This window comes from Neomonachus schauinslandi, chromosome 4 (assembly GCF_002201575.2).
Source record: "Neomonachus schauinslandi chromosome 4, ASM220157v2, whole genome shotgun sequence".
In the NCBI taxonomy this organism is placed as follows: Eukaryota; Metazoa; Chordata; class Mammalia; order Carnivora; family Phocidae; genus Neomonachus; species Neomonachus schauinslandi.
The window spans coordinates 185,322,410-185,463,836 of NC_058406.1; the positions used below are offsets into that span (position 1 = coordinate 185,322,410).

General features: G+C 55.2%; 2 protein-coding genes across 3 annotated transcripts; one reads left to right on the forward strand and one right to left on the reverse strand.

Annotated features, from left to right (window-relative positions):
* Positions 1–11,001: 11,001 nt before the first annotated feature.
* DENND3 (DENN domain containing 3) lies at positions 11,002–63,700 on the forward strand. Its single transcript, XM_021688722.1, has 23 exons — positions 11,002–11,103; positions 17,617–17,875; positions 18,797–18,912; positions 21,223–21,365; positions 23,886–23,997; positions 28,250–28,369; positions 28,652–28,870; positions 32,091–32,206; positions 34,794–34,949; positions 35,937–36,033; positions 37,686–37,789; positions 38,256–38,455; positions 40,060–40,581; positions 44,315–44,574; positions 45,243–45,413; positions 46,536–46,665; positions 49,332–49,439; positions 53,607–53,746; positions 56,567–56,721; positions 57,973–58,106; positions 62,832–62,950; positions 63,029–63,166; positions 63,334–63,700. The coding sequence occupies exons 1-23, from the start codon at positions 11,002–11,004 to the stop codon at positions 63,532–63,534; spliced, it is 3,822 nt and encodes a 1,273-aa protein (XP_021544397.1). The 3' UTR covers positions 63,535–63,700.
* A 15,307-nt stretch (positions 63,701–79,007) lies between these two features.
* SLC45A4 (solute carrier family 45 member 4) lies at positions 79,008–112,786 on the reverse strand. 2 transcript variants are annotated; one of them, XM_021688489.1, is made up of 8 exons: positions 112,429–112,786; positions 88,199–88,387; positions 86,209–86,388; positions 84,623–85,662; positions 83,943–84,042; positions 82,584–82,795; positions 80,467–80,820; positions 79,008–80,041 (listed from the first exon to the last, which is right to left on the reverse strand). In XM_021688489.1, exons 1-8 carry the CDS (start codon positions 112,679–112,681, stop codon positions 79,925–79,927), a joined length of 2,445 nt encoding a protein of 814 aa, XP_021544164.1. In that variant the 5' UTR covers positions 112,682–112,786; the 3' UTR covers positions 79,008–79,924. The 2 variants fall into 2 exon arrangements, with proteins under 2 accessions (XP_021544164.1, XP_021544163.1); XM_021688488.2 differs by having other exon boundaries at positions 79,966–80,820.
* Positions 112,787–141,427: the final 28,641 nt, after the last annotated feature.

The window sequence follows — 141,427 nt, forward strand, 5'->3', positions numbered from 1 at the left end:
CCTGGAGCAGGGACCTGACACTCTGGGGAGGTCTGGGGGTGCAGGGACCTGCTGACTTATCTCTGCATCCCTGACACATAGTAGATGCTCAGTGAACGCCATTGTAGGGGCATTGGGGAATCTGTCTCTAGATTCCCTTTTCAAAGAGTCATTAAATATGGGCCAATACTGTGCATGAAAAATAGAAGGGCAGCCTTGCCCTCAGGCCGGGTTTAGGACCTACCCTAATCCAGGATGGCCTCGTTTTATAGCAGCTTCACATCCGCAAAGATGCTATTTCCAAGTAAGGTCATGTTCCGAGGCTCAGGGGACATGACTTCTGAGGGACCCTTTTCCCTCCGGCTAAGAGTCTGATGGATCCCCCTGCTCCTTCCCCATGTTATCTCACAGTTGTCCCCTGATACATTCCCATGTGAGGTCTACTTCTCAGGGGTGCAGGGCTGATGCACAAACAGAGCTGTGGGGCGAGAGGCTGGGGCTCGTCCCAGGGCGGGGAGGGTGAGGGGCGTCCAGAGTGGCTCCCACAGGCCCAAGACCGGCTGCCGCCTGGACAGGCATCTGGTGGGGGCCAGGGGGTGGGGTCGGGACTCTGTGGAGGCAGGTTTGGAGGAAGGAGAGGCACCAAGTGGTGCTGAGAGTACTCGAGGACATGTCCTGGGGCCCAGGGGTCATTGCAGAAGGCTGGGCTGGCCCCTGACCTCATCAGTCCCCAGCCTGTGCCAGGGTGAGGGACACAGAGGGGGCCCTGAGGGTGTGCCGTGCCCCCGCCTACAGGAGCTGCCTGGGAGGGTGGAAGCTGGTTCCGTTGTCCAAGAGACCCAGCTCATGGTGCTGACCTGAGGCCGGGCACAGAGGCCCAGGTCAGAACCAGGAATGGCTAGAGAGGAGCAGAGGAGGGGTGAGGGCCAGTGTGAGATGCCGCAGGGGAAGGCTATGGGCAAGTTCTGGGTGGGTGCAGGGGTGCCCCTAGGTTCCTGTGCCCCTCTCCTGGGTTTCCAGCCCCCGACTAGAAGGGGAGCAGGTAGACACCACCCTGCCTGCAGCCCCCTGGCCGGCAGGGGAGGACCCCAGCCTGGGTCAGTGGCAGGTGAGGAGCTGTCTCCATTCTCCAGGGTCTGACCCCCAGTGGGAGCGAGAATGAGCTCCTGAACCCCCTTGCAGGGCGAGGGCTGTGTTTCAGGTAGTGAAAATGTCTGGGACCCAAAGCCTGTGTTGCTTTTAACGAAAGGCACCCTGGCTGACTCTCCCCACCAGGCCCTTCCAGACCATTTGATGTCAGCGTCCCCAGTCCCCCCACGCGGGGTGGGGCATCTCTCCCAGGGAGCCCTGCTCAGCGCCTGGGGCCTTCACCCTCAGCGGGAGTGTTCCTAGATGCATCGGGAGAAGTGGGAGTGGCTCCTTCCTTCCATGAAGCCTGAGCGCAGTCCTTGGAAGGGCTCCAGCACTTGATGAGGACGTCTCAGTGGGTCAGGGGTGAATGGGGGAGGGGGTGACCCAGGTCCCGGGATCCACTGAGTCCACTGTCCACCAGATAGCCCTCGGTCTCCCTCCTCCCCAGGTGTGCACGCGCACACGCACGCTCACTCATGTGCAGAGGCAAACACAGGTGTAAGTGCACACCTGGAAATGTCGGAGCCAGCTGGGGGGAGGGGGGTGGGGCTAGGCAGCAGGGGGCCCTCCAGGCCTCTGCCCCTACTTGACCCTGGGGTCAGCCCAACTTTGGCTTTTGAGGTGAAGAGGGAGAGATGGGACAGGAGAGCCTCACTGCCGCTCTGACCTGAGCTGGCCCAAGGGACCCACTTCCTGGCTGGGGCCCCCAGCAAGCCCAGCACTTCTGAGCCTTCTCTGTGGGTGGGAGCGGGACCACCCTCCTGGGCTGGTGGGAGGGAGTGTGCCCTGCTAGGACTGGCCTCCTCAGGCTCCTTCAAGAGCCCTGGGAGGATGAATCCCCTCTCTTTTGGGAAGGTGGTATTTCCAGTCTGGCCTTGGAGGCTCCCCTCTGAGTCCCTGAGGCCCTGCTCTGTCCTTTCTGAGCTTCGTTCAGGACCCAGCTGGAAGCCCTGCCTTAGGGGGTGGGGAGACAGGGAGGCCACCAGCCCACCCCAGTGTCTATGCCAAATGCACTATGTGTGGGGAGACAGGCCCCAACTGGATTTACAAAGCACTGTGAGGTGACAGCCTTGAACTCTCTAGCAAATGTTAGAACCCCTGCAGAGGGGCGGTGGGGCCCACGGGGTGAGCCTGTCCAGCCGGGGAAGCCTCCGGCCACGCCCAGAGAAGCAGGTCGGCCTCGGGCAGGGGCCTGGGCTTCGGAGGCAGGCTGACCCAGGTGTGCATCCTCACCCTGACCACTGTACGCTCCTGGGTCAGCAGCTGGCCTGGCTGAGCCTCGGGTCCTGATCTACCAAATGGGGTGGCACATTGTCGTGGTGTTGCAGAGACAATCGATAAGAGAACGCATGTGTACACATGAGCACCGACTGGGGGAAGAGTCAGCAGACTTTGCCATCATTACCATGGCCTGCCCCTCACCTCTGTCGGCCCCGGCCAGGCTGGGTAGTGTTGCAGAGGGTCCCAAGGAGGGGAGAGTCCAGGGCAGGGTGGAGTAGGGGCATCTGTCTTGTACTAAGGGTCCAGCACTCATGCGGTCTGCCTGGCTCTCCTCCCTTGCAGCTGGCGAAGGGTGGAGGGTGGGCTTGTAGGGGTCTTTCTGCCTCCAACGCTCGTGCCCTTTGCACTGGGCGGAACGTAGGGCAGCACACTGTCTTCTGAAAAGTGCCGCGTGAGACGGGCTGCACCGAGGCTCCGGAGCCAGGAGCAAGTGAGGGGGCAGGCTGGCCAGTAGGTCGGAAGCCCAGGGGCCGGCACAGAGGACACGGGCCTCATGGTCAGAGGAACATGACGAGGGCCTGAGAGGTGTGTTGGGGTACAGAGGGTCGCCCTAACCTGGGAAGCAGGGAGGCAGGTGCAGGAGGGCTTCCTGGAGGAAGTGGTATTTGAACCAATGAAAGGTAAGTCAGAGTTATCCGGGAGGGAAGGGGGAAGAGCATTCTAGGGCAGCCGGAACCACAGGTGCCAAAGAAAATAACCTTGAGTCACCTCGGGCCTCCCTCAAGTGCAGGGTAGCGCCTGACTTCCTCTTTTCCACCCATTTACTGTTAGTTGTCTATTTTTACTTGTCTTGATTCCCGGTCTGGATGGGTTAAGATAGTTCTCACATCTGTCCCCTCCTCCCGCCTGAGCGGACCACAGCAGCAGCCGACGACCTGTCGGGCAGGGCTGGCTTCCCTGTTTCCTGTGGAAGTCACCTTTTGTCCCCATCCTCTCAGCCTGCCCGCTGTCTCGGGGCGTCTGGGACAGGTGCGTGGGGTCTGAAGTGGGGGAAGTGCTCTCCATGCACTCGCATTGTTTTAAACACAATGCTGCTCCAGAAATAGACGAGGCCCTTGGCTTTCTCTTTTTTCATATTTACAAAGTATTTCGTATTTACAAAGAATATGTCTAATAGTAACACGGGCACTCCTGCCCCACCTGCCGAACACTCAGACGGCCACCGCTCCCGTCCCGAACACAGTGTCAGCCCCCTTGCTCTGCCTTATACTTTTCCCGCCAAGGTGTGTTCTGTCCGTGCTTGGACTTTGTTAAATGGCGCCAGAGCGTGTGTTTTCCTGTGACTTCATCCTTTTACTCAATGTTAGGTCAGTGAATCTCTGCTGGATGGCAGGCACCCTGCAGCGCAGCTAGACCCTAACCGATGGACGGGGGACTTTATTCTTCTGTTCATCAGATACTCCTTGTGCACCTGTTACGTTGCGCCAGATGTGAAGCCAGGCCCTGGGAGCTGACGTGCGCAGAGCGCGAAGAGCTTGCCCGGGGTCCCCCAGCCTGCTGGCGCGGGCTGGGTCCCTGTTGGGGCAGATCCGGTTTCAGCCCCACGACGCCCCGGGACTGTCGGGCACAGCGGTGGCCGGCACGCAGTAGACACGCAGCAAACGTTTGTCGGCAGCACTGAATGTTGTTCTTTAGGGGAGAGAAGTACTGTTATTCCGTTTTGCCACTGACAACGTGGAGCCTGGAGCCCGTGCTTGAGAAGGCAGGGCTGGGTCTGGGCATCGCCTAGGATCCCTGCAGGACCCCAGGGCCCGGCCCGACACGTGGTCCTCCGCCCCTCAGGGGAGGGCCTGGTGGAGGGCTTGTGGACCTGTGGCTGGGGTGAAGGGCCACCCTTTGCGCCTGTCCAAACCCTGTGACATGCTGAGCTCAGGGATTACACGGTCTCCCAGTGAAGCCAGCGGTGGGCACGTACTAACACACGGCTTCCTCTGATTTATGAATATTCGGAAGAGAAAACTGCTTTCGACAGTGGGGTTCCAGCAGCTTAGGGCAACAGCGGGCTGTCTGGACAGGTCAGAGGCATTTGGTAAGGTGGCCCTCTTGAGGCGTGGCTGCAATGATGTCTAGTAGCCCCTGTCCCTTTGCTGTGACCCCATCTCTCCGGATGATGGCTCAGGCTTCGCCTGCTGGGCAGCCATTCCGCGTACCCCCTGTTGGAGCTGCACCTTTCTCACAATCCCCCTGTCCTTCCCCACCTAGGAGCGGGACGAAAGAGGCCCAGCCTGAAGCACAGCAGTACACGACTTGCTAACCATGCGTGTACACACACACGCACACATGCACACACATGCGTGCACACACACACAGCCCACAGGATGCCCTATTTAGATGTCCACAGGCCAGGTCATCGGTCCCTTGGAGGCTCCTCCGCCCCACTCACCTGCCTGGTCCTGACGAGAGATGTTCCTGTGAGCGAGGGCCTGCTCTGTGCTGGGCTCTGATTCAGTGGGCATCTCAGCCACTGTCCCTGCCCTGGCAGCTGACAGACCAGCAGGAGGGCAGAACACCATGCCTCTAGAGGACGGTGTCGTCCATGCTGGGGAGGTGGCATGGGGGCCCGTCATCTGTGGGGCCACAGAGGAGAAGCCTGGACTTGTCCCTTCCCCCTCCCCCAGCCCCCTCCCTGTCCTGGCCATCCTGCCCTCTGAGTGTTCCTCACTCTGAGCCCTCCCCACTCTGCACCCACTGCTCACGCAGACCCCTCGCTCCCCTGCCTGATGACTGTAGAGCTCGGATTCCACTCCGGCCTCCGCCCTGCAGCCCGAGTCAGTCTCCTCAAATACCTAACTGGCCCCATTTCTTTCCTGGGCCAAGTCCTCAGCCCCTTGCCACTATCCGCAGGACAGAGGCCAGCCTCCTGAGCCTGGCGCCTGAGCCTTCCCAACCTGGCCCTTGCCCCGTCTCCAGCTGCCTTCGTCCCTCCCCGAGGTGTGCGTGGGGCCCCCGCCACGCCCTGGACCCACCTCCGTCCCTGGCTCCCCGGCTGCTGGACCCACGTACACGCTTATGGGGCTCTGCACACGCCGCGCCATCCCTCTGCCTCCCCTGCCGTGCTCTCCTGGCCTTTTCTCCCTGGAAAATGCCTCTTCAGCTTCATGGTTGGTCTCAGGGGTTTCTTCTCTTGCCTGAGCCCCGCCCCCCCAACACTGCTCTGATTCCTCAGCGCCTCTGCCTCTCTCTCTGCACTGGGTACACACCTCCTGCACTGGGAGCTCCTGGGGGGAAGGCAGGGAGGGCTTGTATTTTATTCTTTGTGTGCCCAGCTATTATCACAGGACCAGACATATAGTAGGTGCTCAATAAACATCCCAACAGAAATGAGGACCCTGAGGCTCAGGAGGTGGGGTGGCTTCCGAGCTAGTGACTTCAGACAGCTTGGATCTGGAAGTGTCCCTGTCTGACTTCTTCAGAGTGAACATTTTCTCCTGACACGCTGGTCCCCTTGTTTCCTGGAGAAAACTGTTTATTCAGACTCATGTTTTTCTTTGTTTACAGATATGTAAACTTTACCAAGAAATGTCAAAGCCTGGTTTATATTTTCACATGGAAAACCAGCTAGCCCTCAGCTCAGGATTTTTGTGAGGAATAAATACTTTAAATGTTCAAAAACCAGCTGTAATGCAGCTCTGTGTTGCTGGGGAAGGAGAGAAGTGCCCGAATCCTTCCGGAACGCTTGGTCTCCTGGGCCCGACATACATCGAGTGAGGGAAGAGGCAGGAAAATGCTCTGGATCCCTGCGGGGTTAATTTATTCATAAGAAATAACAGAAAAATGTTCGATAGGCAAACGTCTGGTGAAGGTGCCAAAGGCCAAGGCAGACCATCCTTCGGAAGCTGGGCCATGGGAGGCAGAGGAGGTGTGAGCAGGATGCACAGAAAACCTCAGGGGAGGGCTGACCCAGCCTGGCCAGGGGTAGAAAGAGGACACTCCCCTGGGGCATTTGGACCCTGGAGACAGGACAAGAGGAGTAGCTGAGCCAGAAAGGCTTAGGGAAGAGAAAAGAAGAGTAAGAAACAAGTTTGTGATGATGCATGGGAGGCCAAGACAAGCCCTCAGCCGCCCTCACCCTGTGTGCTCCGGGCCATGAATTCCTTCTTCGTCTGATGCGAAAATTCGGCCCCTGCTTTCTTTCTGGTGGCGTTTTCTGACTTACCCTTGACCTTTGTTTTACTTTTAATCATCTGGTGGGATTTTGTGTTAGGTCCTTTCCTTGTTACCAGCATCGCACTGGATTTTGTATTTTGACCCGTTCTCCGGGTCTGTTTTTCACCTGGAAAGTTTCACACATCTGCATGAAAATATATTCGTTCTATATTGTAAAGGAAAACGCGACAAGTTACAAAGCAGTCTGCTTAGTATCAGCTCACAAATGTAGGATTAAATCCCAAATTGTGTGTGCGGGAGCACGTGCGTATACAGACGTACACCGAAAACTTAACTGCTTGTCCTGTGTGGTGTGAGCTTTTTTCTTTTTGCTTAGATGTATTTTTTCATGAACACGTGCCAGACACACACAAAGAAAGTTTTATAAGAGTCAAATAATTTGCAACTAGCTTATAAGGGCAATGGGGGCACCTCAACTCTTGATGGAAGAACCTCGGATTACCTCTGGAGCTCTCAGCCAGAGGAATAAAACGGGCAATGATTACAGGAAAGACGAACACCAGCTGGAACGTGGTGAAGAGCAGCCAAACGCCGCAGAGCGCATTCAGCAGCGGGCATGGCAGGTCAGTCGCACGTGGATGTTTGCGTGCTGTGGGCTCTGGGGTTATGCGTGTCTACTTACCATGAAGTCAGAGGATGGGCCCTGTAGATAATTCTTATAAACATGAGAGCAGAAGGTCATGCTGATTGCACCTGACCATCGACCGTGGTCTTTGTGATGATGCTGGACCCTCAGAACAGCCCTGCGCAGGAGGTAGCACTATTCCATTGGACGGACGAGAAACCGAGTCCCAGAGAGATAAAGTCACTTGCCCAAGGTCAAAGACTTAGCAAATATTGGAATCAGGATTTGCAGCAGGCAATTGAGAATAAGGAGGCTGGAACCCTGAGTTGGGCGTTGTAGTGTTCAGAGGGAGACAGCCCCTCCCACTGGGGGAGGAGGTGAGAGAATGCAGTTGCAGTCCGCAGGGGAGGTGTGTTCCGGGCAGCCTGCAGGGAGGCGGAAAGCACCATGCATTTGATGGGGGGGCGGTGGGGATCCTGAGCAAGTCGGTGTAGCCTAGGAGAGGCACAGGGAGTGGTGGGGCTGGAGACATTGCGGCCAGACTTCCAAGGGCCCGTATGCCTCCGAGGTCGGACTTGTAAAGATTCAAATGTCCCCGGGCGCCTGGGTGGCTCAGTCGTTAAGTGTCTGCCTTCAGGCTCAGGTCGTGATCCTAGGGTCCCGGGATCGAGCCTCACATCCGGCTCCCTGCTCTGCAGGAAGCCTGCTTCTCCCTCTCCCACTCCCCCTGCTTGTGTTCCCTCTCTCGCTGTCTCTCTCTCTGTCAAATAAATAAATAAAATCTTAAAAAAAAAAAAAGATTTAAATGTCCCTGTTCTCAGCACGAGGCTCTTCCACAGCCACCGGTATGTTCAATTTTTCCCACAGCCAGTGAGGTGGGCGTCATCCCTGTTTTACAGATAAGGAAACAGGCAAATATTTCTCCCGTTCTGTGGGTTCCCTTTTTACGATTTTGATAGTGTCCTTTGATGCACAAAAAGTTTTTAATTTTGATGAATCAGTTTATCTATTTTCTCTTTCGTTGCCTGTGTTTTCTGTGTCATATGCAAGAAATCATTGCCAAATCCAATGTCATGAAGCTTTCCCTCTATTCCCCATATTTAACAGAATTTTAACACCTAAACCACTGCTAAAATGCGCAAGGTACATTGCTATGTACCACCGTTTGAGACTGTACCCTCCTAAACTTCATTAGAGGGGCCCCTGGGTGATGCTGGAGCGTCGGACTCTTGGTTTTGGCTCAGGTGGTGGTCTTGGGGTTGTGGGATCCAGCCCTGCGGGGAATCTGCTGGAGATTCTCTCCTTCTCCCTCTGCCTCTCCCCCACACTGCACAGGGCGCACACGCTCTCTAAGTAATAAATAAATCTTAAAAAAAATAAACTGCATTAAAAATAATTTATTGAGGTGAAATTCCATAGCATAAAATTAACCTTTTCAAAGTCAACAGTTTGGTGTTGTTCAGCACACTCACAACGGTGTGCCCATCCCCCATTCTTGCCTCTGTCCTTTACGGTTTACAAACAATTTTCATATCTATTTTCTCCTTTGCTCTTTACAGTAATCCTGAGAGTGAGACAGCACAGCAAGGCTGCTCCTCAGGCTGGGGGTGCCCGCAGCGAGAGCCCCTGTGCGGCGGCACAGTGACAGCGAGCTCTCCAGCCAGTCTCACCTGTCCCTTCCCAGACTCCAGGAGGGGGCGGCGCTACGCCCTGTGCGGTGGTCTTGTTAGCCAGGCTCCACGTGCTCCCCCCTTTTCCCTGCATTGTCTGCCTCTAGGTGACCCTAATGAGGCTTTTCCACCTAGCCTTTGATGGCTGCTTATCTGCACTTCTGTGTCCTGCCCCATCAGGGCTTTCTCAAGGACGGGGCACTCTGCAGGCCTTGTGCAGGTGTCTGGCATGAGCGCTGGGGACTCACTGAAAAGCACAGAGTGAGGAAGGAGCCCTGTGGAGGACCTCTGGCCTTCTTGGGTGGGAGGCTCAGAGAAGCAGAACCTCACGGCCCCGTGCACGGCCGGAGCCAGGCCCGGACCCATTCCTACCTGGAGTTCCCTTCCTCAAACCCACCCTTGCACCTCTTGGAGGAAAAGGGACACTGCTCTCCCCTGAGCCTCATGGGGCCTTCGTGACAGCTGCCAAGTGGTTACCATCCCAAATCCTGACCACACCCAGCGGTATTTGAGCAAACAGGAAGCGACCAAGGCTGAGGGCCCGTGAGGAGCTTGGCTGTCCCACAGCTCACACAGAGACAGGCTCCGGCTCAGGTCCCCGGAGCCCAGGGCTTTGTTGCCTTCCTGGAGTGGCTCATGCCCCCAAGCCGCAGCAGTGAGCCTCTCCTGGGCACTGGGGATTCACAGGTAACTCCACCCTGCCCTGTGCTGAGGCCACCAACAACGAAAACACCAGACAAGCATGAGCAAAAGCTGTCCTTTTTTCTGAAGTCAGTGACTGTAACTGTTTGTCTCATTGGTAACTACCAATGAGATCCGTGGGCACCAGGCGGCCTCCAGACCTAAGTGAGAACCAGCAGTGACCCACAGCCAATAAGTCACTTAGTAAGTGAAACTCGGATCCCATGAGTCAGGCTGCGGGCAGTGGGGGCCTCACCCAGGCTGGGAAGGATGGAGGAATACCTGCCCCCCCAGATCCAGGCCCACTCCATCCCCCTTGTGATGCCAACATTACTTTGTTCCTTTTCTTCTCAGGCTGATGACAGATGTTTGACATTATTATTAAGGTTTTTAAAAAAATGAATCATAAATTATTAGAACTAAAAAAATTCCTTTGGAATCATTTCCCGCCTTTTTTTTTTTTTAAGATTTTATTATTTATTTATTTGAGCCAGGACAAGAGTGAGAGAGCACAAGCAGGGGGAGCAGCAGAGGGAGAAGCAAGCTCACCACTGAGCGGGGCTCCCTATGTGGGGCTCCATCCCAGGACCCTGAGATCATGACCTGAGCCCAAGGCAGACGCGTCACCGACTGAGCCACCCAGGCGCCCCACTTGCTTGGTTTTATAGATGCATATGCTGGGGTCCAGAGAGGGGTAGGGATGTGCTCAAGGTAGGCGGTGGGCAGGCAGAGCTGGGACTGGGACCGGGCACGAAAGCCAGCCTCCTGGGCCCAGCCTGTGGCTGGGGGAGGCCCACGATCCCCCGGGATCAGGCCTGCGTGGAGCTGGCCAGGTCCGGACCCTGTCTCCTCACCTCTGCGCTCCCAGGCTCCATCCATTCCAGCGGTACCCACCCCGCCAGGTTTCCTGCTGAATATTGCTCAACCTCTCATTGGACAGGGCCAGCAAGGTTAACCGGGCAGAGTTATTAACCAGGAATGGATCTTGCTACGCCTTCCCCGCCAGCCTTTTCTGCTGACCACGCCCGGCCAACTCCGCTGTCCAGGGCGCAGGAGGGCTTCCAGGAGGCAACGAGAGCCGGGGTCGCTCCCGCCCTGGGTCTTCCTCCGTTCCCTGGGAAGGGGCCTGCCGGCGGGGCGTGGCCAATGGAAGGGGCTGCGCGCGCAGACACCGCGCACGCGCCAGGATCCGCGGGCCGGTTCGGAAATGACGACCTGGCGCGGGGCCTCGCGGGCGCCCCGGCCAGACCCCGCCCTCGCGGTCTCCCCGCCGGACCGCGCCCCCGATGGGCCCCGCCCCGCCCCGTTAAGACTAGTTCAGGCGCAGCCGGCCCCGCCCCCAGGAAGGCCCCGCCCCCAGGGAGGCCCCGCCCCGCGGACGGCTCTCTGCGCGGACCAGGGGCTGGCTGTGGGGCGCCCGGGTGCTGTGTCGGGCGGCGCTGCGCGGGGCGCGGGGCCGGGGTCGGGGTCGACGGCCCGTGGCGCCCGAGTGGGGTGCGCCCAGCGGGCCGCGGCCGCCGAGCAACGATGGCGGAGGCCGCGCCGCCGCACCTGGCGCTGCCCTCAGGGCTGCTGGAGCTGTGCGCGCTGCTGGGGCCCTCCCGGGACAGCCTCCGCGGCCCCGAGCAGGTAAGGGAGCAGGTAAGGACCGACGGGGAAACTGAGGCGGGACGCGGCCGGGCGGCGGCTAGGGTCGGAGCGCGGGTCTGGCCCCGGGGCCCCGGGCGTCCGCGGGGTGGGGGCGGTGCGCGGGGCCCCGGCCAGTCCCCCCCCGCCCCCCCGCAGCTCGTCCGGTGCGGGGACCGTGGCTGTCCTCCCGGCTGCGAAGGAGTCTCGGGGGGCTGCGGGCCGGGGAGCGCTCGCTGGAGAGGAGCGCTCGCTGGAGAGGAGCGCGGGCTCTGAGGACGCCCCTCCAGGTGCTCCGCCTCGCGCCCCTCGGCCTTCGGGACGCACACCTGGGCAGGGTGAAGGCGGCGGCTGGGGGGTGGGGGGGGAGGTGCGGCCGGGGCGCCTGGGGGCGTCCGCGAAGAAAGGATTCCATTCATTATCCCGGACTTACTGTCTCCATTTTTCTCACTTGCAGAAAAGGCTGCCCCCCCCCCCGCCCCTTTTCTCCTTCTCTGTGTCCTAGCGGTCAGAGTGACAAACCTTTTCCCGGAAAGCAGCAGTTTTGGACATTCTCATTCTTTGTGTTTCTTTCCTGTGCCCTCACTTTTTCTTAGTTGTGCAACCCAGGCTTTCTTTTGAATGGGTTTGTGGCCCTCTTTTTCTCTGGGTCCAGGATGTCCATATGAGTCTGTTTGTGGCATTTTTCTCTGGTTAGTGCTGATGCCCAGAGTACTCAGCGATTCCCGGCTCTTCCGCCCAGTTATCTGGGCAAGTCCTCATCCCATTCTGGAGGACAGCAGGGAGAGGCACAGGAAGGCACCTGAGTATTTAGGACTGCAGAGTTGAAGGGTTGAGGTCATCAGATACTGCTAGATACTGCTAAAATTAACTGGACAAATGTCTCTTAATGTCTTGGTAGTCTCCTTAACTTTTTTTTTCTTCAAGATTTTATTTATTTGAGAGAGGGAGAGAGAGAGAGGGAGAGAGCACGAGCAGAAGGGGGAGGGGCAGAGGGAGAAGCAGAAGCAGACTCCCCGCTGAGCAGGGAGCCCCACAAGGGGCTCAATCCCAGGACCCCAGGATCATGACCTGGACCCTAGGATCATGACCTGGCAGAATGCAGATGCTTAACCGAATGAGCCACCCAGACGCCCCGTCTCCTTGACTTTAACACAGAGCCGACTTGGATGGTTTCTGCATTTCCCTCCTCCTTTCTTACTCCCCAAACCCCAGTGATGTCTGCATCCCCTTTTGACCTCTGTCTCCCCTGACCCTCATCGATTGAGTTATCTCAATCGCCAAATGGCATTTCCTCCTTTTTCTTCTCATAGGAAATGACTTGGTTTCAGTTGCTTCTTGGGTGATTTCAACACATGTGTTGGTTGCCCCAGGGTGAGACGTGTCTTGAGAGTAGGGTGAATCAGCTGCAATGTGCACAGGGGTGCTTTCCTGACCCAAACAGGCCGCGGCTTTCCCGGGCGAGTGGCAGTTTGCTACTCTGCATTTTAACTATTATCCTTTTTATCCTACACCCTGATTCTGTTAGGGGTTCAGCAGAAGGTAGAGAGCAAATATTTGGAGTAGGAAAAAGGCAACCTTACGGGATGGGTCCAACTTCCTGGAGTGAGCCTCCTTTAAGGTCGATGTTGACGTTACAGTTAACCAAACATATGACTTCATTTGGCTACTTTTACTGTATAGCAGTTCTATTTCCAACATCTGAGGCTTTTTTAGAACTTTGAAAATCACCATTTCTCTGTCGTTGAGGCATTCCTGCTTGGTGACAGATGAAAACAAGCCTGGAAGTATGAGAAACATCCAATTTAATGTTAGGGTAGTAAGGAGCCCTACCTTTCCATTTCATTTCTTAGATGGGGTGGTGTTTGTTTTGTGAGGATAGTGACAAAGACTTGGAGAATACAGGTCCGTCCCCATGTGAGTTTCTGTGCTTGGTTACATTTCCCTCCACTTCGTGGTTGCCGTGGAGACTAGGCGTGGGGGATGGAAGGATGCACCGCTAACCCTCCCAGTGGACCGAGAGCAGTGTCCATGGAGTAGATCACTAGCATAATTCTTGCCTGTGAAAGCAACACTGTAATGGTTTTTAATGGAGAGCATCCTGGCTTTCGGTTTCTAGAGCAGCACGGTCCACCAGAACTTTCTGAATGATGACACCAGTGTTCTTCATCTGTGCCATCCAGTAGGCAGCCACTAGCCACGTGTGGCTACCAGGTGCTTGAAGCGTGGCTAGTGCCACCGAGGAACTGGATTTTAAATTTCATTTAATTTTAATTAATTTCAATTTAAATAGCCACATGGCTCTTAATGGTGTTGGACAGCACAGTTCTAGAGCATTAAAAAAAACTATTGTTTTCTATTTTATTTCACAACTGTTGGCCCATCCTATATGAAGATCAGTGCCCCTCTGTAATCTAACAGAAATAAATCTGTGACGCTATGAGTTAGGGTGTTGTGTGTCTTACTTATTAGCTCTGGTTTTGGGGACTGAAATGGTTATTACCCGGTAGGGGTTAGTAAATCGGTGTCTGCGAGAGAAGAGCAGGAATGACTGTCACCAGACTGTCACCAACGGACCTTGTCTTGCCCGTAGGGGAGGAGGGACAGTTGCAATGCTCTGGGATCCAGGACGGTGCTTTCAGGAACTTATTCTGAATAAGTCGGTCATGTGCAAATATGTGTGGAGTCACTGTTCACTGCTGCCTTTGCTCAGGTTGTGTGTGTGACGAAGAACTGAGAGCACACCAGCTGTCCCTCGGTAGGGGATGGGGCAGATACGTTACTGAGTCGTCCCCTTGTGGCCCCATACAGCTGTGACAGGGAAATCAGCCACACTGTGTGCTTAAGTGGGGAAAAAAGCTTAGTGGAACCGTTAAAAGGAGATGATTGTATGTAGAGAGAAAAATCGTATTGATATACACCTAAGAAGTAGGAAGACTGTATCCTACACTGTGACAGGGTATTACCCACCATTTCATGGAATTAGGGGGAGGGCCTTTCCTTTCCATTCTTATTTTTTATTCTTCCTATATTGTTGTTAGCTTTAAAACATGAGAGTGTGTTACTTATCCAACCAGGAAAGACAGCAAGGATATATGTTCAGAGGAAAAACAGATGTGTGATGAACTGCCAAATGCCAAGTTGGCTGAATTTGGGCCATTTCACTTTAGGTGACTAGGTAAATAGAGGGAGCAAGAGGTAGTTTATTGGTGTTAGCATGATGACCGTGTTCCATACAGACCAAATGTGCCCTAAGTGATCACGGAGTGCCAGGATATGAGTGGATGAGCAGCATCCACTGAGAACCATCTTCTGTGCTGAATGTGGGGACACAGAGTGAAACCACACAATCCCCGCATCACCCCGCCAACACCTCTGAAGGTGATACAGTACCACCGTGGAGGGCATCGATGCTCTAGAGGTGCTGGGCCAGGGCAGGTGGAGGTGGAAAGAGGTGCTCTAGGAGGTGAGGAGGTGAGGAGGGAGGGAATGTGGAGGTAGAAGGAGGTGCTCGAGGAGGGGCGGAACCAGGGCCTTAATGGCCTGGAAGAGGCACTTTGCCCTGGCTGCGGGTGAGGAAATTCTCCCTCCAGTGGGGGTGAAGGGGAGGGCGGTCCCTGGTGAAGAGGTGGAGCGGGGAGGGGGCTGGGCACGTGTCAGGCCCCTGGAGCGGGGCCTGAGTGGAGAGCCGGGAAGAGCGTTGGAACATGGGCGCGTGTGTCTGGAGACTGAGGTTTAGTGGTGCACGGCTTTGGGGGCGCCCTGGCTTTGGAAGCAGGCTGGCCTGCTGCTCAGGCCTGCAGTCCAGGTCGTCATCCTCCCTGGGACACAGGCACACGTGTGACATGTGCACGGAATACATAGTAGTAACGATGACATGGAGACAGACTTGGTTTCCATTCTGGTGGAGGGACAGAGGTGGTCTGTGAGGCTGGTTTGAGCCCATCGAAGGGTCTGCAGGGGTAAGAAGCTGACACCAGCTGGCAGGCGCCACTGCCCGTCGGGGCGGGTGATGAGGTCACATGGGTTCTTTTTTGTTTTGTTTTGTTTTTTTAAAGATTTTATTTATTTATTTATTAGAGAGCGAGTGAGAGAGAAACAGCATGAGAGAGGAGAGGGTCAGAGGGAGAAGCAGGCTCCCCGCTGAGCCGGGAGCCCGATGTGGGACTCGATCCCAGGACCCCGGGATCATGACCTGAGCCAAAGGCAGACGCTTAACCGACTGAGCCACCCCGGCGCCCCTTTGTGAGAGTGGACAGAGGTGCAGGCGGGGCGCCCTGGGCCAGGTGGGAGGAGGTGATGTCATTCTCATGGCAGAAACCTTGGAGGATTAGTTTGTGGCGAATCTGTACCTCCGCTAAGCCACAGGGAACTGTTTGGAAATGTGCAGATGGGGTGGCACTGGGGCTGCTCTTAGAGACCTTCCTGAGGCCAGGGGCCCTGAAGTGCGGGTTTGCAGATGGGAGTGAGGAGCAGGGGCCGGAGGGCCGGCTCTGAGACCCGAGGGTCACTGTCTTTATCACAGGGGAGCGTATGGGTAGAAGCTTGGGTTTTAGGGGAATCAGCCAGAGCTTAATTTTTGAAGCTATAATTTCAGGGACCCGCCAAGTACGTTGGGAGGCAGTTGGGTGCAGTCTGGGACTGGAAAGAGGTCTGAGCTGGCGGTGGGATTCTGGGCGCCGTCCCCAAGTGAGGACACCACGTGAGTGTGGAGATTGCCAGCCAGGCCAGGCGCTTGAGGCGGGGCAATGAGTCAGCCCTGGCCTGGGTTGGGGCGGGGGATGTCACAGCCTGGAAGGAGATGCCTGCTGGGGCCCTACCCAGGAGTGTCAGGGCGGAGGGAAAGAGCAGAGGGGAAGTTGCAGGAAAGGGGTGGGCTCCACAGTGTGGCCACCTGTGCCCAGTCCTCATGGATGTGATGTTTGATGTGAGCAAGGAGCGGACGCACGTACTTTCATAGTTAAATAGGTCTGAACTGCTGGATTTTCACAGGAAGGTTTTAAAAAAGGTTTTATATAACTCAAGATGTGGTTTCTTTTCATGCCTGATACACAGAGACTTAAAAATTATCCGATAATACGGATTTCCCATGTCTGGTCTTTGTTCCTGCTGGTATTAAACTTTCTTCCAGGGCGCCTGGGTGGCTCAGTTGGTTAAGCTACTGCCTTCGGCTCAGGTCATGATCCTGGAGTCCCTGGATCGAGTCCCGCATCGGGCTCCCTGCTTGGCAGGGAGTCTCCTTCTCCCTCTGACCCTCCCCCGTCTCATGTGCTCTCTCTCATTCTCTCTCTCTCAAATAAAAAAAAACCTTCTTCCAAATATAAAGAAATTGTTGCCTGAATTTAAATTATACAGCATAAAAATAAGCATTTTGAGTTTAGAGAGTGTATTTACTGATGGCATTTCCTTGTATGAATCCGCTCAAGGGTAAGAGTTCCCCTTTGGTTCCATGATTCTTACTGAAACCGGGATGCTGGCCATCCCTTTCCTACCGGTGACGATTCCATTTCTTCTGGTGACAATGATGTCCTTCCTGATGCCCTGAGTCCCTCAGAGATCTTCGATTGCCCACTGCCCACCCCACCCGGGCGTCCTCCCCATTCCCACGTGCTTGCCACCCAGCGAATCCTGCCTTTGACTTCTCTGTTTCTCCGCCAGCTTGGAGCTGACTGCCTGCTCGCTGTCACGGCCTGCTGACCTCCCCCGGGAGCTCAGGGAGCAGCCTGGCAGCTGCCGGTGCAGCTCGGGCTCTCAGCCATCGTAGCTGCACAGAACGGAGACCGGAGGCAGAGCCGTGCTCCTTATCTTATCTGGGGGGAAGAGTGAAAAGACAAAAGGTTTTGTAAAAATCGGGTACCAAGTTAAAGCTTAGAAGTGCGCAGGCCGAATGCCCCTGTTGCATAGATTCTGGGCGACCATGTGGTTGCTGGAGGAAGGGTGCGTCTCTCCTCTCTCGGGCCGGGAGTCCTTCTCACCCCTCAGTCTGTGTCCCCAGGTCAGTGGCGACAGGACCACCGGCGTGGGGCAGGGCGTCAGCACCCCATCTGTACCAGGCCGGACAGTGTGCGGGGCGCCTCCTCCCCAGCCTGTGAGGGCACTGGGGCCTCCCGTGTGGGGGGTCAGGGTTGAGCCCTTGACCTGCGACCTCGCCCCCTGGAGAGGGAAGCTCAGGGATGCGGCATTCGCTGCTGCGGTCCTTGCAAAGCCGGACTGGAACTCACGTCTGCCTGTTGGCCGGGCTCGGACTGTCAGGCTGTGTGCCCAGGGGCAGCCAAAGAGCCAGACCCCACGCTGCGGGTGACTCGCCTGAACGCATGGCCCGACGGGTCCCTAAAAGGAGCCTCTGTGCGGTCCTTCCTGTCCCGGGCCACTGTGGGTGAGGCCACACACGCGAGTGTGGAACCTGTGCTCGGTGGTGGGTCAGGGGGAACAAAGTGACAGCAGGTCTCGGATGGAAGGCGCACCGCAGAGCAAGGGTCGGCGCCGCCGGCTTACTCGTATTTCTCCCTGCTTCAGATGTCCCTGAAGAACGGGGTCCGCAGCCCCTCTTCTCTCGATCCGGAGGTCCTGTCCATTTTTGTGCCTCCTTTCATCACTAAGGAGGACAGTCAGATGGCTGGTGCCCCCTGTGTGACTCTGAGCAAGACCAGAAGGCGCTCCTTCAGAAAGAAGAAGGACAAGCCCAAAACAGAGCCCTGGAAGGGCCTCCCTCCTGAAGACGTTAGTGTCCCCAACGGCATGGACCTGCTTGCCCTGACTCAGCTCTGCTTCCCAGGTATCCCCTGCCCTGCTTTCCTGCCGCACCCATGGTGCTTTCTAGAAACCACGTCAAGAAAGGGTGACAGATGGGGGGCTGGTGACCCCTGGCAGCCTCAAGGTCGAACCGTGGGACTCAGTTCTCTTAAGCTTGGGGGTTTGGGAGCTGAAGGATGCGTGGCCCACGATGTAGTGCAGCTCCCGTTTTGGAGAATGAGTCCCAGACGAGGGGCTGTGCGGATTGCCAGCACGGTTGGTAGGTGCTTTCTAAGGATTTTCACCTTCAATTGACAGGCCGTTCTTCCAGAGGTCTGGTAGGTGGGTCAAGAAGAGTCCATTTAGCCTGCGGCATCTGGCCCCCCCCCCCCCCCCCCAAGTGTGCTTCCATCCAGGCTCCCCAGCCCCTGTTTTCTCTGCCTCCGGAGCCCACAGCCCGGGCTCACATGCTTTCCCCACCTGGCCCGTTCCTGGCAGCGGGCGGCCCTCATGTTTTCCACTGGTCTTTGAGAAACACCGAGTTGCTGTTGTAGAAAACTCAGACTAGGGACTTGCCTTCCCTCATTCCCGGAATGGAAGGTTCCATCAGGAATGGGTGCTGTCTCCTGGTCTCAGGGATTATAACCCAGGGACAGCTGGGACACCCTCAGGCCTGCTGTGCTCAGAAACGGGCGCCTCCTCCAGGCGCATCCCAAAGGGTTTGTCTGCGGTTGTCCTCATGTTCCTTTGCTAAATTCTGCAGAGCACAGAGGGCGGCCGGGAAATGGGCACCGCAGAGGGATGAAGGGGCCACGGCTGGCTAGCGGCCTGACCCCCCAGATGCCGCAGCTGGCCGGGCGAGGACGGGTTCCGTAGGCCGTGAAGTGGGCTCGTGGACAGCCCAGGCTCGGAGGCGGATGCCGCGGGGCCGTGATGAGATTTCCTCTTCTTTCTCCGTCTGCAGGGGGCATGTACGTGGCCTCGGAACCGAGGGAGGACTGTGTCCACTTCCTGGTGCTGACTGATGTCTGTGGGAACAGAACATACGGCGTGGTTGCCCAGTACTACCGACCCCTACACGTACGTGACTACCGTGAATTCCCTCTGAAATCAGGCTGTCGTGGTTTTCATTTTTGCCGAAACACACATCACAAACCACCACCACTCTAATCACTTTAGCGTGTACGGGTCAGTGGCCCTAAGTACACTCCCGGTGGTGGGCAGCCCCCACTGCGTCTGGCTCCAAAAGATGTCCGTCACCCCAAAAGTCCCTCCCCCGGCCCCCATTCTGCCTCCACGGATTTGCCTGCTCCGGACTCCTGGTGTCAGTGGACTCAGGCTGCATATGGCCTCTGTGTCTGGCTTCTTCCACTCAGTGGACGGATTCAGAGTTCTTCCACGTTGGGGCAGCAACGCCTCTGTTCTTGTGGCCGAGTCCCACTGCCCTGTGCGTGTGAGCCGAAGCTTGTTGCCCACGCGTCCACGAAGGGGCACTCAGGTTCTTTTGTGCAGGGTGACGGCTTTGGGCCTTCCGAGCATGACTCGGCCTTCCCCCGCCTGGCAGGGCCACCTGTACGAGCCTCTCGGGAGCTCACAGGGGCCGCCACACACCTGAAGAGGTGGGGTGACCTGCTGCCTGTGTCCAGAGGGTTTCCAGAAGCAGCAGGGGCCCCGGTGCTTCATCCGGGGAAGTCCAGGAGTCCGACACTGAGGGGGAGGTGGCTGCCCGGATTTTCCTTCCCACTCTGCCATCAGAGGCTGGGCCAGCTGCAGTGGGAGAATTGTCCCCAAGTGTCGGGGGACATAAGGTGCAGCTCGACGGGCTGTGTCCCTTCACGCCTGTGGAGTGGCATGGACATGCCTGATGTGCGTCAGAAACACGTGGGAGCCCAGCATTCTGCTGAGGTCTGAGTGCGCAACCTCAGTGTCTGGACTAGGCGTCCCCAGGGCGGGTGGCGGGTGGCGCGGGGAGGCCACTGCTTGCGGTCGGGCGTGTGGGCTGTTGCGCCCGCGGCACTGACGGCCTGCCCACCCGCCTGGGATAGGTAGGGGTGGGCGACGAGACGGGAGGAGGGCCGAGTTCCTGCCCCTCCCTGGTAGCACTTCCGGCAGAGACAGCACGGGAGGCTGCATCATTCAGGACGGTGCTTGGGAGCTCGTCTGTGGAGTGATTGCTATGAGAAGTGCATATTATTTTTATTATCATTAAATACATTTAAAAGAGGTCACAGCCCTGCGCTTTGCATGTGACTCCCCCCTACACCTGGTTGCTGGGGTGTGCATGGCCCCTCGCCTGTCCTCTCGGTGCCTGCGTGGTTTCGGGGTGACCCTGGGCCCTACGTGCTGGCCTCCCCTCCGTCCCTGCGTGTCCATGACCACCCACGCCCCTTCCTGCGCTCCTGTCTTTCCGTGGACTGCACGTGCAGCCCCTCCCGGAGTGCGGAGGGCACCGTGGTCCTCATATGCGAGCCGCCCACTCGAGGCACGCCACTCCTGTGCAGTCATTCATTTAGTCCACACCACAGTGAACAAGGCTGCAAACCCAGTGTCATCCCCGTTTTACAGATGAAGCAAGCAGTCGCACAGGGAGGCGAGGTGACTTGCCTGGGGGCCCCCGGCACACTGACTTGACGGCAGTAGGCCTTGGTTCAGTGTCGGTGGGTAGACGGATGGCGTGCCCGCTGGGCTTTCCCCCTCCCTGTCTTGCAAGACCCTCACGTTCACACCATCCCCAGGTGAAGCTGTTATCACACCTGCCATCCCTGCTGAAAAACCCCGAACAACCCTCCGCGGGGGCCAGATTGTGGCCCCCAGTGATGCGCCACTCGTCAGCTCTGCAGTGGTCTGTGCCTTCTGGAATCCCGGCGCCGGGTGCTTTCTCCAGCTGAGACCCCCCCCCTCCCAAACACACACAAATGCTCTAATGCTGCAGCTTCTTTCCTTTGTAAGCAGAGCCCGTGGCCCCTTCTGTGTCTTAACTGTGTTCTCACTATGCATCCCTTCCCACCCGGCCGGGGACGTGTCTCACCATCTCCACCACCTCAGCACGTCACAGACAGCAGGCACTGGGGGGGCCCGTCCGCGCTGACTGGGACTCACGGGGACACTGGCGGGGGGGCCCGTCCGCGCTGACTGGGACTCACGGACTCACAGTGACACCAGGGGGGCCCGTCCGCGCTGACTGGGACTCACGGGGACACCGGGGGGGCCCGTCCGCGCTGACTGGGACTCACGGTGACACCGGAGGGAGCGCGGGCCGGGCGGTGGGGGAGCAGGATGCTATCTGGGCCCCTGTGCTCTCACTTCTGTCTGCAGAGGCCCACGCTGCTGAGGATAGAAGCCGGGACCAGCTGGGTCAGAGGTGACACGGGTCTGTTGCTTTCTCTCCAGGACGAGTCATGTTTCTACAACGGCAAGGCGCACTGGGAGCCGTCCTGGCCGACCGCAGGCGTGGCTGGCTGCTTCGTACCCTTCGCGGTGTGCGTGGTCTCCAAGCTCCCCTATTACAACGCCCTCAAGGACTGCCTGTCCTGGTGAGCCCACGCGCTGCCCATGTGTCTGCGAGGCCACCCCGGCGCTGGCGGGCCGTGGGCAGGCTCTGGTTTGGCCATGGGCGCTCCATGAAGGCCCAGAGGCTTCCGGAGGTGGTAGCGTGTGGGGAAGGTCTGCCAGACAAGGGAGGATGAAACCAAACTGTGGGAAGTAAGATTAGTATGGAGGATTTTATGTTTGTTTGGTTTTTTAAAAAAGATGTCCATCAGAAACGGCTCTTCTCCTGGCTGAGAGAATCAGGAGACTACCACTGTCAGTCCTGTTGAGTTCATGACAGTTAACAAATTTTCTTTTTGGGGGGTGGAATCTTTGAGTGCCTTAATGCTGATGTTGAGTAGAAAGCCTGAGGACAGAGAAGTTTTGAAAACTCCAGAGAGCATCGCGCTCACCGCCTGTTGTCGGGGGACGATCGTGGCGTGTGGACACGGTCCAGCCCCCGGCCACACGCACCCAGGCCTCCTGGTTTTCATTCTCACCAAGTTCTAGTCTTGGAATTCACGGTGGTTTTGTTAAACACAGAGGCGGTCAACGGAGGTTTGCCTTAATGTCGTAATACCCACCCTCTGCCCCTGGCAAGTCAGACTCCTGGAAAAGACCGTCATTTTGGTTCTCACACTGTGGTCAGAGGGACGAGCAGGAATCCTTCCTGACCAAACTCACAACTTTGGGAACTCAAGTTCCAGCACCTTGTGCTGGAACACCTTGTGTTTTAGTTTTAGTTTTCAGAATGTGGCTGGTCTTTGCACATGGTTTGGGTCTAGCCTGGGTTTTATTGCCCCCGACAGAGAACAGAGCGCTCGCTTGGTCTCCCTCCAGGACTTGAGCGCGTGCACATTCATTAATGCATGTCTGCCCGGACGTGGGCGGTGAAGGGATGATAAATCAGGACAGGGTCCCCTTTTCTTAATTAACTGATAATCTTCAGCACCTGAAGGTAGATGGCTTGTCCACCCCTCTTCAGTTTCCTCGTCTGTGAAGTGGGGGGGGGTGGTTACACCCTTTCTTGAACGGAACAGGTTCCGGCCGCTTGTCGCCCTCCTTCCAAGAAGGGCAACCCCTGCGCCACTTTCTCAGACCTTGTACACGTGATCATTCATGTGTGACTCCCCACAAATACCATCCTGCTAGACACTGATGGAAACGAATGTTTAACTCGAAAAACGTGTTCAGTTTCCACGCTTCTTGAGTGTTCTCTCTCTCGACGCTCATCGCTGAATGACCCGAACTAGGATATAGAAAAACAAATAACAGAAATCCAAACGGCACTTTATAAACATAGATTTATACATTTTTAAAATCTGTTTTTCTGCTATAATGGTAGCATGTAAACTATGCCTCTGTGTGGACAGAAATTGGGAGAGAATGCTTAGCTGTGTTTGCGAAATTAGATTATGGAAAGTCTTTGTTCTTTTTTATTTTTTAAACTTGATACTATTCTTTTACAATAAATAAAATGTGGAGGAATATTGAATTATCTCCAAGTCCTGACACTGACTCAGGAAGAGCTATGATTTGTTACTAAAGTAAGAGCGTAAGCGCGCGGCTTGCCGGGACCGCGTGGGGCCTGCTGTGCTGGGCAAGGCCGGGGTCTGCCCCAGGACACCCAGGCAGGGTGTCTGGGGCAGTTGGCTGCATTTTGCCAAATGTAGACACCATGTGACCACCACCGCTGTTAAGACAGAGAACATTTTCACCACCCCCGAAGTTCCCTCACGCCCTGTGGTGCTGCCCAGCCCCTCTGCCCCCAGGCACCTGCTGGTCCATTATGCGTTTCAGTCGGTTTCGGCTGTGCCTTGAACAGCATGGTTTGAACTGTGCCTGTCCACATACACCCGATTTTTTTCGACAAATACAGTAATGTAAATGCATAATGTAAATGTATTTTCTCTTCCTTAGGATTTTCTTAAAAACATTTTCTTTTCTCTAGCTCACTTTATTGTAAGAATACGGCATATAATGCATATAACATACAAAATACCTGTTAATTGTTCGTGTCATCAGTAAGGCTTCTAGTCAGCAGTGGGCTATTAGCAGTTAAGATTTTGGCGGGGGGGGGTGAGAAGTTCTTCGCAGGTTTTCAACTGCGTCGGGGTGGGCGCCTTTAACCCCTCACATTGGTCAAGGGCCAACCATACTTCAAAAGTCAGAATGTATTTGGGAAACAAATGTGGTCAAGCACTTTCCTTTGAGATGTTTACTCGCTGCTGAAGTATGACCCAGACAGAAATTGCATGAATTCCAGCCGTGTAATCAGCAGCCACAGCAAGAAAAGAACATGATCAGCCCGCCAACACCCCACTTCCCCGGCACCCCCTGCAGGCAGGCTCCGACCCTGGGCAGGCCATGCCCTGCTGTCTCACGTCCGGGGGGGTCGTCCCCCTGTTGCTGGAAGGGCTTGGGGCTGCCGGCGCAGGCAGACATGTCAGCGCTGATTAGAAATGCTAAAATGACAATTGGAGGCTGATACTTATTTTGTGATGTGATTTTTTTTTTTATTTTAGTTTGTTGACTCACCTGAAGCTTTGTAAAGATTTTGAAGTTGACAATCACATAAAAGATTTTGCTGCAAAACTGTCTTTAATACCTAGCCCGCCGCCTGGACCACTTCACTTGGTAATTAAATCTGAAATTTTGTCTTTTCTTTGCGAATAGTAAAAGTCCTATGACGACGATGGTTTTAATGTTTTAAACTGTTTCTTATGTTCCAGTGTGTTTAAATTATGCTTCTCAAGTTCCTTACAGAATCATCTTATTACGCCATTTCTAAAGATGAGTTTGCCTGGTAGCCCGTGATATGCGGTGTGGAGCCCGTGATGGGTCCCCTTAGTGCTTAACACATCGGTTCGTTACTTGCTGTGCAAAAAACATACAGAATTTACTCAAATTACAAATGTTCCTTTGGTTTATTTGTCTGGAATATTGGGTACTATATTACATCGGTTCATGTTTTCTCCTGTCCAGGGTGATTAATGAAAAGTACCTGGCTTCCTATTTTTTGGTTTTTCCCAGTGCTGTTGAATGAGTGGCCAAGCGTTTCCGGGGATCTGGATTCCCTGGCACGCTTGTCCTGAGATGTTGTTGGCTCTTTCACCACGCGAGGGTTTCAGGCTAAGGACAGTTGCAGAAAGGCCTCCAGCGTTCCCTCTTTGCTGAGTAACGGGCCAAGACGGCCGAGCCGTGACAACACCTGTCTGGCTCAGCATTTTCCAGACTGACGCAACCACCGGGCGCTTCCTCATTCTCAAACAGGCACCCGCCAAATTAGCGTCTCGAAGCCGGTCGTAAATGTCGACTCTATTTCACGCAGTCCTTTCTGGAAGATTGGACATAGAGATCTCGGTTCTCTATATATTGACTATTATTCACAGTTGAAAAATTAATTTTATTTCGTAGGAGACATGTGATTATGAACTTAAAAATGTATATTTTTAATACCACCCTACAGTGTGTGGGGTAGGGGTGGGGAGAATCCTGCCAAATGCATTCCAGGCCCAGAGGCAGACAAGGTTGCCTGAGTACCTTGGTTCTGCTCCCAGAAACCTTTGCAGGGACATTTATTGGGTACTTGTTTTGTGCAAGGCCATCATCTTTATTACGTGGATAATTGGTGGTTTTTTATGGTACACTGAAGTCATCAAAGTTTCTGTTCTTGCTCTATTTACTCAACAAGTATTCCCTGAGGACCGGCTAAGCAGTGAACAAAACCGAGTTCAGGACAGTTTGAGGGTTAACCCTACGTATTATGTTCTGCCTTCGAGCATGAGTAATGCACGAACCGCATCTGTACCAGTTTTCTGTACCTTGGAATCTTGGATTAATTCATATTTGGTTCTCCGACTTTTACCCACCCCTGTGAGAGAGTTTCCTGGGGGTCGTTCCTGACATCTCTTCTCTTCACCCCTGCATTCCATCCATCACTCACCCCTGACCAGCCAGCTCCCAGCGTTTGCCTCCAGTTGGCCACGGCCAGCCCCTCCTGTGGGGCCACCGTGGGGCCACTGTGTGACTTGGGGAGCCACTGGTCTGTCCACGTCCATTCTTGACCCTTCATTCAGTTCATCCTTTGCATAGTGGCTGCAGGGACTTACCATCTATCCATTGGACTCTCCTTTTGTGCTTAAAACCCCACAATGGCTTCTCGTGTACCTGCAGCCAGTCCTACATCCCTGGCCCCTGTGTCGTCTGCTCTGTGTGCAGCCTCACCCCCTCGCTCACTGTTGTCCAGCCACACTGGGTCTCCCTCCATCCCTCGCAGGGGCTGCCCCTCGCACGTGCTGTTCCTGGAGGTCAGGTTCTTCGGGACAGCCTCCGTGTGACCTCCCACCCCGTCGCTCTATGCCCCGCTCCCTTCTTGTGGAGCCCAGCACAGTCTGTGGTTGGGGCTCGCGCACATGTGTGTTTTGTTTTCTCCATCGGCCTCCGAGCGGCATGAGGAAGAGGCCCCGTGCAGAGCTGCATACTCGGCGCTGTTACCGTGCCCGCTGTTGAGCGAATGAATGAACGGATGCGTCGTGTTTCAGGCTTAGCCTGTCGTGTTCTCAGAGTGGGGTCTGCGTCTTGGTTCTTGCGCATTTGTCCGAACGAGCTGAGCCTGGCTCAGGCTTGCCGCTGTGATCCTCCCTGGCAGCCTCACCAGCTCTGGGGCCCCTGTTGATACGTGGCCCTGACCCATCTTTGGGAGTGTTGAGCCATGTGGCTGTTCCTTGTTTTGGAGAAATGCGAGCCAAGGTTCTCCTCTAACCCAGGAGCCAATTCAGCAGGAATTTTCAGAACCCACTGCGAATGAATGTCGATGGAGAGGCTTGTAGCTAGTGCTCGGGAGCCGTGGTTCCTGAGAGTCAAGTGCGTGGGTGCTGGGTGGGTCACCTCCGGTCTGTGACAGGGGAGGCGGCACCCAGCCTTGGCCCAGCCTGGCTCCGTGCCCTTTTGGTGGACAGCGCCTGGACCACCAGCCCGAGGGCAGCAAAGACACCCCGCGCCCCTGGGCCCGCTCTGCCACTTCTCTGCCCACAAGCGGGTCTGATTTTATGTGCTTTCAGAGCACGGGCCAAGTTATTGGGTGTGCACGCGAAATGGGCATTTTCCTTCTCTCTACCTGACTCACTTCCTGTGTTGCTTTGTGTGGGGAACCTGTTGTTTGCCTGGGGCTACAGTCAAGCTGAAATTTGGAAAGTGTTTCCCCAAAATATCTCTCCCTCCTCAGTTTCTTCACGATAAGGTGGTGAGGGGACAGTGGAGCCCAGCTCAGAGGGTGTGGGTCTCATGCGCTGCAGTGGACATGTCCCAGGGGCCCAACAGCATCATAGAAGGACTGGCATTTGTATTTAGTTTTTATCTGTAGTTGGGAAGCCGGTTGACATGTTTATTTTTTGAAATATAAACTTTACAATTTTTCGTAGTTCATCACCACCGGGAGCATGTAACTCTGCTCTACCTTGTTTTGTTTTATTTTATTTATTTATTTATTTTAAAGATTTTATTTATTTATTTGAGAGAGAGAGAATGAGGGACAGAGAGCATGAGAGGGGGGAGGGTCAGAGGGAGAAGCAGACCCCCCGCCGGGCAGGGAGCCCGATGCGGGACTCGATCCCGGGACTCCAGGATCGTGACCTGAGCCGAAGGCAGTCGCCTAACCGACTGAGCCACCCAGGCGCCCAATGAAACTTTATTTATTATTTTTTTATAAAGATTTTATTTATTTATTTAAGAGAGAGAATGAGATACAGAGCACGAGAGGGAGGAGGGTCAGAGGGAGAAGCAGACTCCCCGCCGAGCAGGGAGCCCGATGAGGGACTCATCCCGGGACTCCAGGATCACGACCTGAGCCGAAGGCAGCCGCTTCACCGACTGAGCCACCCAGGCGCCCTACCTTGTTTTGTTTTAAATAAAAAGGATATTATTGTCCACACAGCACGTCTGCCTTGTTTCTGACGTGTCTTGCTTCTGCAGACCTATGGGTGACAAGACAGTGCCGTCAGGGGACACTTGCAGAAAGAAGTCTTCCCTTGTCCTCAGGTTCTCTGCACGAGCGTTCACACAGAGCTGTGGTGACATGGGTGGGAGGAGGTGTGGATGGCGAACATTTGTTCTGGAACCTTCTTCCCTAGCCAGTGCTCTGCGTCTCTCCGTGTGTCCTCCTTCCACACTCTTCCTGGCGGGAGCTTCTCTGTCTCCGATTCGAGAATCTTCTCTCTGTGCTTTCGGCCCGGCACTGCTCACACTCGGGTCACTCCATTCCGATGACCCCCGGGGCTCCGGGGGCACTCCTGGGTGCCCCCCCACGAGGCTGACCCCAGAGTCAGGAGCGAACTTGCCATCGAGCTGGAAGGCCCCTACCGTCCCCCTCCATCCAGAAAGGGCATTCTGCAGATACTGAATTCGAATTGAAGTGTTATTTTGAAATACTATCATTTGGAGAAATAAAGTCTTTCTCAGCGATTTCTTGAAGTCCATGTCTTTAAGGAGCTTTGACAATTATGTTGAAAATACTAAGAGAATTCGTAATATGCAGTAAGTGTTCTAGCTAAGATTAACCTGATCATGCTTGACTTGGAACCTGTGCTGATTTGGACACGTGTCCGGGCGTCGGTTAATCTTTGCCGATGAGCGGTTTGCTAATGAATTAAAGAGTTTAGGGAAGATTGGCTGAAAAAGACATTCAGTACTTGATTCATGTATGAGCCTTTCTCAGCGGTTCTGTGTGTCTCTAGACTGTTTTGTTCTGTGACATACGCAGTGACAGTGTGAGTCTTCAAACACGTATCCTAACTCAGACACCCCTGGAGACTAAACTGAGAGTCTCAGTGCATTTCGGCCTCTGCTGGGAGCGGCTCTCTGAACTAATGACGGAACTTGGTCGTCACAGATATTTAACATGAAGCCGCTACAGATCGTGTTTCCCTCCCGTGCGGACCCTGAGAGCCCGCTCATCGACTTGGACCTTCACCTGCCCTTGCTGTGCTTCAGGCCCGAGAAGGTGCTGCAGGTATGCGTCCCTCTGGACCCGGGGCATCCCTGCTGGTTGGCTTAGTGGGGCATCTAAGCTGTCGTCGTCTGGAGGGCAATGCCAAGGCACGTGTGTTCCAGAACGCACTGGGAATGGTTGCTTTTTGGCTTCAAGCAGACATTCAGGACTGTGTATGCTGTTCACAAGTAGTGCTTTTGGGGGGCTAAAGGGGCTTTCGTCTCGGCAGATGTCAGCCCATGTGGTTTTAGTGGCGTGATCACACGTGTATTCAGTGCACGTGGTGTTGTTGATTCCCCCCAGATCCTAACGTGCCTCCTGACGGAGCAGCGGATTGTGTTCTTCTCCTCCAACTGGGCCCTGCTGCCCCTGGTTGCCGAGTGCTTCCTGGCCTACCTGCACCCCTTGCAGTGGCAGCACACCTTCGTGCCCGTCCTGTCTCACCAGATGCTGGACTTCGTTATGGCGCCGACGTCCTTCCTCATGGGCTGTCACCTCGACCACTTTGAAGAAGTCAGCAAGGTTAGGCCTCGACCGTTTGCTAGAGAATGTCGGATCCTTGTGACCCCTGCGGGACCGGCGGGGAATGGCTTCGAAAGGGCCCCGCAGGGAGGGCCGTGTGCCCTGGCCAAGGAGAATGCGGTCACTCCCGTCCCCGCGGCTCGTGCCCTGGGTGCCACACGCAGGGTGCTCTCGCGTGTCTGCACCATCCCCCTGCGGTCCTCTGGGTGTGTTCAAGGCCATGGGGTTCTGGGCGCCGGGACCCCGTGTCACCTGCCAGTCTGCTTAAATTCCCGGGGGTCCGCGGCTTCCCGCAGTTCCAGCGAGGAGAGTGCGGGTGTCGACGCTGATGGAGCCCGCTCTCTGGCCTGGCTGTGGCCCCTTTCTAGCTTTGCGGCCTCGAGTGCGGTCCCAGCCCTTGCCGAGCCTCAGCCTCCTTGCCTCTGAAGCGGGCATGTCCTCCTGGGCCAGGCTCTGAGTGGGGACCACCCCGCACCTGCCGGCACGTGGCAGGGGCTCGGCAGCCCACAGCGGCCGGTGTCCCTGCTCCAGATCTTGTGTTTCTCTGTGTGGTTCAGCTTCTGTTGTTCAGTAATGCTATGGGCCCTCCTGCGAGAAGATGCCTGGCCACGCTGCGTGTCACTCACAGCGTCGGTGGGTGCGTGGGCCTTGCTGCACGCAGTGACCGTTTACACACTGTGCTTGACCTTCGGCGGAGCGTTCGGCCCTCTTGTGTCCTAGTCGGAAAAGACAGAGGTTAATTGGACACTTAGGTCATCAGGGTCAGGGTCCCCGACAAGAAGGCAAAAACGCCGGGACAACTAAGACAAAACCACACTAGCATCCTGCTTTACACCTTAGATGAGACCACGACAGCAGGCTAACGGCCTCTGCAGGAGTGACTTTTGCAAAACATCCGGAAACAAAACAATTAACCACTGTCACAAGTTGAGGCAGTTAGTCTCCAGATGTCAGCCCGAAAGACCATCAACACGGGAACGATAACCCGATAGGTAGATGGGGGCATGGTCAAAGCCCTGATTGGCACACCTTAGCGCCCAGTCCACAGGGGCCCACACTCAGGATGCTCAAGATAGTTTCTCAGAAGAGCTTATAAAAAACCCCGGGATTTGAATGCCGAAATGGCAACCCTCTCGTGGAACTTTGTACTATCGCTCAATAAACTTCGCCCTGCTGCCCACCACTCCATCTGGTCACCTCTTCGTTCCTCGAAGTGGTGCGACCAAGAGCCGCGGGCACGGAAGGGAACAAAGATCCTGTAACAGCAGTAAGTGTGCTGGCCCCATTATCGTGGGGGGCACCAAAGGGGCCAATAGTACAGCACTTGGCATACAGTAAGTGCTTAATAATGTACATTTAGATGGTGAGCTAACGTGGATTGGTAATACTGTGATACTGTCGGCAGGCAGAGCAGGTTTGGCTTTCTAAAACACCTTTATTCACATAAAATACCATGAAGTTTGCCTGATTAAAATGTGCAATTCAGTGGCTCTTAGTAACTTGACAGAGTTGTGCCAACTAATTTCTGACGTTTTCGGCACCCACAGGGAAGCCCCGTGTGCCTCAGCGTCGCCCCACGCTGTCCTCCGCCTGCCCTGGCCACCCCCACCTGCTTCTGTGTCCGTGGATTCGCCCGTTCCACACGCGTGGTTTGAGGCCCGTAGCTGGCCGTTAGTGGCTTCCTTCGCTCAGCACAGCGTGTTCTAGGGTCGTCCATGCCGTCCATCCACGTAGTCGTGGTTCTTGCTGCTGAATAGGATCCCGTTGTGCAAACGTGCCACAGTTCTTTTGTCCGTTCATCGGTCAATGGACGTTAGAGTTGTTTCAACTTTTGACTGTTGTGCCCGGCCCAGCTGCGAGCCCTCGTGTGCGCGCGAGCTTCCGTGCGGCGTGTGCTCTCCCCCGCGTGGGTACACACCCGCCGCAGACACTAGCCGTCTAGCTGCTGGAGGGGAGGCCGGGCTGTGAGCGCATTCCCGCCAGCAGCGTGGGGCCGCGATCCTCTGCCACCTCGCCAGCGCCGGCCGTGTGTCCTTCTGGCCATCGAGGCAAGGGGGACGCGGCGTTTCACGGCGGATCTGATGCACGTTACCCCAGCGACTGACACTGGAGCACTTTTGCACGGGGGCCTGGAGCATTTCAGAGCAAATCCCGGGAAGGTGCCCGGGAACGTGCCAGGTGCCCTGTTCGGCCCAGCCGCTCCTGGGGAGGAGCCAGGTTCTTGCCGAGTTCTTGCCAAAGCCAGTGACTCACCAGGCGACAAACACACTTTGGGGAAAGGCCGTTCAGACCTTCATGGAAGGAATGGAAAATGTCTCCCAGTCTGCCTTGCAAATGAGGAAGAAATAGGGGCATCCTCTGAAGTTGAAAATGTGTGTCTTTTCTTAGTCATTAGGGAAAAAACCATCTTGTTTCAGGCCCTTCCCCGGGGAACGTTTGTGGGCACATCCACCTGACAGCTCCCGTCCACAGTCACGAAGGAGGCCCGCTCAGGGATTTACGTGTTCTGGGAGATTTCAGGACAGGCAGCAGGCTGAAGAGCGTGGGTTGGGTTTGGACGTTTTCCTCTGTAGGGCTGGGGCCTTGGACAGAGTCGTGTAGCATGCGTGTGCGAGAATGCTCACCTTGCCCAGTCAGTGCCCAGTCAGTGCGCTGGGAGACGGCGTGTGCTCGCTTCATGTGCCACCTGGAACAGGCATTCAGAGCCGGGCCCAAAGGGGGAGCGGCGGCGGGGGGCGGCCTTCTGAGAGCCCGGGGCCGCCACATTCCTGGGGCTGCTGGATGCGGGACTCCAGAGCATGACTCAGTGTCTGTGTATCTCGTTACACATCAGGCTTTATAAGGAACCCGGGCACATAGTTCAGACATCCTAAGTGTGTGTGCTCACTGAGCCGGGGCCCAGCCCACACTCCAGTTCTGGCATGTTCCCTCCAGGTTCCCTGAAGTGGCCCACAGAGTGTTTATACCAGGGCAGGGGAAGCCAGATGACACTATGGAACCCTGACTCAGCCTGGGACGGATTTGATCAAATCTGGCTTGTTGACATGACTCACAGCATATCCTACATTTTTTGGTAGGGACAGTATAAGGCACTGTGTACGTGTTAAGTATGGTGATTTAATCAATAGCGACGCTACCTCAGGGAACGCAAAGTGTGTTTTTGTGTTTTCAAAGATGTCTACAAATTCAGGTTCTTACATCAATCTCTTCAAACTTACAGGAAGCTGATGGTCTAATTCTGATCAATATCGATAACGGGAGCGTCACCTGCTCTAATGACGAGGACGTCGATGTCCCGGACATCCCCCTGCTCGCGGCACAGACCTTCATTCAGAGGTAGAGGTGGGAGTCGTGTGTGCTTGGGGACGTCCCTGTTCTACTCTGTACTTGCTGGCTCTGAGTGTCTTGAGTAGCTCTTCCATGTACGTTCCAGAGCCACCCTTTCTGTCTTTATAGTTTGGAAATTATTCGTGAATGTTTTAAGGTGAAAGTCATTAGTCCTTACTCTGATCTTGTCTACATAGTAATTACGGCCCCACCAAGTCAGGTGATGGTCTCATCATCCCTCAGGGAACCTCCCACCCTCTCTCTGTGACCCTGTGGTCTGCCTGGGACCTTTGAGGTTCCTTCCCCTCCTTCCTGCCTCCTTCCCTCCCTCCTTCCTCCTCCTCTTCCCTTCCTCCCCCTCCATCCCCGCATGAGACACGTATTCAGACCCGTGGGACGCCGCTTCCCCCGCAGGACAGGATTTGTGTATTGCCCTGCCCTGCAGCGCAGAGGTGGGCACCCCACCCCCGAGCGAGAGGTCTTCCTGTCTTCACCCCAGCCCCCAGGAGCGCTCTTACGGCCTCCTGCCTTGCTCATCACTCGTATGGTTTTTCCAGCTCTGCTGCCCACGTCCTTGGCCTGCAAGCAGCAGCTGCTTCCCAGAAGGGCCAGGTTAGGCCTTGCGGCCTGTCGTGGGGGTCGAGGACTTCCGGAGCTGCTTCTGGGGAGGGTGAAGGAGCTCTCGTTGCCATCTGCCAGGACGATGGTGCGTCCCGTGGTCGGGGCGTCTGGCCATCCGGGACAGGGCAGCACCGTGGCATCCCCGGTCGTGGCCGGCTGCTGGGTGTGTGCAGGGGACCTGAGCAGGGTGTGCTGGTGGAGTGTCTCCCTGTGCGAACCTACATTTGTAATTGTTCACTTTTTGGTGAGCAAAAGCCGCTTTCCGCCGACTCTCAGAGTCTGACATTTTAGCGCCGGTGGGCGCTAGCGTTTGGTGCTTCTCAAGCGTGCGCTTGGTGGCGCATCCCCAGGGAGAGGGGGGTCTCATGCTTGCCTGTGTGGCATTGTCAGGATTCTAGAACATGCACAGCGGCTTGCGTCTCTGCTTGGCTGGACCCCGCATGGATGGGGTGTGGTGCCTCCTCCCATCTCGACCACGTGAGCTGACCCACGTGTGGTCGTGGCACATCTGTGGAGGCTCTGAGGCTGCACCGGGCAGTGGTGGGCAGCGTCCCCGGGGGTCCTGGAGTGCTGGGGTGTCCACACGGGCCCTTTGGTGGGGCAGGCAGGACAGGAGGCAGCGCCCTTCCCCGAGACGCCCCGATCCCACTCACCCTCTCCGTCCCCCGTCATCCTCACCTGCATCTGACTGTGTGTTCATGGTGTCCCCCCTGCCGACCCCACCTCCCGGGGGCAGGACAGGGACCCCAGCCCTCCCGGGCAGACTGTCGCAGAGCGCTCAGGTAGGAGGGACAGCCTTCTCCTCCAGCAAAGGGGTCGTCCCTGCACAGAGCTCGGTGGGGGGAGGCCGCCACCACGGCTCCGTACGGATTCCTTCCCCACGGCGCCCTTGTGCTCCCAGGTGCGTGGCCAGCTCACGATCCTTCCAGGTGGCAGGTACCCAACAGGTCAGCTGGGGTCGGCCGGGCTGGGACTCCTGTCTCCAGCAGTGGCTTCTTGTCACACGCGGGGCAAATCCAGAGTGTTCCCCGGCCCACCCCGGCTCCGCCGACCACTCGGACCTGGTCTCAGCCCGCCTCCCCCACCCACCACAGCTCCTGTGGGACCTCTGGCAGCTGGGTGCTCCCTACTTGCTCAGGGCCGTTTGTGTGTGTCTGGCTTTTCACCTTTCAGCTCCGAGGTCCTCGAGAGGCCCCTCCAGCCGCCAGCCAGGCTCTTTTCCAGCTGTCCTGCTCTCTGATCCCCTCCTCCCCTCCCCCACCCCCACGACCTCCTATTTGGGGTGCATTCTTCTGTTTTTCTGTTTCTTCCCACTTGAACATAGGCCCCACCCAGGAGCTTTGCTTTTGGTCACCATGCAGCCCACACCCAGATGGCACCAGGCGTGCAGCGGGTGCTCAGGAAACACGGCTGGGATGGGTGTGTGTTGGGTGTGTGTCTTCTGCATGTAAACCTCACGCTTGCTGGTTGGTTTCCAAAGCTGCGGCCTTGATCGTGCTGGGGAGGCCAGGGTGGCCGAATGCCAGTGCACGGTATATGGACACAGGGTTCCGCCAGGCGGCCGAGAGCCCTGACGCACAGGGCGTTGGGTGCACCCGATTCTCCCAGGCAGGGCGTGGTGGTGGGAAGCTGCCGGCCACGAGGCAGCTTGCGCTGGAAACCCCTTGTCCTTCCTGGGGTGGGGAGTGCATGATCTCTCCAGGCAGAGCCTGGGGGAGGGACGGATTCGGTTTGGGTGAAAACGTGCACGGTCCACAGTGGAGGCTTTTGCAGGTTCAGCACCGATGAGCTGTTAGCATGGAGTGGTGAGTGGACTCTCCAGGGATGTATTTTTAGTGACCCAGCCCGGAAGTTCCTGATGGGTCTTCCGAGCATCCGGAGTGTTCACGCACCTGGGAGAGCTTTCTCCCCGCCCGTGAACAGCAGTCCCGGCACGTGGCGTGAGCTGTGGTCAGCGTCTGTCTCTCTTTTCCAGGGTCCAGAGCCTCCAGCTGCACTACGAGCTGGACCTCGCACACCTGGGCGCCAGCACGGACCTGAACGAGGGGCGCGCCCGCAGGCGGGCCTGGCAGCAGAAACTCAACTGCCAGGTGCAGCAGGTGGCCCTGCACCTGCTCTTCAGCATCTTCAGGTACTGGAGACCATTTCCTTGGCCGCGGTGGCTCGACCCCGAGTGACGCAGCTGAAATCCTTGCCCCTCCAGCCCCCGACCACCTGTGGGGTATCGCGCCAGTTGAGAGCTCGGGGCCAGCCCAGGGTGGGGACACTCGGGTCACTGCGGGAATGAAGCCCACCCCCCAGGCAGCAGCACTCAGGATCTGTCCCCGTTAGAGAGCCTTCCTCTTTGTCCTCATTCCTGTGGGTGCCACCGTCCTGCAGGGTTTAGACCAGAGCCTTTGTGATTATCCAGTGGCTGTGTTCTTCAAATGTATATATTTCCATAGAATAAATAATTTATCAGGAAAAAATAAATGGGACTGTGTACTGTAGACAGGTTGTGTTATCTCTGCTTAAAGCAGTATAATTGGTGTGGACACAAATAGGTTCTTTTCATTTTGCTCTTTTGAAATGAAATCTTTCACGAGCAAGGTTGGGTTTTTTTTTTTTTTAACACCTTATAAGCTTGATGAATTCGTAAAAAAGCAGAGACTATGAATACAAAGGATCAAACTTTATGTCCCTTAGATAACTTTTCCCGACAACGGAAGGAAAGCATTGAATGTCTGACACGTGGAATGTGGCCCGTGGGCTCGTTGATCCCACGTGTAGACTGTACTTCTGCTGTGGCAGATCATACGGGTTCACGCTCAGAGTCTGCCTGCCCTACAGGGTCACCCCCTCGAGTCCGCTTTGTGTGTCATCTGCAGGAGGAAGTAGGGGCTGGAAAGCGAAGAGGGCCGTGACGGTCCCCCTGGGAGGGAAAGGCCGTGCTTGTGTCACCGAGGAGATGGAGCAGACCACGCCCAAACCCAGCCCTCCCGGGGTCAGAGTCCCCTTCCCGTGGGCCGGGGCTTTTGCAAAGGCTGGCCTTCTCGTCTTTCCTGTGTCGCTAAATCGTCATGACTCTCTCACGTATTTAAAAATAGCTCCACACTTAGACCGTCTTTCTCTTCATCAGGGAGGTGAAGAACCACCTAAATTACGAACACAGAGTGTTTAATAGTGAGGAGTTTCTCAAAACCAGGGCTCCAGGGGACCAGCAGTTTTATAGACAGGTGAGGAGCGAGTGGGGCTGGTGTGCGCGTGTGCGTATTCTGTCCTGCATACGTTTCTGTATTTGCAGCGTTGTTCAAAGTACATTTTTTCAGCATCTGTTAATATTTTAGGAAGTATTAACATTTCCAGAAAGTTTGTTTCCACATGGTTCCTTTGGTCCCTTTGGCCCCCTGTTTTTTGATCCGCTTTTCAGAGTATAATTTACCTGTTATGAAATGCACCCATTTTCAGTGTAGCGGGCGATAAATTCTGACAGACGTGCGTGCCTGGGAGCCACCTCCTCGGTCCGGGTCGGGGCCTCTCCATCAGCCCGGATGGCTCCCGTGCCAGGCGCGGCCGCGGGGCCTTTCCGTCCGGTGCGGGAGGTGGCGGTGGCTCTGTCCACCCGCTCACAAGCCTGTGGGACGCTTCCGTTCTTGTCTGTTATGAGGAGTCATGTCTGGGGCTTCGTGCTGGCAGATGGTGCAGCCGGCGCTGATCTTCTGGGTCCTTTAGGGCTGTTCTCATGCTTTCCGGGTGGCCTCTCTCGGTGGCGTCCTGTCCAGCTGATGGCCAGAGGGGTGTGTGAGCCGCGGCTCCCCTCATGGCTGAGGTCCACACAGCAGTCGTTCACGTCGGCCGGCCAGCAGCCTCTACCTCTCTCCGGGCACCGCCCGTGCCCTCATGTCTGCTCCCTGACATTTGCCGGACAGACTCCACGCTCTCCCCGTTCGTGGGCGCCCCGGCCGTCCGCCCCCTCTGTACGCACTCCCCGGGGCACAGAGCCTGGCCTGCGGGCCTGATGCTGCCCACAGGAGACCCTGCCACGAAAGGCACCACGGAGGAGCACAGGGAGAAGCCACAGGGACGCACGAGGGGCCAGAGCAAAGCCGGGAGCCCCGTTCGTAGCCGGGTCACAGCTGTGACAGGCGCCTGGGCCAAGCTCCCTGCCATCGGCCTCCGTTCTCTGCTGGCTCGTGGAGAGTACTCCAGCGGTCCCCAGGAGCCAGGCTGCCACCTCCCATGCCGCTGCGTGTCTGCTCCTGCCTTCATTCTTCTGCGGGTGTTTTGTACATGGGGTTTCCAGCATCTTCCTCGTGGGCCCTGCGCCCCTGCAGCCCTCCTGTCGCCAGGCTGGGCGGTGTCCCCTGGGCCTTGTCCCCTGCAGGCAGCTGGACCACAGCAGGGAGCAGGGTGGGGACAAGCACTGGCTGCTGGAGGGTCACCTTGTCCAGCGAGAGACCAGCAGCTGGGTCGTGGGAGCCACGGGTGCGTGCCAGACCGTGCACCTGCTGTGAGGAGGGGGCTGTGGTCCCCGGAGATCTGGAATCACAGGCCACAGGGCACCATGGCTCTTGCCGTCATGAGGGGAAGGTGGTTGAGCTTTTGAACGTTTGGTGGTTTTTCAGACACAGACTGGCCGGTCCTTCGTGGTGGCCTGGGGAGGATCTGGAGGCTAGCGTGGCAGGGTGGGGTCAGTGAAGACAGCTGCCGCTTGGGAACTTGTGTCCAAGTTGAGCTCCAAGTATCCAGAGAGGGGGTGTCCAAGGAGCTGGGGGTCGGGGAGAGGCCGCGGCCGGCGGGGAAGGGGCCGGGCAGCCGCTGCAGGCGCCCGGCGGCACAGCGAAGGCCAGGAGCGCGGCGGTAACTGGCCTTCCGTGGTCTGTTTCAGGTGTTGGATACCTACATGTTTCACTCTTTCCTTAAAGCCCGGCTCAGCGGAAGGATGGACGCCTTCACCCAGATGGACCTCCACCTGCAATCCGAAGAGGACAGGTGCTGTCTGCAATGGGGACCAGACACTTGAGTAGCATGGGTTTATTTGGGTGGATGAATGACGCATCTGACCAGAAAATCTCACATTCAGAAACGTGCAACACGTTGGGCTTGTCCCTGCGCGTTTCTGTTGGGGGCGGGACACCGAGCGTAGCGTGTACGCCCTGCCATCCACTGCCGTCCGCCTTCCCTCTCCCGCCGCATCGCCACAGCCTCCCGTGCTGTTCCAGCTCTTCCCACACTGTTCCCGACAGACTTTGTTTATGTGTGTCCCTTCGGGGGTACGGTCTGTCCTCCAGCCGCTGGCTACACCGTGGAGACTCCGACACGGTGCTCCCGCTGTTTTCCACTGGCACGCGGGAATGGCGGGCACCAGGTGTCGCGTGGGAGAAGAGGCTCAGGCGTTGAGAGACGTATTCTGCAGTCGTTCTTGCTGCTAAAAGGTGTTGCTTTTTCCTGACCCCAGATTTAACGGGATGCTGGCAAGTCCAAGAAGACCGACCATTGAGAAGATGGCCTCATGGAAATCCTCACCCCTGCACGTCACGCACCGGAGGATGGTGGTCAGCATGCCCAACCTGCAGGACATCACCCTTCCCGAGCTGCCGGCCCGGAACTCGTCGCTTCGCAAAGTGGACGCCTCGGAATGCAGCAGCAGCGGCGTAGGTAATAGACCGGCCCCTGTCCGGGCACTGCCCCCGCTGCTGGGCTCCGACGTGGCAGGCCGCTGCCACAGCCGGGGTCTGCTCAGGGCAAGGGGGTGGGGGTTTGGCCTGGGTGTGTCTGCGTGTACATATAAAACAGACGTTGACGCCTATCCGCGTCTGACGGACACGACACTGTCAGGCCCCAGCAGGCGCCACGCTCGCTCTAGATCCTGGGGTACGAAGGGCCCGGTGTCCCAGCCCTCGCGGAGCTGCGCTCCCGGGAGGAGGCCAGACCAGAAGCAGATAAACACGAAGCGACGGGGTGTGCGGTGTCCCCGCACAAAGGAAGCGGCGTCAGGGGTGGTGACGGGGGCTCGGGTGTGGCAGCCACATTTCAGCAGCCACGGAGGGAATGGCGAGGCCAGGCCACCCCAGTGGCAGGTGGCAGGCGGAGGGACAGCAAGGGCCCGTGGGTGCCGTGACGGCAGCAGCTCCGTCGGGGAGGCAGGCCTGTGTGCACAGCTCCGAATGTCAGCCGGGAGTTTCCTTGGCGTGTAAAGTGCTCTAGAACACGTGTGCACGTGTGCAAGCCCTTGTCTCCTTTCTGCGTGAGCTGCAGCAAACGAGCCACGTGTGCCTCGGGTATTTACCCTCAGGGCCCCCTCCGTGTGGTTCCATCCACAGCGGCCAGGAGGAACGGGTGAGGCCAGGCGCCGTGAGCCGGGGGCCCTGTGGCCGCTGCCTCGGTGCCTCCTGATGACCGTGCAGAGCAGAGCGGCAATCTGAGTGAGGGGCGCACCCAGCCGGCCTCAGGAGGGGCCGTGCGTCCAAGAGAAAAGTCCTCAATGACAGAGCACACGTTCTGGAGGCGTCTGCTGGGTCTGAGGCCCCTCACGGTGGCCCCCTGGCTGTGTGACCCTGGGCAGGTGATTCACCTCTCTGGGCCTGTAGTTCTTCTATAAAACCCAGTGACGCTTTTCACCCCTGGCTGTGCTCACTCCGCTGTGGGAAGGCGCTCTGCCCTCTCTGCCCCCTGAACCTTCAGCTGGAGCCCCCCTTCCCCTCCCAGGCTCCTCCCTCTCCCCCAGGCTTTGTGGCAAAGACGCCACCTCCATGGGGTGCGTGGCCTACCTATAGGACTGGCCTGGTCCTGGTCCCCTGGGGCCACCTGAGAGGCACTTCGGTGACATTTGTGGAAGGAATCGGTGTGAGACACCTGGATTAGGTTGGCTCTGGCATTTAGTAGCTGGGCACCTGGGACGCACGAAGTCTCAGTTTGCACGTCTGTACGACGGGGTTGATGGCCATGGGCGTCTCACAGAGAGGGCGCATCTGGGCTTAGGTCATCAGCTTAACCCTCCCGGGAAGACTCACTACCAGGTGTTTCCATTTAGCGCTAGATTTTAGCAAATAAAGTTATTCCGTATTCTCAGGGTGCCATGGAAGCAGAGTGGGGGGGCCCCCATTCAGCTCAGGGGCACATGGAGCTTTCTGGAAGAGGCATAAAGGCTCTCGCTTGACGTTGCACCCAGGGCCCAGAAATGTTAACCCGGACGAGATGACGGGGACCCAGGTCTGTTTTTCGGGTCTGCTGACTGTGTACATGTTTTCTCTCGGCTCTAGTTCTGAGTGTGACCCCGAAGCCGACGTACACGTTCAAGATCCCGGAGATCCACTTCCCCCTGGTGGGCCAATGCGTGCAGGCCTACTACTCCGACTGCGTCTCCCTGCTGAGCAAGGCCATGAGCCTTCTGGCGCCTGACAGCTCCGTGCTCCTGGCGCGGTACTTCTACCTCCGCGGGGCCGTGCACTTGATGCACGGGCAGCTGCTGGACGCCCTCCTGGACTTCCAGAGTCTGTACAAAACAGACATCAGGATCTTCCCTGCTGATCTCGTTCGGAGGACGGTGGGGTCCCTGTCGGGCCCCCAGCGCGCCCAGGCCGAGCGGGTGCCCGAGCTGCGGCGGCTCATCAGCGAGGTGGTGGACAAGCCCAGAGAGGCCCCCAAGCCGGACGACCGCGTGAAGAACTTCGAGCTGCCCAAGAAGCACATGCAGCTGGATGATTTCGTGAAGAGGGTTCAGGAGTCGGGCATCGTGAAGGACACCAGCATCATACACCGACTGTTTGAGGCGCTAACCGTAGGTGAGAGGCCGGCTGTGGCCTGGATGGCGGGGCGTAACCACGTGGGGACGAGTCCGCGAACCGTGCCGCGAGCCCCCGTGGGGGGAGGCCCTGTCCGACGCGGGCAGTTACAGGACGGGGGGCTGAGGGGCCGCCCAGGGTCTAGGGGAGTGTGACCCGAGAGCCCAAAGCCGCGGCAGGCTGGCTCCTGTCCCGGGGCCCCCGCTTGCTGCGCCATCCCCCCGGCGGCGGGAACGCTTCACACGACCTGACGGCGCAGACAGGAGTGCCGCCTTGTCCCGCATTTACTGCCACTGCCTGGCTCGTTTGGGACCTTTCTGCCCCCGCCAACGGCCACCGTCCCCAACTGGAGCCTGCCCCTCGACCGTGCGTTTACGTGTTTACTGGACGCGGTACGTAGGTGTGTGTGGTTTTAAATGGCCGTGCGTCCTGCCGCGTCAGGCTCGTCGCTGTCCTGCAGCTTTCCGTGCTGATGCGCGTGTGCCTGGTTTCTCCAGCGGATCTTGCGACGCTGGGGTAGCGGGGGCCAGCGTGGCGCACCTGTGTGTGGCCATCGGGTGGCGTCCGGGCGTCTTACTTTCCCAAATACTGACGTGGCGGGTTTCATGCACCTGCTGCCCTACGTGGTTGTGCACGGGTCTCCCTGGGACTCGTGCCAAGAGGCCCAGTCTGGACGCGGGTACTGCCATCCTGACGGCGAGCTGCCTCCTTGCCCTCGGCGGCTGCACGGCCCGGGACACACCCATGTCCCGCCGCCGCCGCCGGGCAGCGCTGGGCATTGTCCGTCCCGGGTGCTGGGCCAGTGTGACGAGCATCCGCTCGGAGCTGCTCTGGTGTCATCTGTCCATTTCTACACCAGCATGTTCGCCTTTTTCTTAGGGCGTGTGGGAGCGCCTCATGTCCTCTGCACAGGCTGTCCTTTGCCGAACGCAGGCCTCTCTCCCTGGTCTGGTCCGCGGCTCCGTGGGCGGGCTCGGCCACGCAACACTCTTTACGTAGATGCGTCCTGCTGCCCCCGCCAGGAGGAGGAGCCGATCGCCTGTTCGCTGGCCCCAGGCACTCGGCCTGACCAAGATGCAGGCCAGCCCGGCCCTCGCTGGTCACCTCCCCGTGCAGTGCTCTGGAGATGCCACGGAGAAGCGACACCGTGTTGGCCCGGGCAGGGTGCAGTGGAGCGCATCTCGTCGGGCGCCCAGGAGGCACTCATGGGGCAGACAGCTTGGGAGGATGAGCTGGGTCCGAGAGGAGACAGGTGCTTGCAGAGAGCCTTGCTGGGGCTGCCGGGAAGGGGGAGCACGGGCCCCCATGACTCGCGCCTCTCAGGGGAGACCCTGCCCCTTCGCTTTACACCGGGGCCAGCCAGTCCAGCGGCGAGGCCTGAGATACGGTGGATTCAGCCACTGGTGGTATTGTTCTCGGGGAACGAGATGTCCAGGCTGTGCCTGGCCGGCCCTGGACGTCGCCAGGATCCCCGAGCGTGGCCGTGTTGTTTCACGGCCCGAGACGCCGATGGCCCCGGGCGGCGCTGTTCTCCCAGCAGGAAGAGGAGGGTCTGTCCCCACTCCTGTGGCCAGAAGCGTGTCCCACAGCACGTAGCTGCCTGGGAAGCATGGTTTAATGGCTGGACGCGTGGACAGTGTCCAGCATTCCCAGACTTACGCTAGCAGGGACACGGAGGACGCCTGGGAGGGCACTGGCAGACATGGCCCACGCTGATGGGCCATCGACGGCCCGGTTGTCACTTTGGGTCCATTCACATTGCAAAATACACCCGTTAATGGTCCCGACTCTGGGATGTGTGAGCCGCTGTAGGGCGGCACCAGATGGATGTTTCGGCCTAATGGCCGCGTGTTAGAAAAGCTCTGTTAAGTCAAAGATGAATGTTACCACCTTGGAATGAACGGCTGTGGTCTAAGAACACACCTGAGATTTTATTTAGGAGATTCCTGTCACTGTTTTGTCATTACACGTTTTTATAGACGTTTCAAAGTCCGATGTTGACACTGCAGGACCAGTAATTCCGAGGGGCCGCAAGGCAGGGAGGCGGATGCGTGCGCGAGCCTGGGATTCCAGAGCCGCCGCCTGCACCGCGGGTGATGGGGTACGGGAGGGAACGGCCGGCGTTTCTGGGTGGAACTGGGGACAGGTGAAGCGTACGTGACCTGTCTGCGTGGGCGCGTGCGGGAGCCGTGGTGGAGCGTGGCAGGCCCCGGTGTGTGCAGCAGGCCTGCGGGGAGCTCATGGATGTGCGCGGTGGCCGCAGGCTTGCACCATCCAGTCCCGTGGTGGCCCCGGAGGGTGTGGTGGCCAAGGCCTGCAGGGACGGCCCAATTGGGCCAGACTCTGGTGGCCATGATATCCAAGTCCCCAGGGGACTGTCCCCCTGACACCGTGTTACGGAGCCCAAGCAGGGACGCGGCTGCCCTGGAGCTTTCCCGCGTCTTTTGTCCTTCTCCGATCTGGCCTCCAGTGGGGTTGGCTGGGGAGGACACGGCCCCTGCTCTCCCAGCCGCCTCAGCAGGAAGGCAGAGCCACCCACACACACAGCCGGGCCCGGCTCCACACTTAGCGTGCCAGCAACGGCTTTCCTCCCTGTGCCTCGGTTTCCCGATTTGTGAACAGCCTAACGGTGCCTGCCTCCTGAGGGGGTGGGTGGATTGAGTGGGACCCCGTGTCGTGGGGAGTGGTACGTGAGTGAAATGCGTGTGCAGCTTCAGGGAAGGGAGCACGTGAGCTGTTTTATCTGGGTCTTGCGTAGGATGCGTAGGAGTTTTCTGGTCCGAGCACCCTCGGCCAGTGTGTGCAGAGGCACCTGACATGGGCCTGTTTTGGGATATACTCAGTGTGACTGGAACGTGGGAGTGTGAAAGGGCCCAGGGGCCCAATCCTGGAGGATTTGGGGCCTGCTGTAGAGGAGGAGCCCTGAAGTGTTTGAACGGGAGGGGGCGCCTACTTGTTTCTCAGGGCATTCCGGGCGCCGGCTGCAGCAGCTGGGAGGCCGTGTGGGCGTTTGTGCAGGACGGGAGGGGCCGCCGCATGACCGAGGAATGCGGAGCAGAGGCGGAACCCGGCCACCGCAGCCACAGACACAGGGAAACGTGGGCGTCAGGATGGGCAGGACTTCTTGGCAGTCGGGTGGAGTGGGAGTGGGGTGGTCCCATTTCCGCTGTACGGATGAGCAAGCGGGTCCGTTATACAGCTTGCTTGAAGTCCCACCGCTAACCAGGAAAGCGGGGCTTCAGACTTGGGTCTCTCTCTAACTCAGTGCCCGTGACTGTTGGGCATTTAGAAACGTTGCTGTATCAAGTTCATCTTGGTTACAAATAAGACTTATTTGCTCACGTAACCAAAGAATACTGAGATAGGGCTAGCTTCAGGCAAAGCTTGATCCAGTGATGGAGGAGGGTCACCAAGGGTCTGGTCTCTTTAGCATTAGCTTCATCTGAGGGCTAGCTCCCCTCATGGCCCCACGATGCCTGCCGCCAGGTCTAGTGGTGACCCAGGGCTTTGCCACCGTAAAAAGAGTGTCCCGAGAGTTACCGTGGCTGCTGGGCTCAGGTCACAGGGCAGCCCCTATCCCGTGGTTTGGGTGCCCATCCTGGGCAGACAGCTGGGGTGGGAGACGTGGGTGCTGGCGCCACCTGCTGGCCTGTGTGGACAGCGCACCGCGTCTTCTCCCGCGCAAGGGCTGTGTACGTGGCTCTAAGAAATCTCTTTTCTCTACAAAACCAAGGACACCAGAAACAGATTGACCCAGAAACATTCAAAGATTTCTACAACTGCTGGAAGGAGGCAGAAGCAGAGGCCCAGGAGGTCAGTCTGCCTTTGTCGGTGATGGAGCATCTGGATAAGAACGAGTGTGTTTATAAGCTGTCGAGCTCCGTCAAAACGAATCGCGGCGTGGGCAAGATCGCCATGACCCAGAAGCGCCTGTTCCTCCTGACGGAAGGGAGACCAGGCTACGTGGAGATTTCCACCTTCAGGAACATAGAGGTAAGAGCGCAGCCGCTGGATTGTGCTGTTTGCTAACTTGAGGTGCCCCTTCGAGTGTAAAGGGGTTGTCTTCCCCACGGGGGACACTCAGCTGTGGCTTCATCTCAAGCGTTATATTTATTTCGAGAGGCGTGTTGGATGTGTTAATCCAGCTCTGAATACTCCTGGAGACGGGAGAGGCAGGAAAGCACTGCAGCCGCGGTGAACGCTGGCCCGTGGGTCACCCCCCGTCCTCTAGTCTGCCACAGACTGCCTCCCGGAATTCCAAAGAAAGAGAAGCATTTCCGGAGGCAGAGGAATGAACCCTGTTTGAACCCTGCGGACGAGCGCCTTTGTGCGGATGTGCTAACAGGTCATGCCCGTGGTCGGCCAGGAAGGCCCGTGAGTCCTCGGACACGGGCCTGGGTCCCCGACCCCCTGGGACCAGTGTCTGACAGCAGGGTCACACAGAGGCCCCTCTCTCGGGCCGTCCCTCTCCTCCCGCCCGGGGCCGGGCTCCGCCTGGGGCTCCCTGCACCGCACCCCGGCCAGCCCCCACTCTGCACCCTCGGTCCGGGGCCTGCCTTCACACCCAGGCACCGGCTGCTGAGCCAGCTTCCCTCGCTGACCCCCGAGTTCCTGCCACGGGGCATCTCTCTGACCTGCTGCTTCTTTTTCTGCCTCCGCAGGAAGTGAGAAGTACCACTGTAGCGTTTCTGCTTCTGAGAATACCCACTTTAAAAATTAAAATGGCATCCAAGAAAGAAGTGTTTGAAGCTAATCTAAAGACGGAGTGTGACCTGTGGCACCTGATGGTGAAGGAGATGTGGGCCGGGAAGAAGCTGGCTGACGACCACAAGGTCTGGGGGACGCGGGTGGCTGCTCATTCCAACTCACGGCTCGTCTTGGGGGCTCGGGCGTGGTCCCGTGAGCACGAGTCAGGTTAGACGAGGTCCCTCCAGAGGCCCTGGAGATGCCGTGGTTTACATGGCCCAGTGCGTGGCCAGTGGCATCTGGGGACACTGTGGAAGGACCGGGGCTGGCCTCTGAGGTCTGAGTTGGGTCTCCCGGGCACACCTTGCTCCAGGCGTCTCCTCTTCTACCTCCCAGGACTAGGATTCTGGCAGGGGGCACGTCCTCCGATAGACTTTATAGCCTAGGGATTTGTGTGCTTTCACTTGCTTTGGGCCACAGTAGCTTTGAGTACACGGAGTGGGGATTGCACGGGCGTGAAGGGCACCATGGACAGAGGCCCGGACGGGGCACCGGTGGGGCGAGAGGTCTGTACTGTCTAAATGGCAGATAAGGCCGGAAAGCCCACAACCCAATGCGCAGAGCACGGATGGGGACTCACACACGGGGCAGGTCAGGAGCCGCAGAGGGGTGCACAGCCCACAGTCATCAGAGGGAAGGTGGGGGAGGCAGCCGCCGCCACAGGGGCGAACACTAGAAAGAACAGACTGTGCGTGGTGGGAGCACCGGCCTTCGTGAGGGAGTCGCCAGGCCCTGGGGGGCCTAGACCATGGCTACAGAGGGAGTCTTTCTATCTGGAGAAGGGAGGGGGACCAGGTCCTTTCCAGGGCCCCAGTACTCCGTGACTTTCAGACCAGCCATCTGATTTATGCCTGCTGCTGTATTTTGCACAACAGTACAAACTGGAGCCCGCGGGCCACGGACCGCCTCTGGCTGTTTTCGAGCCCGGCCACAGAGCCGAGTGGTTGCCACAGAGATCCCAAGGCCCACGGAGCCCCGAGTATTATTAGCTGCCTGGCCCTTTGCAGAACACGTTTGCCAGCATGTGTATAAATGAGCAGTGTTTGTCTTCACTAAGATGGACAAAAGTAGTCACATGACATCAGCTCCAAACGTAAACCGAGTTGCCTTGAAAAAACACGCCTCTTCAAAGGTGTGGTTTGATGTAACGTCCCAGAGTCTCACAGGCGCTTTACGGACTTGTTGAAATGAGCGCCTTTCTCCCGCAGGACCCTCAGTACGTCCAGCAGGCGCTGACGCACGTCTTGCTGATGGACGCCGTGGTCGGCACGCTGCAGTCGTCTGGTGCCGTCTACGCCGCTTCCAAGCTGTCTTACTTCGATAAGATGAAGAGCGAAAGTAAGCGCAGCACGCATTCGACAGCCGTGGTCCCGAACGTGGCTTCTGTACTTTTATCCGGTTGACATCGCTTTTTTCCGAATCCCGAATTTCTCACTTTGTTCCTTTTACACTTTTACACGTTTATGTTTGAGTAGCACATGTCCTTCTGCTCGCCCGTTCCCGGGCGCTCTGTGCGTACCGACGCCCACGGAGGGACGTCCTGCTTGAGGTCTGAGTGACGTCCCACAAACGCTGGGTGTCGTTTGTCAGGATTCCCAGTTGCCAGCAGCAGGTCTCCAGCAGCTGGTTACGTGGAATAGGGATTTGTGGACGGCTGTTGAGTGGCTCGTGGAGCCCCTGGCAAGGTCACCAGCGCTCAGCCGTGGGGAATGCGCCCACCAGAGAGCTGTGTGCGTGGTCAGTGTGTCAAGTGGAGCCTGAGCGGAGGCCCCCGGGTGCACGGATCTTTTCTTCCCCTTGATGTGGTCGGTTTCCCCAGATAGGAATTCTCTGATCACCTGCATGTAGATCTGAATCTGGCTCTCACATTCTGGAAGCCATTCAGAGAGAGGTTGGCGGTGGGCTATTTTTATTTGGCAGGGGGTGGATTTTTCAAGTCTAGGAAACAGCAAATGGGTAAGAATAACTTTATGTATCGTTTTAGATACCTCTGTTTTGTTTCAACTTTTAAATGATCTAAAGCCAACAGCTTTATGATTTGCTTTATAAAGGAGAGAATACAGAGGACTGCTTGTTGCTACCACCACTCCGCGCCACGGCCGCCCTGTGCTAGGTCCACCAACAACATCAAGTTCATGAAACAGGCAAACCACGTAGGGATGTTTTAAAGACCATCTGTGGTCCTGTTTGTATGCACTGTTTTTTAAATCACAGCTTTACTGAAATGGAATTTACACACCATACTCAGGGAGGGTCTACAATTCCATGGTTTTAGCGTATTCACGGACTTGTGCAGCATCAGCAGAGTGAACTTTATTTTTTTTAAAGATTTTATTTTTATTTATTTGACAGAGAGAGAGGGAGAGAACAGGAGCCGGGGGAGCGGCAGAGAGAGGGGGAGAAGCAGACTCCTCGTTGAGCGAGGAGCCCGACACGGGGCTTGATCCAGGAACCCTGGGATCATGACCTGAGCCGAAGGCAGACGCTTAACTGACTGAGCCACCCAGGCGCCCTAGCAGAGGGAACTTTAGAGCATCTTCATCACCCCAGAAAGAGACCTTGTACACTTAGGAGCCCCCAGGCAACCACTGATCCACTCTCTCTCTCTGGATTTGCCTGTTCTGGGCATTTCATATACACGGATCCTACAGCATGTGTCCTTCTTTCATTTAGCACAGTGCTTTCAGAGTCCATCCCTGAAGCAGGTGTCCCGTGTCACTCCGTCCTGTGGCTGAATAATATTCCACCGTGTGGATGGACCACTGTGTTCATCCGTCGTCAGCTGACCGTTTGGGTTGTTTGCACCATTTGGTTGTTGCAAATAATGCTGCTGTGAACACTTCGTGGACAGGTTTTGTTTGGGGATGTTGTCATAGCTCCTGGGTGCATAGCTGGAGATTCTGGTTTTTAAAATGTTTTTCCAGATCTAGAAAAAACGAACCTTGGTTAAGTGTTCATTCGCTTTGGCACATGTTGCTCTTTCCCACGTCTGTCACTGACTATGAGGCCCCAGATGCTCCCTGGTCCCAGACCCCCCATGTGTCCCGGACCCCCCCGCCCCGGAGCCCCCTTTCCTGGGAGCGGGCAGGATGCTCTGGTCACCACAACACCAGCCAACTGGGAGGAGCTCTTGTCAACAGTCCTGGAAATAGACGTGGGTTGCTTGTTATTTTTTCATTAGGAACAAAATCCAACACTACAGTTCAGCTGTTTATCTCAGTCCAAGCTCAGGCCTCCCCTTCGTCAAGAGTTTCTGCAAAAGCCTTCCAATTCCTTTATGAACAAGGCACACCGTCACCTTGGTGGTCGCCAACACCTGCCAGCTCACTCTTAATTGTCGTCCACCCTGTTCCATATGGTGAAGGCAGGTTGTCTAGGCTCGGTGTCCCTGACGCCTAGTCACCCACAAGAACTGCTCGCTGGTGAGCCCAGCTTAATGAGGTAAAGGCAGTAAGCCCAGGCTTCGGTTAGTAGCCTGGAGTCCACTCATGGGAGGTCTAAAAGTTAATCTCTATGAAGTTCCGCACCCCATCCCGGCAGGAAGGCATTTGGGGATGCTGGAGACCCCTGTGATTGTGTGGGGCGCCACTGGCATCTCCTGGTGAGGCCGGGATGCTGCTGACTGTCCCGCGGTGCACAGTTCGGTCCCAGAGCAGCCACACCTATGGCCTGAGAGAGATGTCCACGGCGCCCAGGCTGAGACTGCTCTTGGGCTAGTTGTCTTGATTTTGTCTTGAGATTATTTAGTCACTGAGAAATGTTTTAGGTCTTGTCTTTGGTGGATAATCGGTGATGGCTGAGTGCGGACAGAGGTCAGATCACACAGTTCCCAGCTGGGACGTGAGCGGCGTCCTGGTCTCGCCGGCGGTCCGCACACAGAGCAAGGGAGGGAGGCCGCCCGGAGGGGGAAGCCTTACTCTAACGTCTGGTGTCAAGTGTACGAAGCTCCTGCAGAGTGCGGAGTGCCCAGGCTGGGGGAGACTAACAGAGTGCTTGCATTTCAGTGCCCTCGATGGTTCCAAAGACAACCTCGGAAACCCTGAAGCACAAGATAAATCCTTCAGCGGGAGAGACTTTCCCACACGCCGTGGACGTGTTGTTGTACACTCCAGGTGAGGCAAGCGGCTTGCTTATTGCTGCTCTTTTCAACACTCTGGGGACACGGGGTTTGTGTTTGAGGTCAGCCCCGAAGTGAAGGGGGACAGGACCTGTGGTAGGACGAGTGGGGACCAGGCAGATTTCTACTTGTTGAGGTGAAGCCCTCAGTGAGGAGATGAAGCTGGGTAGCCGCTCATGGACTCCACCTTGTGAAGACCAGAGCCCGGGAGCCCGCGGAGACCCCGCATCGTGGAGGCTGGAGCTGGGGAGCCCGTGGAGACCCCGCATCGTGGAGGCTGGAGCTGGGGAGCCCGCGAAGACCCCCGCATCGTGAAGACCAGAGCCTGGAGGCTGCAGAGACCCCGCATCTTGGAGGCCAGAGCTGGGGAGCCCGCGGAGACCCCCGCATCGTGGAGGCCGGAGCTGGGGGGTGGGGGGGTGGCCGCAGAGACCCCCACATTGTGAAGACCAGAGCTGGGGGAGCCCGCGGAGATCCCACATCAGGAAGATCAGAACCTGGAGGCCGCGGAGGCCCCCGCATCATGGAGGCCAGAGCTGGGGAGCCCGTGGAGACCCCCGCAGGGTGAAGATCAGAGCCTGGAGGCAGCGGAGACCTCTGCATCGTGGAGGCCAGAGTTGGGGAGCCCACGAGACCCCCGCATCGTGGAGGCCAGAGCTGGGGAGCCCGCGGAGACCCCCGCATCGTGAAGACCAGAACCTGGAGGCCACAGAGACCCTGCATCGTGGAGGCCAGAGCTGGGGAGCCCACAGAGACACCACATCGTGAAGACCAGAGCTGAGGAGCCCGCGGAGACACCACACCATGAAGACCAGAGCCTGGAGGCCGCAGAGACCCCGCATCTTGGAGGCCAGAGCTGGGGAGCCTGCGGAGACCCCGCATCATGAAGACCAGAGCCTGGAGGCCATAGAGACCCCACATCGTGGAGGCCTGAGCTGGGGGAGCCCGCGGGGACTGATATGGGGTGGACACTCCATGGAGACTCTGCTCCAACCCAGCTGTTCCTCACGTTGCACAGGACTCTACAGTTTAGAAAGTGCTTGCACTCACACCCTTTCCTCTGGGGGCACTGAATCCACGCTGCTGTCCTAAGCGATTGCACCCAGGATCTCGTCTTAGGAATTGTCGGTGCATTTGCACGTCCGAACGCATGACCACACGGGTCCTCTTCATCCGGCACGGCTGTGCGGCCGTCTTCCCGGACGCGGACCTCCTGGCTCCCCACAGGCTGCGGCAGAACGAAGGTCGGACAGGAATGGGTGCTGCCGCAGGTCTAAGCAGGAATGAGGATGCTTTTCTTTAAGTCTGACTTGTAAAGAATTGCGGCGGGAGGGTTGCTCGCGGGGCTCACCGAGTTAGAAAACAAAGGATGTCATTCTGGGCACTAAAGAACCTTACGGTCCGGGCACTTTGCTTCGGCTCATCAGAGTGTGAGGTGAGCGACGGTGAGCACCATGGATGTGCTCCCCGTCCCCTTCATGGTTCTCACTCCATGGCTGTCCCCCAGCTCACCGGTTCCAGGTGGCCATATGGCAGCTGGGTGGCAAAGCTGTTTCCCGGTGGGAGAGGACAGTGTTATCTCTTCACTGATCGTCCTGAAGACCCTGCAAAGTGACAGACTGAGCGTGAAGGAGGACAGAGCCCGGTTGGACCTCGCCCCACTGGAGATGGACCAGATTCCTCCAGTCAAGGCTCCTTGTTGACTCTAACACCACAGACTGAGACAGTTTTCATCGTGGTGTCTGGATAAATGAGTATTTTTAGACCTAATTCGGTTTCCTGTACATTAACATTGACTGGACTCTGGGCCTCCTGTCATGATGGGCTAGGTAACTCTGAGAACATCTAGAAGGGCTAGACAAACCACCATGAAGAACGGTGGAGCCCCTTTCTCCTGTGGATTGTCTGCCAACTCTGGAAGTGGTCTCTGAGAAGCGAGGAACTGAGCAGAGCTTTGGCCAACACCGAGGGGCAAGAGGGACAAAACCAGCCAGGACCTGCTGAGAAGGGGAGTCAGGGTAAACCCGTTAGTGGTGGCTCCAGACTCCAAGGGTTACCCGAGTGTTAAGGAGCCAGCCCTCCGGCACTGAAGCCCAGCCTCAAAGCATCCCAGTCCCTGGTGGGATTGAGGAGTGTGTGGGGCGGTATTCCCCAAGGGGGCCCAGAGGCCAGTGGAATGAATACCCCAGAAAGATCGACACATTTATGTTTCCTTGATTTATGACAGAGGTGATATGACCGAGCAGGGGTTTGAGGGAAAGACAGTCGTCACCACAAATGACATTGGGACATCGTGCATCCGTATGGAAAACACGAAGCTTGGCCACACCTCAGGTCACGCACAGTGCCAAGTGGATGGAAAGGTACATGGGAAGGCACTAACAAGCATAAATGAATGAAGCAGGCAAGCTTCTAGCAGCTGACATAGAGGAGCATGTTCATGACCTCAGGGTAGAGAAGGAAACCGTATGGACGCACTAGCCATGAAAAGATTGGTGGATTTGACTACTAAGATTATGGACTTTAAAAAGACACTTTCCGGGTGCCTGGGTGGCTCAGTAGGTTAAGCGTCTGCCTTTGGCTCAGGTCATGATCTCCGGGTCCTGGGATCAAGCCCTGCATCAGGCTCCTTGCTCAGCAGGGAGCCTGCTTCTCCCTCTGCCCCTCCCCCTCAACTCATGCTCTTTCGCTTGCTCTCTCAAATAATAAAATCTTAAGGAAAAAAAGAAAAGGACACTTTCAAGAGAGTGAACAGGGTAGTCCGGACTTGGACAGGATGCTGGTAACACAGCAGAGCCAACAAGTGGCTCAAGTCAAGGAGAATAACACCACCCAGTTCAGAAATGAGCAAGAGACAGAACACCTCCCCACAGAAGATTCCCTCCACATGGCAGTTAAAGCCGTCAGCCACTTGTGCAATCAGGGAAATGCAAACCAATCACAATCCAAAACCCCAAATCCTCACACTGTTAGAAAGGCCAAGATGCAAGACCGACCCCGCCGAGTGTCAGTGAGAATGTGGAGCCTGAGGTGTGTCACACGAAGCAAAAATGAACCATTGGGACTTCGTCAAGATAAAAAGCTTCTGCACAGCAAAGGAAACAGTCAACAAAGCCAAAAGACAACCGACAGAATGGGAGAAGATATTTGCAAATGACGTATCAGATAAAGGGCTAGTATCCAAAATCTATAAAGAACTTCTTAAACTCAACACCCAAAGAAAAAAGAATCCAATCAAGAAATGGGCAGAAGACATGAACAGACATTTTTCCAAAGAAGACGTCCAAATGGCCAACAGACACATGAAAAAGCACTCAACATCGCTCGGCATCAGGGAAATCCAAATCAAAACCACAATGAGATACCACCTCACACCAGTCAGAATGGCTAAAATTAGCAAGTCAGGAAATGACAGATGTTGGCGGGGATGCGGAGAAAGGGGAACCCTCCTACACTGTTGGTGGGAATGCAAGCTGGTGCAGCCACTCTGGAAAACAGTATGGAGGTTCCTCAAAAAGTTGAAAATAGAGCTACCATATGATCCAGCAATTGCACTACTGGGTATTTACCCCAAAGATACAAAAGTAGGGATCCGAAAGGGTACGTGCACCCCAATGTTTATAGCAGCAATCTCCACAATAGCCAAACTGTGGAAAGAGCCAAGATGTCCATCGACAGATGAATGGATAAGGAAGATGTGGTATATATATACATGGAATATTACTCAGCCATCAGAAAAATGAAATCTTGCCATTTGCAACGACGTGGATGGAACTAGAGGGTATTATGCTGAGCGAAATAAGTCAATCAGAGAAAGACAAGTATCATATGATCTCACTGATATGAGGAATTTGAGAAACAAGACAGAGGATTATAGGGGAAGAGAGGAAAAAAGTGAAACAAAACACCAGAGAGGGAGACAAACCATAAGAGACTCTTAATCTCAGGAAACAAACTGAGGGTTGCGGGAGTGGAAGGGCATGGGCGGGGTGGGGAGACTGGGTGATGGACATTGGGGAGGGTAGGTGCTATGGTGAACGCTGTGAATTGTGTAAGACTGTTGAACCACAGACCTGTACCCCTGAAACAAATAATATATGTTAATTTAAAAAAATTAAAATAAATAAAAATAAAAACATGTTTGGGTTGCTTTCCTCTTCAGGGCATCTGGACCCAGCAGAAAAAGTGGAGGATGCCCACCCCAAGTTATGGTGTGCTCTGAATGAAGGCAAAGTGACCGTGTTTGATGCTTCCTCTTGGACGATTTACCAGCATTGCTTTAAAGTGGGCACTTCCAAGTTGGTGAGTAAACACGGTGCCCTGCGACACGGCAGCTTCCCAGACCGGGCTGTGGGCTCCGGAAAGATGGACACATCCACCCGTACACGGCAGTGGGATGCACGTTATCCCACAGCATCGCCCCGTTCGGTAAACAAACAGGAGGTTGCATTGTGAGGTTTTTCACTAGATGCAACCCCGTCCTATCCTGTCAGTGTCCTTGTTTAGGTGAGCGGACGGTGGCTTTAGCTGCCCCCCAGCCTGGAACCTGAACATAGATTTCAGTGATGCGGACGCAGAGTCCTGTCTCGTATCCACATTCCCCATCCTAAGCAGAAACGTGCATTATTTTAACATATTTGGGGTTGAGAACCAAGAACAGTTTAAAGCATGTCGACATGATGTTAAGGTTTGAGCTTTTAGACTGATGACTTTAATTAAGTGAAGTTGATCACGATAGTTTGTACGAGAACAGCCATCCCCACCCCCCTCAATCCAAGGTGCTGGGGCGGGCAGTGGGACGCGGACTCAGCTCTGCTTTTCCGAGACTTCGTAAGGCCTCTGAAAACCGTGTCTTACGTCCCGCGCTGCACGGTGAGGTGCCCACAGGCACCAGGGCCCTGGCGATGGGCCCCACCCGGCACATTTCAGGTGCATCCTGGTGTTTGCTGGTGAGGAGGCGCTGCTGGTCCGGGACTGTGGCCTGAGGTCCAGCTCAGTGAGACCAGCGCCTCCTTCCACACCATCCCCCATCTCAGGGTACGTTCCCACCGACCATCTGGTGGGAGTCATCTGCTCAGGACGCCCTCAGCGTATAAAAGAAGCTGCTGTCCCAAGAGGTGTTGCTAGGAAAGCCCTCGCCTCCCTCCTCCTTTAAGGTGAAACTATTTTTTCAGGTTTAAGGTGAGAACAGTCTAGCAGAGTTAGGTACCTCAGTGTTCAGCATCACCAACTTTGGTGGCCACGTTCCATCATGTAAACATAATGTGGCAATCTGGGGCACAGTCTAAGCTTTCAAAACCGCTGTGAACAACAGAAATGCCGTGAATTCAGATGCGTGTTGCTGGGGGCTGGGCTCGTTCTTCACTGAGTGAGCAGCAGACCTCATGTTAGATACCAGGATAGCAAGAGGTTACTAAATTATTTCCCCCCCTAACCACACAGTGAGCCTCAGACGATAAAGTAACAGGACCCAAGATAAAATATTTACTAAGGTCTAATAATGCTTGAGACCAAACAAACAAGAAGGAGAAATTGAGGAAATCATTTTTATTCTAAATTTAATTTTTTCCTGTTGAATCTTAGTAATATGTATTTCAAAGATTTTTTAGGGATGCCTGGGTGGCTCAGTCAGTTAAGCATCCACCTTCAGCTCAGGTCATGATCCCAGGGTCCTGGGATCGAGCCCCACATCGGACTCCTTGCTTGGCCGGGAGCCTGCTTCTCCCTCTCCCACTCCCGTTTGTGTTCCTTCTCTCACTGTGTCTTTCTGTCAAATAAATAAATAAAAACTTAAAAAAAAAAACTTTTTAATAACAGAATAACTTAAAATCCTAGTTAAAATAAAATCAAAAGGCTGCATTATGTGGCCATCTCTGCTGGTCCCAGTCAGGCCAGGTAACATTTAGGTAAAGCAGTAAGTTCTCCCACTTATGTGAAAACACCTTTGTACTCATCTCACTGAGATACTCTGTACTGTTTAACAAGAAAGAAACTTGGATAATTATCTCAAGAAAATGCTGCCTCCTCTGAAATTTGAAGTTCAAAGTAGTTTAAGATATCTTTGGGCCACTAAAGAAAGACATTTTACTAAAATTATTATTTTTTTTTTTTTTAAAGATTTTATTTATTTATTTGAGAGAGAGAGAATGAGAGAGAGCACATGGGAGGGGGGAGGGTCAGAGGGAGAAGCAGACTCCCTGCCGAGCAGGGAGCCCGATGCGGGACTCGATCCCGGGACTCCAGGATCATGACCTGAGCCGAAGGCAGTCGCTTAACCAACTGAGCCACCCAGGCGCCCCATTTTACTAAAATTATACCAGGTCTCAGGTAGATGCCTCAAAAGAAAGGGCTTTTTTTTTTTTTTTTTTTTTTTTTAAGATTTTATTTGACAGAGAGACAGCGAGAGAGGGAACACAAGCTGCGGGAGTGGGAGAGGGAGAAGCAGGCTTCCCGCGGAGCAGGGGGCCCAATGTGAGGCTCGATCCCAGGACCCTGGGACCATGACCTGAGCTGAAGGCAGAGGCTCAATGAATGAGCCACCCAGCCTTTTAATACTTATTTTATTTTTGTACCAAACAAGTAAACTTTTTAAGATTTTATTTATTTGTGAGAGAGAGAGTGAGCACAAGGGTGGGGGGGGGCAGTGAGAGGGAGAAGCAGGCTTCCCGCTGAGCAGGGAGCCCGATGGGGGGCTCGATCCCAGGACTCTGGGATCATGACCTGAGCCGAAGGCAGATGCTTAACGACTGAGCCACCCAGGCGCCCCAAGAAAGGGCTTTTTCAAATGATTAATTTTGAAATTAGTAAGCTAGCATCCTTTTCTAACCTACGGGAATATTTATTGGTAAAATTAAAACTATCAGTTTTTAGGGGTGTCTGGGTGACTCAGTCTGCCCCTCCCCCCGCTCGTGCTCTCACTCTCTCTCACAAATTAAATAAAACTGGGGAGCCTGGGTGGCTCCATCGGTTAAGCGTCTGCCTTCGGGCAGATGTGCCCAGGGCTCACCGAAGGGCCCGCGTGTCCCCCGGAGCAGAGGCGTGGTGTGGGCCGTGAGCTGCAGGGTAGGACTGCGGTGGCTGACGAGCCGTGACTGTTGGCGGTTTCCCCCCGGCCTGTGTCAGAACTGCATGGTGATGGCGGAGCAGAACCAGGTGTGGGTCGGCTCCGAGGACTCGGTCATCTACATCATCAACATCCACAGCATGTCCTGCAACAAGCAGCTCACCGACCACCGCTCCAGTGTCACGGACCTGGTTGTGCAGAACGGGACGCCCAGGTACCGCTGGGCTCTGCTGGGACAAGGGACCCTTGCGCTCCTGGGTGGGTTGGGAGCCCCGAGCAGGAAGGGCTCCCAGCCGCTGTAGGCGACTGGCCACGGGGCCAGGCCGGCCGTTGAGAGCGAAGCGGGTCTGTCACAAGCCGAGTCAGGTGATGTTCTTGTTTCTGGTCCTGAGCAAGGAGGAGCGGTTCCCCTGCAGGCCAGCTGCAGGGTAGGCATGGCGGCCAGTGGCCACGGGTACGTGGCCTTCCTTGCCCGCTCTTGGGGTCTGGGCGTCTGCCAAGAACCTGCCGCTTGCAGACACATCATTCCGGTTCTCCGGCTTCACACGGTGCTGCCCGTGTCCAAATCTCCCTTCTTATACGGACGCCAGTCATACTGGATGAGGGTCCACCCTGTTAACTTTAACTTGAATACCTCCGTAAAGGCCCTGTTTCCAAGTACTGTTGCACTCTGACGTCCTGGGGGTTAGGACTCCAGCGTATCTTTTTGGGGGGATACAGTTCAGTCTGGAAGATGCGTCTGCTTCATTCACTGTCTTTGCCGTACTAAGAATGTCAGCCCAGAGGCAGGCACCCCGTCTGTTCTCTTTGCTGTGTGTCCTGTGCTTAGAACAGGGCCTGGCACACAGTAGGTGCCCAGGGGAGCCTGGAGAATGAGGAGGGGTCCCATTTCCCTCTGTGAAGGAAGCAGAGGCTCCGGGAGCAAGGTCACCTACTTCAAAGAGGCAGCCCTGCCCAGGGCGTGGGTGCTCCCCCCCGCTCTGCTACTCTCCTCCATGCAGCCCCCTACTGCCTTGTCCCCTGAGTTTTAGGGGTGCCATCTGTCCTCAGGTGGGCCTGCTCAGAACATAAGGCACTGACCTGAAAATTAATCACTCTCAGGCTGAAGGGGCCGCGCATCGCTCTGGCTCGTGCCCGCCCCTCTCCTGTAGTCTCTGGTGGCCGACGCGGCGCTGATTTGTGAACTTGGGCTGGGACGGGGCGCGTGCTTGGTCTCGCCCTGTGTCCGGGGCTAGATTTGACTCCGTGGTCGTGTTACGGTTCTGCAGAGCCGGCAGCTGCAGGGCAAGGAGAGGCGTCCCCAGAAAACCATTTTTGCCTGCTGTATCCGTTACGTCGTAACTAATTGTTCTGTCCACGGGGATGGGGTTTGCTTGGGTGGTAACTGTACGTAATGGTAACTTTGTACTCCTCGGGGTTAAAGCCTGTTCGAGCCAAACCTGCTCTTGTGTGTTCACACCACCAGCAAGGTGTATTCGTGCAGCAGGGACGGGACCATCCTGGCGTGGAACGTGAGCACCCTGCGAGTGACCAGCAGGTTCCAGCTGCCGGGCGGCAGGCTCTCGTCCATCAGCCTGCATGACGGCTGCCTGTGGTGCTGTAAGTTCTCGGTCCCCCGCTGTCCCCAGGGGCGCCGGAGCCCTGCTCCAGCAAGAGGAGACTGAACGCGAGCTCGAGGCCTATTTCCTTTGCTGTGCACCTTCCCAGCCTTCCAACTTGGACTCCTCTGTGCTCGCTGGCTCCGTGCTCGTCTCCTGTCTGTGTGGCTTCTTGGGCCTCCCTCCCCGACAGCGGCCAGGACGCTGGCATCCTCCCACCTGCTGCCCGTCTCTCTCCTGCTCACCTCTGCTCTCGCCGGGCCCTGCTTGGAGCGTGAATGCAGCCCCCATGCCCCCTGGAATCATCACTGCTCCTTCCAGGAGCCCTCTGTGGCCCTGTCACTTTGTGTGTGACCCACGGCCCCCCAGCCGAGGGCAAGCAGGGCAGGGCCTGCCGGGCACGCCTCAGCACAGACCTCGGGCCAAGATTCTGTGGAGCTCGGCTGGGCATCCTGCCCGGGGTGTGACGGGAGGTGCAGAGGCTCGGCCTGGGGGCGTAGGTCCTGCATTTCTGAGCATCCCAGAGCACACTGTCTGCACTTTCAAAGTCTTCCCTGGGCTGTGCCAGATGCCAGGGTGATGGTCATGAACGTAATTTTTTTAAACTTGAAGCATATTTTACATATGGTAAAATGCACAAACGTGAGTGTCGTTCGTTGGATTTTGACAAAAGCATCCAGGACATAACCACCCAAGGACCCAGGTATTTCCATCACAGCGGAAAGTTCCTCTGCGCCCCTTTCCAGGTAGCACCTGCCCAGAGGCCACCCATTGTGGATTCTGCCGCCTGGGGCTGTGTTGCCTGTTCCCGAGCCTTCCCCACACGGACTCCGCAACAGGGGCCCTTCTGTAGCCGTGCTGTTCACGAGCCTCTTGTGTGCGGGGCCACCTGCAATGTTTGTTTTCGGCTCACTCCCGCGACTGCGGAGTTCGATTTGGTCATACGAATATACCGCGATGTGGTCATCCAAGGGTTAACCCGGCGTTTACCCCACTGAGAAACCGTCCGACTCTTCTCCAAAGCTGCTGCACCATGTGGGTTCCGATTCCTCCGCACCTTCACTGTGCTGGTTTTTACTGTCAGCGCCCCCATGGCTGTGTGCGGTGGCGTCCCACGGTGGCCGCCCTGCCTTCCCAGCCGTGTGCCGGGGTGCGTGCGCCCTGTGCGTGTGTGCGTGTTGTCTACAGCAACGGCCGCGCGCCAGTCTGCTCACTTCTAGCGCCGTTCGGACAGCTCGGGTGGGAGCCCGCCGTCCCCTCCGCCCCTTTCCCTTTCTCACCTGTCCTTCTTTGCTTTTGTTACTCTGTCTAAAAGAAGGCAGGAAAGAATTTTTTATATTTAGTTTATTTTTCTGTCTTTTTAGCTCTACATTTTTTTGCTTTACTTTTTAGTGGTTGCTCGAAGGACTGCAGTATCAGCCTGCCCTTCTCACGGCCGACCTTAACATGTCATGTAAGCTCACAGCAGTATCAGCAATTCCATTTTCTGCCCCTTTTGCTACTATTGTTAAAAGCAGTATTTTATTTCTACAACTGTGATAAACCTCAGAAAATATTTTTTAAATTTTTGCGTAAGTACTCACTGATTTTTGCCCATATGTTTACCGTTTCTGGGGTGCTTGGTACCTGGTTTCTATCTGCATCGCTTCCCTTAGCTCAAGCATTTCCCTTAGTATTTCTTATGACCTGAGTCTGCTATAAGCAAATTCCAGGCTGATAGACTGTGTTTTTTCCCCCCACACTTTAGAAATATCTTTCCATCGTTATGTAGCTTTGTTTGTTCCTGACGAGAAGTCGGCCCTGTTTCTTACCGTTCAGCTGATACATCGGGTCTGGTTTCTGTGGCTGCATGGAAGCGTTGTCTTTGCTTTTCACGAGTCGGATGAGAGCGTGCTTAGGTGTGGTCTTCATGTCTATCTCACTTACGGTTTACTTTCGTGAGTCGGGGAGACTTTTAACCATTACTCCTTCCAGTATTTTTGTGCATTCTCTTTCTCCGTGTCTTCTGGGATCTTAATTGTGTGTGTGTGTGTGTATTCTAGAATTATATTAGAATATAATATAAATATATATATAATAATATAATAATATATATCTCAGGCTACTGGATAATGTCCCACAGGTCTCAGGCACGGCTATAATTTTTTCCTTCTTTTCTCTGCTTTAGCTTGGTTAAGACCAGACGCTTTCTTCATCTGTGTCCTGTCTGCTGCTGGACCTGTCCAGCAAATTTTCATTTCAGTTCGAGAATTTCCATTTCTCTTCTAAAGTCTCCATGTCCACCCATCCTCTTTATATCTTCCTGTGAGTTTTTAAATTTATTCGTAATTGCCGGTTGAGCTCCTTCTCTGCCGGATCCTGGGTCATCTGTGGGTCTGCTTCTGTGCACTTCTTCTGTTGGACCCTAGTCGTATCCTCGTGCTTCGCGTGTGCAGGAGTGACTGTATCCTGGATGTTGTTGATGACACATCTAGGAGAGTCTGGTCATAGCCTTCTTTAGACCATTAGGTTTTGTTCTAGAAGGTCATTAAATTACTTACTGGCCAATCATTTTATTCTTGTGTAGAGGCTCGGTTTTTGGCTTTTCTGGGGTAAACATATTTCACTTTTGACCTTAGTCCTGGAGCACATAACACTTTGTTCCGGTGCACAGTCTTGGTTTTTGTAAGCACGGCTCTTTTAGGGTCGCAAGGGAGTGCCTGAGGTATGTACGAAGCCTTCTAGCCTGATGAGCTACTATTTTGAACTGTTCCAATTCTGCCTTCTGTGCTTATGCACAGTTCAGGAGTCAGCCAAGGATTTGAGAATCTATACATACATTTTTGGGCTCCCTCGTTTGGGGGGTATTCCTTCTTTCCAGCCACATTGGCAGCCCTAAATCATACCCTTAAGCAAGGTGGACTGTGACAGCGCTAGAACATTTATTCCTCAGTGTCCCACGGAGAACTGGGAAGTACCCCCAGGGAAACCTGGGTGTGTGTGCAGGTTATGGGGTTTACTTCTTTTCTTTCAAGGACCATATGCCTCAGCCTTGATCTCCTGTGTGTGTGTGTGTGTGTGTGTGTGTGTGTGTGTCCAGCCCAGATGCGTTTTGGACTACCAGAGCTGACCAAACTCTGGGCTAAAAGGTGCCTATTACATACAGTGAGGGAGCGAACAGAGGACAGAATGCCTTTTATTTTCCAAGTTAATACAATAAGTAGTTTTCCTATTTAGCAACAATGAGAAAAGTGGGGTTTCTTCAGGTAACAGAGAGCGCATGCCTGAAAAGTGTTGTCCTAAGTCTCTTTCTGAACAAGAGTAACAAGCAGAAACCTCGGTCCCTCATCAGATGTCGCCAGTGCAGAGACTGGGACCAGGTCAGGGTCTTCTCACGTCGGGCCGTCGGTGTGCTCGGAGGCAGCGCCTAACAGTGAGGGCCGGCCAGGCGGTGCGTCTCGCTCCTCCCCAGGCGCTTGGTGAGGTGAGCCTGAGGGGCTGCGATCTTCCTCTCTAGTCCAGTAATGTGACCTCAGACCTGCGTGTCTTCCCCCAGGGCAGCGTGGCCGGCTGCCCTTGCTCAGGCACCCCGCGCCTGAGTGCTGGGTCGTTTTCTAGGAGGGAAGCAGACCCCGTTCCCACACCCCGTGGTTCTGCTGTGGCCTTCAGGTGGGTGCGTTCAGGTTCGGGCTTTGCCGCCAGACAGCTGGTCACTTTGGGAGTCTGTGTCTTCATTTGAAAATGAGACAGAATACTACCCTTCCCCCTGCAGAGCTCGCTAACGGCTACAAGATGCAAGAGGCCAAAGCGCCATCGTCCTCAGAGTGCTGCGCTGGGGACAGTAGCCCTCCTCTGTTGCTCCACTGCTCACGCCCCTCTTGAGCCTTGTCTTGTCCCGTGCGGCTTCCTATGGGGCCCCTTCCTGGGCTCTGTGTCCAGTGCACTGAGAGGGGGCCTGAGGGGCACAGGGCGGGCCCGGTGTTCCTAACCAGCCGCAGCATCACGAGGGCCTCACCAGTTAGCCCAAGTGGATGATGGCATATCTGGCTAATGGGCCATCATAGGACAAGGTTTTGCTTATGAGGTCTCGGGAAAGCCACCCTGTCCCCAGCTTAGAAGAAGGAGAGATGGGATGGCAGCTCTCGGTTTCCATGACTGAAACCCCAGCTGAGCTTCCAAGTCCTCGGGGCGGCCAGGGGCAGGGGGCTCCTCTGTGTGGAGGCTGAGTGTCAGGGGGGGCCTGCGGTGCGCTGGCTGGCGACAGGAAGCCGGAGCGGCGCGCCTGGGGGCTCCCGCCTCCCTCTGCATCCAGCTGGCACCCCCCGCCCGAGGCCGTGCCCGCCTGTCCCCATGTCTGTGATGCTGGCGCAGTGGCCTCAGTGCCGGGCGCAGGGGGCACGCGCAGCAAACTCGCAAGGGAAGAGCGTGCGGCTGCCTGCAGCTCTTGGTTTGCAGAAAGCCACGTTCCTTGAGTGATTCACAGACGCGGAAGCACGTGGAGATGCGTGGCACTGTCGCCTTCACTCCTCATGCCAGACGGGGAGGACTGGCTGTGGCTTCAGGCGGCGGGAGAGGAGGAAGGGTCCCAAAGCTGCTGTGTCCTCGTCAGTAACGGCGGGGTGATGGCCCCCGGGGCCGCGAGGTGGCAGCGCGTGGCAGCTGGCTGCCCAGGAAGACCTTCCCAGCCGCTTCATCCCTGTGCCCCAGATGTGCCCCCGGCCCTCATGCTCGTCCCTCCGCTCTGCAGGCACCGGGAACAGGATTGTGGTTGTCACGTCAAGCGGACTGCTTTGTCAAGAACTGAAGATCAGCGAGAACATTGGGGACAGCGGCATGTCCTTCCTCAGTCTCCAACTCCTCCCCGAGGTATCTGTCCCCGCAGCGCCTTGGGGACCGGCCCCCCGGAGCGCTGGGCCACCAGCCGCAGCCTGACTTCTGTTTCAGCAGGAGCAGCTCTGGGCGGCGTGTGCGGGATTCAACAGCATCTACGTCTGGAGCCTGAAGGACCTGACCCGGCGCCCTCAGGCGGTTCACCTTCAGGACTGCTCCGAGGTCAGCTGCGTGATCACGGTGAAGAAGCAGGTAAGGCGAGGAGCCACACCTCCCCAGAGCACCCCCAGGCTCCAGGGGGACTTGGATTCGGGGGTGCACCCTGTTCCACCCAATACACGGGTAAAGCACACCTACAGGGGCCCCCCTCCCGGGCCAGGCTGCGTGTGGCCGACGCCCCCTCTGTCTCTCCCTGGCAGATCTGGGTAGGCGGCACAGGTCTGTCACAGGGGAAGTCCAAAGGGAAGATCTACGTCATCGACGCCGAGAGGAGGACGGTGGAAAAGGAGCTGGTGGCCCACATGGACACGGTGAAGACCCTGTGCTCGGCAGAGGACAGATACGTGCTGAGCGGGTCAGGCAGCGGGGAGGGGAAGATCGCCATCTGGAAAGTTGAGTAGACGTGGGTGAACATGCTGAAAAGGTCCGTGGTCTGCCCCCCTACCGGTGCCCCCCGGAGAAGGTGGGGTGGGGAGCCAGTCCGGGCCCCCAGCAGGGGCAGGCGGTGTGCCGGACTTTCCTGATTGAACCGTACCAACAGCCTTTCAGGTTGGGGTGCTTCTCGGGCAGGCAGCTGGATCAACTTGCTAATTGGCTCTGCTGTGAAGTTACCCTGTGTGTTGTCTAGAAAGTTCCAGAACCCACGACTAGGGGCCAGCATCAGAGCCAGAGGGAAGCGATGTAGCCAAATCACGTATGACCGGCAGACCTCAAGTCTCTGGTTTGCATTTTCCCTACTTCACTCATTCAAATATACAGTAAGCACCAGTTTGCAGGAGACCTACGGCCTTAGGCTGACCTCGTTTCCAGCAGTTTATGAGAGGAGGTGTTCTTTAAATGACAGCTTTGTGGTCGAAGAGATTTGTGCCTGCCCCTTGCTGCGCCCGCTCAGAGCAGGTGACCGAGGAGGGGACAGGGAGGGGACAGCACTGTACTCAGGGTGTCTGGACAGGGGCTGGGCCAGCTGAGGCAAGCTCTGTGTTTCTTTCCTTTAACTAATGCCAAGTTTTTATAATGAAGAAACCTAGAGAGACTTTGCTGCCAAAGATCACAGAGGAAGAGTTCCACCTAAAATAGCCCTATATAATCGAGTTTTCTAGTGAAGTTGCTGCCACTCACAGTCCCGTACCTTTCAACCGTCTGCTTCTTGTGTGAGTATCATCTCTTTCTCCGTAGATGGTGCTGTATTATTTAACAGAAGATGATCTTATTAGCTATAAATAAGTATTTGCAAAAACAACCTCTTACCCGTTTTTACTGTAATATTGAGATGTCCCTCCCTCGGTGTCCACCAAGGAAGGTTTTGACGTAGTTACTGGATGTGGAGGGAGCATCCCCCTGATGGCACCGTCTGAGGGCCTGTGGCCTCTCCCCCGATGGACCCACCATGAGCTCAGCCGCAGATGGGGCTGCTAGACCCTCTGCCCTGGGCTTGTGGAACTCAGACGCCGCGCCGGACCTCACTCACCCTGAGAGGTCACAGACGGTGTTCATCAGGCCCCCAGGACAGGGCCGAGCTCAGTAGCGTCCAGAACCTCCAGATGAAAGCTTTGACCAGGCCTTGCGTTTGTCTGCAGGACCTAAGCGTTTTGCAGGGTCCAGATGATGGACCCGATTTGGGGGTGTTCTGGGAATGTGGTGCAGAGAACAGCTAGGGGGCCTTAGGCCCCTGCAACTGTGCTTACAAAGAGGGTGTGCTCCTGACTTGTAGAAGGAAACAAAGGTTGAATTCTGCTTTTGTAAACACATGAAAAATTAGTCAAATCCTGTCAGAAATACTCATAAATTATTTCATGTCAATCCACACATATTCAGGTATTTTCACCTTGTCAATAATAAATTCCTTTGTTTATTAAACGCTGACGTCCTGTCTCCTTACTTTCCCCACATTCACTGGTGGGAGAGAGCTACAAAATAATTCAGGACCATTTTGGGTTTGCTCTTGATTCTTTCTAAGCATGCATTGTTATTTTAATGCAGACTTTTCATTCCCTTTATTCTTGGTGGTAATTTCCAAGATCTTACTTGACAGTGATAGAGTGGCCGGTGGGGGTTGTTAAAATGGAAAGGGCACTTTATGCCTTCAGTGTTTCCTCTGTGCTTTGAAGAGGTTCCGTGATGAATGACTTGTCACGGGAAGCCCCGGATGAGCTGGAATTCATTAGACAGACGACGCCTTCCCTGTCTTGGCTTCAGAAACCTGAACTAAGTTGGTACCAAAAAAAAAAAAAAAAGTGTTTATCTTGAACGAGAAGCCAGTTGACCCTAATATGATTTCAGCTCTCCAGCTGTATTTCAAACAATAGAAGAGAAAGCTTGCTTTGGGTGCCGGCCCAGCGCTACGACGCCCATCACAAGCTTGCCCCACTCCGCTACTGCTGAAGTTGTCCAGATGGTCACTTGGTACCGTCTTTATGATCTGCTCTCTGAATATGTGAACGCATCGGCTGCTCTCAAATGACAACCTTGGAATCGGATGTGATTGTAATGTCTGAATTAAAAAGCACATGACTTCTGTCCATTTCTAGAAGATTCCTTAGGAAGATGAAGGGGTGCTTTCTCTGCATGGCTGGGGAAGGCTTGGATAGAAAGCCAGGCAGAGTTGCCCCACTGCCTGGAAATGTCTGTATTTCTTGCAGCGATGCCATGGGATCTCCGGGTGAGTAAGAGGCTCAGACACTCAGGAACTAGTGCTGCTACCACTCAGCTGTGGCATGACCTTCAGCTGCACAGGACTCCAAAGCTCTGGGGTTCTGTGCCTTGGAACAGGGAGGTGGAACAGGGCCCTAGGTGAAGCCAGAGGACCAGGGGCCCTAGTCCAGGCCTAGTCCATGAAGTCCTGGGCTGGTGGGGTGACTAAGAAGGGCACTCCACTGCTGGGCCCTGGAACGGCCCAGAGAATACTCCAGCCAGGCTGCTTTGCTGGGCACTCGTGAAAATACTCAGAGCTTATAAACACGTGACCGCAGCTGCAGTGGCCCAGAAAGGCCAGTCCATGTCCTGTGCCCTGTGGCTGTGTCCTGTGTCCTGTCCCCTATCCCCTGGAGATCCCAAGATGAGGTCATCCTGGCTTAGGGCAGGCCCTAAATGCAATGACAGGTGTCCTTGGAAGAAGACATAGACCAACACACACATCATCTACAAGAGATGCGCTTTAAATACACCAACCTGGGGCGGAGGGTTGGGGGGGGCGCCGTGAAAGCTGGAACAAGCACACCAGGCAGACAGCACAGTTGTGGTATCGCTATTCGCGTCAGACAAAATAGACTCCAGCTCAGGTGTGCATAATGCCAAAAAGACAATTCTGTTCTTGTGATACTGTTATTAATCCATAAGACATAATAATCCCATATATATATGCACTTAATAGAGCTTCAAGACCCATGAAGCAGACGTGGTAGAACTATAGGAGAAAACAACAGATCCACACTAGGAGTCAGGAGATTTTCACACCCTTCTCTCGGTAAGTGAGAGAACCAGTAAACAAAAACTCAGCGACGGCATAGAAGGTTCAACACCATCCACCAGTGTGACCTGACGTTACAGAACGCTACACCCCACAACAGCAGGATACCCCTTTTCAAGTGTACATAGAATGTTCATCAAGCTAGATCATACGCTGGACCATAAAATAAGTGTGAAAAGATTTAAATCTTACAGAATATGTTCTCAGACCACACCAAACTTCAATTAGAAATCAACAGCAACAATGCCCTCAAAATCCCCAAATTAAAATTATGTTGGAAATTAAACATTACTTCCAAATAACCTATGGGTCAAATAAAAATATTACACAAGAAATTAAAAAAGTACAAAATTCGTGGGATGCAGTTAAAGCAGTGTTTAGAAGAAAAGTTACCACTTTAAACGCCTCTATTAGAAGAAAGGTTTAAAATTAAACTTCCATCATAAGAATATAAGAAAAGATAAAAGCATATTTAATCCAAAATATGTAAAGGAGGGAAATAACAAAGATAAGACCAAAATCAATGAAATGGACAGCAATCAACAAAGCCAAAAGTTGGTTCTGTAAAGTAATTGGTAAACTCTCGTAAAACCAATCAAGAGAAAAGGAGCAGACACAAATCACCAGTGTCAGGAACGAAAGGCAGGCTGAAATCTCATCAAAACAGTAGGTGAGGGTGCCTGGGTGGCTCAGTTGGTTAAGCAACTGCCTTCGGCTCAGGTCATGATCCTGGAGTCCCGGGATCGAGTCCCGCATCACGCTCCCTGCTCGGCGGGGAGTCTGCTTCGCCCTCTGACCCTCCCCCTTCTCATGTGCTCGCTCTCTCTCATTCTCTCTCAAATAAATAAATAAAATCTTTAAAAAAAAAAAACAGTAAGTGAACAACTTTATGGCAATAAATTTGGTAAAATGTACAAAGTCCTTGAGAAACAACTGTATGAAGCTGAAGCCAATGCAAGAAGAAATAGAAAATCTTTTTTTTTTTTTTAAAGATTTTATTTATTTATTTGAGAGAGAGAGAATGAGAGAGAGCGAGTACATGAGACGGGGGAGGGTCAGAGGGAGAAGCAGACTCCCTGCTGAGCAGGGAGCCCGATACGGGACTCGATCCAGGGACTCCAGGATCATGACCTGAGCCGAAGGCAGTCGCTTAACCAACTGAGCCACCCAGGCGCCCGAAATAGAAAATCTTAATAGTCCTACATCTATTAAGGAAATTGACTTTGGTCAAAAACCTTCCCGCACAGGAAATCCCGGGCCCTGTGGGTTTCATTAGTGAATTCTAACAAACTCTTTAGGATGGAATACTAGAATCCCACAGAAGTCTTTCAGAAGGATAGGGAGCACTTCCTGACCCATTTAGGAGACCAGCATGATGCTGTACTAAAACCGGACAAAAGATCTTACAGGAAAATAAAAGTACACATTGGTTCCCCTCATGAACATAGATGCAAAATGCCTGAACAAAGTATTAGCCAGTTGAATCCAGCAACTTTTTTTTTTTTTTAAAGATTTTATTTATTTATTTGACAGAGAGAGACACAGCGAGAGAGGAAACACAAGCAGGGGGAGCGGGAGAGGGAGAAGCAGGCTTCCCGCTGAGCAGGGAGCCCGATGCGGGGCTCGATTCCAGGACCCTGGGACCATGACCCGAGCCGAAGGCAGACGCATAACCGACTGAGCCACCCAGGCGCCCCGAATCCAGCAACATTTTGAAAGGATAATACAGCATGACCAAGTGGGGCTTGCTCCAGGAATGCGAAGTTAATTTAACATTCAACAAACAATCTGGAAATTCCACATGTTAACAGAATAAAGGAGAAAAGCCACAGTGGTTATCTCAACAGATGCAGGAAAAAACTGACAGAATAGGGCACCTGGGTGGCTCAGATGGTTAAGCGTCTGCCTTCGGCTCAGGTCATGATCCCAGAGTCCTGGGATCGAGTCCCACATCAGGCTCCCTGCTCCTTGGGAGCCTGCTTCTCCCTCTGCCCCTCTCTCTCTCTCTCTCTCTCTCTCTCTGTCTCTCATGAATAAATAAATAAAATCTTTAAAAAAAAACCTGACAGAATAAAATAATCGTTCACAATACATACCCTGGCAAACTGAGAAGCAAACATCCTCAGACTGATACAGGGCACTTGCGGGAACCCACAACGGACGTCCCCACCTGACGGCCGCAGACCGGCTGCGCCCCTCCAAGACTGGGAACAGGGCAAGGACGTGCACTTTCATCCCCCCATTCAACACCACACCGCAGGTCTTGGCCTTGGCACGAAGGCAAAAATAGATGATTAAAAGATTGGACAGGAAGGACAAACTATACACAGCCAGCATTATCGATTACATAAATCCTAAAGAATCTTTTTTTAAAGGAAGTATTAGACCAAGCAAATTTAGCAAGATCGTGGGATACAGGTCAATACAGAATAATCACTGCATTTCTATATTAACAAACAACTGGAAAATGTAAAAATATGACTTACGACAGCATTAAAAGCACATCAGATACAAATAAATTTAATGAAAAAGATGTGCTAGACCTGTATACTGAACTCAAAAACACTGCTGAGAGAAATTTTAAAAGGCCTAAATAAATGAAAAAGTATACTATGTTTATGGATGAGAAGATTAAATATTGTAAAGATGTTCTCTCCAAGTCAGCCCAGTAGATTCAATGTAATTCCAATCCAAATCCCAACACAATTTAAAAATACATACGTTGACAATTTGACATGCGCAGGTGTGCACGCACACATGGAAATGCAAAGTTGAATAGTCAACCTTGGAGAAGATTGGAGCTAGAGAACTCACAGTACGTAATGTAAAGCTTCCCCAAAAGCTACAGTGATTAAGATGGTAAGAGTGTGGGCATAAATAGATCAATGGAACAGAAAGTAGGATCTAGAAACATACACATAACTGACTATCAGTTGATACAACTGTCAATTGATAGTTGATATTCAACAAAAGTTGCAAGACAATTCAGTAGGGAAATCTTTTCCACAAATAGTGCTGTAACAACTGGATAAATGTGTGGAAATAGGAAGAAGCTCAACCCTAATCTCACTTCAAAAAATTTAATTCGAGGTGGTTCATCTAGATGTAAAACTTTAACTTCTAGAAACAAACACAGAATATCTTTGCAACCTTGGTACAGATAAAGATATCTTAGAGAAAACACAATAAAAGCTAAATAGGAAAAAAAATGATAAATTGGACATCATTAAAATACATCATTAAGAAGTTAAAAAAAAACAAACCTAGAAGGAAATATTTACAATGCTGGATCTGACGAAGACTTATACCCATGACACATAAAGAGCTTCTACAAATCAATACAAAGACAAACAGCCCAATTAAAAAATGGGCAAAGGATACTTTACTAATGAAGATATATAGATGCCAATTTGAAAAGATGCTTAAAATCATTAGTCATTTAGGAAAGACATTAAGCCACAATGAAATACTACTTGATAGTCATTAGAATAGCTCACATTAGGGCGCCTGGGTGGCTCAGATGGTTAAGCGTCTGCTTTCGGCTCGGGTCGTGATCCCGGGGTCCTGGGATCGAGTCCCGCATCGGGCTCCCTGCTCGGCGGGGAGCCTGCTTCTCTCTGCCTCTGCGTCTCTCTCTCTCCCCCTGTGTTTCATGAATAAATAAATAAAATCTTAAAAAAAAAAAAGAATAGCTCATATTAAAGAGTCACAATAATGAACATAGATGAGGATACGCAGCAAATGGGATTTACTGTGTACGACAGCAGTCGTCCACTGCTGGATAAAAATAGCACAGCCACTTTGGCAGAACTGTTTGCCAGTTTCTTTTACTTTTTTAAGATTTATTTTATTTGAGAGAGAGCAAGCAGGAGCACAAGCGCGGGGAGGGGCTGAGGGAGCAGGAGAAGCAGACTCTCCACTGAGCAGGGAGCCCGACACGGGGCTCCATCCCAGGACCCCGAGATCATGACCAGGGCCAAAGGCAGACGCTTAACCATCTGAGCCACCCAGGTGCCCGTTTGCCAATTTCTTTCTTTCTTTTTTATTTTATTTATTTATTTGCCAGAGAGAGACACAGCGAGAGAGGGAACACAAGCAGGGGGAGCGAGAGAGGGAGAAGCAAGCTTCCCGCTGAGCAGGGAGCCCGATGCGCGGCTCGATCCCAGGACCCTGGGACCATGACCTGAGCCGAAGGCAGACGCTTAACGACTGAGCCACCCAGGCGCCCCCTGTTTGCCAATTTCTTAATGACACATACCTACCATACAACTCCACGATTCCACACCTCGGGGTTGGTTTTTTTTTTTTTTTTTTTTAAGATTTATTTATTTTAGAGAGAGAGAGAGAAAACCACAAGCAGACTCCACGTGAACAGGGATCCCAACACGGGGCTTGATCTCACGACCCTGAGATCATGACCTGAGCCGAAATCAAGAGTTGGATGCTTAACCGACTGAGCCACCCAGGCGCCCCCCTCACCTCGTTTTTTTACCCAAGAGGAACGAAAACCTGTGTCTACAAAGAGACTCTTATGAGTATGTCCGTAGCATCTTTATTTGTAATAGGGCTACACTGGAGATGCCCATCACCCAGAGACGGATGTGGTGCGTCCTCCCATCAGTGAAGAGACTGGCCCACTTGGCGGTGTGTACCACCCTCAGAGGCCGTGCGATGAGCGAAAGCAGCCAGGCAGAAAGGCTACAGACTCTGTTTCCATCCACATTTAGTCCAAAACAGACAAAATTAATCCATGCTAAGTTCCTATCAGTGGTTGCCTGGTATCTAATCAATGTAAATGTGGGACTGGATTGAACTGGAAGGCGTCAAGAGAGAACTTTCTGCAGTGAGAAAGATGTTCTGTGCAGAATGCGTGTGTGTTACTCAGGGGTGTGCATGTGTCAAAACTCACAGACTCGCACACTGTGTCTGTCGTCGTATGTCAGTTCACCTCAATCAAAAACCAGAACAAAAAAATCACTATGGATCCTACAGCTGTTGAAAAAGATAGTAAGGGAATATTTTTAATTTGATGCCAATGAATCTGACAACATGGCTGGAACGTAAACATTATTTCAAAGGCACAAACCAACAAAGCTCATTCCAGAAGAAATAGCCTGAAGAGCCTCATTTCTAATCAAGAGATTTAACCCATAGTTTAAAACCTTCACATGAAGACAATTTCACAAAGAATTCACCAGTGGGGGCGCCTGAGTGGCTGGGTTGGTTGAGCATCTCACTCTTGGTTTTGGCTCAGGTCATGATCTCAGGGTCGTGGGACAGAGCCCTGCATTGGGCTCTGTGCTAGCATGGAGCCTGATTGGGATTCTCCCTCTCCCTCTGCTCTGCGCCCTCCTCACATGTTTTCTTTCTAAAATAAATAAATCAATCTTCTAAAAAATTCACTGATGAATTCTTCCAAACATACAAGGATAACATGTAATTTCTATGCTAATTTTTTTCATAAAAATAAGGAGTGAACACCTCCCTATCTCATTTTATGATACCAATATTACCTTGATACCAAAACCAGACATTACAAAGAAAAAAAAAACACCATTTCCCTTCATAAATATAAACATTAAAATCTTTAACAACATTTTAGAAATTCAAAGCCAGCAATAGTGGCACCTGGGTGGCTCAGTTGGTTAAGCGTCTGCCTTCGGCTCAGGTCATGATCCCAGGGTCCTGGGATCGAGCCCCGCATCGGGCTCCCTGCTCCGCGGGAAGTCTGCTTCTCCCTCTCCCACTCCCCCTGCTTGTGCTCCCTCTCTTGTTGTCTCTCCGTCAAATAAGTAAATAAAATCTTAAAAAAAAAAAAAAAAGAATTTGGGGGCGCCTGGGTGGCTCAATCATTAAGCGTCTGCCTTCGGCTCAGGTCATGATCCCGGGGTCCTGGGATTGAGCCCCGCGTCGGGCTCCCTGCTCGGCGGGGAGCCTGCTTCTCCCTCTCCCACTCCCCCTGCTTGTGTTTCCTCTCTCGCTGTGTCTCTCTCTGTCAAATAAATAAATAAATAAATAAATAAATCTTAAAAAAAAAAGAAAAGAAAAGAATTTGGGGGCGCCTGGGTGGCTCAGTCGGTTAAGTGTCTGCCTTCGGCTCAGGTCATGATCCCAGGGTCCTGGGATCGAGCCCCGCATCGGACTCCCTGCTCCGCGGGAAGCCTGCGTCTCCCTCTCCCACTCCCCCTGCTTGTGCTCCCTCTCTTGTTGTCTCTCTGTCAAATAAGTAAATAAAATCTTAAAAAAAAAAATCCAGCAGGGACGCCTGGGTGGCTCAGTTGGTTAAGCAACTGCCTTCGGCTCAGGTCATGATCCTGGAGTCCCGGGATCGAGTCCCACATCGGGCTCCCTGCTCGGCAGGGAGTCTGCTTCTCCCTCTGACCCTCCCCCCTCTCATGCTCTCTCTCTCTCATTCTCTCTCTCAAATAAATAAATAAAAATATTTTTAAAAAAATCCAGCAATAAGTGAAAAGGATAATACCTATGACTGAGTAGAATTCATCCCAGAACTGGTAGGATATTCGAGACCATGATGTAATTCACCGTATTAACAAACTCAAAACGAGGAACACATGCTCATTTCACTAGATTCAGAAAGAGCCCATGAGGGAATTCAGCGTCCGCTCAGGACGAAAGCTCGCCGTCGTACTTCATGGCCAGAGACTCAGTCTTTCCCTCGGAACTCAGGAACGAGGCACACTTCTTTCTCTCTGAGACTAGGAGAAAATAGTAATCAGGACTTGCAGCCTTAAAAACCTAATAATAAGAAAAACGCACTAAAAACCAGGACAGAACATCCAGTTCAACATTTCACTGAAGATGTACAAACGGCAAGCCCAGGAAGAGATGCTTGGCGTCCAAGTGCTCGCGGGAGCCGCCCAGTCGGGGACTGGCCCACCCTGGGTGAGCTGGCCCGGCCGGGGGCTGGGAAGCACATGCAGCAGCCTCTAGAGCCCTCGCTCATGGCTGTGGGAGCAGAGTCGTGGGGCCCCCCGGGAACGTTCGGTAGCTTTTTATAACGTTAAAAATACACCTAGCACGTGACTCGGCAATCCCCCTTAGGTAGTTATTAATGAGAACAGAAATTCTACATCTACCCAAAGTCTTGTGATCAAATGTTTGGGGCAGTTTTGGGCACAATAACCAAAAAGTAGCAACAATCTCAATGTCCATCAACTGTTCTGTGGAGTATAGTCATTTAATGGGATCCTGATCAACAACAAAAAGGGAACAAATTAATGATACTTGAAATAACATGGGCCCCCAAAATGTAAACTGAGCAGGAGAAACGAAGCACACTGTGTGATTCTACAGCGACACGAAGCGGATCCGTGGTTGTTACACTTATAAGCGGTGGGGGGAGGAGAGGCCTTACAGAGGGGCACAAGGGAACCTCTCCGTGTGACAGAATACCCTGCCGTGAGCACGTGTGATAGGAGTTTTTGTGTGAGTGTGAACACAGGTTTTCATTTCTCTCGGGCATACCCCCAGGAGTGGAACTGCCGGGCTGTCCGCAGAAGCGTTTGTCATCAGAGGTCGTGATTGCAGTGGTGGATACACACTGTATACATTTGTCAGAACGTATCGCATTGTGCACTTCAAATTGGTCCATCTTATTGCATATAAATCATACCATACCTAATTTTTAAAGCAAAAAAAAAAAAAAAAGAAATCAAAGAAACAAGTCACGATGAATCATCGGTTACATACTTTACTGATGCAGTGTTCAAATTAACAAAATGATGCCAAGTCTCTGCTCACTTTGTACCGTGCAGGCCCAGCCAAGTCCAAAGCCTCCTGAGCCTGGTCAAGAGGCCGCTTCGGTAAGGCCCTCACCCCCGGAGCGGCCACCCCCGCCAGAGCGCTATGGGGTATGTGCGCTGCCTCCAAATCCCCCTCTCCACGGAACCTCCTTCCAACCCTTCACAAAACTACCCTGTGAGCATTTCAGATTGTGTTTCCTTCTTCGGTCTGATTGCTTTCCATCCTTCCAGGATTCCTACCCTTGTCGGAGTGTATGTGTGTTTTCTACCATTTCTAAGAGCCTGGAATAGAACACATGTGTCTGCCTTCTGGTCTCTGAGTAACCACTCAGAGATCTAAAAATTATAGTACAGTCTCCTCCTTTCCATTTCGTTGGAAGAACCAAGTAACATAATGATGTCAAAGAGCCATGTTAGTGGAAGCGAAGAAAAGACTGATAATTACAACCAATGTGTTCTCCAGATGGAGTTAGAAGGCAGATGTGAGCTCTCTCAATAATTTAACTGTTTCACAAATAAATTGTTCTTGTCTACATAGGTCCTACTTGAGGTGTCCCATTCTTCCCAGGAAAACCCTAAAGTGCATCACCCAGAAAAAGTAAATTAGTGCTGCATTTTTAGAAAGATAGAGGAGATATACACAGTAGACAGATATAAACTTCACTAACAAAAAACAGAAAACCTCCAAAACAAAAACCCTCTGTTCATCTTATTAAAAGGATGTAGGAGACCTATACATACGAATATGATGATCAAATATTTTGCGAAACAGAACATGTCGATTGCAAACGCACGTGTGGTTCCGTTTTTTCTAAAAACCAAACCAAACCAAACCAACACGTGGTTTCTGCGTCAGCATGTGCGGAGTCTGGCGGGCTGCCCCCCCCCGCCCCCTCCCCCCACCGCCCGCCACCGGACACCTGGACCAGGTGAGGCTCACGGAGGCCGGGCGGGCGGCAGGGGGCGTTGTGGGGGCAGCAGGAAGGCTGCACAGAGCTCCAGGGGCCTCCAGCCTCAGCCACCACCCCCTCCCCAGGGACCCCGCCGGGACCACACGGCCCCTCCCTCCCTCCCTCCCAGCGCCCCGCCCTGGGTTCAGATATCCCTGGCCCGTGTGGCCTTGGGCAAGGCCAACTTCCCCTCCCTTCCCCCCCCCTTCCTCCGGGGCCACCCCAGGGGGTGGCAGCAGCTTCTGCCGCCCAGAGCCCCACCCAGCCTGAGACGCAGGCACCCCGAACCTCAGGCTTCAGCTGCTTCCCTGTGTGGCCAGAGGTGCAGGCCCAGCTTCTGAGCAGCTCCCCCTCTTCACAGGAGGGGAGGGCCAGACCTGTGGCCACACCTGTCCTGGGGCCCCAGCCCCGGGCCGGCCCTCTGGGCATAGCCAGCAGGCTCCTACCTGGACGCCCCTGGGCCCCGGGAGGCAGGCAGAGCCTCTGGCCGAGGGAGCTGTCCTGGAGGGGCCCGGGCTGAAGGTGGCCTGTGCTGGGGGTCCCAACTTGGGCCCCCAGGCTTGGGAACTGGGGGTGGGGTGAGGTTCTCGGAAGACTTGGTGAGCCCATACTTTGTCCACACTCAGCGGCAGGCCTGGGGGCTCTCTGCCCTCCCCCCATGAGACCCACCCGGGCCGGAGGGGGGCAGGGCAGGCCTAGGTCCCCAGCCCAGCTGCAGGCACAGGGAGGGGCTGAGGGGAAGTGACTCAGACACACCCACGTGGTCACCTGGTAGGGAAGGTTTATTAAGATTTAACCGCAGAGTTACAGCAAAACAGACCCAGGGAGGCCCTGGGGGGAGGCCAGGCCGGCCCGTGCGTGGAGATGGAGTGCTCCACAAACAGCCGTGTGCACAACAACGAGGCCGACAAGCTCAGCGTACCTGGAAGGAAACAACACAACCAACCGAGGGCTCCGCGTACAGACACACAGACATCAGGCCACTTCTCACCACCTAATAAAAAAAGTTAATATGCGGTATTACTCTTCTTTACAATCCCTTTTCCTCATAAAACACTATGTGTTTAACACACACTTACATCGTTGCTAAAACCAGCAAGAGCTAGTACACCGCCCCAACTTAGTAAGTTGGTAAGAAATGTTGTCCTGTGGCCAGTTCACAATGGAACTAAATAGTGTTGTTCAGAGATGCCAGGGGAATTTCTCGTAACAAGAGGCACTTCCAGCAAACGGGTCCTTCCGCCACCAAGAGACCGTGTCAGTCCATGGCACAAGGAGACGTGCCCCCGGCAGCCCAGGGGAGAGCCAGCGGACTCAGCAGGTGGGGGGTGGGCACTCAGCTCTGCCCGAGGTCCCGGTGGAAACAGCCGGCTCCGGAGGATGGGCTGGCCAAGGGGCCATCTCAAGACTCGGGGTTCGGCCGGAACGGTGGCGGCTGGCTTCCCGTGAGGAGGTAACGCGCAGCTTTGAGGCTGGGCCCCCAGATGGGCCGCGTGTGCAGGGCTGGGCCGCATCAACCCCACTCCCCGTGGGCGCTGGGCTGAGTCCCCCTCCAGGAGTGCTCGGGAAGTGGCCCGGAAGCGGGCAGGAAGATGGATGGCCGCAGATACAACACGACGAGACGGGTCTGTCCCCAGCAGCGCCATCCCAGAGGACGGGCTGCCAGCGCCCTCACTGAGGGTCAGCCGGACAGTGTCTCTCGCGAAGCGGGTGTGGGTCAGGCGTGAACTGCGGGTGTTTTACAAGCTTGGTCAGTGACAGGTGCTGCCATCTCCAGCTGCTGCAGGCACCATCAGACCCCGAAGGGAACAGTCAGCACCTCCTCAACTAGTCATCAGACACCCACGGAAGCCATCACAGGCTGCCAGGCTGTGCCACCCCGGGGGGCTGGACAGGAAGCCCCGCCCCTCAGCCCGAGCTCAGCTCCCCTCCACGTCCTGCTTCCTGCAGCCCCACACACCGGTTGCCCTTTGGGGATTTGGGGGTCAGAGACCCACTTCCCACACACTGGTACCTTTAAAGAACACACCTGAGCACCTCTGGGCGGGGGGGGGGGGGGGGCGCGCTGGCCAGCCCAGCCTGGCGCTCACAGGGGCTCCAGGACCTCCAACCGGGGGTGGGGGGGGGTGGGGGCCACAGATGCTGCCGGCTGAGACGCCTGCCCTCAGCCACCCGGAGGGTCACAGCGGCGCTCTGCCAACAGAACAGGGACGAAGGGGTGCAGAGGCAGGCGGCCTGGCCTGACACGACAGCCTCCCCCCACCCCGGCTCCAGCACAGTCCAGACTTCGGCTGCACGGGTTCGGGTCTTCTCCTTGATTTTTTACTTCATTGACTTTTATAGGGAACCAAAGTGCAAATCAGACCCACGTTACCCTGTTTTGGTAACAAGCCCGTCTACACTACACAGCAACCAACTGCTGGCCACACTCCCAGCCCACGGACCTGTGACCACAAACCCCGGGACCCCTGTCCCGGGCATCGACACCTGCCAGCCCACCCAGCGGGCACACGCGGGCCTGTCACAGAACCCTCCGTCACCAGGCCAAAGATGGCCTGCTCTGGGACATTCTCCTGCGTCCCCCCGGGGCCCACCTGAGCTACCGCATTAGAAAACACCGCCTCCCTCCCCCGCCGAGCCACAGAGCGCAACCACGTTGTGCCCACGGCCGGCTCCTCCTCGCGGCTCTTAAGACACTCAGTGCGATCCTGACGTGTCACCGCGAGGGCGGGCAGAGGCGCCCCTCTGTGCTCACACCCGGGACGAGGGCCCAGGAAGGCAGCTCCGGAGACCGACTCTGATCCAAACCACAAGGCACCTCCCTCTCCTCGCAGGTCTGCACAGACCAGACCTACGGAGTGAGAAAGACTGGTCTTAAACATCCACGTTCGACAGCTACTGAAGCACCTCGGCCCCGGGCCGGCTGGTCCTGGGAGGGCTGCACTGTTCCTCTTCTAACAGGGGCCTCAGGCATGTGTCCTCTGGGGTCCTTGGTATTTCAGAGCAGGGTGAAGTGGAAGGCTGGGACATCAAGGGCTAACACGCTTTGATGACAGTGGTCCCACCATAAGGCCCTCGTGCCTAAACGCCGAGTCCCAGCCAGGCCTCGTGAGTCCGGCCCTGGGGGGAGGCGGGCGGCCCAGAGGCACATGCTCCTTCACTTCACGTCTGGATTCGGGACTGTTCCACCACCACCCGCAGTCCACTCCCCTGCCGCCCACTTTTCCCACTTTTCTGGCCGCAGGGAGACCCCTAGAGAGCAGGCTGGCTAGACGGAGGCTGTGCCCTGGAGGACCCTCCTGGGGCCCTGAGAACCAACGCAGGGGGACCCAGGGCCGCAGAGCCGTCGGGGGCTGGGGTGAACTGGATACAGGGACCTGCCCAGGGTGCCCAGCCCAGCTGGCGCAGGAGGCTGGGGCTTTGTGCCCAGGCCAGCGGCACTTCCAGCAGCAGGACAGACTCTCCCTGTTCGAGCCCCACATTCACGCGGCCAGCCTCACGCGTGAACATGTGGAAACGCTCGCGTCCTGGTGCCAGCCGTCCGAGGTCCTGGGCTCCCGAGTGGACGGGCCCCGCGGGTCCTTAGACGCAAACAGGACCTGCACAGCACAGCACAGCACAGCACACCACCGGCGGCTGGGAGACACGGCGCGGCCAGAGGCTGGCCAAGTACGCTAGACAGCCAGTCCTTGGAATACACAGAAAATTCAAGTAATTTATTTAAAAACTGCTTAGTCTCATCTTGAAATATATATATATGTATGTATATATATTTGCTTTAGAATGATCATATTGCAGCATGATTGTTCATGCATCCTAAAGTTCTTTATTTAAAAAACAACTTGAGGCAGCGAAGTATTACCGTCGTCTGTGTCCAGGTGACACCAGGAAGCTTAGACTGACCATTCCAAGTAAGAAAAGCAGAAACTGCTCAGTTATAAAGAGACTGTGGTTTGGAAAGCATTCCCAAGTAGCTGCAGCATTTCGTGACTGTACTTTCCCCAAAGTCCGGGTTTGGCTTAGACGCTGAAAGCAGAAAACACCGCCAGAGTCCTCTGGGGGAGTGGACCTTCCTTCGGGCCCAGACACTTGCTTCACTTTGCCACTGCTCCAGTCCCAGCGTCAGTGGGGGGAGCAGGCGAAGAGGTCAGAAGAGGTCAGAGGAGTCCCAGCATGAGGAGTTCACACGCGCCGGGGCAGCGCCCCACACACCCGAGGTAGGCCTGGCGGCAGGACCCAGGGGGCAAGGCCACGCCTGGAGCTCTGCCCTCATGATTTCCCCAACAAATGGTTTAAACACGAGTCAAAGTGCAATGAAAGAGTCCACCACCTCTCAGGGGTCCGGGCATGGACACGCGCGCCCGCCTACCAGGGGGCCCATCTGCTAGTTGGAACGCTGCCCCGCCGCGGGTGCCCGTCCCAGCCCGCCGTCCCCGCAGGTCACCCTCCGATCACCCTCTCCCGCCCACGGGGTCCCTGGGGCCCTGCCTCCCCGGGGGTGGGGGTGGGTGTGGGGGTGGGGGGCGGCTGCCGCCTCCCACTGCCCAGAGACAGGCCTGCTACTCGCGCCATCTGTCAGAATCTCTGAGGAAAAGAAGAAACGCTGTTTCTTCTAAGGAAACCAGTTTTGAAAGAAAAAAAATGGTTTTCTAAAACGATGATGAAGAAAAATACTCTCCAATAACTGCAGCACCAACAAAACGTGAGATCTGACAGAAAGTCCCGACGCCTGCAGGCGTCCAGAGAGGTGTGGGAAGGTTCAGTCACTGGCTACACGAAGGACAGCACATACTTTTGTTTTCAATTATAACCTTGGAAATGAAAATCTTACTTTTCTCTAAACTGCTTGTGTCTATTGTAAATCTGACTTAAAATTTTAAAAACATGCAGAGTAATATACCTGCGGAATAAAAGAGTTGAAATTAGAAGATCCTTTTCAATTAAAAAAAAAATATTTCAAATGATTTTTTTAATTGTGGAAAAAGTAATTAGCGTGGTATCTTTGCCTAGTGGCTCAGGCCTACCCTACCACCACCACACCCCCACCCGTGTTGTAAAGGGACTCTGTGCTGCCACCAAAGCAACAGTGACCACCCCTGCCGCCCCCCCGCCACCCCCCCCCGGAATGTGTGTGCACAGGGGCGAGGCTCAGACCACGGACTCCGTCTCCACCAGCCCCTGCGGGCCCTGCTTCCGGGAGAGCGTCAGCACAGTGGGCTTCTGGCCGCCGTCCCCGCCGTCAGCTGACGGCTGGCGCGACAGGCCTTTCTGCTCCTCCTTGGCCTCCTCAGACACCTCCGGGTAGATCACCAGGAACGTGGCTGTCAGGAAGCCCAAGAAAGAGCCCACGGAGGCCACCACGGGAATGACACGCACGCTCCCAACGGCGTCCACCACGCCCCCGAGGGCGGACGCCACCAGGATCTGGGAGATGTACACTTGGCAGGAGAGGATTGCGCAGTCTATGCCAAAGCCGCGCCTGGAGTTCCCGGGGCTGTGGTGCACATACTGCAAGAGAAGAGAGCACAAGAGTGAGGGCCGTGGCGGAGGTGGGGGGCTGAGCCGTCGGTCAACATCCCTGTGGTTCAAATATTAGCTCAGAAGTCTGGAAACAAAACTTGCCTTCCACTCAGCTGCTTGGCGACCACTCAGCCTGTCTCCCTGACCCCGTCCCACTTCTATTCAACATTGTATTGGAGATTCTGGCCATTGCAATAAGGCAAGGAAAATAAAGATGTATTAAGGATTGGAAAAGAAAAAATAAATCTTACACACGGATGATGTGATTGTGTATGATGTCCAAAAGAATCCACAGATATGCTGTAAGAATTAATAGAATATACCATATTTATGAGTCGAAAGGCTCAGTACTATAAAGTTTATAACTCTCCCCAAATTGATCTATTTAATCAATGTGTTTCCAATGCAAAAGCCTAGAAACTGATCTAACTTTTAGATGAAAAGTAAACCGTCAAGAACACCCAAGACAATCATAAAGAACAACAAAGTTGAAGGACACACAGCACCAGGTTTCGGGTCTTACTACGAAGCTACTCAGAACAGTAGAACACTTGTCTGAGGACAGACCAGCCAGAGGACAGGGGGACCAGAAACAAGGGCGCCACCCAATGCCAACACCAGCAGCACGGAGCACAGACTGTGGCCAGATGGGGAGAGACGAAAGGAAAGGAAGAACCGCCCTCTGTAAGCACAGGCGTGAAGTCAAAGCAGATATTCCAGTCGCACAAGGTTCAAACACTGGCAAGATGACTACACGGGGTCAGAGGTTAGGACGAGGCCCAGCTTTCCGTTGTTTCTGGGTCTGCATTAGTTTTTCCAGTTTGTTTTCCAAAAATCCACTAAGCTCTTCACTTACAGTTTGTGTACTTTTCTTGTAGTCATATTATGCTCCAACTAAAAAGCTTATTTAAAAAATAATGCTGTTCTTTGGATTTTCATTAGTTTGGTATTTGGTAGGAACCTAATCACAGTGGATTTACTTTGCTTCTATAATTGTGCAAGAGAAGATTAAACATAGTTTAGGTTTAGGAAGAAAGAAATCCGAGCTTTTTTGTGTTTCTTCCTTTCCTTTTAGGGTCTGTGTTTGAAGTTTGAGAACCACGGTCTACACCAGCACTGTGGCTACTGAGCACTTTGAAAGATGGCTGATCTGAGTCGAGAGGAACTGTAGGTGTAAGATACACACTCATTTCAAGACTTGGGGAGAATAATCAATATTTTATACTGAATGTGTTGAAATAACGGTGTTTTGGATGTACTGCGGTAAACAAAATACACCATTAAAGTGATTTCACCTGTCTACTCCCTCTTAAATGTAGCTACTCAAGGCATAGACTGACCCAGGTGCCTCACGCTCGACTGGACAGGATAGTGCTGGCAGTCCTCAGGGGTCTGTGAGGGGACAAATAGGTGCCAGCCCAAATCCCTCAAGATGCAACGGAAGCCTCCAGGCAGGTACCAGTGGCCCAGGCCACTGAGGGTGCAGAGCCTTGCAGCCAGGAAGCCTGGGCCCCAGACTGACCCAGGCAGGTGGCGGCTCTGTGGGTCCCTTCAGAACCAGAGACCTAGGGGGATCACTCCAAATGTCCCCCAAGTGGAAGGCACAGAGCTCTGCCTCGAGATGAGTGGAGAAGAGCATGGGCTTTGGAGCCAGATGGTCTGATGATGTGACCTGACGTACACTCTGGGCGGGTGACCTTGTGTCCCAGCACCTCATCCACTGTCCCCCGCCCCCCCAGCCACGGACGCACCTCCTTGATGTCATGGTACTGCCCGAGCAGGGCGTAGGGGCAGTAGGAGATGCTCATGGAGACTATGCCCATGGTGCTGATCATGATCATGGCGACATAGACGTTGGCAAACATGGCCATCACGGCTGTGCCGATGGAGAAGCCCAGAGTCCCCAGCACGTAGATGACCCTGATGCTCAGATCGTAGTTGTCCAAGTACTTCTGTAACAGGGCTGTAGAGAGAGTGTGGCCACAAGGCCCTGAGCTGCGTGCCCACCTCACTCCTGTCCGGCGCCCCCCCCGCACCCCGCCGCCTCTACTCCATGGAGGCTCCTTCGATGCCCACCTGCCCCCACATCGCGGCCCACTCGCCCCCAACAGCTTGCAGCAAACCGTGCCTCACTCAACTCCCCGGGGCTCCAGCACCTCAGACATGAGCCCTCCCGGGTCCCAGAGCCCGGAGCCTGGTCCCATCCTGCAGCTCCCTGGGGCTTCCCTGCCCCGCAGGCCGGCCTGGCCCAGACCCTTCCCACCAGTCCAGCCCCACACCCAGTCTTGACGTGGGATCTCGAGTTGTGGCTGGTTTCCTCACGGATAAACCCCTGGGTCTAGAGGGACAGACTCCTGCTGACCCTTCTGACCCAGCGGCTTAACGTTACCTCCCCCAGGAAGCATCTCTGAGGCTTCCTGAGAACTTCTCTGTCAAACACAGACAATGCTGTGGTGACGGTCAGGCGGGCTTCCCACTGCTTCATGGCCTTCACCTTGGCCATCCTCAGGTCCAGGCCAGGCTGAAACAAAGGTGACCTCCCCCTCCACGGTTCATGTAGAGAATGGGCAGGACCTAGGCCAGACTTGTTTAGGGGACCCCGGACCCTGACTGTGCCCCATTTCCGGAAGGTGTGCCTAAGCATGTCACCCCGACCCCCATCCTCAAGAATAAACTGCACCTCCAGGGAAAGGCCTCTCCCCCACGGCAAACTGCTCTCACAGCCACCCTGACAGCTGCAAACACACCTCACGCCCTCATACAGGTCTTGGGATGCCGGCACCACCTCTCCCCGTCCTCCTGGCTGAGATGCAAAAGACCCCTCTCCCAGGCTTGCGGGCACGGTTCCTGGAGTCCCCCATTCCCCTGACCCCATCCCCAGCAGAGACCCTCTCTGAGGAGCCCCCGGGCAGGAACCAACACACAGAGGACAGCCTGCATGGGGTCTCGGGATGCCCAATTCGAGACACACAAGTTTCCACATGTCTGCCTCTGAACAACAGTCCTGTTCAAAGTCAGGCCCGCCTTCTGAGCCCGATGACCTTGGCCCTATTTCCCGTCACTGAGCATCGCCCAGGGAGCAACGCTTCTCCACCTTGAGGATCGCTTACCTGAGCAAATTGCACCAGTGGCCGCGTAAATCACCAGGCCCCAGCAGCCCATCTTCACGCCAGCGTTGTAGGCCTGCCAGGAGGTCGAGTTGGAGGGGGCCTGTTCCAGAAATGAGACTGGGGTTCAGGGGGGCAGGGCTCACGTGCCACACCCTTTGGGCAAAGAAAGTGACTTTACATCTCAACTGCAGGCAGGCTGTTCACTTTACAGACAGTGATGAACGCTACACTGACCGACAGGAGACTCAGCCACAGTCCCGGCTGGGCCCTGAGCAGGTGGTGTTAACCGCCCCCCGCCCCGCCCCAGCCTCGCCCCTGCCCTGTGCCGGGGCCTGGGCTGAGGCCATCTGGCCCAATGTCGGGCCACGCAGCCACAGGTCGGCGCCAGCTGATGGCACGGGGAACAGAAGCAGGTCCCGGCCGGGCCGGGCCGCGGGGCAGAGGGGCCCTCCGTGGAGCCGCTGAGCCCTGGGGCAGGCTGGTGCACAGCAGTGGCAGGGCCCCCCCCCCCCCAAGCCTCTGCAGCCGCTCCTGCCTCGTGGAGCCCCCGGCGTTCCCAGCGACGCTGTGGCCCTCCAACCACAGCAACAGGGCTGCACGCTGGCCGCCTGCACCCAGTCCACGGGCCCCGGGAGCAGCCTCTCGGACGCGGCCGCGGGCACGCGCGCCCGGGCACTCACCTTGGGGTCCCCTTCGAAGATGACCTGGCCCATGAAGTCGGTGTAGAAGACGGCCTCGGCGATGACGGAGAACCAGGTGAGCAGGTGGCAGAGACACAGGCGCGTCAGCTCCTGGGGCATCTTCAGCATGGACAGCCAGAGCAGCCGCACCGTGGTCTCGCCCTCGCCCTCCTCGCTCTCCGTGTCGCCGCTCGACGTGGTGGCCCCGCTCTGGTGCCGGCGCCGGCAGCGCTGTCGCTGCCGCTTCTGCAGCTCGTACAGGTCGCTCATGCTGCGCGAGGGCTTGATGAGCACCACGGCGTTGGCCCGCCGGTAGCGGTAGCGGTGGGAGCCGATCTTGCCGTAGTAGGAGAAGGTGCTGGAGGCCTGCCGCCGGAACATGTGCCTGCGCCGCCTCATGGAGCCCGCCGCGGCGGCGGGCTTCCCGTCCGCCCTGCTATAGCCCACGGGGCCGTCGTTCGGCGGCGAACCGCTGCCGTTGGGCACTTTGGCTTCATTCAAGTGATTATCGAGCAGCGTCTCGTCCTCTTTCGCCGTCTCCCTGAGCAGTGAGGCCAGGCGGGGCGGCGGCCTGGCTCGGGTGAGCTCCTGGCTGGTGCTGCGGGGGGTGCCGGGGTACGAGCCATCGTGGAAGATGGAGGGCTCGATGTCGGGCAGGAAGGGCAGCTCGGGCTCCAGGTCCAGGGCGGCGTCCGGCACGTGCAGCACCGAGTCACTCTTGCTGCGCACCATGTCCACGCTCAGGTAGTCCAGCGTGAGCTCGTGCTCTGACTGCACCTCCTCGGGGAACAGGGCCACGCCGCCATCCAGAACGTTCGCACGGGCGGTGGGGGGCAGGGCGTCGGCCACCTCCCCGCCCCGCTCCTGCTGGGGGCTGTACTGCTCCTCCTCGATGCTGAACAGGTGCAGGGCCACCGACACCACGAAGATGATGGCCGCGAAGAAGAAGAGCACCTGGTTCTGGGTCCGGAACCAGGCGCCCAAGAAGGTCTGGGTCCAGTCCAGCCCCCCCAGCACGTAGCCGATGGCCCCGCCAAGGCCTGAGTGGGTGGGAGAGACAGATGGAGCCCGTGAGCAATGTGGGGCACCTTGACCCTGCCTCCCGGGGTGGGGGTGGGGGGGCAGCTAGGAAAGATCTCGAAGGGCCCTCACCCTCAATCGCGACCAGAGCCAGCATTCGTAGCTATGTCCTGAGTCAGGACAAGTTTTGGGGATGGAAAATGAGTAAATGGTAGGAAAAACAAGATGAGAAACTACAGTTGACCCTAGGTTTGGAGTTCTGGCTTAACAGGCTCCTGCCTAAGGAATCAGGAGCAGCTCTCTGCCAGGATAGGAAACAGATGGTTGCCCGGGACTCTGGGCAGCACTGACCGCCATCCCTTAAGCTCAGGAAGCTGCTGTTCCCAACGGATGTGAACAGTGCCCGAGTACAAGGGGAGGTTAGCAGCAGCCTGCTCACCGCCTCACTGATCAGCACCATCCAGTGCCACCCGATGTGGGGAGGAGGGCCTTGGGAACAGCCTCCCCTACACTGGTCAACCTGGGACAAGCCGGGTAAGGGTTGGGGGCCAGGGGCAAGATCTCACCAGCAGAGAAGGCGTGGATGTTAAGGGCCATGTCCTGCTCCTCGCTGTCCACCACATCCAGCAGGTAGGCCCGGATGGGGCCCTCGGTTGCGTCGGCACTGAAATCCAGGACGACCACCCCCAGCACTGTGAGGACGATGCCAATGGGCTGCCGGTTGGGGACATCGCCAAGGGACAGACCTGACCAAACATACAGGGGCAGTCAGATCTCAGCTCCTAAGAGCAGACGGCCACCTACAAGGGGAGATGGGGACGCTCTCGCCAACGCCAGAAAGGGGCGTGCACCTGGGCACAGACGTTCAGTACGGAAGACAGGCCTTGTTTTTTCCATTTCTGTTATTTGCAGGGTTACTTCTGCTCCCCGGTCACATTAACTGTTCGGTGAACCTCAAAGCTTACTTACCTTCACATTTTGCAACTAAAAAGGGAAAATGATCCTTGCTCCCCCCAACCTTCACTGGGGAAGGAGGACCGTGTTCGGAGAAAAGGCGATGTGTGACACAGTCACACGCACCACACGGGGCCAGGGCCTGCGGGGCTGCTCCTTCGGCGCTTACTGAACACGTGATGGGTCTCCCTGGTCCTCCACTGTAGTTTCACACCTTCCAGCGGAAGACTGAGTTTGTCTCACTGATGCTCCGTGGTGAGCATGTGTTTATTTTCCAAGAAGAATGAACCTTCCAAGGCCAACACTGATGACGTGTCATACTCGGACCGCACCCAAGGCACCAAGCCAGAAACACGGGCCAGCTGTGCGGAGGGCCACAGTCAGACCTCTGGTGACAGACCACCCCAGCCCACGGACGTGCTCATGACCTGCCCCGGGGTCGTCAAGCACATTCTGGGAGCAGCCCGTGTTCCAGAAAGGTGCGGCTCTGAGGAGCGACGGGAATGGCCCCACTTCCAGGACAATTCCTCCCTCAGCAGGTTGTAAGCACTCAAAGGAAGCGGCAATCACATGCCACATCTCACCTGCCGTGAACCCAGAGACCTGGTACCCCGATGGCCGAGCTACAGCTGGGTCCATGAGGCCAGCTGGCATCCTGTACCCATGGATGCGGAGGGGCCGTGGGTAGAGAACCTGGGCCCTGGGGCAAGTTAGCTGCAGCATGGGAGGTGCAGGGGAGAAGCCCAGGAGAAGCGTGAGCATAGCTAGACAGGGTGCCAGGCGGGGGCCGGAGCCCCCACGTCACTGCCATGCCGGCCCCACAGACACAGCTTTGCAGAACGCCACGCTTTCTCTCTGGGTCAAAGTGCTGGCAAGGGACACCTGCTCCATAGGCTGAAGGGGACAGGCTGAGAGCACCAGCAGCCCCATGCCCACGGTTCCCGGAAAGCAGCACCCTCGCTCCCTCTGGACTTCTGGCCAGCCGGCTGTAGTGGCCTTCCTGGGACCCAGCCCAGCCCCACACAGGCCCCTGAGAAACCGAGGGTTTCTGGGGCCTCTCCGTGAGTGATCCAACGTCACCGCTTCCACCTCACTTGACACAGACTTGGCGCCCACTGGCATACGTGAGAACACAGATGAAGCCTCGGTCTTAAAAAGTCACTGCCAGAAAACAAGGTCTTGTTTTGAATGGTTTTGATGGGCTCCCTCAGGGCAAAAACTATTTTCCCACATAGACTGGCTTTAATTACAAAACAAAACAACAAAGGCAAAACAAACCATGAGTACACGAGACAAAAAAACAAGTATGGGCTTGGGTCTGGCCACTTTCAATACCAAGTCTGAGAAAAGGAGAAAAAAGAAGGGGGAATTTCTGAAACAACGCTGGAAACAGGACGCGCTGTCAGATACGCAGGGGACACCAGCGGGTCACAACAGGAAGTGCTTCCCTGTGAACGGGTCCCCACGGCGTTCCCACGTGGGGCCCGGCCCCAGCCCTGCCAGGACAGCCCGGAAGCCCTGCGCCAGCCCGCGGCCGGCCAGGCTGACCTACGGCGCCGAGAGCACAGCCCGTCTCCCGGGCCGCGGCGGAGGGACACTTACCGATGGCAGAGCCGTTTAGGAAGAGTGCCACGCCGAAGAGCACGCCCACGCACAGGGCGAGGATGAAGGGCCGCCGGCGGCCCCAGCTCAGGGTGCAGCGGTCACTGGCAGAGCCGATGATGGGCGTGAAGATGAGGCCGAGGATGGGGCTCAGGAACCAAGTGAGGCTGTAGTACTGCTCCGGAAGGCCTGCGGCAGACACGGGGCGGCTGTCACGGGGCGAGCACGCACAGACACACGTGCACACCTGCACCCGGGGCCAGCGGAGGCACCGTGGGGTCCAAGAGCCTACCTCTGAACTGGGAGATTTGAAACCCACCGACGCCCGACCGAGAAGCATCAGGGGGCCGGAGGCCAGCACCTGGGCCTCGGAGCAGGCGTCCCCGACAGCCAGGCACCAAGTGTGACAAGCAGCACTTGCTAGACGCAGCAGAGCCTGGAGCGGCCGCGCACACACAGAGACCAGGCATCCGCGGTGCCGCTAGTGCTGACCGGGGCCGCACGCCTCCGGCTGCTCGACGCCGCCTCACCGGCACCAGGGGCCCAGGCTCCGCACCCGCACCAGCCCAGAACTGGGGCAGGAGTGAGGACCGCCCCCGCCGCTATTCTGGGCCGTTCTGGGCCTCACTGCCCGAAATCCATCACAGGAGTCCTGCTGGGGGGCCGCACAGCCACTGACAGGCTCCACGACCCCCGCGGTGGGCTTCCGAGAGGCCAAGGGGCCAACGAGAGGGGAGGCCTGGGCTGGCGTTCCGCTGGAGCCAAGGTGTTCTACCTGGCACCAGATATCCACTCTGCTCTGACCCTCCTAACTGCCCCAGGAGGTAGGGATTATTGTGCCCACTGTCCGGGTGAAGCTCAGAGAGGTTAGGTAACCTGCACGGGGTCACACAGGGAGGAGGTAGGACCCCCTCGCACTACCTGCTGCCACCCTATCGCACAAACCCCGTGCCCGTCGCCAGGGGAACGGCACACTGCACACACCAGAGCGCCACACTCAGCTGGGGGACCAGGCTGCAGCAACGCACAAGCCGGACCCCACACGTGCCAGGCGCGGAGCGGCTCACAACGTGCGGTCCGCTGACGTGAAGTCCAAGTGGATAATGGGGGTTCTACTGGCCGATCCCAGGGCGGCGGTGGCCCTTAGGAGGGGTGGGGGCTTCGGGGCTGGTGTGTTCTCTTCTTGAGCTGGCTGGGGGTCACTGGGGACGCGTCCCCCTGCCACAGGCCGCCACCGTGCACCTGTGTCCTACCTCAATGAAACGTTTACTCAGACAAGGACAGCCTCCGGGCCGCCAGCGATCCCCCGGTTAGCGCGCTGCAGCACCACGGGCCCTGGGGAACGGGGTGCTGGGTGCGCCACTGGGAGCCGCACTCGTCCGGCAGAGGGAAGCACCCTCCCACTAAACACCCACGCACGCAGTCCACAGTTCGAGGCGTCTCTTCGGCCTCTGCACCGGGCAGAACCGTGCCCCTGCTGCACGTCAGCAGACGGTACCAATGTCCCAGCACTGCTGGGGGTGTCGGCGACGTGCCCTGGCTCCTGCGGCAGGCCTGGGGCCCTGCCTCTCCTTGGCAAGGGCAGGCAGGGGGGCAGCAGCAACCACCCAGGCCGGGCCCACGCTGCCCAGGAAGGACCGCGAGCGAAACTACCCCACGTGTGCGACACGGTCACCGTCTCACAGAGAACGGAAAGCGCTCTTACCCCTGGGTACGTGGACTCTTACTTTTGTCGGGGTTTTTAATATGGCACAACTTTACTGATAAACACTGACTGGCTGGCGAGAAGACCCCAACCACCGACCCTCTGTTCACCCATCCTCGGGCTGCAGAGGCCAGCCCGTGAACCCCGCTCCGGTCCAGGGGGGCTGTGGCTGGCCCCCTCCATCCCTGGAACACCCTCACCTGCCAGGCCTGCAGCCACCTACCCGGTGATACCAAACCCTCCCAAGACGCCGGGTTCCCGACAAGCCCACGTTCTCCAGTGAGATGCCGAGGCTCATCCAACTGCCGCGCACCACCCCCCCTGCCCCGCACCCTCCTTGGCCACAAGCACTCCCTCCTGGCGTCACGTCTTCGTGGCTCCTGGCTCAGGCAACGCACACATTGCTGGTCCAGGTGCCGGGGGATCAGCACCCACGACCTGCCCGGGACCCGCTGGGCCTGCCCTGGGGGCATGGCAGCGAAATCTGGAATTCTGCTCATCTCTGCCTTATGTATCCCCGAGCCCCGTTTGTCAGGAGCACACACATTCCCAGCGGTTGTGCCTCATCACTGACCTTTTCATCCCGTGAGCTGCCCCCTCTCTTGCCGGCAATGCCCGTCTCTACTTGACGTCCACTTTGTCTGAGGTGGATATGCGCGTCCCCGCGAACTCGGGCTTCCTACTCGCACGGCAGATCTCGATCCGTCCATTCTCAAGCCACTGTGTCATATTCGAAGAGTGGGTGTCGCTCTCAGCACATCAATGGCTCTTCTTCACCCATTCTGCCGACCCCGCTCTCTGGCCTGTTTTGTCCACTTGCGCATAGTGGAATTCCTTACATGGCTGAGATAATTCCTTACGTGCCACGTTACTACTCGCTGTCTCTGCCCCTCCTTGTTTCTCTGCACCCCTGTTCCTGCCTGCTTTTGGCCAAGCTAACGGAATACTGCCTTGCATTCCATTTTAATTTATGTATTGACTTTTTAGCATCATTTTGTAAGTGGCTGCTCTAGAGATTTCATGACACACCAACTTTTCAGTCTAGTGGATGAGAAGCTCAGCACGTAGGTAAGAAAGAACCTTGCAATCGTCTGTGTCTTTGCGCCCGAGCCTCTTCACAGTACACGATACGTGCATCCCATCTACAGACAGTGTAAACCCCGCTCCGCGCTGTAAACAGTCGTATTTAAGGGAATTAAAAGGAAAACTCTTTATTTTTACCTCCCATTTCACCACTTCTTCCTTCCTTCCTGAAGACCGAGTGTTCACATGGTATCACGTCCCTTCCGCCTGAAGGACTGTCTTTAGTTTCCTCAGCATTTCTTACAGCAAGCTGCTGATGTATTTGCTCTTATAAATGCTCTTGTATTTTACCTAAAATGCTCTTGTATTTTACCTAAAATCTCTTTCACTTCTATTCTACAGGATATTTTTGCTGAATAAAGAATTCTGGGTTAACTCCTCCCGCACCGCCCTCCAGAGCTGTGAGGCTGTCATTCCCCTGTTTCTGCAGAGAAGGCAGCGACATTTCATGTGACTGGGGATGTGAAATGTCTTCCTTTTCCTCCGGGTGCTTTCAAGATTTTCTCTTTCTCTTGATTTTTAGCAGTCTGACTATGATGAACCGAAGCAAAGTTTTCTTTCTCTTTCTCCTGCTTGGACCCCACTGAGCTCCATGAATCCGTACATACACGTCTTTCAGAACACGTGGGAAATTTTCAGTTAGTACTGCACAAATTTTTTATGCCCCCTGCTCTAGCTCCCCTCCTCTGGGACCCCAATCACAGGTGCGTCAGACCTGCTGACACGGCGTCCCAAGGCCCCGCCCCTTTCTGGTCTCCATCTTTGTCCTCTCTGTTCTTGAATCATTTCTGCCAACCAAGCCTTCAGTCTTTCTTCCGTCATCCCCCATCTCCCCTAATTTTCTCAGGTATTACAGTTTTCAGTTCCAGAATTTCCATTTGGTTCTTCTTCAACAGTTTCTCTCTGTTGAGATCTCCTACTTCCCACTATGAGCATGTTTTCCTTTACGTCCCGAGCACACTTACACCCACCTGAGGATTCCAACCAGTCATCACCTTGGGGTGAGTCTCCACTGCTGCCTTTTCTCTGGACTAAGGGTCACATTTTCATCTTCCCTGTATTTTACAAACTCTAATAATACTAAGCGGTACCCTACACAGTATAAATGATATGCTGCAGAGACGCTACATTCTGCTACATTCCTTTGAAGGCTGTGGATAAGTAACTTGGCTAGACTCAAACTCAAAACTCTCCCCTGCAACAGGAGCCAGCAGAAATCTGTCCTATTCTCTTGGCTGAGCTGCTTAAACTCTGGCCCACAAATCCACCATTTCAAAAGCCAGCCAACTGGTGGCTCAGTCGGTTGAGTGTCCACCTCTTGGTTTTGGCTCAGGTCATGATCGCAGGGTCGTGGGATGGAGCCCCACGTCAGTCTCCGCACTCAGTGAGGAATCTGCTTAAGATTCTTTCCCCGACTCCCTCCCCCTGCCTTCGCTCACGCTCTCACTCTAAAATGGATAAATAGGGCGCCTGGGTGGCTCAGTCGGTTGGATGTCTGCCTCTGACTCGGGTCATGATCTCAGGGTCCTGAGACTGAGCCCCGTACATCAGGCTTCCTGCTTAGTGAGGAGCCTGCTTCTCCCTCTGCCTGCCACTCCCCCTTCTTGTGCTCTCGCTCGCTTGCTCTCCTTCCCTATCTCAAATAAATAAAATCTTTAAGAAAATTAAAAACTTTAAAAAAAGATACATAAAATCTTAAAAAAAAAAAAAAAAAAACAGGCAGAAAAATGAACAGAGATGTTGCAGGATTTGGGGTTCCCCTGGCTCAAACTCTGCCCCGAACTTTGTGCTTGGGTCCTTCCAGTAACAGCACCTATCCAGCATCGTAGCTGCCCATCTTCAGGCTAAAGGCCATAAAATGATGCGAACTTGCCCAGCACCGCTCCCTTCTTCTGCTTTCCAATGTTCTCGAGTGGCTTCAAGGAGCTGTTTTTACATTCGGCCCTCACTTTCTGTGAACGGCAGAAAAGTTCTTCTGGTGGGAGCTGCTGTGCCCTAGCTTCTGCGTGGTTTTCAAAATGAATAATGCTGAGGGATCATTCCACTCGATCCTCGCAGAGCTCCGTGAGGACCAAAGTATCGCCTTCACCGCACCCCGTACCCCCCACCACCTCTCCTGGGCAGCTTCACTGCCATCGCAAGCTCCGTGAAGAAAGGGACGAGGTGTGCTCTGTGCCCTGCCGTAGCTCCAGCAGGTGCTCGGTAGCCACTGTCCTTCAGCAACAGCCAGCAGTTCCCCAGCCCACGCTCCTGACTTGAGACGGGGCCAGCTGTGCAGGGAGACAGAGGGACCCACGCACCACGTGGTAAGTGATGGGTGTGCGGGGGTGCTGGTAGCTAAGTGGTGGAGGGGACAGCCCCAATGCCCTGAGGTCACCAGGGCATCTCTCGATGTTCCACTGACAAGCTTGTGAGACAACGTCCAGAGCCCAGTCACATCTCATTTATCCTCACAGGCAGCCAGAGAGGTTTGCACCACCGTCCCCGTTCTACTGTTGAGGGACTGAACCCTCGGAGAGGAGACCTGCCTGTACCGATGGCGAGGGACACTCAACGCTTGAACCCGGCACTCTGCCGCCAGAGCCCCCATCCTCCCGCTGCTAGACCACATTGATCACTCTGCGGGGCACGTCCAGCTTCCAGTTGGGTCTCGTGTGGGCCACCGGCTCCACGGCCAGAGGGCCAGCAGCAGCCCCACACTGGAGTCTGCCAACTCCCCCTGAGTCTCGGGCGACCAGCTGCGCCTGCAGGGCGTGGGGGCCTCAGGGCAGGAAGCCAGGGTTTGGGTGAAGAGGGCAGAATGACGGGGTCGACGGAGGGCAGGGGCAGAGCTCCAGCAGACAAGCAAGACGAGTAGCACCCTCTGGGCACCACGATGCGGCCGCCCAGCGATCGTAGACGGGTGTGCACGCCCCCCGGCAGGCCCTGAGTGGTGGGCGCACCACACTCACGGGCAGCAGCTCTAGTCCCCAGGCCCACTGCGCTAACGGGCAGAGAGGAAGCTGCATGGGAAAAGTTCCTTCGAGACGTGGCCTCAGCTGGAGAGGCCTAAACCGTGGCCAGCACTTCTCTCTGGCCATGCTCAGTCCTTCCCAGAGCTGTGACCGAGCACCGACAGGCTCCGGGCCTGCTCACGAGAGAACTGTGTGCACATAAATCCCTCCTCAACTTGGACAAACGACCGTAAGCCTCTCTGAGGTGCGAGGCTCCGTGCCAGGCAGCAGCATCTGAAGACTGGCTGCCGAGTGCACACCACCACCTGGGTGCGGCCAATGCCTGGTGTGAGCCATGCCCTGACCCTGACCCACCGTCCGCTAACCCACGGCCCACCGGCCCCTGGCTCATGTGAGGCCAGGATGCTGTCCCTAGGAAGTCCTCAAGGCCAGCAAGTGGGCGACCCAGCAGGGTCTGGCTGACAAAGCCTGTGCTCTTCCCCAGCACAGGCCACAACACGGACGTGGCTTGAGAAGCTGGCTGTCAAGGGGACAGGGAAGGAAGCTGCTCCACCAAAGGGGCCCTCTGGAAAACAGGGCTTCCTGTTCTCCCATGAGAGGGCTGGCAGCACGGGCAGAAGCCTGGCACTGCCCTGGACAGCTCCCTGTGCCCAACGGACGCCCAGAAAATGCATGGTGGTGGCAACTGAGCCCAAAGGTGTGCTCACACTGTGGCTCGCGCTCCAGTCCAGCACCAGCTGATGGGTCTGTGAGCTGGGGAGGTGGTGTGCGTGCTCCTGGGTGCCCTGCACAAAGGGCTGCTGCTGTCCCAGGCCCGTGCCACACGTCGGCCCGCCCCAACGGCTGCTTCCTGCGCTAGGCTTGCTCAAGGTGGCCTTGCCGAGCAGGAGCACCGGGCCACACGTGGGGGCTTGTGGGAGCCCCGCTCAGGCTACATCCCGGAGATGCCCAAATGGCCTCTGGCCCGCAGCACCCATAGGAGGGGAGACGAACACTGGGAAGTTGTCACTCCTTTCCGAGAACAGGCGCATGACCGAAACCGAACAGTCATGTGATTCAAACCCCAATCTTAGAAACACATGAGGAAACCAGCCACGCGGACAGGGGTCAGCAACTCACCCAAGCTGGCTAGTCGCACAGAGCGCCAGCTGGCCTTGGCAAAGCGGAGGTCAAGACACAGAGCACGGCATGTGCCCTGGAGGCTCTATTCCCTGAGAGACAATGGGCTGGGGGTGAGCCACCCGGCTCTCCAGAGCGCCTGGGACCTGCACGTTGCCGGCCCCTCTCTCGCCCCAGCCCAGATAAAATGCACTATGTGGTGGGCTGAGGTGCGTCCCCCTCCTACAGCGCCAATCCCCCAAACAAGCTTCCCCCCCCCCACCTTGCATTCACCCCTCCACCGAGGGCGGTCTGGCCTAACCCACAGCCCTCCAGGTCTGCCCTCTTGGGGGCCACCACTGTCGCCAACCGAGCTGGTCCTCGTGTGCTCCACTCAGCCCAAGCCCCATAAGGGCAGAGTGCTGGCATCATGCCTGGCATACCGCGGGCACCAAAACCACGTGCTGGATGGAGGCGCCGCTGGGCAGCAGTGCCTGGAGCCCCACCCTGGCCCCCCAGCACCCGGCCGCGCCTGGCTCCTCACTCCAGCAGGGCTCTCTTCCCCATGGGGTGGGCCTCATGCTCTGCATGTGAACCCCCCACCCCAGCCTCCCTGTCCACCTGGAGCTCCCCACACCCCCCAGCACAGCTCTGCCCCCCTTCCTGTGCTGCCAACCCGTCAGGCCTCCCACCTTCTAACTGACCGCCACTAACTCCTCTCCCTCCCTGCCCAATATCCAGGGTGGTCTCCTCAAGACACACCACGGCTGCACCCCTCTGTGCTCAGAAGCCTCTGCTGGTTTCTCATGATGTGAACACTTGGGGTGGGAAGGCTGGGCTGGATCCTGCCCCACCACACAGCCTCAGAGGAGACTCACCAGGCCCGGCAGCTCCCAGGCTTCCTGTCCCCATGTGTCCCCTCCAACTGGACACCCCAAAGTGTCCACCCATTGAGAAAAGTGCCCACAGAGCAGAGGCCAAGGAAAGAAGGAGAGCGCGGGAGGAGCAAACAGGACCCACAGCGGTGCCAGCTCAGTGGTGTTCTCCCCAGTCCTCCCCAAAGTGAACCCCAGGTCATGGCACCTGGGGCCCAGCAGGAAGCCCGCTGCGCCCCAGCTAAGTGGCCTCGGGGAGGAGGGGGCCCCCCGAGCTGGGCACGGCGGAAGTGGCAAGGGGCAATGGCTTTCTTTGTCCAGCAGGTTGGCAAGGAGCATCAGCATCTCCCATCACGTCCCCCAGGCAGCCCCAGGGGCGAGCGAGCCCGGTCTCCCCACTGCCGTGAGGCTGTGGCTGGGACACCTCCGACAGCGCATTTCCCAGCACGGCTCTCAACAAACAGCACGCCACCCGTAGTAAATGATTTTTGTTTTCTCCCAGGCAGAAGCTGAACAACAATGGTGGGACCAGGAAGGCTCCCCGTTCACAGGAAATGCTCGGTGTGTCAGCATCGTCGGAGGGCCGTGTGAGGTCACGGGCAGCGGCGACCACGCGGCTCACGCGCGGCAGCTCCCATTCAATGCGACGGCTTTTTTGATAAACTGGTACTTGTGGGGGGAGGGGAGCCAGGGGACTGGGAAAGTGGCCTATAAATGTTTAACAAAAGATCTGAACCGGGAATAGGAACGTACATTCTTTTTTTTCAATAGACAAAGCCTTCCACATCAAGATAGGTTTGTATTCTCAGACAAGAATTCCATGATAACGCTTAACTCATGAGAACTAGCTCTCTGGCGGACAGGCCCACCAGCCCTGCGTGACCTCTGATGAACATACATCAACAAGCCCTGGGGGGGACCCTGGCAAGGGCCCCAGGCACCCCCAGACAGGACCACCGGGCCTGCAGCACTGGGCGGAAGCCACCAGCTCAAGAGCAATGGCCCCAGGGAGGAAAGGGACCCCTGCTCAGGGAGGGTCTACACTGGGCAGAGGGGGGCAGGCACCTCTCCACCTGCACGGAATGTTCTAGAACCCCAGAGCCACGGGAAGGTAGGGAGTGGGATGAAAGGCAGGGAGCAGCAACTGGCATTTTCAGGTGAGGACAAACAGGCCCCACGTGTGTGTACACAAGCCCTTCCCAGAGGTCCAGAAGCCCACCGCCAACCAGGCTGCTCTCAGGGGCGTCCCCAGTACCCAGGCTGTGCTCCCCAAGTGTGCTCCTTCACCACAGTGCTAAAGAGCGGGCTCGGGTACCCAGAGGGTGCAGCCCCCACCTGGGCGGGCTGTGGGGGGGCACGGGTCCCCTCGAGGTCAGGGACAGAGGGCAAAGTGGTCAGTTCATGCTCCCTGTGGGTGGATGATAAAGAAGTTTGCCCAAGGGGTTCTCTGGGGCTCACTGCGCCACGTCACAACGCGCTATTCCGAACAGAGGCAGCAGTTTGGAAACGGTGTCCTTCAAACTTACTGGAGGGCACTGAATTCCTGACCCCTCACACATCCTCAGAGGAGACTCACCTCTGGATTCTGCATGGTCTTTCTTCTGGTCAAACAAGCACTTCCCAGCCCCTGCACTGGCTCTGAGGCTGGGCTGTTTCCAGGGAATAAACGTGCACAGCGCCCACCAGCCCCGCACCAGGGGCCCCCAACGCCTATTTTAAAGGAGGAGGAGACTCAACAGCCCAGCTGGATGCACTTGGCGGGTCACTGAGCCTCTGGAAAGCCAGGGGCGCGAACCTCCCACTGCCCTGGCACCCAGCTGCTGCGGGCCCTCTCCTTCCCGGAAGCGCCTCAGGAGCACAGCCCCTGCCAGCTGGAGCACCAGCTGCTCTCGCCCTAACCAGCAGCACAACCACCCACCTCACAGCTCTAAAGTACACACTGCAACAAGCAAGCATCTTCGTGATGGCACAGCCACGTTACCTTATCGGTACAAGAAATCACAAGGCGCTCGGCCTAAGGTTCTAGAAGCTTCCCGAAGTGCATGAAATGCAGCTAATCCCGCAGCCAGGCCTAAGCTCCTGGGTCAGGACAGTTGCAATTTGCGGCCACCTCTCAAGCTACACGGCTTCCAGAAGCCAACAGCTGCTCGCCCACCAAGAGGACCTGGCCTTGGAGGAGGATAAAGATTCTTCGAATTCAACGTGTGCAGAACCTATACCCTGATTCGTAGCTCCAAATCTAGTCCCCCTCGGGGGTCCCCTAACTCAGGAAAAAGGCCACCATCCACCCAATCATGCTGGTGGAAGGCCAAGAGTCCCCTCCCACCCCACGGGCCCCAGAGCTCAGCTCTGCGCGCCACCCCCGCCACTGCGCCCCCCAGGGCCTCCTGCCCGAACGGCTCACCCCACCCCGCCCTCTGTCTCCCCCAGTGCCTCCAGCTCCTTTGTGCCCTAAAAGGGCTGCACTTCCACAGGAGTGCAACAGAACAGACTTCCCCAACTGTCCCCTGCTTCCCCATGTCTTCCCACCACCCACCAGTTTGCAGCCAGCAGCCTTCTAAAACCCTAAATGAGTGGATGTCCTGGACTCACAAGCTGCCACAGCTCCCAACCCCCAGCCTACGAGGTCCACGAGGTCCTACCCAACCCGCTGGCAGGGCCGGCCCCACAGCAGACCCCCTTTCTCACCCCTTTCTAGGCTCCAGCGACCCTGCCGCCCCCACCTTCTGTTCCTAGGCTGACGGACCCCAGTGTCTGCATGGAAGCCCCCCTCCCCAATCTTTGCAGGGGTGGCTCCCTTCATCATTCAGACATTCCTGCCATGGCGCCAATCGCCATCTCGGCCCGTCTTGCTTATTTGTTTTTACCGTCTGCCAGGGCATTTCCACCGCCTGCCGCAGAAGGCCCTCAACAAATCCTTGGGGAGAGGAGAGCAGCATGCCTCCCACTAGGCGGCGGCCCCATGGCCCAGACCCCAGCAGCCTTTCCAGCACACAGGGGGTGCAAGCAGCCTCCAGCCCCAGGAGATGGGGCTAGGCCCCACTGAGCACCAGAGGGCCAAGTGGGCTCTGCAGCCGGAGGCCGAGGACACGCTGACAGAGGTGAGCCCTCTGAAGGTTCCACAAGACGACACGTGCACACAGCTCAGCCCCGGGTACGTGGGCTGCTCCACACACGAGCGTCCCTCCCTGCGTCACTGGGGCCATAGTGCTGTCAAGCTTTCAGTAGGCACGGAGTTTAAAGCATTGGAAGGACAACCCAACAGCTCAATGACACGATCAAAGAAAGTTCTCTGGGCGTCCATGTGCTCTCAGTAAACAGGGGACCCGTGAAAGCTGGCTCGCCGGCCGTCCACACGTGCAGGTCGTAGCCCACTCCTTGAAGTCATCCTCCCTGGGAGGCGAGAAGCACAACCCTTGATTTCTGGACCAGAAAGCTCCCACATACATATGTCACACGTGCCCCGAGAGAACACGGGCCCCCCGCGAGCACCCAGCCCTTCATCCGGAAGGCGCACACGAAGACGCTCAGGCGCCTGGCACTGGCTGGCAGGGCCCACGCCCCCACAGGACGGACCTCGAGGCACAAACACGGCTGAGGGCAGCCCCTAGACAGTCCTGATGACGGCGAGAAATGCCAGGCGTGGGAGCCTAGAGGAGCAGGGCTGAAGCCAAGCCCCCCTCTGGAACCACTCCCCCCGAGCATGTTCTCAGATCCTCCATCACAGACCTCACGGACCCCCCACTGGGGCTCCACAACCTCTTCCTCCTGGTGAAATTAGACACCTAAGAAGTTCCGTGCCCAGGTAATGTGGACACTGACACCTTCCTTGGTTTCTGGCAGAAACCGGCAGAACCATGAGGTGGGGATGCTGCAAGGGAGATAGGCGGACGACGGGGACCAGGCACACTGGCGGGCACCTGCCCCAGGGAGGATGCCAAGGCCGGTCCACCACCTCCCGGAGCCCCGCTCCCCCCGACTGCAGAACAGGGAGGGCTGCCTGAAACAAGCTGTGGTGCTCGAGGCGGAGACAGACGGCTGGGACAAGATGCTCTCAACAAACAGTTGTTTTGGGCAGCTCACAGGAGGCTGAAAAGTACCCCAAAGGTCCCCGAGAGCAGCCCGCTGCTGGCACGCACCATCATCACAGGCCCATACGTCGAGCTCGCAGGCGGGGAAGCGAGGATGGCCACCGTGCCCTCTGCGGCCCTCTCCAGCAGTCCAAGTCCAGGCCCAGCCCCCCGGCCCCCCGGCCCCCCGGCAGCATCGCTGCAGCCTCAGGCCCAGTACAAGCAGGAGGCAGCCTGCTTTGAAGAAAAAGACCATAGGAAACTGCATCCCACACAGGACAGCCTCGCCCGGGACCTTCAGGGGGACTGAAAGGTAGCAGGTGAGGCCCAGGGCCAGTGTGGAAGGCATGCTCTAGTGTGAGGGCCCTCCCCATTGTGACATTTGCCTTTTGCTATCACCCTCAGCGTCCCATGGGACCTGGCCTCCCCACCAGCACCTGCCGTTCACCACGAAAGGCTCCCAGAGGCTCCCAGAACCAGTCAGGAAACATGCCGGCTCTATCTGAGCCCTTGGTCCCGATCAGACCGACGGCTTGCCTCTAGAAAATTCCCCTCCACGCGGCCATGACTAGGGCCTGAAGTGATTGCTCTGACAGAGTGGCCTCATGACCCAGGAGAGCTGGTACTCCTTGGCCCACTCACCATACCGGGCTCAGCTCTGAACCTTCCTCCCAGCAGCTTAGGTTCCCAGCGGCTGTCCTCGTGGTGGCCGTAGAACTAGCTGAAGAGTGTGTCCCCTCCTCTAAACGCTGGTGTGCCCTCCCTGAGGACAGGAGGGCTCGGGTCGCCTCCCCTCCCAGCAAAGGGGACCTGCACACTCAGGCTCTGCTCACCAGCCCCATGGAGGTGAGAGCCGGGCGTGGCCCAGGGTCCCACCCCACACCAGTCAGGTGTCCTCTACTCCGCCTGGACACCACTCCCCTCTTCGTGCAGGTGAGCAAGTAAGCTTCAGCAGGTGCCCAGGAGCCCATTTAAAAATCCTGCGTGTCAGGGGGCGCCTGGGTGGCTCAGTCGTTGGGCTGCCTTCGGCTCAGGTCATGATCCCGGGGCCCTGGGATCAAGCCCCGCATCGGGCTCCCTGCTCCGCGGGAAGCCTGCTTCTCGCTCTCCTTCTGCCTCCTCCCCCACTCATGCTCTCTCTCTCTCTCAAATAAAATCTTTAAAATAATAATAATATAAAATTCCCAAGTGTCGAGTCACAGCGGCACAGAGAACAGCCCCTCCAACCCGCAACGCTGCTGCATCTAGCCAGCCTGCAAATTCGGCTGGGCTGTGGTTACATTCTGCTTTGCTGTCACGATCTAGCAAGGTGAGGGAATGAATATGGGGAACCAAAGGCCTTCTGCTAGCCCTGTGAACGCTCCCCGGGGCCGTCTGCACCAGCAACAGGCAGCGGGCAGCGGGGCGGGGCGGGGGGTGGGGGGGGGGCTTGGTGTGAGAATGGGGAAGTGTTCAGAGCTCAGGCCTCCCCGGGGCTGGCCCAGGGGAAGAGGAAGAGTGTGGGGCACAGCACAAAACTGCTGCTGGGTCCAAACAATTACCATCAAAACAGGCAGCAATTCTCCTTAGTCATGCTCTTAAATGACAGCAAAATGTAAGCAGGTGTATGTCTAAAAGGAACTTCAAGCAGAACATAATTTGGTTTGAACTGATGCAAGGTCAGACCACCCCGCCCCCTCCGCCCAGCCTACCTCCTGCTGGCAGGACCCTCCAGGGCTCTGGCCACTTTCTGCCGAGGCCCAGGGTCTTGTCCAAGCCAATTCACCTGGGCCCAACCCGGACTTCCCCCCAGTCCAGCCCCTCCCACCTCAAACTGAAACTCGGGTTTCCAGGTCCCCCGTCTTCCATTTTGCGACCCACCCCCGGCCAGATACGGTACTTCTAACACAGCTACTCCAGATTCTCAATGTTAAATTGAAGTGTCTTAAAGTTACTGTCTGGGATGTTCCCAAAATACTTCACACTCAGATACATCCGTATCCATTCTTCACCTAAATGGAGAGCAGACGACCTATACTGCACCCAAAGACAAATCCTATTGACCTACTATTTACATAATTTATGTGTGTACATGTTTTGTACACATCAAAACATGTTAAGATTTAAATGGTTGATTTTTTTATGACAAAATTACTATCATCTGGAAAATATTTTGCGGGTAGACACATTCTACACCGATTGTTTTTAAGATAAAAGAGAGCATTTGCTCTAAAGTTTATCATTGAAAAAACCTCTCTGGGATTCTAATTTTATTTCTGATACATGTTTACGGAAAATATTAAATAATCACAGTGATGCCTTTGGAACTATGCCTTGAACACCACCCTTCTGGAGGGAGCCAGGAAGCCACCTGGCCGTGCTCACCTGAGGGCAGGAGCACAAAGGTGCCACAGGTCACCCCAAATGCAGACACTCAGGTGTCTGGGCTGCCTGGTTATCTTACCCTTTCAACACATATTCGTAATATTTTGTTACAATTTATTTAACTCATTTTTGGCTTTCATCATCAGTTAAATGAGCTTTTTCTGCAGGAATAACTGACATAATTTTTTCTGTTTTCTTTAATCAAGTGTGCATGTGCTTCATGTTTGGTCACCACAATTCTGCAAACTAATCTGGTAAGTCTGGAAACTGCTACAGTACATTGCTTACTATTAAGACTTCTAAAAACCTGTTGCTTTACCAATGCTCAAGATTGAAAAAAAGCACAACTGCCCAGGTTTCTCTGCAAATCACCTCCTTAGAGTGGCACGTAACACCTCCTATGATCGATCCCTGCCTACCAGAGGCCAGATCTCTGCTCACACCACTCTGCAGCAAGCTCCTGCCCTTCTTCCACTGGCCAGGCCGCACTTTCCCCTACACCTCTCCCTGGGACAATGTGCTGACTCACCCTTACTTCACTCACTGACATCAACTTACTCTTTGCAAGAGGGAGGCCCAGCATGCCCTCCTCCACACACACAGCCTCCTGACTTCCGGTCCCCTTCCTGCGCCCAGGTGGATAGCCTTCCACCTTGTTCGCTGCTCCCATGCTCGAGTTCAACAGCAGCCAACAGCTAGTACTGTAACTGTCCTTCCCAATCTTGCTTCTCCCAACCATCAATCACAACCTTCCCCCAGGTCCTGGCAGAGCCCACAGCACGGGGCACACCCTCGAGGCCGGCTTATTGGTTAGATAACCTCCCTGCAAGCCTTCCCTGATCTGGAATCATTTGATCCCTGGACCGAGGGCTCTGCAGTCGCACTGACTCCCACACCTCAGCACCCCAGCCAATTGTTCTGGTCGTATGCCCCGTTCTCCATCTCCACTCTAAACCCAGCAGCTGCACCTGGCACTGTGCCCAGCACCTAGCAGGTAGGTGCTCAGTCAGTGCTTGATGGAAGAATAACAGGCTTCGTAACTCCTTGGGAAAAAGGACTACAGCTGACATTTCATTGTTTCTAAAATACAATGATCTGAAACACAAGGAAATCCAGACTTCCCAATCCAAACAAAACAGTCTAACACGGATTTTTTCAATTATTTTGGTCAAAATTTAGGAGGTTTTGACAAACTCCCGCCTAAGTGTGTGCCTCTCCTCCTGGCATGCTGCCTGTCGTCCGGTCAATGCCGACGGTGCTCTGGAGGCGCAGTGAGGGTCCCCTGACCTCGGTGGGCTTTCGGGGCAGGACTCCCGGGCTTGGACACCATGCCTGCGGGCTGCAGAGTTCTCTCCCGCTGGACAAGGGCGGGCAGTCTGCTGACTCCAAGCCCGGGCCACGTGGCACCCTTCGGGCTTCCTTAGTCTCGTGTCAGCAGGAAATCCAGTGTTTAAGCTGGATATTTTGTGGGGCCCATCCTTTTTTTTTTCACATATCGAGAATTGTGGTAAAATATACATGACATAAAATTGGCCACTTCAACCATTTTTAAGTGTGCAGTTCGGGGACATCAGATACATTCACGTGGCTGCACAACCATCATCCAAGTCCACTCAGGACACTTTCATCTCGCAAAACCGAGACTGTCCCCATGAAACATGGACTCCCCATTCCCCCTCCCCAGGTCCCACCACTGCACTTTGGGTCTCTACGAACCTGATGCCTCTGGGTCCCTCAAAGAAGTGGAATCATACAGGATTTGTCCTTTTGCATCTGGACTGTTTCACTGAGACGCATATCTTCCAGGGACCGTCCAATTTCAGCCATTTACCATCCCCTCCCCCACTCAGTACCTCCAGCCTGGAGGCCCAGCCCTGTGGCCCATGCTGCTGGGTACACCTGGCTCTTCACTCTATGGAGCTCCCACAGCGGGGGGGAAGGCACTGAGCCCAGTGCTCCCCACACGGGGAAAGATCAACCACTAGACGATCGTGCCCCACAGCCCAGCTGGAAGCAGTCTGAGCACGCCTCCCCCAAAACCAGGCACAATACCCAGGAGACCGTGGGGACAGGGCAGTCACGCCCCTGCCCTTGGGGCCTTGCAGACAAGCAACCAAAGATAAGGGCTAAGCCAAGCACCAGGAAGGACGGTGGGTCCTGGGGGAAACCCACCCAAGAGAGCCTACTGATAAAACTTCCCCAGGCTTGTAGGGCCTCAGCCACCTGATCCTGGAAGAACTGTTAGATAAGGAGCCTCAGCCACCTGCAGGGGAGGCAGCCACGCCCGGCCTGATGTTCGGCTGCTAGAGAAAAACCAGGAGAGGGAAAATACAGAATTAAAATCCAAAAACTCCCAACTGCTCTCGGCCAAGACAATGACCCCCTCCGTGCAGGGGAGGTTCCCACACACTGCCCAGGGCTTCCCTGGCCACCGTGTCACGGAGGGTCCTCATGCTGCCTGAGGGGTGGGCCTCCCGTGTCCAGGGGCCAGAGGGCATCACCTCAGCGTGGGTAACGGGTGCACAGTCACTTGTAAGCGGGGCGATCTGTCCCTTGCTCCTGGGCTCTGGGCCCCAGAGGCACAGCTCACGCCTCTGCCACCTGCCCATTTTCCTGGCATTCAGGGACAAGGCCTCCAGCCTTCCTGAGCTATGGCTTCTTCAGGCTAACACGGCCACCTGATTCTTTGAAATCTCCCTGCAATGACGCCACTCCCTTCCTGCCCCAGCCTGTGTGCCTTCTGCAAACCAGGGGAGCCACACCTCAGCAGAAGCAAGAGGCCAGGCATCGGAGGCAACTCATCTCATGTCCCTGGGCTCAACTGTCTGGGTCCCAAGGTGAGCAGGGCCCTAGTGGATTTCTGTGGGGCCCACTTCAGCGTGGCAGATACTGAGACAGCGGGGCACGTGCGCCTCGGGGATGCTTCCTGCCCAGAGGAAACGGGGTAGCTAGCTGCTGGGTCTGCTTTCTCAAAACAGGAAAACCAACGCAGGGTGCTATCTGCAGAAGGCCCTGGAGGACCAGTACCGTCAGACAAAATACAAAGGTTTCACTGGACCCTTCTGACGGCGTCACTGTACACAAAGGGGACTCCTAGAAAGACGTCAGAAGCATTTGAATTGCAAAAAGTACCCCTGCCACGTCCCAGGCAAGGCGAGCTACAGTAACACCATACAGCCCTTGCTGCCCAGATCTCAACACACGCGTTGGAAGCTCCGAGTTAGAGGCATCTTGCAGGAAAAACAATACCTTGACCTCAGAACAGGTCACCCGGTCACACCACCCACGCTCCCTCCAGGAGAGTGCAGGAGATGTACCTGTGCTCAGAGACGGAGCACCTGTGGAGTTCATGCACGCACACGCTGAGTCACCAGATGCATTTCCAGTTCGGATGCAGCGTGACCCTGTTTCCCAATCCTCACAGAGACTGTGCTCACAAGGTGCTGCGCCCTGCGGACTTCCCCTGCGGACTTCCCACCATCCACCATCCACAGAGTCAGGCGCACCAGCACGGAGTGACTGCAGGGCAAGGGCGGGGCCGGCCACCCACCCCCCCCACCCCCAGCCCCACTCCTCGCAGAGGGCACGGATCCTATGCAGGATTCACCTCGAGGCCCCTGCCAGCCTGGCCTGCAACATCCCCCTCCCTGAACAATCCAGGGAGTGGAGCAAAGTGACGAGCCCTTAAGATACTTCGAATGTTTTCTTTAAGGCAGGCTGTTCAAGGGTAGGCTTCGCCCACAGGAAGAAAAGGTGCGCTTCAAGTAACAACACATCACAGCCTAGGAATCCTGGTTCACACTAAGCTGAAATGGAAAGGGGGAAAAGTCTGGATTTGTTTTAATAGACATGCACCAAATGCACACAAACTTTACCCTGCATCCTGGATGAAGCAGACAAGTTGAAATCGAACTTTCCCCATGAATTAGGATCTTATAAAGATAAACCCAGTTCTCATTCGTTAGTCAGTCAAACTGAGAGACCACAACAAGGCAGCCTCTATTCTTTTATATGGCTTTCCTTTCCTTTCCCTGGAGGATACACCCTGAACCAAGAGGAAACCAGGGGCGGGGTGGGGAGCGGACGGACTTCTCCTTCCCAAGGAAGGGGTGCTGGATGGGACCAGGCCCAGGAGAGGTGTCTGCTCATTAGGAAGGGCTGCTCCAGGGCTCAGGGGCAGGTGCTTCCACAGGCTTTCTTTGAAGAGTGACCCCACGTGTCCACTTGATGCTCACCACCACCAGATCCCCTGCGCGCACAGGCCCACACTCGGCACTGATGGAAAGCTCACCTCCGGGGCCAGGAGGCCCCCCTCTGCCCTCAGACCACCCAGGCAGGCGGTCCCAGGAGGCATCTTCTCTGGAGAAGGGCTGAAGCCGCCTTGGCACTAACAAAACCAAACCTGGAACCCGGACTTGGAGGTGCCCCCTCTGATCTCCTTTATTCCAATCTTTGAGCACAGTTTTAAAAGTCCCCTCCAAAAGCTGATCTGTTCAATACATGGGATGGGGGTCCAGTGCGTAAGAAACTGTCAGACAAAATATAAAGGTTTCACCGGACCCTTTTGGGGGAGGAGACAGGAGAGGAAGGGATGGGCAGGGACTCTGAAGGCACAGGGGACCAGCCAGAGCGGAGCTGGGACCACCCAGCAGGCACCAGAGATGCCAGCACAGACGGGCTTTCTGCTTTGACCTGGAATCGGGATCCTCATCTGCACTGGATGCTCTGCAGGAGCTGCTACTGGGGACACCGACAAGTCACAAAGCCACTTGTCTTGTGTCTTGTCTGTAGGAAGTCTCTGGAAGGAGGTACAAGAAACTGGCTGCCTCTAGGGAGGAACCTGGAAGTGGGCGGCAAGAGAGGGATGGAAATCTCACCATCCGAACAGTTGGGACTTTTGAATTCTGACGTTGGTGGAAATGCTACCTATTAAAGAAAAATCAATTTTAAATTTAAAGACAGCCTCCCCTGTGAGCAAGGGTTCAGAGCGGCGGGCGCAGGCTACGGGCTAAGCTAGGCCTGCTCCAAGGACTCAGGGACTGCTGGAGGCATCTTCCATGGAGCACGGTGTCCCTTCCATGCCTCTACAGCCAGCTAGAGGCCTGGGGCCCACAGCCAGGAAGAAAAGACACGGCCCCACCACCACCCGTCCACCTCATCTGCCGCCTCCTGGGCCCAGCAAATTTGGCAGCATCCTTTCCAGCCCCAAGAAATGACACTCGCTTCTAGTCTACAGGCTCCTTTCAGAAAAAGAGGCGGTCACTTGGGATCGAGACACCTGACTTCAGGTCCCCACCTGGTCAGGTAGAGCAGGGACGACAGCTTTCCTGTGCCCGAGCTTCCCATGGGGAGGGTGGCCACGGGTGCTGGGGTGCACTTTACACTTACCTGGGCGTCAGGGAGTGCACACTTCACTCGAATGCAACACACACACACACACACGCACACTTTAGACTGTCTGGATTTAAACTGGCACTAACCAAAACTTTTCCTCTTGAGGAACCAGTTTGACAATGGAACACCCTAACAGATGCCGCAGAGCAACGGCCCAAGCCGACAGCAAAGGTCAGCTCCAGGGTCTGAGGAGAAAGGAGGCAGCGAGGCCCTGTCCTTCCCAGAGTGACATGAAGACAGATGAGCTCCGTCATCCCCAAAGCACGGAAACAGACCAGTCCTGCCAAGTCTGCTCGTCATCACACGCAACACTTAGCTGAGGATCACGAAGACCAGCGTGCAACCAAAAATAAACCCCCAAGACCTGTGTCTACTGGGAAAGGACAACCAACCTGCATGGCTACGAATGACAAGTAGGGAGGACAACTGAAGGACCCGGGTTCTTCCTTACGATCCCACTTGTGCAACGAACAGAATTTACAGAATAAAACAAGTATATTCTGGAATTATTATTGTTTTTTAATTTCTCCAACCAAGGACTGCAACAGGCCAGCCCAGCTGACTTCGACAGTGCACCATGCGTGGGCTGGGTCCCGGTCAGGGCATTTCGACACTTCGTGCCTACAAAGCACGTTCAGCACAAGAAGAAAAAGCTGCACAGGGCACCTGGGCGCACAATCAGTGAAGCATCTGACTCTTGGTTTCAGCTCAGGTCATGATCTTGGGGTCATGAGACTGAGCCCCAGGTTGGGCTCTCTGCTCAGTGCAGAGTCTGCTTGGATATTCTCTCTCCCTCTGCCCCTTCTCCACTCATGCTCGCTCACTCCCTCTCTCTGATAAATAAATTAAAAATCTTAAAAAAAAAAGAAAAAGCTGCAACTATAGTTGTGGGATCCAGCACCAAGAACAGACCACCATACTCCACCATACCAGGAGCCAGGAAGAAAACTTTCGCAAGAACGAAAATTACCTGCTGGAGTATTTGTCACCTGCTGGAGATCCACGGTGTGTGGCAGGTGCCCCAGGTGACAGGGCACCTGGCCCAGTTTGGGGCTACGCACCTGCCGGTTGACGCAGTCACTCCCACTCAGCTCACAGGTAGGCCAGGAAGACTGGTGACACTGCCTTCCGCTGGAACCTGCGAGGCCCGGGCACCACCATCCCCATGCCGAGTTGACACACATACACACCCTGGGAAGGGGACTTTCAACCAAAATACGGGTCCCCATTGTCATTGCTTAATGTACCCTAAAACGTGGCCGAAGAGTTGGAGCGTATACAGCAGGCTGCTGGGTCCCAGACTAGGCAGTGGGAACCTCTCCCAAGAGAGGATCCAAGTCCTTGTGGGACCGTCTCCTGAAGCACCCAACATCTGCCAAGCACATCTGGCTGGCCAGCTTTCAGAAACTGGGCAGAGTCTACTGACGCATTACAAAATAACTGTTCCAACTAAACAGAATGTCCATTTTTTAAAAAGCCACCACTCTTCAGTATGCCACAAAATTATGTCAATCCTAAAAGACCTAGGAAGGTCAGGGTGCCCAAGATGGGGAGATTTGGCAAATCGGGGCAGCCGCTGGGTGCTGAGGCATGCTCTGGGGTCCCCTTGATGGGGCCTGGCTCCCCAGAGATGGCAAGAGCTCAACAGCTCACCCCCTCTCATGTCTGCCAAGACCACGTGGCAGGTCATTCCTCGTCACGGTGTATACTTCATCTCCCTAAGAGAGGACTCCAGAACTCTCCGAATCTGCCAACCGGGCCTTCCGCACAGCGGCCAGCCAGCAGGGAAGGGATGAGCTCTCCCATCTCCATGCTGTGTTAGGGACCCCAGCGAAGATTCCCACAAGCATCGGGATCAGTATTCCCCTGGAGGCCCCTGCACACAGTCCATCCTCTGAACCCAGCCACCTCTGCCTGATCTGTCCTCCTGCCAGGAGGCTGTGGAACAAAGGGTGCCATGTCTTCCTGCTGTGTCCAGAGGCCGTGTGACTCACTAGGGTCCTCCAACACCACTGACCTGCAAGGCCAGATAGAGGGAGGGCCGGGCTCAGTTTAGAGACCGGTGCAGAGGGCTGGGGGGACAGAAGCTGAAATCGCCCGACACCTACCAGCTCTGCGTGGTACACAGCCCAGCAGCCACAGGAAAGACAAATGGCCCCTGTGCTAACGGGTGGCTTTAGGACCACAGACCGGGCAAGGCTGCGGCAAAACCCATCGCTTGCACCTGTCAGGACAACAAAACAGCTCACCGCCAAGTATGCTGAAGCAGTGTCGCCAGACACTTCCCAAGTTTTCACGATGCCCATCTCTCTCCTCAGCAGGTCAACTGGGCCACTGGAGACGTTTGGCCCCCACTCGATTTCAGGGGGCCCCCAACTGAAGCAGGTGTACCCAGGGCATCCCAGGGCCACGAGGAAGCTCCATTTTGGGTCAAGAAAGGTGCTGACGGTAACACCTAGCTCTTAAAGGCCTCTTCCCTGGGGAGCCCTGCAGTGTCACCCGAGTGCCACACACACAAGGTGAGCATGTCCTTGGATCCCGGCTCTAGGCACCCTGCCCCACTCCCGACAGTCAGTACCCGTGGAGGTGTGCACGCAGCCAACACACCCACGACTTTCCAAAGCTTCCGTCGCTACGCAGCATACGCATTTATGCTCTGTAGTAAAATACTCGTGTTTATTATCCCAGATTATCCAAACCTGATACTAGACTCACGTAGTACGTTAAATACTCAAACCCCAACCAGGAAACGTGCTAAGTTGTATAGAAGTTGAGACTCTTAACCTATAAAGTAAAACATTGCAAAGAGTTGTTAGTGCCAGGGTTTTAAGCCTTAATACATATAACCTACCACAAAGAAAATCTGGGGGGTAACACCCTCAGATCTGCACTTCTAGAACAACCTATTTCTCGATCACCAGAGCTTCTGTATTCCGTATTTGTCACCATAACCACGAGGTCGTCTAGAAACTGGATAACGGCACTCTATTTCTAACCGTAACCACCCCACTTACGGTTATGACTGCATTTGTAATGACCTCAGCTGTGGTGCCAAACCCGAGTCCTCCCATGCCGAAGGACCAAAAATAAATAAATAAATGTCTGGTAAAGTGAATTGCCGCTGGACTCCCTGAGGTCTGGCCACAAAGCCAGTCTTCGTTTCTTAAACTTGCCAAGCCTGTCTCCCCGAGTGCCCTCTGCTCACTCTCCACACTGTCACCCAGAGCCCCCCGCACAAGGAGGGTGTCCCCCTCAGAGAGTCTGCGGCCACACTGCTCCCCCCTGCTCACAGGAAGTGGCTCCAGCTGGTCGGGTCACTCCCCTGCCTCCACCGCCAGAGGGAGGCCGCACGGGCAGAGACGTGGCATCCTGTCCACACTCGGGCCGCTGGCATACCTTCCTGGGTATGGAACGTGAGAGCAGAAATGCAGAGACAAGTACAGAGATGAAAGAACAGGAGTGACCCGCATCGCTCATGCTCCACCATCCCCAACTCTCCCGAAGAGCTCTCAGCCGAGCCCGAGGTCTCGTGAAACCGTCTCAGGGCATCTTTAAAGATGCACAACAAAGCACGGGATTACCAACAGAAAAACGTGTGGCAGGACAGTAACCTCAGGACGGAGAGAAGAAATGAATGTGCTGAGAAGATGCAGGGGTGCGTCCCGTGACCACGGCGACCTGAAATAATCACAAGCACACCTGCCACGGCCGAAGTCGGCTCTCTGATGATGGCGCCATTCATAACCGAAGGAAACGTGGCGAGTGTCAGACCCCTGCACTTCACTAACGGATCCACAGAGCGGTGAGCGCTCACCGAACAGGAAGCATTATGTTTGGAGAAAGAAACATTCCTAAAATAACCAAAATAAGCAGATACTACGCACATGTGGAATTCTGGAATGAAACAGAAGATTTTAAACAGCTCGGCCCCTTATCCAGAACTCTTAGGGGCTGGGAACCTGCAGATTTTCAAACTTCCTTAGACAACAGGGAAAACTAAACACCGACATGTAATCCGGAGGGGATGCAGGCTCTTCCATACGGGGCTCCGTAATGCTCACTGAGTAACTCCGTAAACTCCAGTATTTCTGGAAATGCCCGTCATTCAGCCACCTCTAGTCCACACGAAACTCAGATTTAAGTCGTCAACAACAAGAAGCTGGTAATAAAAAACCATGTTACTCAGGGTTTTCTAGGCCAGGCTTTGTTCCAAACACTCGCCTTGTGCCCAGCCAGGGGACGGTCTGCAGTCACCCTCCCCTTCTCAGGAAGGAAGCTAAGGGAGAGTCAGGGAGGTTCCCTGGCCTGCCACAGCAGGACCCGGCTGGTGACCGTGTCCGGGAGGCAGGAGCGGGGCAGGAGGTACCGCAGGGGAGACAGGCACACGGGGAGAAGAACGTACCGAAGCTGACTGCATACATTCAGGCGCTCGACTACCACCTTGCTGAAACAGGTACCTCCTCGTCGCCATGCAAGGCCCACCCGCCACCCCAGCCCCAGCCCAGAACGGGAGGGAAAAAATGGCCAGGAGGTGGAGGGCAGCAAAGACAGGATGCTGGCCTCCAGGGCTCTTGAACACTTCCCAGTGCACACGACGAGGTCCGCGTGCTGACGTCCGCTGGTGTGTCCAAACGGCGAACGCCGCGCTCGGTGCTAAGGACCAGGCAGAAGCGCGGACGGCACTTACCAATCTGCAAGAGGATCGGCGTGACCAACGCCGTCTCCATGGCGTAACAGAACTCCCTGCCAAACATCACGGCCCCGTGCATCACCCACAGGCGCACGGGGATCCGGTCTATGGACCCCTCGCTGATGGTCTCATCGTGGGTATCCGCGCTTCCCGGCTTCTGCAGATCCGGCAGGGGCACAGGAAACTCCTGAACTTGCAGAGATTCCGAGTCGGCGTTCTGCGGGGCCATTCTCATTACCACCAAAAACATATACGTGTATATATGTGTGTGTGTGTATATATTTCCTCTACCTATATAAATAATACTATCAGGTATCTTTAAGGATAAATTAGGACGCCTTCTCTCTCTGCTTCAGTTGTGTTCCTCCGGCAAGTAATGCTTATATCCCTCTTTGTACAAATCGAGATCTCGCAACTTCTCACACGCGGGTGAGACACGCAGCAAAACAAAATGATTTTTGGTTGGATTTTAAACATATGGCTTGCTGGTTTACTGTGAATTAGAGTTAAAAATCCATAATTGCCATTCAGTTAATACCAGTTTCATCATTATTACTGAAGAGGTGCTGAAGTTATTTTTCTTGCTACAGAGAGGTGGGAAGGTGACACAAAAAGGAGGTCCGCCGTTGCTCCCCATCGAGTGGCTGGCTGATCTGCAAAAGAGGAAAACAACCCCGGCAGAGAGTCAGTCGGGGGCGGCCGCCATGTGGCCTCCCACCCCGGGCTGTCCAGGCGCTCCACGGACTGGTCCTCGGCCACCTGGGAGACCCCAACCTCAGACCGCCGCAGCTCCCTGGCGCTGACTCTGGGTCAGCTGTGGAAAAAACAAACCCTAATTCCTAGAGAAACATCTTGCGTGGATCTAATCCTGGGGCAGGGTAAAGAGAGGACAACGAAGGGCAGGCAGCAGAAGAGAGCTCAGCTTCCGCTCTTGAGACAGCAAGAACCAGCAAGAATTGTCAGCCTCCAGGGAGTGCGGATGGAGAGGCTGGGGAGGCAGGGAGGCTGGATTAAGGGCTGGAGATGCCACCCAGGAGTGGAAAGCAGGGAGGTGGGTAGAGCAAGGATGGGGTGACTTGCCACCCGAAGGGAGGTAATGGTTCCAAGTCCACCAAAAGGCAGCTGAGTGCATGCTATGGGCTGTCTACAGTCTTTGACCTTGGCAGCTTACAGCCCCTCTCCAGGAGAAAAGTACCTGCATCGCAAACTCTGAATATCCTGTCTAGGGGCTCACAGACTCCCGACCCACACATGGCATTCCTAGTGGTGTGCAACTCCTGACCCCAGTCCTACATTCCCACTGTCCTGGTCCCTCGACCCGGCTTTGTGATGCATTCTATACCCAGGGGAACACACCACAATAATGTGTCCACTGCCTTGCATCTAACTAGAACTTTCCCCTTAGGAAGGTTTTAGGAAAATGCAAGGTTAAGACTAAGGATGCAGCTCCACCCATGCACTCTGTGGGATGCAGGCCTCCAGGCACTGGGGTCCTCCTCACTCTGACCTGCATTAGAAGAGGGGCCCTGAAATCACAATGCTGTTCCTATCTTATTTTAAGGTAGGTCTGCGAGCTGAAATCTTACCAGAGATTTTCAACAACTGGTTTAATTAAAAATATTTCTAGTTCATATTCACTTAACCAAAGATGGGTCTTAATTAGCTCCTTTCTCCCTTTCCCCCCAGAACCAATGACCAACGAAGGGCGGCCTTCACACTGAGACCCCCTTGGGAAGGTCTGGGGGCGATGGTGGGGCTCCAGCCTCGGGCGAGGCCGGGCTGCTGTGCCTTGAGGTCAAGTCCTTCCCTCATCACGTCACCATTGCAGGGCTCCCTCACAGCCCCTTCCTGCTGCAACGGGCGCATCCTTGGGGCCCGCAAGCCCATGTCCTTGTCTGCATGTGTGCGTCTCATGCCCCCCAGTGCTGCTACACTTCACAAGGACGATCCCCGTCGAGAACAGCTCAGTTAAAACCAGGGCTTTGCAGGCACCTGGGTGGCTCAGTCGTTTGAGCATCTGACTCTTGGGGTCAGCTCAGGTCATGATCTCAGGGTCATGAGATCGAGCCTGCTTGAGATTCTCCCTCTCCTTCTGCCCCCCCCCCCCCGCCCCCTGCGCGCTCTTGCTCTCGCTCTCTCTCTCAAAACAAACAAAACAGGGGCGCCTGGGTGGCTCAGTCGTTAAGCGTCTGCCTTCGGCTCAGGTCATGATCCCAGGGTCCTGGGATCGAGCCCCGCATCGGGCTCCTTGCTCAGCAGGAGGCCTGCGTCTCCCCCTCCCACTCCCCCTGCTTGTGTTCCTTCTCTCACTTTGTCTCTATCAAATAAATAAATAAATTCTTTAAAAAAAAAACAAAAACAAACAAAACAAAAACAAAACAAAGAACAACCATGGTTTCTAACCTCAATCGTTTTAGAAAATGTGTTATGAAACTACTTCTAAAATACAAAGTAAACAAAACAGTGTTTAAAAAACCCAAATCGCCCAGCATTAACAATGACCAACACCTGCTGTTCCCAATCCCTTCCTACCTTGGGAGTGATCCCTGACCTAAGAAAGTGGAAGAGAAGAAATCCGTTTGTCAACCTGTCAATCTTATACCAAAATAGCGTCCGTGATTTTAAATGCCTTTTTCCACCAAATAAGATGGATCATTTTTATATTAAGGACATGTAACCAGACAGGTTTTCAAAGCCCACACTGATGACCTGGGGTTCTGGGGGCAGGAATGACAGTCACTGTTTTCTAAGAATCCTAGTGACTAACTTATGAACACAAAAGCATCCCGCTGGGTCCTCGTGCCCCTTCCCACGGCTACCACCGTCCTGACACCCACGCTGAATGAGGGCGGCCTCTCCCAAGGCCATGTCAGCACCAGTGAGAAATCAGCCGACCGAACTCCACACTAGGTATCTGCGAGCTCTTCTAAGGCACTGGTTCTCCACCAGGAATTCTGCACCTCTGAGGACACCAGTCAGTGTCTGGACACGTTTCTGGTTGTCACAAGGCGGGTCGGGGCCAGGATGCTGCTCAACACGGCCCCACGCTAGAGAATGATCTGGCCCCAAATGTCAACTAGGTCAAAGTTGAGAAACTCTGTTCGAAGGTTATTTTTTTTATTTTAAAGATTTTATTTATTTGACAGAGAGAGACACAGCGAGAGAGGGAACACAAGCAGGGGGAGTGGGAGAGGGAGACGCAGGCCTCCCGCCGAGCAGGGAGCCCGACGCGGGGCTCGATCCCAGGATCCTGGGATCATGACCCGAGCCGAAGGCAGACGCCTAACGACTGAGCCACCCAGGCGCCCCTCGAAGGTTATTATTAAATGGGAAAAAGTCTTCTCCCGAAATGCTGAAACATTACATTTTATACTATTACATTCTGAATCCATCAACTGGGCCGGATGTGGCAAACTCAACGTCACTGCCTCTTCGTGGAACCAAATCAGTTGTTGCTCAAAGTGGACAGGAAAATGCCAGTGGGCTCAAGCCACACTGTCCCAGAGCAGAAGGAGGGGGCCTCCGGGATGTGGTTTGTGGCAGGGAGTAGGGTACCAGCTATTCCCTCTCGGGAGTGTAAGGATCCCCGGGGAACTCTCCAGAAAGCCCCAGCTTGCCACCGCAGCCTCCCGCAACATGTTCAAATGGCGTCTCGGAAGACCCATCTCCAGCTCAGCTCTCCCCGGAAGATGGGCCGTGGCCCCGCCCCTCGTGCCAGGGGCTCTGGCCTGTACCTGGGTAACTCGACCCTGGCCAAGGCAGGAGGCCGCCATCCACGCTTCATCTGTCCCCTCACCTCCCACGATGCCTAGCCACACAGCAGGAGCCGGGCGAGGTCACAGAAAGAGCGGATGAACACACGAATCAATGAATGATAGCCAGCTAACCTGCTGACCAGAAGGTACCACAGGGCCTGTGTGCAGTGGAAACCAACCCCGCCCATACCAGCTCTCTCCAAGAGCGCCACACCCACGCGACCTGGGCGGCCAGCGACTAGGGTCAGGCTGCAGGGAAGCCCGCGTGAAATGGCATGAGCGTGGCGGGGGGTTTACCTGTCATTCAAGGAGCCTAGGCATTAACACAGCTGGCTTCCCTTCCTCAAGCCGTGCAAACGCAGTGGCACAGTGAAGAGATTTTACACAGGCAACTTCACTGTCATCTACATTGATGAAAATGACAAATATCGTTAGCATCTTCAGTGAGCTTGACTGTAGCAGCAGTTAGCAAACACAAAAGCCCCTCCAGGTCTCACAGCTCTCCGACTGCCACACGCCAGCACTCTCAAGCCAAGGCAGTAAGGCCCACGCACGTCAGCACAAGTTCCCAGAGCGCAAGCCGCTGTCCAATCGGTACCTGTAAATGAGGCTGAACCAACTAACAAAATCTATGCATGTTAGTGGGCACTGGGGTTCCTTAAAGACCTGACCAACCTGGTTTAGAGCCAGGCACCTTGAAGACAATACCCAAGTGCTCAGCAGCAGGTATCGCTGGGCAGAGCTGGTTCCCAAATGCTCTTTCTGCAAGCCCTGGGGATTTTATAAGCTTTTTAGGGGATGACAGAAGATACTTTAAAAATAAAATTTAGGCATGGGCGCCTGGGTGGCTCAGTTGGTTAAGCGACTGCCTTCGGCTCAGGTCATGATCCTGGAGTCCCGGGATCGAGTCCCGCATCGGGCTCCCTGCTCGGCAGGGAGTCTGCTTCTCCCTCTGACCCTCCTCCCTCTCGTGCTCTGTCTCTCATTCTCTCTCTCTCAAATAAATAAATAAAATCTTTAAAAAATAAAATAAAATAAAATAAAATTTAGGCATCATGTGCTTAGAAATACGAACATTGGGTACCAAAGATCTAAACTGAACAGCGACCACGGCAACCAGGCCTGTGAAGGGAGAGCCAGTTAAAGGCAGAAGAGCCTGTGCAAGCATTTCTGTTCAAGAGCCACAATCGAGGGGTGTCTGCGTGGCTCAGTCACTTAAGTCCGACTCTTGGTGTTGGCTCAGGTCATGATCTCAGGGTCGTGAGATAAGAGCCCAGCATCAGGCTCCACCACGCTCGGCATGAAGTCTGATTGGGATTCTCTCTTCCTCTCCCTCGGTCCCTCCCACTCATGCTTGCGCTCTCTCTCTCTCTCAAATCAATCTTAAAAAAAAAAAGAGCCACAGGTGAAGGGTCCATAGTATGTGAGAAGTGTACCAGCCACTTCTGATACGTTCCATAGACTCTGGGTCAGGTCATGCACACAGGCTGCAGGATGTTCAACTTGGCCATTAGTTCCCAGGGAAAATCTCGTGGGGCACATTTTACATCTCGGATCCGTATTCCTGTGTGTGGCATGAGGTAAGGATGCACCGTTCTCTTTTCACCGTGGCCATCGATCACTAAGTCCGCTCCCAACACTTTGAGACTCCTCTTTGTCATCCACCAAATCTCCATCAGTACTTGGGTCTGTTTCCCAGTTGCCTATATTCCATCCAACCAGCATGGCTGCCTGCCCAGTAACCCACTGCTGTTAGAGGGTTCCAGAGGTTTCAGACTCTGCTGAGGCCGGACTCTCTCACTGCTTCCTTCCCCAGCACTTCCCTATTTCTCCTGGCACATTTGTTTACAAGAATATAAGCTTTAAGAGCTTGACTAGCTCAGGAAAGAAGGTATTTTTTGTTGGTAATTCTTACTGTGATTCCATTAATTTTATACATCAGCTGAGGGAAAACTGCTGTGTACCCCCATCTGAGGAGGAGGGCTTTCTCTATTTGTCCGAGACCACCTCAGTGCCTCTTGTGAGAATTTCAAAATACTCCTGCTACAGGACCCTCCTTTGCACATTTCTAGTTAAGTTCCTCCCTAACAGTTCTACCTTTTTGTGTGTGTGTGGCCACTGTAAATGGGATTTTCTCTTCTGTTATATCCCCACTGTTTAGTTAGCCTACAAGAAGGCTAGTAGTAAATGTTGTTGGTTCATTTGCTCAGGTATGACTTACACACAGTGAAAATGTACCATGTTCAATTGGTTCTGACAAACTTCTATCGACACAGAACATTTCCAATACTCTGGCAAGTCCCCAAGTGTCCCTTCCCCTGTAATTAAGGCTAATGATTTTTACATTTTAATTTGGTAATTTACTTCTTTAAGTGTCTGAGAATGGACAAAAGGGCTACCACCAAGTTAACAACAAATCTACCAACCATTACCAAACTATGTACAGTCCCCCAACTTGGCATAACTGGGTTATGTTCCAAAGCTCACGTATGCATTCCTTGGAACCTGATCATCAGCTCCTCAGAGACAGAACTCAGGGTCCCTCCCCGTCTGAAACTAAATCAGAGCACTGGTTCAGGAGGGAGGGACCAGGACCCACGTGGCATATGGCTTCCCCTGTCCTGGGCACAAAGACTTCATACTAGTCTCCCCTCACTTGTTCTATTTCTAGGGCCCTTTCCCTCGGGACTCCACAAGAAAAGGAAAGGAAAGAAGCTTTGAGAGGAAGAGGCAAGAGCACACGGGGCGGGTCCCCATGGCTGTTCTCCCATTAGCCAGGCGCCTGGGTGAAGGGTGTGTCGTCGCACCGAGGGGAGCAACTGGGCCCCATAAAACCAGGTTTACATCGCGCACAAATCTTATCGCATGCGAACTGTTTTCTTTAAGGAAGCTCTTTTATATAAATGGTAGACCATTAACCAAAGTAACTAAAACCATTAAAATAAAACACTTTATGAACATTCTTCTGAAGGACCTAGCTTAAAAAGCCCAAGCTAAAACCTGACAAATACACTGAAGCAGCTTAAAGAGAAGACTGGTCTGCTCCTTCCCCAAAGCATGGGCAAGTGCCTGTTCCTAAGAGCCTCCTCTGGAGCTGTTGAAAAGCGTGAAGTTTAAGCTGTGACCCATCCCAGTATCTTCTATCCAGAAGACCCAGAAACACGTTTCGGGCAGGTTTTCCCTAGCAGACAAAACACGCTTCCCTCTGGGGCCCGCTCCAGGGACTGTCGCCACGTTCAGGGACAGCGACGTGGGTACGATTTGCAGATGCACTTAGACCAGTGAAACTACCATTGTTCCAATCAACAACTTCCTCTATTGTCCTGTTTCTAATTTAAGGGTAACCGATGCCAGAACATGTGACTTCCTACAATTTGCTCTGTGGAAAGCCGGCTGGTAACTGAACGCCATCAAAAAGTTAGGTGCAGAGCAACTTCTGACAGGCACCACGAGCCTCGACCCATCTCCTGGAGAACGGTCAGAGAGGAGTTAATGGATGCTTGCAGTGCGACTCAAACACATCCTGCGGCTCCCCCCCCCCCCCCCCCCCCCCCCGGGCACACATGCTCGCGCTGACAGCGCTCTGGGCACTGGACACGCGGCAAATGCATTATGGTGCCTGCTTTGTGGCAACAGCTGTTTGCTTTGTCCATCCGCCATGTAAAGCCAGGCATCCATTCCCCCGAGAAAATCAACTACAACTACCAACATTTTTCTAAAATGTCATCAACTATTAGTCTCCGATGACCCTGCCGAAGAACGACTAGAACAGTGCTCCCCATCAGCCTGCCTCCCTCTCTCACCAGATGACCATGGCAAAGAATACGAACCCACACACAACCCAAAAGCCAGGGAAACCAAACGAAGGGCAGCAGATAATAAGGAAGATCAGCTTTTAGACCAAGAGTATAAAAAGACGTAAAATCGAATCTAGCAAGTTCAAAGTATCCTTGATAAGAAAGAAGCATACCGGCAAATCTGTTTATAAGGTTATTTCCTGAAAAGCACTTAAGAAATCCCACTGACTTCCAACATTAAATTAATGTTGTAGCAAGAGACAGACAAGCCACAGATTGAGAGAAAATATTTGCGAAAGACACATCTGCTGAAGGACTCTTCTCCAGAGTACACAAGACACTCAACAATATGAAAATGAACAACTTGATTTAAGAAAGGGCAAGACACCCGAAGAGACGGCTCACTAAAGATTCACAGACGGCAAGTAATCACGTGGAGAGATGCTCCACGCCACGTGGCATCAGACACCTGTAAACGACACACCTGTGAGAATGGCCATCGTCCGCACACAGACAACACCAGGTGCTGACGAGGACACGAAGCAACAGCTCACTCATGGCTCATGAGAACAGCCACTTGGGAAGACTGGCGGATTCTCACCAACTAAACATGCTCTTCCCATTGGGTCCAGCAACCATGCTCCTTGGTATTTACCCAAAGGAGCTGAAAACTTATGTCCACACAAGAATCTGCACGTGGATGTTTACAGTTTTATTCCGGATTGCCCCAACCTGGAAGCAACCGTGGTGCCCTTCAGTAGGTGAATGTTTAAATGATCTATGATCCACCCAGACAATGGAATGTGGAATGTTATTTGGTGCTGAAACGAAATGAGCCATGAAAAGACATGGAAGGACGACCTTAAATGCATATTGCTAAGTCAAAGAAGCCAATCCCAAAAGGCTACTCCCTGTAGGATTCCTACTACATGACATTCTGGAACAGGCAACGCAATAGAGACAGTAAAAGGACCTGTGGTTGCCAGGGATGGAGTGGGGTGGCGTGGGGGAGAGTGGGGACAGATGAATGGGTGGAGAGCAGAGGAATTTCAGGGCAGTGAACCTACTCTGTAGGATACCATAATGGCAGATACCTGTCACTACACATCCGTCCAAACCCACAGAGGGAACAACAGCAGGAGTGAATCCTAGAGTAAACTATGGACTTTGGGCGATGATGTGTGTCAGTGCAGGTTGATCAGTTGTGGTTTTTTTTTTTTTTAAGATTTTATTTATTTATTTGAGAGAGAGAGAATGAGAGCGAGCGAGTACATGAGACGGGGGAGGGTCAGAGGGAGAAGCAGACTCCCTGCCGAGCAGGGAGCCCGATGCGGGACTCGATCCAGGGACTCCAGGATCATGACCTGAGCCGAAGGCAGTCGCTTAACCAACTGAGCCACCCAGGCGCCCCCAGTTGTGTTTTTTTTATTTAAGATTCTATTTATTTATTTGAGAGAGAGAGAGGACACGCAGAGGGAGAAGCAGGGTCCACAATGAGCAGGGAGCCCGATGCGGGACTCGATCCCAGGACCCTGGGATCATGACCTGAGCCGAAGGCAGACGCTTCGACTGAGCCCCCCAGGCACCCCAGGTTCATCAGCTGTAACACACGTACCACTCTGCTGGGGGATGCTGATAATGGGGGAGGCTGTATGCGCATGAAGACGAGGATATACAGAATGCTGTACTTTATGCTCAATTTTGCTGTGAATCTAAACTATTCTAAAAAAGTTTACTAATTTTTTTTTTTTAAAGATTTTATTTATTTGACAGAGACACAACGAGAGAGGGAACTCAGGTGCCCAACAGTTTACTAATTTTTTAAAAAGTGTCCTTTATATTAAAAAAACACAATCAAAAACATCTGACAAGAAAGGACTCAAGAGGTGATTAGACCGAATGTTCTGTAACTGGAAATACTTTCTCACATCTGAAATTACCTTCCTGTAGGGATTATGAGTATCACCTGCAGAAACCCATGCTGGTCTCCTCTAATTCAATGTGCCTCTACAGTCTAGGAAGTGTGGGCTTAAGAAATACAAAACTTATATAAATTTAAATTAGGGGGGTGCCTGGGTGGCTCAGTCGGTTAAGCATCTGCCTTCGGCTCAGATCACGATCCTGGGGGCCAGGGACGGAGCCCGGCATTGGCTCTCTGCTCAGCGGGGAGCCTGCTTCTCCTTCTGCTCATGCTCCCTCTCCCCCCCTCAAATAAGTAAGATCTTTTTAAAAATAAATAAACAAATGAACAAATCAATAAGGTGGGTGACTCTGTGGTATCCCCAAAGCATACGGCCCCTCAGTGTCCGGGGTGCTGCTTGAAGGTCTGTGCTCCCCACCAAATTCCTGTGCTGCCAGAGTGGGAGCTGGGGCCTCGGACAGGTGATCAGGTCGTGAGCTTGGCGCTCTCATGAATGGGGCTAGTGCCCTCATGAAAGACACCCGTGGCTCTCCGGCTCCTTCCACCGTCCACTGTGCGCGGGGAGGACACTGCGAGGAAACAGGTCTGAACCAGGAAGCAAGCCCCTAAGACAGATAAGTGGTCAATCTGCCAGCACCTGGTGCCCCGGTGCACTTCCCAGCCTCCAGAACTGTGAGAATTAAGTGTGTGCTGGTGAGGAGCGCCCCCAGCCTGTGGTTGTGTTACAGTGGCCCGAGACCATGCGAATCAGCGTGAATCCGGAAAGCTGAGGGGTTCATTTATAAATGTTGATTTAGGGCGCTACCCTCTCCAAAGATCTGGTTCTCCAAAGAACCAGCATTGTGACACGCACCCACGGCACAGCCCAGTGTGAGACGCTCTCAATGGGTAGTATGAGGACCACGTGTCTCGGTTACGTGGCACAGTTTTTTTTTTAATTAAAGATTTTATTTATTTATTTGACAGAGAGAGACAGTGAGAGAGGGAACACAAGCAGGCAGAGTGGGAGAGGGAGAAGCAGGCTCCCCGCTGAACAGAGAGCCCGATGCAGGGCTCGATCCCAGGACCCTGGGATCATGACCTGAGCCGAAGGCAGACGCTTAACGACTGAGCCACCCAGGCGCCCCATATGCGGCCCAGTTATTAACTGCACCCCTTTGCACTCAAGTGTCCCGGTATGGACAGTGCGTTGCCACTCTGGAGATAAATGATCAAAAGCTTAACTAGGACTTCAACCTTTTCATAACCCAGCCTTTGAGTGTTCTGTGTCATAACACACAGTCGAGGACACTTCAGAAACCAAACACGTCAGACCTGACATCAATTTCTGTTTGACTCCTTTGATCAGCTTGCTGGGAACTTGATGTTGGTAAAGTGGGGGGGATGTGTGTGTACACACTATTCTAAGTATTAACAGACTGAAGCAAAGGAAATGTGGAAAGAGGCTCCCCCTGGGCGCAACGGGATGAAAATATTGCTCCACTGTTAACAAATCAGTCTACTTAAAGTCCTTCTCAATGGATTCCCATCCGAGTGCAAGTGGCAGGTGCCCAATCCCTGGACCTCCAGCGCTCCTCCCAGACCACTCTTGTGGTGACCACACTGCCCGGCCCCTCCCTGTTGGACAGTGCTGGTGCTCTCCTCCCCTGCCCTCTTATACACTTGCCCCCTCGCACACATGCCCACCCCCCCACACACACCTCCAGCAGAGGCCTGGGCCAGGCTGCTCCCTCCTGTAGGAGGCCAGGGCATGTGACTATTCAACAGCACAGCCCCAGCCCCACTGTAAGCTCCCAGAGGTGGGGACAGGCCTGCGGGACAGGCCTGCAAGACAGGAGGGAGCAGCTCCAGGCCACACGCCTTCCCCATCCACCTGTGCAACTCAAGAGCCCTGCTTCCAAGACCCTGGCAAGCATGACGTCCTCTGGGCTGGCCAGGCCCCTCTGCTTTTCCTTCAGGTCCCACCGGCCTGGGGGCACAGCCCAGACCAGCTGCCCAGCTTTTTCCCCTCCCTGGCCCCCCGGTAAAGGGAACAGCACGTCCCCCAGGAGAGAGGCAGCCTGAGCACACAGCAGAGAGTGGGCGCCCACCCCGAGGGCAGGATGGCTCGGATCCCACTGGGTGGTCCAGCACCTAACCAGTGCAGGCACTCAGGACGGCTGGAAAGAAATGGGTTCGTGAGCGCTGAAGGCAGAGGACCAGACCAAACCATAATTACTCCATTAAAAAAAGAAAACTGATTTTTAGAAATCCCTCCCTTCTAGAGAGAAAAGCAAGATAAGCACAGAGCTCAAAGAAAATCCCTTTTTCTTCTGAATAGGAAGCAGAAACAGTGTGTCAATGCTAATGAATAGCTGAGATGATTTTTTTAATGCCTTAAAACTGGCATATTGCAATTCGAGTAAACTTTCAAAATGCACATGCTGCTAAAGGTGTTATTTTTTTTAAAAGGCACCACACCCTCCAAATAAATCACAGCAGCTCACAATTTCACACGTAGGTGGAATTTCTCAGGAATCCCTATGCTTTATTGAAACAGCACGAGTCCAGGAGTGCCTGGAGCATAAAACACCGCACGGCCACGTTTCACACGCGGCATCCTCCAGACCACCCCCCAGCCACCTGCTGGGGCTCCCAGTGCGGAGTCTGATGCCTGCGCTGTCTAGCGGACTTGTCCCAGCCCAGCTGGGAGGCCTCTGCTGGGCCTGCATTCTTAGTAGGACATCAATCATAGACACCAAAAGGCCTTCCCCAGCACAGGGCTCCCTGGTGATCCTCTGACAGCCGGCAGGCCCCCACTGGCACCCACTGCCCCAAACCGAGCTCCACAGTGGCTAGGAGCAGCCGCCCCGTCTGCACTGGCCTCTCCCGCCCACGGGATTTGGGACCCCGGGGGTGGGCGGGGTCAGGACGCTGGGACACCGCAAGAGGACAGGTCAAGTCATCTCAGGTGCTGCGCTAAAGCAGAGGCAAGAGCCCCAACCGCAGGGCCCTACCCGGGGCCGGAACGTCAGGATGACTCAGCAGGCTCACGCCTGGCCTCACCCTGGCACACACCGGCAGGGAAAGGTGCCGGAGCAGAGCCCTCCGGGCAGGGCACTGACCTACCAGCTGCAGCGCCACCGATGAGCACCATCTACTCGCAGGGCCCCAGAGTTTCTCTGCCGAGCACACCGAATTCCGGAAGCCACTTCTCCATGTGCAGGAGAAAATGTCAGCGTTCCAACAGAGCTGCAGGATCCCTACCACCTGCCCAGGCATCCAGGAACCGCGTCTCTTCGGTAACACGCAGCAGGACAGTGGGGTGAGCCCTGGTGTGCCTGAGCCCCGTCACAGGGACACAGCACCGAGGGCACTGCGTTCCAACAGGACCCGGCGTGCCCCACCACCCTCCTTCCTCGGGGCCGTGGCCACGCTGCACCTGCCACAAACATGGGCTCGGTTAAAGCAGAAGGAAGGGCGCCTGGTGGCTCAGTCGGTTAGGCATCTGCCTTTGGCTCAGGTCTATGATCCCGGGGTCCTGCTCTGCGGGGAGCCTGCTTCTCTCTCTCCCTCTGCCTGCCGCTGCCCCCTGCTTGCGCGTTCTCTTTCTGTCAAATAAATAAATAAAATCTTAAAAAAAAAAAAAAAGGCAGGATAATACACTCAACCTGAATTGGCAGACTCCATGGACAGTCTACGTGACAATAAGTATTCTGAATGTTGGATCAAATCAAAGTACTTATTCTTCCTAAATTTTAGGGGGCATTTTTAGGACTGACATCAAGCACCTTTCTATGCAGAATCCACCTGCATCTCATACTAAAACAAGCTGTTACCTAATACGAAGGAGAACACAGCCAGCATCCAACCCTCAGAAAGCAAGCGCAAGTCCGTTTAGGAAGAGATTATGTTGAATGAGGACAAACTGCCCCCAGAGGAGGATATTCCCTGCAACATTTGCCTTCTGCTAAAATAGAGACTTTCTCCTATAACTACTTTTTACCTTTGACCTTTAGATAGTTTTCTCAGATTTGCATAATCAACTCAGAGGGATGGGTTTTGTTTGTTAATTAAAAACCAGCAAGTGTGGGGTGCCTGGGTGGCTCAGTCGTTAAGCGTCTGCCTTCGGCTCAGGTCATGATCCCAGGGTCCTGGGATCGAGCCCCGCATCGGGCTCCCTGCTCCGTGGGAAGCCTGCTTCTCTCTCTTTCCCACTCCCCCTGCTTGTGTTCCCTCTCTCGCTGTGTCTCTCTCTGTCAAATAAATAAATAAAATCTTTAAAAAAAAAATAAAAAAATATAAAAGCAGCAAGTGAAGTTTTCTTCCCCCTGCCCCTCTTCTACATGTTCCTAGCAAACCCCGGGAGTCCAAGGAAGCTTTGGCTACCATGGAAACAAGAGCCTGGCCATCCACCGTGCAGCTCCGGGAACCCTGGCACGCGCTGGGAGAGCAAGCCTCAAGACGGCCCGAAATGCCAAGTGGGCAGTCACTGACAACACCTGGATTATTGCTCTGAACATGCACGGTCTTCATCTGAGGGCAGAGCCAGGTGCAGATGGTCTCCAGGCCAGGGACGAGAGAGGCAGGCTGGCTGCAAGCTGCCTCAGGACACTCGTAACCACCAAATGGTATTGAAAAATAAAAACCAGACTCCTCACATTACAAACATCACCAAGGACTGACCTCAGAGCAGGTGGCCGAATGAAGAACCACCAGCCACTCTGCCAAGACACAAAGAAACCCTTTGCCGGCATTTATATATAAAACCAAGCCAAAGCAGTTTCCAGGTTCCGCTCTCACCCTAAGGCAAGGAGGACACAGTGCCACAGAAGTGAAAAACTGCAAACGGACTGTCTAACAACATGGAATGACTTGAATTACGGGCCGTGTGTCAGGTGAACACAAAATGCCAGTTTTTAAAGAGGGGAAGTATAAAATCTATTTGAGAAATAGCAAAATCAAAACCAGTTTTCCTAGAAAAGGTGAAGTTTTGGTTAATGAGTAGAACTTACATGTGCTTTCTATATGGCCTGGAGTTAAATTTACTCTTATTTTCTAAGAAGTACAACGACAGCAATAAAACCAGCACTCTGTTTCCCTCCATACACCTGAAGCCGGAGATGCAGGTCAGTGATGTACACAGATGGGACAGGTCATTTCTGCACCATTTTTACAAGACAGCATGCATTGCTGAGCCACTAAAAACGTGGTCTTTCGAGTGTCTACACCCTTCATAAACCCCCTCCATCTCATGAATCCCTTACGGCACACCTACAGTTGGTTTTACATCAAGGAAAACAGGGTCCCAGGACCCCTCCTCAGGCCCCCGTTCAGAGGCCCAGGGAAGGCAGGGCGCGGAGGAGAGAGGGCAGGGCGGCCACTTCCCCTGCCCCTCCTGTCTCCGCCCAGGGAAGTGGCTTGGAGCAGAGACAAACTCTTACAGAAGGGGGACGGGGGGACGGGAGCCTGCTCCCAGGTTCCTCAACAGTGTAAGTCAGCTCTACCTCTACAGACAAGACTGACCCCTTAACCTGGGGGTTCCCCGATTTTCTGTGATGCAGAAACCCAGTTTGGTACCTAAATGACTAACCCTTCCGCCATCTGGAGAAGTCAGCAAATCAGAACCAGGGCTTCCTTGGGAATCCTGAGCAGACTATCCCTATGGAATTTGTGAGGATGGTCCTGACACCACCAAAAGGACTTCTGAAAAACGTAAGCTGTGGTCACTGTGTATCCAAAGCTTCAAAATGTGAATTCCCTTGGGCTCTCATTCCCTCTTCGGAACTCGTCATAAGGAAACACAGGCACAGAAACCCTGAAGCTCCCATAAATAAAGTGGCACACCCAGACACAGAATTCCGCTGCAGGACTCCCTGTTGACGTGGAAATATACCTAATATCAAGTGCAAAAAGCAGGTTATAGATCAAGTACACATTATGATCATACTAAGTTTTTTTTTAAGATACGGAAGCAGAGAAAAGGGTGTTATTTCTGGATGATTTGTAGTTATAGTCTCTCTGCTTCTGCAGGACCTAAATTTATCTTAAATTTGAAAAGAGTAGGGGTGCCGGGGTGGCTCCTGATTTTGGCTCAGGTCATGGTCTCAGGGTCGTGAGATGGAGCCCCACGTTGGGCTCCACAGGAGTCTGCCTGAGATTCCCTCTCCCTCTACACCGCACCCCCCCACACACTGCACACACTCTCTCTCAAATAAATAAACCTTAAAAACATACACACACAGTAAATTACCTTTAAAAATAAATTTTCCTGGGGCGCCTGGGGGGCTCAGTCGTTGAGCGTCTGCCTTCGGCTCGGGTCGTGGTCCCGGGGTCCCGGGATCGAGCCCCGCGTCGGGCTCCCTGCCTCTCCCTCTCCCGCTCCCCCTGCTCGTGCTCCCTCTCTCGCTGTCTCTCTCTGTCAAATAAATAAATAAAATCTTTAAAAAAATTAAAAAATAAAATAAATAAATAAAAATAAATTGTCCTAGTGGTCCCCTCCAAATGCAGAATAAGATCCTGGCGTGTGGCAGACATTCAAGTGTTTTGCAATCACAAAGGCAAATCTCACGCAGCCCAGATGTGCCAACAGAGGCAGTTCTGAAGAGCCGTCTACGGATGCAGAGCTACTGGCAGGTCCCCTTAATTAGTACAGATTCAGAGCTGATTACCAGGAACCATCTCAGAAGCTGCTCCCAGTCCACCCTCGACGTCAGAGAGACACGGACTGTGCGCTAACCCCACCCCAGGAAGCAGCAGACGTGTCCCACATGTTTTGGTGCATGGAGGCTATTCATTCCTACGGGACCCCTAGCTGGCTCTTCACTAGGCATCCACCCCAGTTCCCAAACACAATCACATGGCTTCCCAGTCCACAGCACCTACTGCCCCCCCACCCCGCCGCTGGACTTAGTCTTCTCCCCACTGGACTTAAGTCAAGCACCCACCCCTAACAATGCCACCTGCTCTGTTCATCACAGATTCTCCCACTTAAGGGTACTCCCGGGTCAGCCTAACAGGCCCTGTGCCCATCAAGGAGAAAGGAGTCAATGGCTCTTTCCTCTTCTTTCCGGGTTAAGAGACAAGACAGAGAAGCCCTGCATCAAGGTCTGAAATAGGCCCACGTGGGGTTAGGAAACTCTAATCTTGTCCAGGTGACGTACAGCATCCTTCCCTGCCTGCGACCCAGACAGCACTGGGCTCCCAAGGCTGAAAGCCTCATGTGTGTTTCTCAGCTGACAACACCAATGGGCACCCTTCCCGCTCATTAATCTGTGGGTGCTGACGTCCCCGGGGGCTCTCAGCACTGCCCTCCAGGACCGGATTACCATCTGTGAGCCAGCAGAAGGCTGCCTCCAGCCAGTGCAGAGAACACGGCCAAAAACACAGCACCGGATCAAGCCCAGGCCTCCCTGAGCGAGGGAGAAACCCCAGAGTCCCCAGATGCCTGCAATGCAACTGAGGGCCAACGGAGCCAAGCGTACCACCCTCCCCCCACACACACAGGGCAAATCCACACATAGGAAGCCCAATCTGGCCCTCAGCCTCCCCCTGCGCCAACCTGGGAGATGGGCAAGCTCCACCTGACGCTGACCCAAGTCAGATAATGAATGACTGGAATGTTCGCAGCAGGAGGCCACGGGGGAGACCACGGCCTTCCCCCAAAGGAGAGTACCTAGCCACTCAGCCTGTCAGAAGGTCGTGAGACTGAAGCCTCAGGGACGTAATTAAAACTCAACTACTCTGGGCACAATGCAGTTCTCAGCTACATAAATGGATGACACTTGCTTTCCATAAACTCAGCCCGACAGCAGGACCTGAGTGCGCTACCACAGACTGACACCACAGGTGCGAAACCAAGGGGGTTAAACAGGTTAGGTTTTACATCTACTGGAGATAAATGGCCATTCACAAGAAAAAGTCACTGCCCTTCATAGACCGTTTTCCACCCGAGGCCACCCGACATCAGCTCCGTTGCACACAGCCCCGCACCTCCCTCCGGCCAGCCCGGGGACTTGGATTCCAACAGCCCTGACACTGGACGGCAGCAGCACCCACCATGGGCCCTTACTGGCTATGGCGGATTTTCAGATGCATTAAAAATAAACGTAAGGAGGACAGAGTTTCCTTTTGGGAAGACGCAGAAGTCCTGCAGACGGAGGGCAGCAATGGAGCGCTACGTGGTGAATGTGAACCTAACGCCGGCAACTGTACGTACCCTTAAAGATGGTTCTGATGGTACATTTTATGTTAGGTGTATTTCGCCAAAATAAAAGTAAATAATGTAGTATGAGGAACTTATCTAGAAATGACCTGGGAAGTCCAATCAGGAAGGTAGTGGGGTTTCTGCCCGCAGGTACTCAGTGCATCCCCAACAATTCAGCCAACCACCGCTCTTTGACACCTTTGAAGTCTACGGGCGCCGGGGCGGATGGGGCTGCAAACCCACGCCGTGGTGTGGGCGCAGCAGGAGGCCCCAGGACACACCACCCCCCGCCCCAGCACGGCCCAGCTCAGGGGATGAGTCAGGAGGGAGGCGGGAAGGCGGAGATACACAGACACACACAGAGACAGAGAAACACAAACAGATGGAGACCAGCAGACAGAGGAGAAACAGCAAGTCAGCAGGAGATGAGTCAGCTGACCAAGGAGGAAGTGCGGATGTTCCCCGCAGGGCACAAACAAGACTTCACAGGCGCCACTGTGACCTCTGCTAGGCACCCCCCCCCCCCCCCCCAAGGCCAGGTGCACAAGCCCCTCCTGGCCTGACGCCCTTACCTGGGCTCCCCCAGCCCCAGGGAAAGGCATCTGTCTCCAGTTCTGGCCAGCCCCCACCAGCCATAGCTGAATCACTGTGACATTCTGCAGGACCTAGACTTCTCGGGCACTGCTTCCCACCTCCTCCTGCCCAAGCCCGCGCCGGCCCCCACCGCTGGTACCCGACACCCTTAGCACCAGGCCGACACCCTTAGCACCAGGCCGGGGGCCAGGGAACGTGCAGCCCTGGGGGAGCCGGGCCCCTCCACCCCCAACGCACCAGGAGGCATTTCACTCACCCAAGAGTCAAAGAGGGTCAAAGAGGGCTGCCTGGTGGAGGAAACGGGTTCAGAAGAAGATCCAGGAAGTGGCTCCTTTTACTGAAAAGTAACCCCCCCCCCCCAAAAGATTTTACTTTAGTTTTTAAGGAACAAGTTCACTCTCAGTGTTGTTCTCCTTCAGATCTGAAATCTCCTGACCACGCAAACAATACCACCTGTCCCCATGGTCTTGCTCATGGTGAGGCCACTGTCCCCTCAGAAGGAGGTACCTCCAGTTTTAAAGAGACAATCATGAAGAGGCAGGGCTTCAAGCACCAAAGTCCACATTCCTGAAAAGCCTGTGGCTCATAAAATGAGTTAACACCTGAACGTATTACAGACTCAGCCGCCCAGGTCTCCCCTCCCCCAGCACAGGCCAACCGCTCACCAGCAACAAACAAAAACCACACGGATAAAGACCTCTTTACAAGAACAGCCAAAACAATTCCATCTGTTAACAAAAACTAGCTGTTGGACTAAGGTTGCAAGTTCAAACACAATCTGCCTGTTGTAAATAGTGCCTCAGTTTATCAACGTAACAATAATGCTCTTTCAAAGATTGATAAAGTTCTCCACAAATACTCGCCCTCCAGCATTTTTAAGATACTTTGCAGGATAAATATTAGCTTAAGACTTGCCTACAGGAGAAGTGAAAGCTGCCAAAGAAGCAGTTCTAGAAAGAAAAAAAAACAGAAGCTGCTTCAGCCAGAGGGTAGCAAGCTGCCCCTGGCTGCCAGGGAGGAGGCGGGGCCCTTGCCCTGCGCTGCGCACCGTGAGCGCCGTGCCAAGGCTGGGCAGCCAAGCCCTTGTTACCCCACCCGTCCTGGGGCCGCCCAGCCTAGAAGGGCAGAGCTGCAGCCCTGTCTCCCGATCGGGGGCACGGCGCCAGGCCCTCCACAAACAAACCATCCGGCCTACACAAAGGCCTGGAAAATTGAGTTAATTAAAAGGAGAGATTTAAAGATAATTGTCGGGATGGAAAAGAACAAGGAACATCATAGCTTCAATCTGATTTAAACTTAATTTCCTGGAAGACAGTTAAGTAGCCTAGGTAGCCAAGGGCAGCGCGGTGAGGGGATAGCGGGCCCTGCCATCAGCGGCCGGCCCCCAAGCGCCAGGCTGGGTGGGCGTGCGGCCTGTCTGTGCTGCTAATTCCCCGACTGACTTCAGATGGCACTTACCCTTCACTTCACCTGCGGGGGTCTTTTTATGTGTAACACAGTAGCTCGCAACTCAATAGGAACTGGAAGCAAGCTCAGAACAAAGCCAGCCACCGCGCAGTGACACGTGGGTGACACACAAGTCCTCCCCAGCAAGGGACCAGCTCAGGGAGACGGCTGGGCACAGGGCTCTGCAGAGCCAGGTGGGCGGGAGGGACTGAGCACCTGCGGAGCGCAGCCTCGCCCACCACAGGCCCCTGCAAGATCCGGTTCGGGGACCTTGACTCCCACCCCCTTCATCTTCCAAGGCCACGCTCTGTTCGCCTCACACTCCTCTGGAACAAGCGGCGGCGTGCTGAACGTCCTCTCAGCCCCGAGCTAATGTGTAACGCACTTGAAACAAGTTATGCTTCCTCCCAGGACTGCGGATGGCGGGGTGGAGAGCCGGGCCGCACGAGGTCCCGAATCACTAACACGGTCCTTTGTGACTGCAGACTCCGACATTCAGCCCTCACCTCCCCACCTGCAACGGGAACAACACCTCCAGACCCTGTGGAGGAGCCGGTAGTGCGGAGGATCACCATGGAGCCCAAAGCCTGCGCGTTCTCGGGGAAGGGAGCGGCTTTCACCCCTAAGCCCTCACGTAGAACAGTGGTTGCGCCCAATCACTTTTGGGTAAGAGTGTTGAAAACTCCCTAGGTGAACCAAATCTGTGGTTCAACTACATCACACAGCGTGTGGTGCTCAGGTATGCAGCCCTAAAAGAGAGAAATCACAAAAGAGAGCAGAGAACAATCTAACAGAATTTAAGTTACCAAACATGGTCTAATTTTTGTTTGAATGGCTTCAAGAATAAACGAGTAATCTAATAATGACAATACCCCTGGTTTCATGAGAACTTTTACCTAGAGCTGTCACTAAAAGAGAAAAATTCTTTGTTGGAAAAACAAAAATTTACGTTAAGAAGTGGTTCCACTCAGTTATCAGAAAGCAAGCATAGCCGGCGATTTCGCTGTAGAGGAAGGTACGCGTGCCTAGGTCTAGAATACCATGGACCCTTTTGCACGGGACCTTCCAGCACGAAGACACTGACCACTGAGGATGGAGGTCAGCTCCGTGACCAGGGCTACCCACTCCGGGCCACCTGTGGAGTGGGCAGGCAACAGGGACACAAAGAAGCCACCTCTGGTCTAGGATAGGGTCCCTCCCTTCAAGGCACCTAAAACAGGGGTGTGGGGGTGGATAGGGGAGAGCAAAGACAAGCTGTGTCACCCAAAAGCACAGCCAGTGAGACCTGCCCCCCCCAAGGGTGTCAGGTGGAGGAGGCCCCTGTGACAACGGAGGCCAGCAGGCAAGCCTAGACCGACGCAGGGGGTGGCCATGCTCAGAGGTCCAGGCACAGCGCAGGGCATGGGCACGAGGTTTTAGACTTGTTATCAGCAGGAGCACGACAGCTGGCTCTCTCCGCTGGGACAGCGCTATGTGCTGGGCATTTTCCGACAGCAGGACCTGCCCCTGCAGGGGCTCCACCCAGAGAGACACCCTCAAGGGGCCAGCACAGCCCAGCGGCGGGTGAGCCTGGGAGTGGAGAGGTGCCGTCCAGGAGGTCTGCATCACAAGGCGGGGCAGCAGGGCCAGGCGCTCAGGCATGGGGCTGCCAGTGCAAAGGGAGGGGCAGGAGCTTCGGCTTCACCTGGGTCAGCCATGGGGGCTTCAAGGAACCAGTAAGAGAATGGGGCAAGCATCTGGAAACATACCGGGCTGCAGGTCACAGAGCAACAGGGCTGGTAAGACCCTCGGGGATGGTCCAGCCCCACCTGAACCTCAGAGGAGAAATGGGGCCCGAGAGGCCTGGGGACCCAGCATCGATGACAGCAACCCTGAGCAGAGCTGACGTTGACACACGCTTCTTTCTCCTGCCCTCCCAGGAGCCCCCTTGCTAAGATGTCCTCCAAGTTCCTGAAAACTGGCCACGTGTCCTGGACAGGTGTGAAGAACGAGTGTGTGCGCTCACCCACCGGTAACGAGAGGAACGTGCCACACCGTGCAGGCAAGCTCTGTGGCCCGTGGCCGGGGACAGCGCTCCTTTCACCTGCTGGCCCTGCTCTCCAGGCCGCCCTGCCTCCCCTGCAGTCCAGCCCCCCCGGCTACACCCTCCTGAACTCACTGCCGCCCCTCGGCGCTCCCTGCTGCTGTGTCACCAGCACGAGGTATGGCCAGAACATTCTGTGTCCGGCTTGTCCCCTCCGGCTCCCCACCCCTCAAGCACAGCAAACACACACTAGTCCACACTAGTCCTCGTCCGTCTGAGGCCCTGACTACCAACCACGGCCTCCCTCCGCATCAGCCACGTGGCCCTGCAGATGTCACACGAGTCTGCTGTGTTCCCCTGGTTTCTGAACAAGCAGCCACAGGTCTGGGGGCCTGACCTAGCACCCTTTCCTCCTAAAGCTCCAAGGGTTACTTCTTATCTGGGCATCTGGAAGTGGGACAAGCGGGATGAGACAGGAACTAGAGGTGGCAGCCCGACACCCAGTCCAGCAAGGATCTGCCAGCCCACCTCTGCCTCATACCCAATGCCAGGTGGCCCTCAGGTGTTTCTGGCCAAGGGCACTAAACCACCCCAACCACCCCTGGGAGGTCTGTTATTTTACCCCCGGCTGTATCCAAAACTCATCAGAAGTCACCACTACTCCTACCTCACAACCTCATCACCAAACAACACCCCACATCCTGGGCCTGTGCAGAGCCTCTCAGTAAGGAGTTAAGCCTAAGACGCCCCAAGGCTACCAAAGGGCCTAGGTGCTGGAAGAAGCAGGGGGGCACTTAGCTCTTCTCTTCCTGGGGACACCAGCAGCAGCCTGCCTTCAAGCAGGCCGGGGAATAGCACAGCAAGATTCCCCGCCCGCCTGAAAGTTCTAGGCCCCTCTACAGCTTCCTGCCCAGCACCCTGGGACAAGCAGGAGAGGGAGGCAGAGTGGAGGGCAGACAAGGAAGCTCTTGACACTGCAGCCCAGCACGTCTCAAGCTCTCCAGACATTCCAGGCATCAACATCAGCTTGGGCTCTGCCTGCACTTCAGGGTGGTCCCAGGGGCCCACCAGACAAGGGCACCAAAGGGGCTACACTCAGGTCAGCCGCCCACACGCGGGGCATCGGGGACCTTCCTGCGGTGGCCACTCTGCAGCTGGAAGGCACAGGTGGCAACGGAGACAGGCCACATCCCGCGTGCACTCCAGAAGACTGACGGCACCATGTGTGCAAACCTGAGTCCCAGGGTTGAGGGTTGGAGGATGGGTGGAGAAGGGACAGCCCCAAATACCAGTGCTTCACAGAGAGTGTCCGTGAGCCCAAGCCCCGCTCCTCTGCAGCACCCACACGTCGCACGAACGACAAAGTCAGACAGGATGTTTTCGTGCTCATCTCAACAGTACGGACTTGCTCGAACAATGTCTTAAGTTGGGGCATCTGGGCAGCTCTGTCGGTTAAGCGTCGACTCTCGGTTTCGGCTCAGGTCATGATCTCAGGGTCATGGGATCGAGCCCCGTGTCAGGCTCCATGCTCAGGGGGTGGGGCGGGGTGGTGGTTCTGCTGGAGATTCTCTCTCTCCCTCTGCATCCCCACCCCGCCCCTGCCCTCTCCCTCTTTCAAATAAATAAATCTTTAAACAAAACCAATGCCTTAAGTCCTATTTTCTTCATTGGCTTTTAACTATATAAGCACTTTACCCTGAAATTCAATTAGGACAGTGACCTACGATGAGGTGACTGTCTATGAACCATGATCGGAGAGTCCCAGAAGAGAGACCACAGCCCCAGGGGAAGCTGGGCAGACAGGGTCCAGGCCTGGGGGCAAGGGGGCAGGTGGTGCTTTCGCTGGGGGAGGAAGGGCCCTGGCCGGGCAGGCTCCGCACACAGGCCGCTGGCTCCGGGGAGGAGGGGCTGGCCCTCGGCACGCCCCCATCAGCAGCATGGAAAGTTGGCTGGGAATGGAGAGGACGTCTGGTGTCTATAAAAATGTGCCTCCCAGGGGAGCCTCTGGAAGCAGAGACTCCATGAGACTCTCATTCTTTTCCTTATTTGCCACTCTGAAAAATAAGCCATTCTTCCTATTCTGAAATGCAATACGGGTCAAAACCTTCCACAGTGAATAGTGACCCAAAGAAAAAGGTCACCAGATCCAAAATATTTCTCATTTGGCCAGTGGCCCAAAGAAACTCTATTCTGTTTACTTGGTTACTCTCCTGGGGGATAAAAACCTAATCCAATATCCCAAGTGGGCCCACGTTACTCCAAATTCTGTAGGGAGGGCGGGGCTGCAGGCGCTTCTCACACCCTCTGCCGGGTCCTCCTGGGTGCTAGCCCCTCTCCCCACCCCAGGGACTCTTCTCTGTCCCCACCGTGGCCTCACGTGGGAGAAAAGAACCACCCATGGAGTGAGTGCCTGTCCTGAGTGTCCACCCCAGACCCCACAACCCAGCAAGGCCGACCCCAAGACAGCAGGTGATCTGCAAAGGCCTGCGCAGAACCAGAAACGGGGCTGAACGTGGGGCTCGGCGTCTGCCAGCTCCAAAGCGGGCTTCCCTCCCCGTGGCAGGACGGCTGCCGCTGGGCCTTCCCGCACGCTACGCTTCCAGTGTGGCCCAGTCGGTGGGAAGGAGCCCTCAGCTCCCACCTGCCCCCCGGAGCCCTCAGCCTGAAGTCCTCTGTCATGGCAGCCACTGAGCAAGGACCCACACGCAGCATGTCAGCAGGCCTTCCTCGGTCACGGCACCTCAAGGGCTCCCATCTCTCATCTGGAGCCCAGAGCTGTGACCTCACGCGGCAGCCAGCCCTTGCCTGTGCTGGAACGCAGGCAGCCCCCCACGACCCTCCCCAGCTCCCCCATCGCTGAGTCCCCACCCCGGGGGGTGACGGGGTGCCGGGCCCAGGCCAGGGCATGTCCCATTGTCCTGCAGAAGGACGCACACTCCCGGGGCATAAACCCCACCAAAGCAGCCTGCCTCAAACAGAGTTCTCTTTCAAACTGTGAGGCCCACACTCCAGCCCCTGCACACCCGTGCCCACGTTCCTATAAGGTCTTTTCCTAGGATGTGCACACCCCGGGGAGAAGTACTGCCCCAGAAACAGGCAGGAGGCAGAACCAGGACACAAGGCAGAAAACCCCGACAGAGGCTACTACGTCCTGAAGCTGGGCATCTGCAGGGCTCCGCTTCTCAGGAAAGCACCAAGGCTGTCAGCGTGAGGGGAGGGTGACAGTGGGGGTCACTCAAAATGCCCATGCCCCTGGAGCCCGCGGTGACTCCTCTGTCGCTGACTCCATGCGCAGGCAGACGTGCTAGCTTGGGTGAGCCGCTACTCACTGCGGAGCCCCACTCACATCCTCCTGCTCGGGGGCGAGAGTGGCCTCGGAGAGGCACGAGGGAGACAGGACCAGCACCGGCCTTGCGGGAGCCCCAGGACCCCCAACATCTCTGCCTGTGGCCCCCCCAGCTCCCAAGGAGGTAGGGGTCTGAGCTCATGATCCCTCTAGAAATAAGGGACTCAGTGCCAGAGGAGGAGGAATGGCGGTGCTTTATGGCCTGGCAGCCGGCCCTTACCCCACTCTGGGGCCCAGGAAGCACAGGCTAGAGGCAGCCCCATGTGCGGGAGTGAGGAACGGAGCAAGGCAGAGCAAGGGAAGCATGCAGCACCTGCAACACATCTTCCTTGTATCTTTACAAGTGCCTCTTAAGTAATTCTCTACTTAAAGCGGCTTAAATCCTTCCCAGAATAAGGCGAGTATAAGCAGAGTAACGGTTACAGTTCGAAAGCAAGTGTTTCCCCATCAAGGAGCATTTAAAGCCGTAAATGGCATTAATCTGCCCCTGAGCTGGGGTCCTGCTCCCACCGTCCTCAGAAGCCGGACCCACAGGAGCACGACCCCTTCTCCTGTTTGCCAGGAGACCCTCCTCAGCTTGTCCACTGACTGGGAGCCCTCCCCTCAGTACCACTGCATTCTAGCTGGTCCACACCTTCCCCAAGTTCAAGACCGTGGAGGGGAAAGAGAAGTAGCTGCTCTTTACAAACCACTCATGCCTCGAATTCAAGTTACAGTCTGAGGTCAAAGGAGGGAGGGAGAGGGGGCGCTCACGGTCTGCCACGGGGCTCTACCCTCAGTTAGTATTTTATCCTCGGACCCTACGAGTATCAGGCGTGGGCAGCAGAGCAGGACCCCCAGGCCACCTCAGGACCCTGAGAAAGCCGCTTACCTCTCCAGGCCACAGGCAAAATGGCGGGGTGGGAACCAAGCACCTGTCTGTCCCTTCTCTTGCACTTCCACAAGCTTTGAGCCTACAGTTTAAAACCACACACCAAGGGCAATATCATCACAGGAGAAAGGCCTGCAGGGCCGGCAGGAAGCCTGTAATAGACGCGCTATAAACTCAACACACCTCACTCTGTCTTCAAGACTAATTTTAACAGGGAGAAAACATAACCGCAGCTCACAAACCTTTCCTTGCGGATATAATTTACAGCACCATGACTCAGCTGCCCTGACTGCCTGACAGGTGAGGTCACCTGGATGCACACTGGTGTTTTCACCAGGCAACAACCCACACCTACGCACGGGGCAGGGAGAGCAGGCTGCCCCTGTCCCCAGCCTCCCTCCTCCAAGGTCCTCCAAAGCCCCCTCATTAACACTTCATAGCACATGTGGATTTCCCAGTTCCTTCCAGCACGCTGGCCTTCTGGCCTAACTGGTTGAGCTGCCAGTTAAGGGCAGTTAACTACAAATATGAAAGTTATTGACCTATTTGTTTAAATAGGCTGTCCTTTTAAGCACCTGCTAAGTCTATTAACAAAAAAAAAAGCAGGCCATAAAGGGTCCACTGTGCCCCCTCCTTTGCCCCACTGCCCTCCTCAAGGACTCCCGCAGGTGCAGCAGTCCCCACACTGGGCCAAACACCACTCGGTCGGTGCTCAGACTGGTGACCAGGCGGCACTCCCGGCATCTCCAGCATCTATGGCACCAGCGGCCAGGTGCCCTCAGGCCTCCCAGGGCGCAGACGCCAAGGCCCCTGACTCCCAAGGTTCTCTCCCCGTCTCCTGCCCACACATGGCTCACACCTAGGCTACTCCAAGCCTAGGCTACCTCAGCAGCTCCTTTCTGAGGCCACCCCACCCCGCACCCACAATTCCATCTCTCCTACCAGATCTTGACTTCCTCTTGCAGGTGAGTCCCGAACCCCAAGCTAGTGCCCCCCACGGCACCAGGGGCCCAGCTTGCGCACAGGAGGGGCCGACACACATCACATCCACCAGAACCTCGGGCTCTCGCACGGCTTCATTCTGTTCACCCCCTTCTGATCCCGGGCCTCCCCCAGCCCAGCCTGGCCCTGCCCCTCCAACATAGGAGTGGACTGCCTCCAGAAAAGAAAGGTGAATTCCAGTTTCCCCCATCCCCTTTCTCTTGGGAACTACAAAGTCTCTCTGTAGACACTCATCTTCAACTGCTTCATGTGGGGACAGAACTAGCTGCAACTCTGAACGTCCTTCCTACGAGCCAATTCCGATTCCAGATGCCATACCCACATACACTCGCTGAACCCTCATGACACTCCAACGCAGGGAATCCTATCATTAGCCCCAATCTACAGACGAGGAGACTGCAGCACCAAGTCTAGCACACAGAAGATGCAGGACTAGAAGCGTGGGGAGCACCATGGCCTCGGCTCAGCGGCCCGGCCATGGCGCTCTCTCCCAGTGCCAAGGTCACCGCTGGGCTGGGAAATGCGGAGGGGATCAGAGGAGATGCAAGAGCCTCATTCCAGGCCTGATTTCTGGAGGGAACCCTCCCCTGTGAGGCAGGCAGCTGGACACAGGCACCCAGAACCGCCTGGCCACGGGAGACACCGGAGTCGGTGACCTGGAGAAGCCGGCGGTGGTGGGCCACGGAACACGGGAGCACGCACACAGGGGCACGCAGGCACGGGCATACACGCTTTGGGAGACGGCATCTGGAAAGGAGCAAAGCAGCTGCCGCTGGGAGGTGGGGCTCTAGAGAGGGCTGTACTTGTTTCTTTAACTGAAGAAATTAAAACCCGGCCTGATCAAAAACCTTAGTTTAAAACAGGCCTTTACTGGGGCCTGGCTGGCTCGGTTAAGCGTCAGATGGATGCATGATTTCAGCTAAGGTTGTGATCTCAGGGTTGTGAGGTCAGGCCCTGCGCTCAGAGTGGGGCCTGCTTAAGATTCTCTCACCTCCTCTCCCCCTCCCCCACCTGGCAAGCACGCTCCCCCTCTCTCTGAGAAAAAAAAAATAAACATAAAACAGTCCTTTATTGGAGGGCCTGGCGGCTCAGATGGTAAAGCATGCAACTCTGGATCTCGGGGTTATGAGTTCAAGCCCCAAGCTGGGTGTAGAGATTACTTTTTAAAAAGTAAATACATAAAAAATAAAACAGTCCTTTACTCCACCTTCCATACATAATACATGACCATTAAAGTGTGGAGTGGCACATGATATTTGACTCATGACTTCCCATTAAGACAGGATTCTAATCTTTAGGGCTGCAGATGGGGTTAGCAGATTGCTGAGTATTATCAGTTACTGTTCATACTAAAACCACATTCTCTTCATTTGAAGAGTACAAAGAGGTGATTTTGCAAATGGCAAATGGGTGGGACTCTGGGCTCTTCCCAGCTTAGAAGAGCTAGCCTGTTCTGCCAAGAAGCTGGCTGTCGCGTGGGGAGAGACACCCTGGAAATAACGTGCATCCTGCCTCGAGGGGAGCAAAGTGGCCCCATGCCAGAGTCCTGCAGGGGCCCAGTGCTGTGGCCGCTAAACAGAAAACCACCAGACCTGGGTCCTCCAGCCCAGCAGGGAAACAGGGCAAACCAGGCCCCTTGCTGACCCCACAACTCCTGTGAACCAGGAGCCAGTCAAGCACCTTCTCTGCCTGGCAGGCCCAGGACACAAGGAAGGGTCCAGAGAACTCCTGGTGGCGCAGCTTCAGACTGGATCACGGTCCTCCTGTGAGCCACATCGTCCCTCACATCAATGAAAATGAGCCGGGCAGGGGGGCGGTGCGCCTGGGTGGCTCAGTCGGTGAAACGTCTGCCTTTGGCTCAGGTCATGATCCCGGGCTCCTGGGATGGAGCCCTGCATGGGGCTTCCTGCTCAGCGGGGAGTCTGCTTCTCCCTCCCCTCCCCCCCACTCATTCTCTCTCTCTCTTTCTCAAATAAATAAATAAGATCTTAAAAAAAAAAAAAAAAGAAAAAGAAAATGAGCTAGTGGAGAGCTTGAACCCAGGCAGCCAGATGTC

Coding starts and splice junctions, on each gene's coding strand:
- SLC45A4 (XM_021688489.1), bottom strand. CDS start 112,681: ATGTTTTTGGTGGTAATGAGAATGGCCCCGCAGAACGCCGACTCGGAA. Junction 85,663..86,208: donor CATCCACGCCTTCTCTGCTG/GTGAGATCTTGC, acceptor CCACCCACTCAG/GCCTTGGCGGGGCCATCGGC. Junction 82,796..83,942: donor CACTGGTGCAATTTGCTCAG/GTAAGCGATCCT, acceptor CTCTCTCTACAG/CCCTGTTACAGAAGTACTTG.
- DENND3 (XM_021688722.1), top strand. CDS start 11,002: ATGGCGGAGGCCGCGCCGCCGCACCTGGCGCTGCCCTCAGGGCTGCTG. Junction 44,575..45,242: donor CCACCTTCAGGAACATAGAG/GTAAGAGCGCAG, acceptor CTGCCTCCGCAG/GAAGTGAGAAGTACCACTGT. Junction 49,440..53,606: donor CGTGTTGTTGTACACTCCAG/GTGAGGCAAGCG, acceptor TTTCCTCTTCAG/GGCATCTGGACCCAGCAGAA.